The following is a 141373-nucleotide window of genomic DNA, read 5'->3' on the forward strand; positions in this document are numbered from 1 at the left end:
TGTCCTACTAAGTCCAGGAATCAATTTTCGATTCTTGCTTCTTCTCACTCTGAAGAATGGATGTCCGTGTGAAGTATTTAGTATATGGATCATCATATCATAACCAGGATGTCCTAGTCGATCATGTCAAAGCCAGTATGTGTCAGAATCGAAAAGATATTCTCTTATCACATTATTGGATTCAATTGGTCGAATTGTAGTGACATAAAGTCCACTAGATTGACACATAAGCTTCTCTAAGATGCGCTTTCGTCTGCAATCATTAGAGGTAATGCAAATGAACTCTTTTTCGTTCTCAGTATGCGTTTTCATATGGAATCCGTTGGCTCTTATATCTTTAAAGCTCAATAAGGTTCGATTTGCCTTAGGAGCGTAGAGAACTTCTACGACTTTAATCAAGGTGCCATTTGGCAATAGGAATTGGGTCATTCCATGTCATTGAACTAAACCTGATGGCCCAGCCATCGTAGTCACAGATGAATATGTAGGCAACATCTCTAAGAATAATTGCCTATCGCGTAGAATGGTGGGCGTAGTCGCACTATCCGCAAGACATTGTAGTTCTCCAGAATCCATTCCTTGAAAAGAAAAGCTCGTAATTAAAAAGGAGTCATAAAGAAAAGAACTCAACTTTTATTAATAAGCCAACGGGATTGCATCATTATCTCTTTCACTAGAGAAAATCTAATCCAAAAAACTAGCTAATGCAAAACAATGGTAATCGTCTAACTTCTTTCGGTAATTCCAACGCAAATGTGACCAGGTGAGTAGAGAGATGTCGGTGGAGCAAGGCTCACTTAAGTACCACTAATCTCAAAACCTTCCTAGACATCACATTTTTTATTGAGTACGCCTACTTTGAAGAAAGATTAAACCATTGGCATTTACTACAAAAATAATATGGCAATTGCCTACATCTCTTGGAAAATAAAAAGACTTAATCAAAATTGCCAATTTCTGGGTCTTGATCCTTGAAGTCTTCCACCCTTAGATCGAGATCGCCATCTTGATCTTCTTGTTCCATGTAATTTGCCTCCCTTGCTTCATGATACATCTTGTATGCGTTTGCAACATTCTGGGATGCTTTACACGCCCTTGCCCAATGTCCTGGTAATCCACACCTAAGACAAGCATCTTTATGGTCAGGTTCCCTTGATCGAGGCGCTTTAGAAACGCTTTGGGGACGGTTCCTTCCTTTGGTGGAGTCACCACTATAACCGGAGGCTTGGCCTCTCTCTCTCTTCACACGTTTACCTCCACGGTTCCGTGCACGCCTATCTTGGTTCCTTCCTCTTTAGGGCGAGAATATGGACCAGAACGTCCAGAATTATCACTATCCTTAGGGTTTCACTCCTTGCGCCCTCCCTTAGGGGCGCGACTATAATTAGACTTCGGAATTGACTTGGCTCCCACGAGTCTAGAGTTATAGTTCTTCACAAGTATGTTGTCGTGCTTTTCAGCTACGTTCATGGCACAAATAAGCTCATGAAATCTTGTGATGCGTCCAGCATTGACATCAATCTGATAGTTCTTGGCTACCATCAATGCAGAGACAGGGAAGGTAGAGAGAGTCTTCTCGATCAACATCATATCAGTGATTTTCTGCCCACAGAATTCCATCAAAGACTTGATACGACTTGATACGAAGTGCTTCCAAATTGTAGTCAAGTACAGACTTGAAATCACAGAAGCGAAGGCTATGTCATCTCACTTCTAAATCTGGAAGCAGGGAGTCAAGAACGTTGCCAAAACGCTGCTCGAGTTCTACCCATAATTTTTGTGGGTCTTCCTCATTGAGGTACTCATTCTGGAGCGCGTCATTTATGTGCCTTGTCATGAGAATGATGGCTTTAGCTTCATTCGCCTCTCTCGTAGCTCTATTTGCTTCAAAAGCAGTAGCTTGTTGAGGAGTAAGCACATCCTGACTTGGCTTTTGGATCGTACTCAGGATCCCATCAGCCTTAAGATGCTAGCACATCACGGACCCACTTGTGGTATCTTGCGCCTGTTATCTCTAGTGGAGCGAAGCTCAATTTGTTCAAGTTACTCATCTTGAAAAACAACAAGAAAATCGGGTTAGTTTCGGAGCAAAATAGGCTACCACGAAGACAATAAAAATTTCTGAGCGTAGTCGCTTCCAAGAAATTGGGAATTTCCGAGCGTAGTCGCTTCCAAGAAATTCGATTCCAAGAGGGGTTGGATTAGATCGAACCAATGATGTTTGTGGTCGATCATTTTATCTCAACAAACTCTAAGTTTGGAGGACTCTACAAGCTCCAAGTTTGAAACGAGCACGAACCCCCACAGTTCGGCTTTTTGGTCTCCTCTATGAAGAAGAAAGGGGGGTAGAAGAAGGGAGGTTGCAAGTCCCCGAGAAAAGAAGAAAAAAAGAATAAAAACTTCAAAAATGGGAACTTTTAGAAAATTTTACCTTGAAAAATTGACGGGAAAAGGTCGCCGGAAAACTAGTGGTCGGCGGTGGTCGGCGCTGAAGTTGCTGCGGGGATGCTGCAGGGCTGCTGCATGCGGGGCCCTGGGCCGCTGCTACTGGGAAGGCGAGCATTCGCGAGGGCAACGAGCGAGCGTGCATGAGGGCAGCGAGCGAGCGTGAGGGCAGGCGAGTGTTCGCAGGGGCAGCGAGCGTGCGTGAGGGCAGGCGAGCGTGCGCGGGGAAAAGGCGAGTGTTCGCGGGGGCAGAAGGCAAGCATGGCTTGTGGGCGCTGCAGGGGCAGCGAGGCTAACCTGGTAGGGTTAGCGTTGCATTGCGATGCGGGGGCTGCGGGGGCAGTGGTAGCGCCGGGGAGGCTAATCCGGTGAAGAATTTTTTCTGTTTTTAGGGTTTTGGTTTTTAAGGGTAGGGTTAGGGCTCGTGCTGATAACGTGTTTTAGAAAAACGGGAATTGACAGAAAATCGATATGTGTTCTCATTGATAATAGGGGCCTCTTTATATAGAGGATTACAATGTATAGAATCTGAATCATACAAGGAAAGGTAATCATACATTAAATAGGAATCTCTAGATTCTTCTAATTAAACCTATTACCACTAGGTCAAGTAACTTAGTGTTTGGGCCAGACACAAAATAAGGATTTACTTGAACAAAAACTAGATGAATTTTAGAATTATCAAAATTCAGTTTCTACTCCGACTATTCTATAGACAGGAAGATTTGATTGGGTATCTTGTCTCTATAGTTTATATCTAGAAATGAATATATCATCAATGTATACATATTCCTCCCTGCTAATTTGGAATATTGCATAAGCATCTAATTAAGACCTCTTGGAAATTAGGTTTAGTTCTTATACTGGAAGAGAAAACAGATGGGTGGCATGGGGAGAGGGAAGTGGGGACGCAGATGGGTGATGGCCTAGTTCGAAGGGAAGATGATGCACACTCAACTTCTTTTCTTCTTCTTCTTCTTCTTCTTCTTCTTTTTTTTTTTTTTTTTTTTTTTTTTTTTTTGAGAATACTTCTTTTCTTCTTTCTTTTTTCAGTTATTATTAATTGTTTAATAGAAAGGGCAAATCTGAAAATTTGACAAATATTTGATAGGGCTAGGTGGTACTAAGATAATATTTGTCGGGTATATGTAGAAACACTATTTAATTTTCATAGTCCAGGACACGCCATTGTTTCGATACATTAATGTTAGATTTGACGGTTGTGGTAATAGATTAGCCCCTTATAGTGGTAGATTAGTCCTCCATCTTACATGGGAACTTGAAAGTCTCCCACGGTGAAAGGAGATCATTTCAACATAATCAAATTCATATCCATTAAGGTTAATCAAGTTAATATCATCATAATCTGTCATTTTCCCTTCTTGTTTTTTTTTTTTTTTTTTGAGTAAAAGAGGTCATCCTGGCCCATTATGTAATTCAACAAGCAGTACAAAAATGATCCACCCCTATGGGGTCGACAGAAAGAACCGTTCCGTAGAAACTACTACAAAGCCACCCCTAACTAAAAGAGCAAACAAACTAGTAATCTCCTAGCACACCCACCTTTTAGGATTAAACCCAAAACAAAGAAAAGTAGAGCACCGAAGAAGATTTAAAAACCCCAATGGGGACGACGAGGTCTCTCTTTTCTTTGCGATCTCTCCCGCTCAATGCAAGAAAAAAATAGGTCCATCATTCACAAAAGAATGAAGGCCCAAAACTAAATTAAAATTTAAAGACAAAGTAACTGCCCAGGCCCAAAACAAAACCCTAGCAGCCCAACCAAAACACCTAGGGTAAACCCTAAATGAGAATGCAGTCAAGCCGCCGCCGTCATACACCACTCGCCGGAATACGTCGCCTGCGCTACCACCACCATTGATAGCATCCTCCTCGAGGCCGCCACCCATACCAGCAAGCAGCCCTGATAGGAATGGACCCAATTCCAGCAGAGGATAACGAGTCCCACCACTATACTCAAAACCAAATTCCAGCCCGACATCCTCTGCCGGCAAAGAAAAATCAAGAACACCACCAGTCCCTTTGTCCTCCATAAGAATCGACCGATCCCAGCCATGCCAGAGAGCGCCACCATCAAACGGAAAACCCAGTATCTCCAACGGCCTCAGACACCAAGCGCTGCCATTCGTGTCACCCACAACCATACCTCTATAAAGCCGGTCAAACACCAGATCACCTTTACCTCCCCCATCAGAAGCTTGAGAGAGAAAATTAGGTAGGTTTCAACGGGGAGGCCCGTCTTCACCACCACAGTTTGGACCATAGAAGGAGGAAAAGCCATCCATCCAGATCGTAAGCACACGGCCTCCACCAGCAGAGAAAGGAGGCGGAGGGGAGAACTCACTATTTTTAATTCTTTAGCTTTCCCCTTCTTGTTTCTTAGCTCCACACTTCTAGTGATTTCATCAGTTTTAATTATATATGACTATAATGTTCTTATTATGGTACGTGAATACTATTGTTATCTCAAATACTTTTAATTTTTTTATTGTTTTCTTATTATTATGGTATTACACTTTTTTTTTTTAATTTTTAATCTAAGAAGGTCAACCATTTATTGAAATTGAAAGATAACAAAGATACGATGCCAAAAGGTATAAATAAAGAAAATAAACAATGCGAAAGGAAAAGATGCAAAAATTGCATCTGAAATATAAAGACTTAAACATGCAAGAGCAGCAGCTTCAAAACGCAGCGCTAATTTTACACTACGGATTGCAGCCATGTAGTGAATTGAGTAGTCGGTGGTTTGACTACTGTTAACGTTAGTGATCCGTGGGATCTCTAGTTAGCTTTAGAGAGAGAGAGAGAATGACACAAGAAGTATAGTGGTTCGTTTCCCGCCTTAGCGGGAAACTACATCCACTTGAATGTTACACTAGTGTGTTGAGCCTTGCGGCCCAAGGGGATTACAAAAGATGTAATGGGATGGATGTTTAAGTGGGAGGAGGCATTCCTTTTATAGGTGAAGGAAGCCATTTCCTTTACATGGTTTTCGATGTGGGACAAGCAATAACTATTTCTAGTCTAGAAAAGCATATTGTATAGGCAACTTGGCAAGGCCGGAAAGGTGGCTTCCCGGCGACGGATTTGCAACTTTCGGATACCGTAGCGTAGCTTGAACATAGGGCTACAAGATACAAGTAGTGGTTGGGCCTCCCCATGGCTTGTGGGTGTCCCAAAGAGGGTGTTAATTATGCTTGGTGAGATAGCAAACTAGCCTTGCTAGTAGAGGTATCTACAAGTCCCCGAAGTCCCCAAGTATGAGGTGTGTGATACATGTTGATGCATACACGCGAATGGTGCCGAGTACGATCGATTATGACGTACAAACTTGAGAACGCGTATGGTCGTGTGAGCATATGGATTGCATATGATAAGTGTAAGTTGCATGAGCGGTGCGAAGGTAAGCGTTTGTAATTCGTGAATGATGAATACATGAACGCTTGTGTTTGTTTGGTTGTCGCTCGTATTAATGGAATGCGAAAAGAATTCGATTTGTAGCGAACAACAAATGGTAGAAGAATTCAATATTGCATTAATGTGTATGAGCATGTAAAATATTGAGAGTTGTCTATGTGGATCTTATGGCCATATAACACGCACAATAGATAGTGGCAAGTGTAATGGGTGTCCATATAAAATTGTGGGAGTAGTCCTGGTGACATCGTATGAAGCGTTTGTGAACTTGGGGCTTAAGTAAAACATGTTGGGCATGATCGAGCAAGTTGGGTGTAGTTGAGTGTGTAGGCGTTGTGCGAGCATGCGAGGCGTGGCCCAAGCGCAAGTCGTGGCCATACTCGATACCCAAACGAGTCGTAACCCGAGCAAGTCGTTTATCCGAGCATGTTTTAGTAAGTCGTAAGTGTCACAAGCTTCTAGATGAGTGTCACATTTATTTAATTGAGTTGCAATTAAGTAGTAGCATGGCATATGTGTATAGCATGTACTTGTAGTAAAGTTGCTAATAACATTTTGTAGGCATGCTTAAGGGTGATGGAGACATGTATAGACATGACAATAGCTCTAATTGCAAGAGCGTAAAAGATAAGATATAGTGACTTATCTTGTGCCGATTTGGAGCGAGTTGGAGGCTAGTGGCGTTTGGACGAGCGTGATGGTCCGTATGATCGGTGAATGATCGCCAATAGTTCTTGGCCTTGTTTATAGAGAGAAGTTGACCGTTGACTTCCTATTGGACATGAAGAGAAGCCGGCAAAGCAATGTTTGTGTTGATAATGCTATGTGCATGCATGAGTTGGCATGGTCAAAGTCATGAAAAAGAATAAGTGGTTTGCTGGGTGTCCAGAGCACACTGCTAGGTGTCTAGAGCACATAAGTGGTTGCTGGATGTAGTGAAATGCAGCGGCACAGAGGAGTACAGGCGGAGCCGCAGATGAGCTAGAGGTGGCCTCACCATCGGATCATGAAACCCAGCTGAGGACAGGCGGATGAGCTAGCGGTTGGAGGAGCTGCTGACCGGCGGAGCTCCAAAGCGGAACAGAGTCCGAGCTCGAGGCCGGCGGAGATGCAACCTACAGATCGCAGCTGGGCGGAGGAGCTCGTAGTGGTGCCCAGTTCAGCGGAGAAGCTGGGCGGAGGAGCTCAGTTGGGCGGAGGTGCTGTTGGAGGCAGAGCCGGCTAGCGGAGGGGCCCAGCGGAGGCTGCAGTGGGCCGACGCTAAAGTGTCGCTGACATGAGCGGTGTGGCTGTGCGAAAGTTTGGCGGAGCTTGTGCCAGCAGCCAGCGCTGGCGGAGGACTTGGCCGGAGGTGTGTCTGGCGGAGCTGAGTGGAGAAAACCAGTGGAGGATGCCGGCGGGGGTCCCCTGGCGGACGACTCTCCGGCGGAGGGCTCGGAGCTGCAACCTGGCGGAGGAGTAGGCCAGCGGAGCATGAAGCTAGTTGAAGCTGGTGAAGTCGGCGGAGCGGAGCCTGTGGCCGGCGGACGTCCTTCCGGCGGAGGATGATGTGGTCAGCGGAGGCTTGACCGGAGGAACGGAGGTTTGAGCTCGAAGTTCAGCGAAGTGTTGGTGTCCGGCCGAAGTTGAAGTTCAGCGGAACTGAAGTCTGGCGGAGCCGGAGCTTGATGGAGACCACGAGTTTGGTCGAAGAAGTTGGACGGAGCTGCAGTTGGGTGCGCAGCGGCGCTGCAGAAGTTCGGCGGAGCGGAGGTTGCTGGCGGAGCTGAGAAGGAGTGAGATGCAGGCCGTGGGTGTGAAGAAAAAATGTTTGGGTGTCCAGAGAGGAGCGGCGGAGCTCCGGAGTTGCAACCTAGCGGAGGTTAGGCTAGCGGAGCTAGGGCCAGCGGCAGCGTAGGAGCTCCACCCCAGCGGTGAAGTTCGGCGGATCTGCAGTCAGCCAGCGGACGAGCTGTGCAATCTTTCGGAGCTGTCCAGTTGGGCGGAGCTGCTGGCGGAGCAGAGCCGGCATCGAGCCGAGCTCCGGAGTTGCAGTGAGCGGAGGAAGTGCCGCTGATGGTTCTCCGACGGAGCAGTCGAGCTGCTGGTGTGGTTGGTAGTATCTGACGGGAAAAGTCGATAATTTGAAAAAATGGAGAAGGGTGCCCAGAGAAGTTTTCTGGGTGCCCAGAGAAGCTTTTTTTTTTTTTTTTTTTGAGGTTCAGCGTTGACTAAGCCTTGTTCGGCGTTGACTGACCATCTCCGGCGTTGACCAAGCATTGACCGGCCCCTGATGTTGGTGTTTTGATCAGTTTCTGCAAGTTTTGACCACTCCTTGGGCGTTGACCACGTGTTGACCGGCGTTGACCAGTGTTGATCAGCCCTCAATGTGCAAATTTCTGCACATTTCTGCTCTAGTTGTACCGCTGGAGTTATGTTGATCATGCCTTGGCAAAAGTTACCGCCAAGAAACACAAATTCAAACATGAACTCACTGGGAACCAATGAAAACTCAAGAATGAAAAGGGTGACCAATGAGTTTGAAGTAGCTCAAAGAAGGAGGGAAAAATTTCCTTGAGTTTCGCTAAGTAGACTTAGCTCACGGTAGGTGACGAAGCCATTGTGTTGGCTTCCCACAGCCGACGCCAATGTTAACGTTAGTGATTCGTGAGATCTCTAGTTAGCTTTAGAGAGAGAGAGAGAGAGAGAATGACACAAGAAGTATAGTGGTTCGTTTCCCGCCTTAGCGGGAAACTACGTCCACTTGAATGTTACACTAGTGTGTTGAGCCTTGCGGCCCAAGGGGATTACAAAAGATGTAATGGGATGGATGTTTAAGTGGGAGGAGGCATTCCTTTTATAGGTGAAGGAAGCCATTTCCTTTACATGGTTTTCGATGTGGGACAAGCAACAACTATTTCTAGTCTAGAAAAACATATTGTGGAGGCAACTTGGCAAGGCCGGAAAGGTGGCTTCCCGGCGACGGATTTGCGACTTCCGGATACCGTAGCGTAGCTTGAACATAGGGCTACAAGATGCAAGTAGCGGTTGGGCCTCCCCATGGCTTGTGGGTGTCCCAAAGAGGGTGTTAATTATGCTTGGTGAGATAGCAAACTAGCCTTGCTAGTAGAGGTATCTACAACTACCCATGCAACCCCAACGCACAAATTGACCAAAACCAATTTGACACCGGAATGAGGGCACTCTCCCACCTAAAGATCGAGCCAGCCAAGGGAATCAGAACATGGCCATGTTGGCAAACGATCTTTCACAAATAGATACCAAAGACTTGGGTCCCGAATCCAATACTAGTAACGCACAGGAACCCCAAGCCATTCAAGAAACTGACAAGTAGCCCAACAATGATAATGGGGCCCAGTCGAAACCCAAATCCCACCTGGATCCCAGATCAGGATCCAATTACAAGGACCACCCAGATCCCAGAACCTGATCTTGGGGCACAGTTCCCACCGCCGGCTCGACCCCAAACCAGCCCGCCATAGTCTCACCTCCAACGAGCACGAAGATGAAGCTTTGACGCTGACTTCTGGCGTCTGGCGTCCAAACCAGCATGAGGCAATCGACATCTCTACCCAGAGCCCTTCGTCCCCAATAATCGCCACCATTAGTCACCGCCCAAACAAACCCAACAACCGGAACAGTGAACGACGTCCGCTATCCCACCGTCAGAATCCACACGACGTCAGCCAGTGACCAAAGGAAAACACCACAGAAGGAAGCCTGCGATGCCCAATCCCGGGATGAGACTGCCATCGACAAACCTCCTTGAACTTTCAGACGACCTCCGCCGCCAAGCACACCACCACCACCGCCACCTTGGAGAGCGACAAGAAAATTAAAGAACAGGCCGGAACCCGTGAGGAACTCCATGAAGATGGAGTAGGTACAGGGACGACGAACTCAAAAGGACGCCGTATCCCAAACCCTAGCATAGCTAGGTCACTTTTTTACTATTTTACGCTTATTATGGTATTACAATATTACCAAACATTGTAAAGAAAATGTTAATTGATGTCGACATTGCACCCCACAAGCCAAATGAGACCTGACCATATTTCAAATCAAAAGTGGAGCTTTTTTTTTTTTTTTTTTGAAAGGTTCAAAAGAGGAACTATAGGTCTGTAGCAAGTTGCAATCACCAATCTTCCTCCTCCTTGTTACTGGTTTATTATATGACTTAGACTCTTAGAGTATCTAGTATAATTTCATGACCTAGTTCATGACAAGTTCAATGGTGAGTATAAGTTCGTTACCTTTACGTAGAACGGATACTTGATCAATACATTCATGGACTTGAGATGAGCTTCTCCATTCTTTCATGAAGATGAGTTTCTCTGTTACAAGTAAAATGAAGTTAAAAAAGTTCGTAGTTACATTGATACAGAGACCAATGAATGCTGGCATTCAAATCAAAATCATCTATAAATCCTAGTATCCTGGTTATCAATCAATTCTGAAAATTTTCTTCTTAAAAATAATAAGGTAACGCAATTTACTTCTAATCAAATCGAATTGCAGATTACACAGAGAGAAAAATAAACATCGGAGAATATGTATCATATATATAACTGAATAAAGACTTGAAGATCAACCACCATCTTTTTTTTCGATTAACAGATCAACCAACATCTTGCTGTGCAATACTGCAATGTAGCCCAGAAAAATAAATTTACCAGCATTACAAACTCAGCCCTAAAAGCTCAATATATCTTTCTCCAAAAAAACAAAAAAAAGGGAATAGAGATATATATATATATATATATATATATATATATATATATATATATATTACACAGTATCAATTATATTGGCCTAGAAGGGTGAAGGTGCTAGGTGATCGAACCACGAAGGTGAAGGTGCAGGTGCTAGTAATGGTCTTCCAGGTCTACATAGAGATCCAGGAGCATATGGATTACAGTTAATATCTACGAAGAGCTGGGTCCGTTTTGTATGATGACCATGCCACTTTTTGAATGGACCATAACCAAGCAAAAAACCGATTGTGATTATCAGACCTACAATGCAGATAGCACACATGCATATTCTAGCGAGGCACATCTTTGCTTTGAAGATTTTTCCTTCTTTCTTTCTCTTTTATATTTCTTTTGACCTCAGAAAAAGGTTTCTTCTCCGTTTGAGATCTTGGTATTCCCTGCCTGTTACAGGGGGAATGCAATTTGTTTTTAAGCGAAGTCCTCGGTTTTAAAAGAGGGCAATTAGTATAGTTAGTAAATTCGCGTATAATATGCGTAGACCATCAATTGTTTGGTAAGAATATTTAGGATGTAAAGACAATTGTCATGGCATGCCTGACCTGAAAGAGAATTCCAGCTTGGCTTTGAGAGTTCGTGGTCAAGATTAAATCCTTGTAAATACAATGTATGTCCTCTAATCCTTAAGGAAGACTCAAATCCAAGTATATTCAGCACAAACCTAACCGACTCGATATGAATGTTTGACAAACTTAGAAGGCAGTCTATACTAAGTTTTCTAGTACAGAAATTATTAGGTGTAGTTTTTGATTTCATGCATTGCCTCGGTCTAATTTATATGCTTCACCTGGTGTTATAAGTAACACCGAAAAACTTTATTTTATAACAAAATATTGTCCCTGCTGCTTATGTACTTTCTAGTTTCAGTAGTTGATGAATTATGGTGGTTAAACTTGTATCATTGTTGATCTTGATTCCACTCAACTCTTGTGCCTATTCTCTTGACAAGCATAACCGTCGGTCTCTATATTCAGCGTCCAATTAACTAAAATGCAGAGAGGGTTATGATTCTGGTGGTTAAGAACATGTATCCTCAGTTCCTCACATAAAGTAACAGAGTTCGAATCCTCCCACTACTAGAAATCTGTTCATTTACATCAGTCCAGAACCGATGTAAAACTAAACTCTGACCGATCTCTTAGTGGCTAATGTAAAAGATGCAGACATCAGTATAAGCGCGTTTTTAACCGATGTCCCAGACAAGGAGCATATATTCAGATTGGAGTAAATGCAGAGCTCAGGAAAACTCCTCACAATCTAAACCATTCCGTATGGGCTAATAGTTGTAGAGTTTCTACAAGTCACCACTAGCTCAAAACCTTTTAACATAGGCAATACTAGGAATTCATTACTAAAGTTAATTCAGGCAAAGCAAAAACATATCTATATTCAGATATTCAACAAACAAATAAGCTTGCAAGTCAACAAGTTCGCAGCCATTTTTAATTGCTAAGCAACCTATAACACAAAAGCTGAAAGTTTTGCAGCAATAAAATGCAGAGGCAAACAGAACACAATTCAGAAAACACACCAAAGAATCTGCAAACAAAGAGAAACAACACCTCATTTACCCCAAGGTAACATCGGGTTTGCCGAAATATCACAACAAAAACCCAGAAATCTATCTAAACTCTAAACTAGCTAACATCAACTACTTGCTCAAAATTCCAATACAAAACCCACATCGATTCAGTACCATTAAAATTTAATCTGAGCAGTACCTGAAGTGGTCGAGTTGAGAGAGAAATCCTCCAGGGAGCAACGACGTTTCGATACAGGAATCCGTTGGGCTTTTCTTCAAACTCGAGTTGAGGCCCTGTATTACCAGTCGGTCAATTTGGTACCAAATTCATAAAAGTTGGCTGCTTTGTATCTGAAGAACTTGATAAAAGTTGTCCAAATATTTGATACTAAAACAATCATACTTACAAAGATTACTTCGTCTCCTTCAAGAGTCCAGATCTGCACCTTCGAGAGTCGCCTTGTATTACCCAGTGGCCTCCCGGTCGTTCTTTGAAGCCACTAGCGCCGAATCGCTGCCGATTTCTTGCAGTCGCCGACCTTCAATTCGAGAGACTAAGACGGAACGACACCGTTTAGAAAAGCCTGGATGATGTCCTCCTCCTCCTCGGAGCACAATGCTTGGTCGACGTCGACATTCTTGGTTTGGCAGGGGGAGGGCAGCAGCGGACGTCGTCTTGCTGGGAGGCGCGTAAGATGAAGGACTGGATGAAGGAGGCGATCGACGAGGGTAACAATGGCCGCGAGTTCGACTGAGTCGAGTTTTGGGAGGAGATCGAGTATGGGTCCAGAATGGAGGTTAATTCAGAGTCGAGTTTTGGGAGGAGCTCGAGTATGGCCGCTTAGGGTTTTTGTTTTGGTTTTGGGGTCGGGCCGGGTGTTTTTTTTTCTAAGTGTGAAAATTTTAAGTTTTTGTCCCTGCGCCTTTGAATTCATTAAAACACTTAGCGCTTTTTGCAAAAATAGGTTCCCGCAAATTTTCGAACTAAATTTTTAACACCGGTCATTTTAAGAACTGATGTTAATGACATACATTTAAATCGGTATTTTCGTAAAACGATGTTAGATTTATTTTTTACATCGTGGGCAAGTATGACCGATTTAAATGATGTGATGTAAATGAACAGATTTCTAGTAGTGTCCTTCTACCTGGATTCTTTTGTTTAACATGTATGTATAGCCAGTTTCACAGTTCTTGGCAGTTGAGTAGGTAATAAGTCCACAGTCGATGGCACAGTGTAACAAAACCTTGCTAGCTACCAACTAATGGCATTTCAGAGAGCCTAGTGACATTCTCTGAAATTAATTTCTTTACTTCGTCCACATATATAGCATGAATTGTTTAATACATGGGAAATATGATCCGCTTGCTTTGATTTCCTAGTTCCAATAGCTTTGGTTTAGATTGATTGCCTATTTCCAATAGCTTTGGTTTCTTTGGTGCAAATCGTAACAAATTGTCAATGGCGTCATCAGGGGCGGATCCAGGAATTCAACCTTGGTGGGGCTTGAATTTCTTAACAAATGAAAAAAAAATGGCTCTGCACATCAGCAACATCCATGAACTCCATTCAAGTTTACACACAAATTCAGCAAACCCAACCCAGAAATCAAATTCACGTTTACACACACACAAAAATTCAACAAACCCACAAATTCACGTTTACACAATTTCAGATACCAAAAAACAACCCAGTACCCAGAAGGCCAGAAATCAAAAAGGGTTTAGCTAATTAGCTTTAACAATTTCAATTTGGGTTTTATGAATTGGTTATCAGAATACCTATTTAACATCGATGATTAGGTATTTCGGTGGACTCACTGATCAAGCCATCAAGGGCCAAAGACAGAGCCAGAGGAGGAGGAGAATAAGAGAAGAGACCTGGAGCAGTAATCGGTGTGTTGAGAATATATGTCATCTCACATGGGAAAAATGGGACCTTGCCTATGGGTTTATAAGGGTTTGGGTCACTCCATCCATTGCCAATTGGTTTTGGATGTGAACCCCAGATTACTTTATCATGGTATCAGAGCGGGTTACCCACGTGTGCATGCCTAACGGCCACACGGGTTCCACGTCACCCAAAGTTGTCCACGTGTATGACTTGAAAATTCGCCACACGTGCGGGGGCGTGTTGAGAATATATGTCATCCCACATGGGAAAAATGAGACCTTGCCTATGGGTTTATAAGGGTTTGGGCCACTTCATCCATTGCCAATTGGTTTTGGATGTGAACCCCAGATTACTTTATCACGGTGGAGAAACTAATCAAGCCATCCAGCCATCAACACATTGAGGGCCGAAGACAGAGAGGAGGAGATGAAGAAAAAAAGAAACCTGGAGCTTGAGTTTACTGCTGGAGCCTGGAGGCCTGGATCTCGGAGACGGAGAGGAGTAGAACAAGACGAGAAGAATCGGTGGTGGGGCTTGAGAAAGGGAAAGAGACTTCAAAAAAAAAAAAAAAACATATATATACACCTAATTTTTTTATCCGGCCCTAAAATCTCGGTAGGGTTTGAGCCCTACCGAGAACATGGCTGGATCCGCCCCTGGGCGTCATGACCGTGCCCTAGTGCTACTTAGCTTAATATCTCCATGGACGCCCAAGTTTCCCCTCTAAAGCCAGGATCCATGAATTAATGGCTAGTACAGGTCTGGTGTTCTGAGGCATGCATGCTTCACTATGTTGTGTGTTTGGTCAATAAGCGTGACTCATGGTCATAAGGAGCTTCCTTGCTTATGTAAACTCGAGTCTAAGTATTGACATAATGACATGCTTGTGTTGCTTACTAGTTAGCGAATAATTGGTGTATGTAGTTATGTACCACTCCAAGTTCAATGAATGGATGATCTTCTTTGTCACTCGGATGCAACACACCCATTTTTTTCATTCGATATTTAAGGCAGATTCAAATGAATCGATGATCTTCCTTAACCCGATATTTAAGGCAGATTCATTCCGACACAACACTATTCAAGGCAGAGATCCATTTTGGATTGACAAGTGAGGAAAGGGTGAGAAAATGTTGTAAAAGTTAGGAGCAAGTAGATGGGAAAGTGTAGTATTATGCTCAATATTCCACATTTTGCTCTTTACCCTCATCCTAGCTAATTCCAACTAAAAGGGTCTCAATGTAAAAGGGGCACCCATAAAACAGCCACATAAACAGTAGTCTAGTATTCTTCTCTTTGTCAAAGTCATAGTCCCATTAGAGTCAAGGAGCCAAGATCAACAGTAAAACAACAAAAGGGCACACAGTCAAAGTCTTGAGCTGCAAACCCAATTTTCATGCAGAGCTTCAAGGGCTCCTTGTTATTGATCTGTTAGCTCTACTGTAAAACCCAGATTTCCTTCTACTGAAATTTTAACCTTAAACAATAAAAGTTTAAAGAAAAAAATAAATTTAATTCAATTAAAATATCAAGGTCACACAAAGATCAAGGCCCAACATTAACAATATAGAATTAAAGAACCTAAATTCCAAGAACAACATCCAAATCCCCAGCTGCAATGCAACGCAGGAACCCAGATTACCAGATTCAAATAATAACGAGAAAAAGAAAAAAAAAAGTTAAACAAAGACAATTACAAGGAATTAGAGGAACCCAACTAGTGGTAAGGTGGAGGTGCAGCATAACCCAAGAAGGGTCTGCTGCCACAGAGAGAGCCATGAACATTGGGATCACAATAATCCACAGTGTCTTTCAGCTTGTGAAACCCGTTCTTGAAGACTCCGAACCCGAACAACATCCCGATCAGTATCGCCACCAGAATCAGGCACGTGCAGCACATGCACACTCTCCCCGGGAAGCACATCTTCTCCTTCTCTGCTCTGCTCTGCTCTGCTCTGAGATCTTGGAATTCTGGGTTGTGAGGATTTGTGGTTTTCTTTTTGATAAATGAGGGGGGATTGGCAATCTGGGTTTTGAGGATTTGTGAAAAATGTGAGAGGGCAGTCCTTGTCGCAGGGTGAGAAAGAGAGAGAATGGAGAGGGTTCGACGCTAGGGGAATCGTTTGCTTAAAAGGAAAGCGAATTGTTTGCGGATTCGAATTGGGATAATAGGAAAAAGGGAGACGTTATTCTTTCGTCTTTTTGGTGTGGTTTTTTGGGGATGAGAAAGGTAGTTGGCTTTTTTTTCGAACGTTGATGTATGATCTAACGGAAACGGATGAGGGTTGCGTAGATGGATTAGTTGTCGTCTTTAAATGGAAAAACTGACATTCTGATTGTAATTATTTGATGTGGAAAACTTAAGGGGTTATGTGGCATTGAAATGATGGCATTTGTGATGGTTCAACTCAGGGTTTCATTGTTTCAGCCATTAGTCACCATCCTGTTTCGACACTCGACACTAATGACTAAGAACATCTTTAGCAATGTTAATCATTTTTAAGTTAAATTTTATTCAAAATAGCTAAAAAGTTATTTTGGCTGGGTGGTGCTATTCACACACCATTTTTCTCTATTCACACACCCCTTTTAATTTTATATTACTTTAATTCAATCTTTTTTATAAATTACCCTAACTACCCTAGCTCCCTTGTAAATCTGTTTCTTTTTCTTTTTTCTATTTGGCAATTCAATCATGAATCAAACATCATTATGCAATAATTCAATTTTTTTTAAGGACTAATTTCAGTTTACCCCCCTGAGGTTAGGGGTCGTCATCATGTTAGTCCCTCTAGTTTCAATTTAATCATGTTAGTCCCTGTACTCTCAAATTTCATCATCCGTGTCCAATTTCTATTATTCCGTCCAATTCGGACCGTTAAGTCTGACTTTTGAGGGCTAAAATGGTCATTTCAAGACAAAAAAAAAACTACAAAAAAAAAAGATTTTTTTTTCTTTTTTTTGTTTTGCATTTTTTTTTATTTTCTTGTTTTTTTATTATTTTTCTTCGCTTATTATTATTATTATTTTTTTTATTATTTTGTCTTCAACCTATACACCACAAGTTATAATAGGTTTATAAAAACAAAAAAAAAATACTCTAGGTGGTTAAAAAGCCGCTCGCTGGTTTACGATATTTGTAATATATCTCCGATAAAGTGAAAAATTTTAGGATATATTTGTAAAATATATCTATAAAATATAATATGTTTATAAAGTGAAGAATAATAGGATATATCCCCAATAAAGTGAAGAAATATTTGTAAAATATGATTAAAAAAATAAATACAGATATTTCTTCACTTTATTGGGGATATATCCTAATATTTTTCGCTCGCTGGTCTACGATATTTGTGGAACATCTCCGATAAAGCGAAGAATTTTAGGATATATCCCCAATAAAGTGAAGAAATATCTGTATTTATTTTTTTTAATCATATTTTATAGATATTTCTTCACTTTATTGAGGATATCTTAAAATTCTTCACTTTATAAACCTATTATATTTTACAGATATATCCTAAAATTCTTCGCTTTATCGGAGATATATCACAAATATCGTAGACCAGCGAGCGGCTTTTTAACCACCTAGAGTATTTTTTTTTTGTTTTTATAAACCTATTATAACTTGTGGTGTATAGGTTGAAGACAAAATTATAAAAAAAAAATAATAATAATAAGCGAAGAAAAAGAAAAAAAAACAAGAAAATAAAAAAAATGCAAAAAAAAAAAAAAAAAAAACAGAAAAAAAATGCAAAAAAAAAAACGAAAAAAAAAAAAAATCTTTTTTTTTTTTTTTTTTTTGAAATGACCATTTTAGCCCTCAAAAGTCAGACTTAACGGTCCAAATTGGACGGAATAGTAGAAATTGGACACGGATGATGAAATTTGAGAGTACAGGGACTAACATGATTAAATTGAAACTAGAGGGACTAACATGATGACGACCCCTAACCTCAGGGGGGGTAAACTGAAATTAGTCCTTTTTTTAACCTATAAATGAAGGAAAATAATACGTTTATTAAGTAGAAGGACCTGTATTATTAGACAAAGAATATGCTTCCCAGGTAATCACCTTCACCCAACTGAAACCAAATTGTAAAGTTTGTTCTCATAATTTGCAAAGTACCAAACTCAATGCTTGTTTGTTTATGACTCTTAATCCAGGTGCATCCACCTCAAATCGAAAAGAAAAAAAAATATATGGAATTAGCATTTTATCCACTTCAGCCACAAGATTTCACATTGCAGCTGATAATGTACACAAAATTTGGAGATGCTCTACATAATATTGAATGCAATGAGTTGCAATCTTCGTGTTGGGAAAAAATTATGTTCTACTAGCATAATATAGTAGAACAAATTATGTTTATAATCATAAGGCCATAATTATTAGGCTGTTGTAAAGTTCTATAGTTGCTCAATGGATTCGAATATACCAAATAATTTCAGTTAGAATCTTACCAGGAATAATGGATTCAAAGGGGCTTGAATGATCACTAAACTCATATTTTTCAAATCAAATGTAAAATTTTCTCAAAAGATAGGTCTAAAGTTTCTTGTTCTATCATGATTAAACTTCAAAGCATCATAATAGAGAGATAGAATGACTATGCTAGAGAAGTTTTTGATGAAAAAAAAAAAAGAATCGAAAAGAGTTTTAAAGTTCTATGTGTTTGCGGGAAAATAAGGGTTTAGAATTTGATAATGATTGACTTGCCAAATAGAAAAAATAAAAAGAAACATAATTATAAGGAAGGGTAATTAGGGTAATTTTTAAAAGAAAATTGAATTAAAGTAATAGAAAAATAGAGAGGGTGTGTGAATAGTGAAAAAGAGTGTGTGAATAGCACCACCCTTTTGGCTAGCCACTTTAGAAATACGTTTGTATCAGTACTATCTATTTTAGCTAGTTTTGAATTTATATTATTTTTTAAGTGAAGATTAAATAGTTTAAATGTATTTATAAATTATATAAAATAACTTAAAATGAATGTATTAAATTATAGAGAGCCTCATCTCGCTCTCTATATTTAGGAGCGAGATAGCTAAAAGTTATAATAGAGAGCCATTTAAAAGTCTGGTGCAGCTGCTAAAATATATCAAAAGCTAAATATGTTCTCCAAAATAGCTAAGGAGCCAGAATAGAGAGTCTGCTAAAGATGCTCTAAACGAACTGATAATATAGTCTTTTCAGTGTTCAAAAATTAAAATTGAATTTTGATAACTGACTATATCAATTAGTTGTATTTTGATTTATTATCAATCGTATTTCACAACAATGATCGGTTCAAACTTCAAAATAATTTGTTGCTTTTTGATTTCAGAAAGATTATTTAAGCCATCTAGACAAAAGACTAAAACACACTAAGATAACTTTCGATGAATGACTACACAAAAGGGGTAAAGCTATAGTATGTTAACATTTCTCATACATCAACTATTTTTACCACTTTAAGGACTCATGTTACCACTTTGAGGACTAATATTACTATTTTGAGGACTCATATGGTAAACTAAGAAAATTTACCACTTTAAGGACTTATGTTACCACTTTGAGGACTAATATTACTATTTTGAGGACTCATGTGGTAACTAAGAAAATTTATCACTTTAAGGACTCATGTTACCACTTTGAGGACTAATATTACTATTTTGAGGACTCAAATTACCACTTTTAAGGCAATTGTATGCATGTCATACGTTAACATTTTGTAGAATTTTCCACACAAAAGAAGCGATAAGGAAACAAGGAAGTTTAGTCTCCATCTATGCTCCAATAAAAAGTGGTTATATAAAAAGTCATAAACTGAACTTTAGAAAACTGGCCCAATAAATAGTTGAATAAACTGGTCCAATCACAAAATAGTGCCCTTCTTAGGGAAGATTATGTATTAGCAATCCTTCTCCATTTCTATGGTTTAAACTTTAAAATATGCAAGTTACTGGTTAGGAAAGATACGATTCTTCACTCTCCTTTGTGTCAAAAATGCTTGTTTAGGTTACATGGAAGACACATTTCTGTGCATATGGACTCTTCATTTTGGCAACTCGCATCCTAATCTAATAAGCCCAATGGGCCCTTTGGGCCTTAATTTTGGTTCATCTTTAACCCATAAGGGTCTTTGATGAGATTGTCAAACACTAGCATATACCTTGATATCAAAAGTGAAAAGAGAAAAAATGCAACTTTTATGAATAAATCAAGGAATACCATGATCTCTTGGTCAGCAGAAGATCATATCATTCACCGTTGAGTTAAATGGTTAGGCATTAAGATTAAATGAATTTCTTATCAAGCGTTTTATTCTCATCGCTCAATTCAAGATTTAAGAGTGAATGATCATGAATTATTCAATCACTAAGTGACCAGCTGGATGTCACTATCGATTTCTAATAAGCAATTTCCTCAATTATCGAAACTTTATATCAGCGTGCATAAACAAAACTATATTTTTAAGAAGTATCTACTATCGATTAAAATCGAATATATAATTTACTCAGCTCTAAATTGTTTGAAAATGATTTTGTAGTTTTGATAGTGAAATCCACTTCTATTTCCTTACCTATTAAAATTTTACATCTCGAAAATCATTTGTCGTAACTCGTAACCAAGTTCGAAGATACATAAATTCACGTAATGAATAGCATAGCATATCCCCCCCTTCTTCATAAAGGTTAGTCCACCCCTTCCCAATCAGCTTCTCTCACTATAATTTGGTCTCCCCCAAGTCCCCCACCTCTTCACTTCAAAGTCCCCTCCCCTCCCCCTTTGATTTTATTTTCTCTCTGCGCCTTCCCAGGCCCCCCCCTCCCCTTCCCTCTCTCTCTCTCTCTCTCTCTCCTCCTCATCACTCCCTCCAGATCTCACTCCCTGCAAAAATCCCAAATCCCCATCTCTCAAATCCATTGACCTTCCCAAACTCCGACCCACTAATCCCATTTCGCATTCGAAATCCGGGATTAGGGATATAGATCTCTCTTCTCTCATGGCGTCCCCCGGAAACCCCAATCCGCCGCCGCAGCAGCAGCCCTTCGACATGGCCAAGTTCTTTAAACCCACAAGCCCAACCCCTCTCTCCCCCCATTCCCAGCCTCAAACCCAGGCCCCCACCCAAAACCCTAACCCTAATCTGAACTCCTCAGGCTTCCCAATCCCTCCGGCCTCTTATCCTCCCCCCTCTGGGCCCTACTCCTACCCTCCCCAAACGGCCCCGTATCACCAGCAGCAATTCCAGTACCAGCACCACCCTCAGCCTCATCCTCACAACCACCCCCAAATTCCTTACCCTCAAGACCACCAGCTGCTTCAACAGCGGTCGCTCTCGTTTCCCATCCCGCCCCTGGCTCCCGGTAATTACAACATTGCCGCCGCCGCCGCCGCCGCCTCCAACCCCGGAAACGCCACCACCACCAACCCCAATTCCGGCGCCCGAATCATGGCCCTGCTCGGTGCTCCTTCCTCCAGTCTAGAAATGGCGCCGCAGCCGGAGTTGTCAGTGCCCGCCGCGGGCGGGGTTTCGATGGTGCCCACTCTTCCCATGGGGATTCCACCCTCCCCGGCTCGAATGCCGAGCAATAAGCTGCCCAAGGGCAGGCATTTGATTGGGGATAGCGTGGTTTACGATGTGGATGTTAGGTTGCCCGGGGAGTTTCAGCCGCAGCTGGAAGTTACCCCCATTACTAAGTATGGTTCGGATCCCCAGCTAGTGTTGGGCCGCCAAATTGCGGTGAATAAGTCGTATATATGCTATGGATTGAAGCAGGGGAATATTCGGGTTTTGAATATACACACTGCATTGAGATCTTTGTTTCGAGCTCATACACAGGTAAATCGAATATTCTATGTAGTTTATATGCACTCCTGTTTGGATTAGCGAAATGTAATTTGACTGAATCATAGCTATGTAGGTGCTGATGCTTTGATTAGTTTCTTAGTAAAAAGTTATAATACAATTTAGTGTTACTGATGGCTGCAAAACTTAGTAGGGCTTTTGCTTTATCTCGACTATACTTCTACTAGAGTGGTTTTTGTGAAGTTGGATTACTTGCCGATGATTATTATATCTTGTTGGCCTAAGCGATGTCTTGTTCTGTCAGAGGGTCACAGACATGGCTTTCTTTGCCGAGGATGTTCACCTTTTGGCTAGGTTAGCTCTTTTTCCATGCTTAATACCTTTTTTTTTTTTTTTTCACTGGTTTGTTTTTGCATTATCTGACATTGTTTTCTGCAGTGTGAGTGTAGAAGGACGGCTTTTTGTGTGGAAAATTTCTGAAGGTCCAGATGAAGAAGGTACGCCACAAATCACAGGAAAGATTGTTATTGCCATTCAAATAGTTGGTGAGGGGGAAGCTGTTCATCCACGAGTTTGTTGGCACTGTCATAAACAAGTAAATGATTCTGTTAATGCTATTTTCAATAGAAGAGTTATAGCTCGGTACTTTTGTTGTCCATGATCAGTCTGTTGGTCTTGAAGTGGTTGATTGATCTATCTTTTGCTTGTATACTCGCAGGAGGTTTTGGTTGTTGGGATTGGGAAGCGTATTCTACGAATTGATACTACTAAAGTTGCAAAGGGTGAAGTCCCTTCTGCTGAGGATCCTATTAAGTGTCCTGTTGAAAAGCTTATTGATGGGGTCCAATTTGTTGGTAAACATGATGGAGAGGTGACAGATTTATCAATGTGCCAATGGATGACCACCCGGCTGGTTTCTGCTTCTATGGATGGAACTGTAAGTATCTTCACCATTTTGCTGACTTTGTCACATAAACTGCTAGTATCTTCACCATTTTGCTGCCTTTGTTACATATTTCCTTTTAGTGGAATAAGTAGTGAAACTTAAAGTGCATTTTCATCAGGGTTGGTGGGAACACTTTGGCTCCAGCTTTCCCTTCTACATCTTTATAGATTTTTTTTTTCTTCCTTTTCTTTTGGTGAATTAAAATAATGTTTTGGTTGCAAAAAAAATCTGTTGGCTATTCCTGCTTCAACTCTATGCTTCAGGGAATTTTGTATGACTTGGGATAAATTATTGTTCTTGTCCTTCAAAGCCCTTTTATGTGGTACAGCACAAGAACTGGATATGGCAGATGAACTTTATTTTGCTAAAATATAAGGAAAAAGTGAAGAAATAGTGCTGAAAGAGATTGTACGAGTGTAAGCTGTATCACATTGTAAGGAGATTGGCAATTTTTCTAAACTTAGTACATAGTATGATACTATTAGGAATGAAATAGTGGTTCATGCAATTTCACATTCATTCAAGAGGCCCTCTTCTTTATGAAGAATACAAAAATTGTTTCTGAACAAGGTTAAGTAGGTAATCAACTAGTTTATGATTCCTAATTGACTGTTTGGTTTGTGAGTTGTATGGATTCAGTATAGGTTTGAGTAAGATTTTTCTATACATGTGAAACTTTTCTTCCTAATTTCTCGTGGCCATGCTCTGCCAATTGACACATTTTGGGTAACCATGTTGTGTTTCTACAAAATTTGGGTTTGTAAAATCATTTCCTGCCCCATACTGCATTTTAACTTCTTCGAAGGTAATACATCATTTATGGGACAACTAGGGTGGCTGTTTTATTTAATTTTAATTTTTTTTAGAGTTGGCCATGGGTTCTAATACATGAGCATGTTATGGCACATATATTTTATTTATATAAAAAAAAAACACATGCATAAACATTTTTCCCAATATTCTTGATTGATATAAGTTTTGTGACTCATACATTTGGTGATATCCTGATACAGATAAAGATCTGGGAAGATCGCAAGTCACAACCACTTTTAGTACTGAGACCCTATGATGGCCTTCCTGTTTATTCGTCTACATTTGTGACAGCTCCCAACAGACCTGATCACATCATACTTATAACAGTGGTAAGTGGTCATTGATTTGTTTACATTGTATCATAAGGTTTTGTCTGTGATTCTGTTGCCTAATGATGATGGCTACGCATGTCCTAGTGTATTGAAGTGTAAATGCATGAATCCATTCTACAGGGCCCACTTAATCGGGAAGTGAAGATCTGGTCCTCAGCGAGTGAAGAAGGCTGGCTGCTTCCCAGTGATGCTGAGTCATGGAAATGTACCCAGACCTTAGAGTTAAAGAGCTCTGCTCAACCTCGAGTTGAGGATGCATTCTTTAATCAAGTCATAGCATTGTCACAAGCTGGCCTTCTTTTACTTGCAAATGCTAAGAAGAATGCTATTTATGCCGTGCACTTAGACTTTGGTGGTGAGCCAGCATCCACACGCATGGATTACATAGCAGAATTTACTGTTACAATGCCTATTTTGAGCTTTACTGGGACAAGTATATCACCTCATGGTGAACAAATCGTTCAGGTGTATTGTGTCCAAACACAAGCCATTCAACAGTATGCTTTGGACTTATCCAAGTGCTTACCTCCCCCATTGGAGAATTCAGGTTTGGAAAAGCCAGATTCCAGTGTTTCACATGATGCAACTGAGGCGGTGTCAACTAATTCAGCTCCAAAACCAACCATACAAGCTACTAGTTCTGAGGGTGCAGCCTTGAGGTATCCTTTGCGCACTGCTTCAGTTGATCCTTCCAATTCAAAAGATATTACCACTTCGTCTATGGAATCAAAACCTGTTGCATCGGCACCGGAGATTAGTGATGCTGATGCTGTTTTTGTAGCATCACAACCTCTTCCTTTGAGTCCTAGGTTGTCAGGGAAACTTTCTGGTTTAAGAAGCCCGACAGATAGCAGTGATCATGGTGGTGACCAACAAGTTAATGAGTACTCAGTTGACAGGCAGATGAATACTGCTCGTTCAAACTTGTCTGATATGCCTGCACTCGATGATGATGCAAGGAATGATGAGCAGAAAATTGCACAAGACGAAGTATCTAGTGTGCTCAATCCTTCTATTTTGTTCAAACATCCAACCCATTTAATAACTCCCTCTGAGATTTTAATGGCTGCTTCATCCTCTGAGAATACAAATCCAATTGACAGCAACACTGAGGGGGATGCAAAAATCCAAGATGTTCTTGTTAACAGTGATGTGGGTAATCCTGAGGTGGAAGTTAAGGTTGTGGGTGAAACCAGATCTACTCAAATCGATGAATTTGGCTCTCAACGAGAACTCCAAAATGTTGTTTCAGAAAATAAGGAGAAGTTCTTTTGCTCCCAGGCATCAGATCTTGGAATTGAGATGGCCCGGGATTGCTGTGCAATATCATCAGAATCTTATATTACAGATGAAGCTCGGCAAGGTGATGGTGCCAGCATGTCAGAACCACTAGCCCAGCCTCATTCTGGAGAGGAAGACCAGGATCTCTCTACAAAAGATGTATCTGGGTCAGCTACTGCCACAACCACATCACAAACACCAAATGCAAAGTCGAGAAAACAGAAATGGAAAAATATGCAAGCATCAGGTCCATCTTCCCCATCACCAGGTGTGCTCAACGCAGTAGAGACCTCCAATGAAGCAGGTGGGAGTTCAAGTCCCCCCTCCGGAGAAGCTGCATTTCCTCAAATTATGGCCATGCAGGATATGATGAATCAGGTGAATGCTGAAAAGAATTTGGAAATTTAATTATCTTGCATGTGTCTATGATGTACCAACTATTTTCAGCCTAACCTTAGTAAAGCAGGTTTAGTAGCCTTTCCATAGTTATGCTACTGCCATTTGAGTCCGTCTTCAAGTCTTTTATTATTTGGTGAAACGGTATAATTTCACCTGTATATATCTTGGCAAGAGCAAAAGGTTATGTGTTTGTGTATGTTATGGTTCTGTTTTGTGTAATCAAACTTGTTTTTATGTTCATTATCCTTTCTACTAACTATGGCTTGTGGTCTATGTGCAGCTAATGACTATGCAAAAAGAATTGCAAAAGCAGATGACAATGATGGTTACCGTCCCAATTACAAAGGAAGGCAAACGATTAGAGGCGGCTCTCGGTCGGAGTATGGAGAAGGCTGTAAAAGCCAATAATGATGCTTTGTGGGCTCGGTTTCAAGAAGAGAATGCAAAGAATGAGAAATTATTGCGAGACCGTACTCAACAAGTAACTAGTTTGATCAATAACTTTGTGAACAAGGACTTTCCAGTCATGTTAGAGAAAACGGTAAAAAAAGAAATAGCTGCTGTTGGACCAGCTGTTGTTCGTGCAATCACTCCAGCTATGGAGAAAACAATACCTTTGGCTATATCTGATTGCTTTCAGGTAAGAATTTTGATGATCTGGCTTGTTCCTTTATAAAGTTGGCTTTAGTTGTCTAATTGATGCTTGTGCTGCAGAGGGGAGTGGGAGATAAAGCAGTTAATCAATTGGAAAAATCAGTTAACTCAAAACTTGAAGCTACTGTATCCAGGCAAATCCAGGCGCAGTTTCAAACATCGGGTAAACAAGCTCTTCAGGTATGTCTAAATGTCATAGTGACTTAATTTCTTTGCATTTGTGATTTGAATATCTAACACGTGTTTGATTTGCTTCAGTAAACCTTTTAACTAATGATATGTATGACCTTTTCACATAGGATGCTCTCAAGTCTAGCATGGAAGCTTCAGTGGTACCTGCCTTTGAGAAGTCATGTAAAGCCATGTTTGAGCAAGTAGATGCCACATTCCAGAAAGGAATGGTTGAACATGCAACTGTGGCTCAGCAGCATTTTGAGTCTGCACATTCGCCGTTGGCCCATGCTTTAAGGGTGTGTGCATGTACTCTGTCCAGCTTCTTCTCTTTTAATAATCTGTTTATTGACAAATTTTTTTCGCATATGCTTTCAAGAATTATAATGTTTGGGGTCTTTGATTCTATATGAGAAAAAGGGGAATGAAGATTGGTAGCTCGTTAGGAATTATTATCTGCTCACAGTGACTGTAGACCTTCTTGTGGGGTGCACTAGTATTTATGTAACTTGTCATAGGTTGATACAGCAGAACTGGAATGTGTAATGCTGCCTCCGCTAGTGTTTATGTTTTGAATCTCAAAGTATTAATGTTCTCCACCTGCAAAGAGTAGTATTTTTGAGTTGTAGACTGAAAGGATGAGTCTGTGTTGGGTTCTAGAGACAAGGTTTTCTTTTGGTCAGTCAAGATCTCACTGGTTGATATCTTTCTAGGAATGAGAAATTTTTTGGCTTTGCTTTTGCTTTCTTATGTGGGTCTTCTGGGTTCACTATGGTGTACAGTTTCATCTGCACGTATTTATGTGCGACTCTGCATCGTGATGTTATTTGCAGGAAGCTATCAACTCTGCATCATCAGTGACTCAAACCCTAAGCGGAGAACTGGCTGATGGTCAACGTAAGTTAGTAGCTCTTGCAGCTGCACGGGGAAACTCAAGTGCGGTAAATCCCCTAGTCACTCAACTAACCAATGGACCTTTGGGTGGTCTCCATGAGAAGGTTTGCTCTATCTTAGATTTGTCAAATACTTTGAGCTGCACATATTGTACTTCATCTGATGACACACCTTGCTTGGCTATATTAATTCTCAAGAAGCATTTGGTTTATGCACAATAGGTTGAGGTGCCTTTGGATCCAACAAAGGAGCTGTCAAGGTTGGTAACTGAACGCAAGTATGAGGAGGCTTTCACAGGTGCTCTACAAAGAAGTGATGTTGGCATTGTATCATGGTTATGTGCTCAGGTATGATTTAACGATCTTTTGGTGGTGGTTATCTGACTTAGTGATGGATTGTCAGTTTGAGAATTGCTTTCCACATTTTCCAGGTTGATCTTCATGGGATACTGTTGCTGCAACCTGTTCCTCTGAGCCAAGGAGTACTTCTTTCGCTCCTGCAACAGCTGGCCTGTGATATCAACAATGATACACCCCGGAAAGTTGCATGGATGACAGATGTGGCAGCCGCCATAAACCCATCCAACCAGATGATTGCAATGCACGTGAGACCCATCTTTGAGCAAGTTTATCAGATACTGCACCACCAACATAGCTTGCCTACGATCTCCAGTGCCGAGCATGCCAGTCTTCGTCTTCTCATGCATGTCATTAACTCCATGATGATGGCCTGTAAATGATCATACTCTGTTCACAGTTCTACCATTGTGCAAGAAACATGATTTATATGGACATTTTGTACAAATTTGCTGTTATCTCCTAAGAAAGGATTACCAAACTGTGTAGAGTCAGTTTCGTTGGAATTGGATAGATAGAGGCTAGGTATTTTGGGTTTTCTTGCTTCAACTTTTATCCTTTTTTCCTCTTGTTATAGCTCTGTAAAACGTGAAATTTTGTATTTCCTTTACACCTGTGAATGGGTATTTTGGTTTGCCTTCTCTGTTATAATTCCCTCGATTATTTGTATTTTCCGACGGTGCAATTTGGTTATTCGAGAATCAGTACTGCCCGGGTTTAATTGTTTTGATCGGCGAAACGTTAACTTGTATGGGTGACCAACATACAAGTTACCTCTTGTTAGGTCAACTGTTGCTAGTTTCTACTATGGCATTGTTTGTAATTACCTCTTGTTAGGTCAACTGTTGCTAGTTTCTACCATGGCTTTGTTTGTAACTGACTAACTATGAAAGGGGTTTAGTTGAGGCTAGGTGATATTACATCTCAACAACGCCACTAAATATTATGAGTTGGTAATGTTAAAAACCAAAAAGATAAGGAAGGGAGTGTGAGATGTAATTCTAAAATTGAATTTGAGTGAGAAGTAATTCATTCATCATCATGTATAAAATTTGACCGCAATCGTTTTCATCTAGTGACATACATTGATGCATAAGCTAGAAGTCTTGAATTCGACTCTTGTAGTCATTCATTAATCGATTAACAATCAACAAGTGAAAGAAAAAGTAAGATTCAGAAGAAAAATAGGTCATAATCCTAGGATTCTCAGAGTTTGAAAAATGAAACAACTTTGACTACAGGTAGAAACTTTAAGACTTGAATAATAACTAATATTCCACTTTTCATAAATTAGCTACTGAAATTTGGAATTTAATGTACCATATGTCCACTTAGCATCTCCAACAAACTACTTATTTCAAAATAAATATAATATTTAGCTAATTTTAGGCTAAAATTATACTCCAACAGAATACCTAAACAAAAGTTAAATTTAACTTTTGCTAAATTCTCTAGCTATATTTAGCTAGGATGAGAGAAAATTTAACTAAAACCTAAATTTAACTTGGGATTTAGGTATTCTACTGGAGCATAACTCAATAGCTAACTAGTTATATTTCACTTTTAGCTACTTTTAGCTATGAATATAAGTATTACTGTTGGAGATAGAGCATCTCCAACAGTTGAAGTTATATTTTAGTTAAATTTAGCTAAAGTTAAGAAATATAGCTATTGATTAGCAGTAATAGCTTTTGTAAGTGATATACTATATTTCATCGAATTATAAATTGACATGTGAACAAAAGAGGAGAGAGAAATATAACTTTTACTTTAGCTATTCTTGATTGTCTAGCTTAAGTTAAATTTAACTTAGCTATAGCTAGTCTGTTAGAGTTGAATTTTCATTAAAAACTAGTTATATATAGCTAAAAATTGAATTTAACTATTCTGTTGGAGATGCCCTTATTATACTCGAAAGTTCATCAATCAAGATTTGAGAAGAGCTACACGGGCCTTATAAAAAAATAACTGACGAAGAAAAATGAACTAAAAATATTCACTGCATAGTTCATAGTGATAAGAATTTACAAAATTTCTCTTCTACTCTTTACAGGTCGTGATTCTTAAAATTCTACGCGGCCAAAAAACAAAAGAAAAAAAAAAGAGAAAAAAAAAAATGAAAAATAGGTGGATTGGTCCCAGCGGGATTCTACCAGCACTGGTCCGTTTCCCACCTCCGGGTCGAATAAAACCCATTGGGCCGAAACCCGACGGCGCTTCTCCGGCGATCACAATGAACATGAGCACTCAGCGACAGATCATACATCGCTCTGGCCGCCGGATCCGACAGCGTGGCGTACGCGTTGTGAATCTCGATGAAATCCCGGCCGTCCGATTCGGACTCCGACGACGCGTCCGGGTGGTGCAGCTTCGCCAAGCTCCTGTACGCCGACTTGATCTCCGTCTGCGACGCGTTGTTCTTCACCTGCAGAACCTCGTACAGGCTCGCCGGAGCCGCCGTCGCCGGCCGCCGCTCCGTCTCGGCGAACGCCCTCACGGAGACCTTCAGCTGCCGGCGAGGCAGGGGCATGTCGGTAAAAGCGGCGGAGGAGAGCCTGTGGTTCGCCGCGGCGGAGAAGGAGAGGCCGGAGAGCGCTAGGGTTGCAGACATTGGCGGTCCGTGGAAGGTGATATGGGAAATTTGAAGAAGAAATTGGGGATCGATTTGTAGGTGTGAATTGAAATTGGGAATTTTGAAAAAGAAAAGAAGGGGTCGGTATTTATAGGAGTCAAAAACTGTGTGTGGAAGCAGCAAAAACTGTGTGTGGAGGTTTTTCTCTGGGGGCGCTGACGTTGCACTCCCTCTGTTTGGACTCAAAACAATATTCTTCTAGAAACTATCGATATTAATGATATTGATAAATTATTTTTTATGACTTTCATTAATCCTATGCTTATCTTTGTTCACTACATATGGCATTGCCACATCAGTAAGTTGATTTCTTATCCACTTTTGTTTTATTACTATGCTGACTAAATGGTAGTGGTACACCAACTTATGACAAGATCACTTTGTAACTGACATTATTCAACATATTATCGATCAAATTATCTGATCGTAAGGTTCAGAGTTTTGGTGAATTTTTTTCCAGTGTCTTTTGGCATGCATTATCTTAGGTTATGAGAGAAAGCTATGTTTTCATACTCAAGGTTCCACGATAAGTCCTACTTTTGTAATGATGTAACAGATGGCATGACAAACAGTATCATGCATCACGTGTTACGCTATTAAAAAGTTGGTAAACAGGTTGGTGCCGCGATCGTTATTTGTTTATTTAAAATTTAGACTTTTAACATTAAAACATTTTGTTTGGTGATAAAATTTGGTGAATAGAATCAGTCATCACACAAAAAAAGAATTCGGACCTACTAAAACTAAGTAAAAGTTTAAGATTAGTACGCTGAAGAGATGAATAAGTATTACTTGACCTAACACAAGAAGATGGGTAAGTATGAGCTTGGTACGAAGTATAGGCCGTGACCGTGACCATGCCATGCCCGTGACCTTTTTCTTAGCCAATGTACAACACAAAATTCCTCATTGTTGGTAAAAGTTACAACTCTACAAGCTCTCGCACGTGCCAAAGTTTCTAGAAGGCCTAATTAAACTTAAAGAGAATGAAAATGACCACCCACCATAAACAGAGATTAGAGTGTCACGAGTATTTTCACGATTACACGTATAAGAGGTTCTAGAAGCCCTTGTCTTTGCCCTAAGGCTAACCCTCTCTACTGGTCCTATGGCATTAACTCTGACGTGGGACAATGGCACAGCGGCACAATGATGAAGAGGTTGCCTTGCATTTTCCTTTTGAGCATGGAAGCCTAAAAAGGTTGCATCTTTATCACATAGACAAAGAGTTGGTGCTTAACTTGCCAAAGAAAATAAGAGTTGGTACTCATTGTGCAAGTCTTCTAGAAGGCTTTCTCTTTTCTTTTTAATAAACTTTTTTTTTTCTTCTCTAAAAACAGGAACATGTAGAGGAATGAGATATTTTATGGTTGTAGAAGACTCCCACCGTACTTACATTTTATGCACTGGAAATTTCGTCATAATACATGGGTTGGAGCGAGTTGAGCAGAATCACCGTTCGTATGTGCAAATAATGTATAGAGCAATTTTTTCTTTGATGACAGAAAGAAAACAAAAAAACAACAACACAAAACCTTGACCAACTCCCCTTTTCAACTGCTCTAAATGGAAAGCTAGGGACACAGTAAGGGGAAGACAAAAAAACCACACCGGAGGGTTCTGAGATTGATGAGCTAAGAAAGTTAGATGATCTGCAACAAATTGCTTCTTGGTATATATGCCTAAAGAAAATGGAGGTAACTGCCGAGCCAAGTGCCTAATATCTTGAATCAGAATTTTAATTCTCGAAGGAACAGCAACCTTGTCTTGGACGCAGTCAATAAAAAGCTTAGAATCGCCTTCTATAGAGATATTAATTATGATAGTAATGAAGCAAGGCAGTATGAAAACCCTCGTGTATCTTGATACTTCATCGTCTTTCATGAAATAAGAGTAGTTTCTTGCGGAAGGAAAGGAAAGAAAAAACGATAGTCTCCTGATGAAAGAAAGAAATTAAGAAAAATCTGTATAATTTCATGGCCTTTTGACCTTTTTCCTGATTATAATAATCGAGTTCGTTAATGGGTGATGATGAGAATGATAATAGAAGCAAGAGAGGAGACAGGAGAGAATAAGACAATAAGATATGGTCTTCCACAAACTCCCAGTTTATTAGTAATTAAACTGAAAAAGTCCAACAATGTGTGCAGTGCACTAAAATGGACACTGACTCGGACTATGTCAATTTATTCGGCGTGATTTGGATTTAAAAACCTGGTTCTTCGATTTTAGGTTAAAATATACATGTTAATCTATGAATGGTAATGGGATGGAAATACCAATTGCATGCTAGCTAGTCATGTTTGTGTGAGAAGCCTTAACCACCCTGCGAGCATGTGAACATGATCTTTCACCTTCGGGGCTTTGCATTGAAGATTTCTCGCTCCCTCCGGCGAATCATTTGACCTTGTATATAATGACTGTGCCTGCGACGGCGGGCAGCTAAGGATCAAGGGACTGTGGTCGCAGACCTCTATGTTGGCACCTAGCAATTGTTTTAGCCATTGCAGTATATAGTTGATCGAGGACCAAAAACCAGTTCAATAAAAACGTCTGTGGACCTGTTACAAACCCAACTAATAGCATACGAGAGCACTGGATTGACTCTTAAAAATAAAATAAAAATTAGAACAAAAAAAAAACGTATCTAACCATAACAATGGAGAATAAGATGCATTCTTATTACCTATAAATTCAAACAATTTCCATTTCTTGTGCATTAATAAATCTATATATTATTGTAAACTAACTCCATGTAATGGTAAACTAACATAATATAAAGTGGTCAATATGAAACTGATTTACATTCATGTATTAATACATAGGATTAATTCCAGTTTACCTACCTGAACTTTCACCCATTCTTCATGTTAGTCCCTGAACTTCTAATTTCATCAAGACTACCCCTGAACTCCCAATTTCCATCAGTCGTGTCCAATTTTCAAAGCTCCGTCCAATTTGAACGTTAAATCTGATGCCAGGGCCCACTGTAAGGGCTAAAATGGTCATTTCAAGACAAAAAAATATCAGAACAAAAAAATATATCTTCTTCTTCCTTCAATCCCACTTCGACCTCTTCTCTCTCCTCTCTGACCTGATCTAACCTCGATTTCCATTTCACCTCCCTCCACCCCCTCACTGAAAAACTCTAAACCCAAAATGGCGATTCTGAAGGAAAAAGAAAAGAAATTAAAGTTGAATGGGTTCACGATTCTAACAATGAAGGCCTCGGTGAGAGAATGGATGGTGGGGATGGCGACGCCGGCAATCTAGAAGGTTAGGATTCGGGAGGTGAGGAGATTGACGAAGGGGATGCGGGGGTTGGCGGAGGTCGATAGTGATCGGAGGGCAAGGATTGCTGACACCCTGCCTTAGCCCTTGGAGTACACCGCCTGCAGCCACCACGCGAAGACATCACAGTTCCGCCGTGGTACTCGGCGACCTTCGTCTATTTCCGGTCATCTCTTCAACACACCTTCATCAGCAACATGTTCAGATCAATTAGAACCTCAAAACCTAGAAGTTTGATCACGAACTGACGCCGGAAAACCCAATCACGCACCGTCGCCGGAGCTCTTGGCTCTGCACTTCGGTATTCTTCAATCCCCGATGAAAATCGAGCCACACCACCACCATATTTGGAGTAAGGATTGCACGAAGGACCAAAGCCCCAAAACCCCGACCATAGATCGGAACTCAGAGCTTTGCGCCGCTATCCCTGCAAAACGAGGCACACCTCCTTGCTTCACCGCCATCACGCCAAAACCTCCGCTTGTCAACAACGATTTCAGACGTGCACGATTTGGTCGAGGATGCCCAACTCTCCTTGACGTCTCAGTCCAAAAAGGCAGAGTACTAGATCGATTTACTTTGGTCATTGCACCTTGATTCATCACTGTGATCAGAAGAACACTTACGCCGGGCTCGAGCACGAAATGGTTTCCAGAGTGGTGGAGAGCCTCAAGGTATACTAATTAAGCTCCTCCGATTTGGTATATTTCATATTGTGGGTCAATCTAGTTTTACTTTTTACAATGGAGATTTTGGTTGTGGCTCAGATTCAATTCCAGCTTCAAAAGGGATTGAATTTTCATCCGGGTTGTCTTCATTGTGATTGTTCTAGGAGTGGGTCGCTCTATTTTTGTATCGTTTGGTTGCTTTGAATTGATTTTGCTAATGGAATTGTATAAAATCTGGGTTCTTGTTAGAATCTGGGATCATGTTGACATCTGAGTTCATGTTGGAATCTAAATTCATGTTGACGAAGTCAAAAGAAATTTATGTAGTCTTAGCAGCAAATTAAGTTCAAAGAACCCAACCGTGATTAACATGGCATGGGCATGAGAGGCAAAATAATCTAGAAATTGAAATCTTAAGTTTGTCTAGATTTGCCATGGTCTTCACCTTTGAGAAGATGTACAACAGTGTTAACCTTAAGGTTGTGCGGCTTAGGCATACCAAGAAAATTGAAGAGTTTTTTTTTTTCGTTTTTTTCTTTGACAAGGGGTAGTATAGGAATTTAGCAATTCCATCTCCTGCCACGTCATCACTTAACGTTCAAATTGGATGGAGCTTTGAAAATTGGACACGGCTGATGGAAATTGGGAGTTCAGGGGTAGTCTTGATGAAATTGGAAGTTCAGGGACTAACATGAAGAATTGGTGAAAGTTCAGGTAGGTAAACTGGAATTAATCCTAATACATAAATGCACTACAAAACATTTCTTGTTATTGTGTGTTGTTGCGATCTATAGCTTGAAAATTGTAAAGTTAGTGACAATTGTCAAGACATGTGTGGAGTGCTATTAAATAAACAGAAACAAAACAGGTTAAACAAGAGCAATGTGCGTAGTAGTGAGTTAGATTCGTAATGTGATGATCGAAATATACTTAAAGTGTAGCTAGCATGCTAGTTAGAAAGTTTACCTTCGCCACAAGTAATTTCTTTGCACCATTTCCTATGCCGGTTGTCAATTACTTTTAACAAACTCCCATCATCATCATCTATAAGGCCAAACAACCCGATTAAGGTGCCCATCTGATCGGGCTCACTGGAACATATAAAAAGTCTGCTTACCAAGGCTTCTGCTTGGTAAGTTTTCACCGCACCATCATCAACTGCTCCAATGTTAGAATATAAATTATATCATCACTGATGTCCTCCATCACGCTTGCCGGCACCACTCTTATAAACTGTAGCTGGGAGTTCTGATAGAGATCGAAACCATAAGTTAAACAACAGAAATACAAACAAAACAAACCATTAGTTAGAAGTACGCGGATAGCAATGCAGCTTTGTTAGTATAAGTTTAGAATTAGCATTCCTTTTTACAATACTCTACTAATTAAGAAGCCCAAGTTTGAAGAAGCCCAAGTCATGAGTTTATTCATCAAGCCCAATTCAAGTATGATGAAGTCAATCTCCAGACCATAATTGTTTAATTACAATTTGTCTCACTTTGTGGTTGTCTTGCTGTCGAAAGACCAAGTTGAAGATCAGTTTGTTGTCTTGCTTTCCCATCTTAGCTTGCTGTCGTGTCGAAACTCCATGCTTGAAAATCAGAAGAAGTCTTCTCTTCCTCATGGCTCAGGTAAGCTCTTGCATTGCTTCCCTTTCACAAAATCATGGGTTTTTCATGGGTTCTATTCTTGTGTCAACCTTGATTAAGGAATTTAGATGTTGGCTTCTAAATTTGGTTTTCCAAATTGAAATTTGGGGTATGGGTTTACATGTGCAATATGAAATTAAGGGTATGGCTTTACCTACTCCAACTGAGCTTAGGGGGTTGTTAAGTGAACTGATTTTCCTCTTCCTCCTGTATATACTTGGATACTCTGTTCATTCTCGGCAATTGAAAATTGTTTTGGTTTTCAATCCCTTTGTTTTTAAAGAGTTATCTCTTTGGTTTTTTGTTTTTCATAGTGTCTTGTTCCATGTTGAAAACAGTTTGAAGAACAACAAACCATTCAATCATGCATATTCATCTCTTGCATCCCATGAGGTCAATTGGGTACTGCAATCTTCAAAGGTGAAATCTTCAAGAAGAACTTGCTGCGTTCATAGCTTGTGTCTTTGTTGACATTTCTGAGTTGTTCACTTGTGTAAACAATTAGCAAGAATTGAGTACAAATAGTCTAATGAGTGAGTCTAGAAAGGTTGCCGCGATCAGTGTAACCTCTGTGTTGTAATCTTGTAATTTGGTTTCATTAGTGATTTTGGTTTTGATCTTTCAAGAGTAAAGGCCATGCAGATGTTTTCTCTCGATAGGGTTTTATTGCGTCAACAAAACATGTGTTCTTTATTGCTTTAGTTGGTTTGTTGATTTTACAATACATTCTGTTCAATATCAGTACTCAGGATTGATCATCCATTTGCAATCCCTGAGAAAGTGTTTTGAACGAAAAAATTAGTTGTGAGCCCCCCCCCAAGGTTCCTTCTAGGATCTTCAAGCTTTTATTTAAACCTTTTTCTTGTTGAACGCCATGGGTCATCAGGATAGTCATGGTACATTTTGACAACTTCAGCATCGACTGCCTCCAACGTTAGATAATGTAGAAGTGCCCCCAATTACTCCTGGCAACTTGCCTTTACTGCTTGGGCATTCTTTTGTTTCTAGAACTGTTCCACAGCTAAAGTTGTCCACCACCATACCAATCCTTCAACCAACAACTCTCGCGTCGACTTTTAATGCGCTTCTGCATCAGCTTTTGGTATTCATCTTCATCCTAAATATTAACATACTTTAGGGTTCTAGTGTCAAAGGCCCCAACCAATGTTTGCTACCAATCCTCCTGTCTCACTCCGCACACAATTATTCCCCAGCTTTGCAAGCACAAACCGAAAATCCATAAACCTTGATCGATCTCTCACCGAGATCCGCAAGCCTCTTTCCAGCCAAAACCCCAGACCTCTTTCTTTTGTGCCAAGTTACAAACCACATCTTTTTCTAAGATGGGCTGGGCTTGTGTTTAATAGTCCAATAACAAAACGCCGTCGTTATACGGGTTTACTGTTCTCTGCTCCTTATTCCCTCCGTCTCTTTTTCCCGCCATCTCTTCTTCATTCACTCCCTTCTCCAAAACTGTGAACATGGCCATGGCGATTCGTTCTGCACTCGCAAAGATGGCGACTAACTCTATTCACAACAACAGAAGTGGCATTCTGACGCTTAGGGCTTTTGCCATCGACAAAAAACCCAAACCCCAAAACGACGCCGTTTCGGGTTTCCCGCTGGTCATTACTTCCGCCACCGATTCGATTATTCAAGCCATAAAACCAAAAAAAAAAAAAAAAAAAGAGCCTAAGGTACATAACCCACATTGGAATTGCTCTTCTGCTTATTTTGGTTGGTTTGTTTTGAACAGGTGTTTGATTATTATATGGATTTAGGAGGATTAGAGCCATGGCTGCCCGTTTTGGCTGGCCAGCTGCCCGTTTCGCCATCGAAGAGTTCAACAAGCGAAAGGTATCGAATTGATAGCACTATGAGATTAATGAAAGCTTTAGGAAAATGTTAGTTGTTTAAAGCTTAATGCTTTTTGAGTAAAATTTAAGTTTTTGAGATTAAGGATGGCTTTAGGTTAATGTTAGTTGTTTAAAGCTTGATGCTTTTTCGGTAAAATGCAATTGTTTTAGAGTAATGATAGCTTTAGGTCATTGTTTAGTTGTTTTATGATCTGTTTAATGGGGTTTCTTATTGTTTAGTTGTTTGAAGTAAAGTATTTTGGGTTCTAATTTTTAGAATGCGCAACTGCGGTTTGTGAGAGTTGTGAAGTCACATAGGCATCTGCTGTGCACAGGAATTAGCAGCCTATATGTTATAACATTGGAGGCAGTTGATGCCGGTGTGGCTAAACTTTACCAAGCAAAAGTTTCGGTAAATTTCACTGACGGCATGTTTTTTGGAATGGTTCTGTCTTGTCGTCGATGATGGGTGTCCGGCCTATAGCACTATTTGATCACCTAGGTAACTATTCTGGCACTTCAGTTTGTGAAGTTATGTTGGTTACATCTCTAAGTTCAATTGACAAAGCAATAAATTTAAGGATATTGATGCCGGGTAATTTATTTACTTGAACCAGAAAACTTCTTTGCTCAGAAGGATCATGAAGACCAAGCCAAGAATCAAATTCCAATGCGTAAAATGAAGGTATTTGCAAGCCATCGGTTTTGCTTATTACCTTCATGTCATGTCCATGTATAACAGATGATGATGGCATGGGCCTGGACCACCATCTGCCTTTTATTGTTCAATGTTAGCCTCTTGTTCAAGAGGACTGTCTCAAGTCTCAACTCTCACGCATTCACTTTTCTGTCTTTGAACAGGGACTTCACTGTTCTATAAACTCATGTATCAAACTATGTCGTATCGAACCTGCATATGACTTTTCAAATAATGGCAAGATGCAAAGATTTGGACATTGGGCCGTGGAAATGTTCAACGACATCCTGAATTCGTAAAAGCAGCATGCTATTATTCTACCTCGCGCTTTAGCTTTTCTGGTTGATTTTTATGACTGATTTATTTAATGTCTAATATGCATGCCTTCCATTAAACATTTTTGATCTGTTTCTTGAATGATTTATCCCTGCTGCGGAGAATGAGTTTCTTACTATAGGTTCTGCATATATACTAAATATAAAGTTCTGGTTTCTCTTTCAGAATGCTGAACTGCAGTTTGTGAGAGTGGTTTGGAGGATTTTTTTTATCTAACATTGGAGGCAGCTGAGGCTGGTGTGATGAAAATTTACCAAGCAGAACTGTTTTTGCCAGTTCTGCCAGGTGCCGGTTATGCCAGGTAACAAGAAGATTAAGCATCCCAATTCCTGGCTCAATTTGTTTGGCCATGTCGATGATAATGGGACATTGTCAATACTAATTGATAAGAGGCATGAAGAATGCAGAAAAGAGATTTTGGAATCTGAAGATATTAATATTTTTACAGCAGTCCAGCAAGGTAACTTCTTACAGCATGCTTTTTTCTTTTTGGTAATTCTTTTATGGCATGTTACCTTGATTATCATTACTACGTACCTAATTCAGTAATGTGCACATTGCTTATGTGGGTTGATTATTCATCTTGGTCCATTCAATTTGATTTGTACATACTATCTGAATTTCCATGTCTACCACTGCCGTTACAAGGATGTTGATCAATTCATTCCAACCTTTTTGTGAGATATTGAAAACAAGAGCTGATTAGATTATTTTGCCTATATTAAGTGAAGAGATTAGAACTGGTTAGTAAATGGTGGTGATGGATTGTGCAACGCATCAGTTGACTATGTGTGATAGTGCGTGCACTGTGCAGTACTATATATCTGAGATTCTGAGATGTCAATCAGTTTAGGATCGTGGGGTTCCTTTGAATGTCCGGTGATCGGCCTGTAATGACACTACTGTTACAATTGGACCTTATGAGTGTTTTTTTTATATATTTTCTGTTCTTTTTTGGCCGATTACTGTAATGAAGTACTTTTTCATGACCAGTTCGGCACTTCATTGGGAATCTAAAGTAGGAAAAATTGATGAAAAGTACTCGAGCATGAGAACAAGGTGTTTGGCGAAAGCATGGAGGAAAGTCGTGTCACATGGTCTTAATTTGGACTCGTTTTGTGTCAAAGTTTGTCACATAGTTTTCATCAAAGGTGTCATTTCAAACTTTTGTTAGACCATTTGCCAAAAAAACGAAAAAGAAACTCAAAACTAGGGTGCCAACAATGTCATAAACCCAAACTCCCAAAGTAACAAACCCAATCAATTGAATTGTATCCCATCCCAAATCTTTTTTTACACCTATTTTCCTTTATTTAATGAAATGAATTCTTTTCTTCTGGCTGTCTCCCTGAACTTCACATTGTTCTTCCTCAATTAATTATTGCTGTACGTCCATTTCTTGGCAGGGAAGTAATCCCGGCCAGTTTAATTGGGAGAATGAATCTTTTACCTAACCTAATTGGGGAACCTGAGTTTATATGTAATCCTTTTTCCTAACCTAATTGGGGGAACCTGAGTTCATATATAATCCTTTTCCTAACCTAATAGGGGAAATTCACTCTCCCAATTAAACTAGGTGTGTGTGTGTGGTATATAGACACATGTATATCTTCAATTAGTCATTTCGTGTGCCTATCTTTCTTCTTAATTTTCTACTGATATCAGATCCATATGGAAGTCGTGATTGACAACTCTTGCAGGTTATCTATATCAGAGGTTAATGAACCTGACGAAGAGCTTCTATGTACACAGTTCGTGATGGATATCAACGTTGAGGCCAGAAAGCAGACCTGGGAGGCCGGCAATGTCTACGTTAGGAAAAAGAAACATGGACTCAAACTTGACCTATGGATGTATGAAAACAGGTCAAGGAGCGCCATTGATGGTGGTTGGTTTCGAAGCAACCCGATCATGTTTGCATCTTTATCATGGAATTTGCATTGTGAAGTGGCCGGCGCAGAGCAGGTTTTGCCCACTGTGTCGGTTTTCTTTGCCGGCCGATTGAATCACTAATGAATGTAACTTGATTTTCCCTTTTGTCATTAGCATCAAAAGAAGAGAGAGATATAGATGATTAAAGGAAAAGTAGTTCACAACGAAAAGTTGTACTGTGTTATAGTTTAACACATTGAGATTCTATACTGTACAGATTACTCTAACTGCAATTCATTTCACTCTTTTGATGACCTAAAGAGCTTAGCTATCTTTACGATGACTTTTCACGTACTTTGATGCATTAGATGGCTGCGTTGGGGGGTGGGGGGAGGGGGGGGGGCTTTTCTGCTCCCCCGCTTATAAGCAGAAGACCCAAAAGTGTTTGGTAACCGAACTTCTTATCAGCTTTTTCAAGAAGCTGCTGCAGCTTCCGTCGAAAAGCAGAAGCAGCCTCAATCGAGCTTTTAGAAGCAGAAGCCCGAAGATCACTGTGGCGCTGGTTACGGTAGATTAATGAAATTTCTATAATACCGGAAACTAACCTCCTTTGATTGAAGCAATTACTCGTTGCCATGAAACCCTTGTCGATATCAATCTCTCTCCCTCATCACAGATGCCGCATCAATCTCGATATCGATCTCTCTCCCTCTGATGCCGTCTCACGTAGCCTCTCATCACGATTTCGGGTTGGAAATTGAAGTCTCAATCAAGCAAGGCTGCTTGGCAATTTGATTCAGGTTCTTTTTTAATTTATTTCAGTTTCAAATTTCTGTGATTTTGATGAATATTCGAGATCAGTTTTGTTCTGGTTTTTGAATATGAGTGGTAGAAATTGCGATTTGTAGCATGCATATATATATATATATATAGTGTTGTGATCAAAACATCTATTTACTCAATTTCGGGGATTTGCTCAATTCAATTTGCCTATTATTTGAGTACTGCCAGCGTCCTTGTAGCATTGGATATGTGTAGTGGGTTGAGTTTGATTTTGTTTTGGTGAATTTTCTGGACTCTTTTAACTTGTGTTGATTGGTGTTGATCCCCTTTTGACTAGGTGGAAGTTGAACATGTGTCAGCAATGCAACTTTGAGAGTGAATTCTGTTTTTTTTCTGGGCAAGTAAAGGGTAATGTTTGATCTTTATTACTTACTCATTGCTCTGCTATCGCTTTGATACATGTGTGTCTTTGTATGTTTTAACTGCAGCAGCTCACTTCAGCTTGGTAAAATTTGATAGTCACCCGGTTTGGTTTTGAAATACAATGATCATTGTTTTGGGATAATATGTATGTTTATTAGTATATATAGGTGGGAAGTTGCTTAGTAAAATATCGATCTGGAATTTCAAAAGAGTTGTACGTAAGGAGGAAGTTATGTGGGGTTTGGCTGTAGACATAGGCATTTGAGTTTTGAAGGATCACATGGTTATGTCTAAATGATATCAGATTCTAAAGGACCAAGAAGTATTGAGTCACTATATTTATTGGTGGACATTATGCTTAGAGATGTTCACAGAAAAGTCACTTGTTGATTGAGCCACTGATCTATGCTAGATTGATTTCAGCAGCAAAGGTGAACATTTGAGAGTTTGGTTTTGCTGGTTTTGATCAGATTTGTAGAAAGGCAAAAGGGGAGAAAGTATCTGAAGTGGAGGGCTTTGTTTTGGTTTGTTTACTGCATATGCTTTTGTTTATCGTTTTCATGGTTAATTTTACTTTGGGGAAATCTTTGGAGTCTGATAAAACTATTGAGATTGCACTAATTAGTTATGTTGAGTTGGTATGAACGTATTTGGCTTTTTCTGGTGCTTTACCCTTGCAATTCAAGCTGTTCATACTGAAGTGATTAAAACGTTCTATATGCTAATACTCAATTTGTATGCATTCAAATGAAGAATAAGTTCATGTTTCACAATGGATTGAGAATAGATGAAAACAGAAATTTTATTGAGAAGCAAAATGTATTCTTTTGCTATGAATATTTCATTACTAACTGCTAGAGGCTGCATACTTGTTTGTTGAATTTTAATCATGTGGCTTTTGTGTTGATTCTATCGTGCTACTTTGATATGGATTCCTGTATTAGGTTCTAGTCCTGTTTTTGAAAAGATAGGGAGAACAAATTGAAACAATTGAACAACAAATAGAACTAGATAAGGATCAGATGCCTTTTCTCCAAATTTCATTCGTAGTTTGTTCATACCTTGGGTATTTGCTTGTACTTGTATTTAGCTATCTTGATGTTTTTGTAGAATTTACCGTTACTTGCAAGTGAAACTTAAGAGTAGTATGGTGTTTCAAGTCTCATGAGTGGGTAAGCTAATTAAGGCTGCAGACCTTTTCTTTTTTCAGCTATATGTTAGCAAGGTTGCTGTCATGGGCACATTGCTGCATTGAACAACTTAGAAGAAGCTAATATAGGTTGCGAGGTGTACAATTTAAGAACTGGTAAAGGAACTAGGCTAATATAGGAACTAATAGTTCATATGCTTTACAAATTTAGTTTAGTGGTTACCATCAGTGGAACTAGGCTAGGCAAATCCATATTTATGGATCTCCAGACTCTTCTTGTTTGATTAGCTATGACCCTAAAGTACCAGTTTGCAGTCATCCTAACTCGTAACTGACTTGATAGGCTTAATCAGGCAACCCAAGTATGGTCACTTAATGGAACTCCATAAAGCTGTTAAGTTATGCGAGCAAGCTCGGCTAAATGCTGATCCGACTGTTACATCCTTAGGGAGATATCAACAGGTTTGTCAGCCTCTTTAATGGGTTGGGGAGGGAGATATCAACATGTGTTCAGTCATTGGTTTCTTAGATCAGTTGAACATCACTAGAGACTCCAGTGATTATCTATGGTACACCACCAGGTGAGATTAAGTAACTGAACTTCTTTTTCCATTCAATGTATCTGCGAAAAATGTATATCCAGTTATATAAGCTAATTTTCCAGAACTTGATGTTTTAAGGGGGTGTATTGTATTTGGATTTGTGCAAACTTTTTTTAAATGACAGACTTTTTGAAAAGTTCACAGACTCTTTAAAAAGTTGATAGACTGCTATTGATTTCTTAAAACCATTGATTTTAGCAACAGACTTTTTATTGATTCTTGAAAATCTATATAGTTTATTATGAATGACTTCTATAGATTTTCTAGTAAATAAAAATAAAAAAAATAAAAAACACAACCAATGCAGTCCAAATGGAAAGCAAGATAATAACTCATTGCCTCTTCAATGATCAAGTATCTTCTAGTAGAACTTGACTCAAATGAATGATTATTACTCTGTCTAGCTAGTTTGTTCTCATTTCTAATCTCCCAGTCAACTTAAAGATACAATATAGATCACTTGATGTTTATGGTTAATTATTCTCATCAATTTTGTTTTCACCTATTAACATATGTCATAAAAATATTGATCAATGTCTTGATCTATAATCAAGCAATCGAAATTCAATTGTTCAAGCTTTACTTGAACCATGATATAAATTCAAATCGATGAGAATAATTAATAAGAAAAAACCCAGTATTTCATAGCAACACTATTCAAGGTTTTAGGGGTAGACCACAATATTTGGGTTTTAGGGTTTCATAAATTATTTTTTATTGCTATTAGGGTTCCAAGTATCACAATTGAACAAAAAAAAAATCTTATTCAACAACTACAATGAACATGTTGGGTATCAAAAAAATATTGATATCATGAAAGATTAGAGAAAAGATAAGAAGAAACAAGAAAGAGAGATGATAGATAACCAACCTCTTTGCACGCAGAGAGAAAACTTTGATAGATTTAAAAAAAAAAAAAAAAAACTTTGATAGACTTTTTCAAATCTTTGGTTTGGTGGTTAGAAAATTATTGGAATTTGGTATGTATAGTTAACACTACAAAGTCCATAATTATTCTTGATTTTCTAATTCCATAAATATGAATGAAATTTTGAATACCTCTAAACTTTTATTCATTTTTAGAAATCATAATTGGATACTCCTAGATTTCGGTGGAATTCATAAAGTCTTTAAAAATCCTAATCGAATACCCCAAGACTTTCATGGACTGCTGAAATATATTGAATACACCCAGACTTTTAAATTCCATAGATTTCATAAAATGTTTCACTAATTCCATATACAATACACTCCCCTTAGTGTCGACATAAGTCCATCTGCATCATTTCCGCGTGGAGGTAAGCATCCAATTCTCACCGTGCAGTCTGCTGGGAACGCTATGCATGTCTTTATCAATGACCAGCTCTCAGGTATGTAAATTGTTTATATACTTGTGTTTTGAGATATTATACCAGCTACTTTTGATTTGGTAGGTAAATGGTCACCTGGGTCTACTTAAAAAACTATGCCCCTATATCTAAATTAAATGTCGGTGATGTTCTGTAATGATAGGATCAACTTATGATGTTCTGCAAGACCAGAGATTTACTTTTACAGGAGATGTAAACACGCATGCTGGTGTGAATAACATTTCACTTCTAAGTGTAGCTGTTGGATTACCGGTTAGTTCTTTGATTTGCATTTTTCACTAACTTTCAATATTTCATATACCAATACAAAGTTCGTGTTGATAACTTGATATTATACTGCAGGTCCCTATAATTGACTTGGTTAATTTGGTAAAGTTTGTACTCGAGTAAATTACATGGCTTAAAAATAAGTAATCAATGTAATAAAGAACTTCTTGTGGTGTCTTTATATAAATAACTAAATCAGGATCTGGATATGGGATTTGGAAGACCATATGAATATATAGGTTCACTTTTCTGATGTAAAGTAAAGTGGAGGATACACTAGGGAGCATGTAGACCAGATGTGCTTTTGTGATTTGAATAATTAGAATTTTCGATATTCATACAAAGATGTGGCTACTTGACTTGGATTAAAAGTTTTTGATTTGGTGTTTACGTTATTATACCTTCGCAATGAATCCCAAACTCCCAAGTAGTCACATTCTTGGCCATATTTCATGACTTTAGTCCAATGGTAACTGAACTACTTCCTGTTGATTTTGTCACAGAACAATGGTCCTCACTTTGAGACATGGAACTTCGGAGTACTAGGATCTACAAGGATTGGATCAAGGAAGCAAACATCTTTGAGTCCTGAGCAGAAGGTGCAAATAATAGAAGAAGAATCAGAAAGTCAAGAATCTCCAAACTGAAGAGAGTGGGTCTTTCTTGGGCCTTGATGATGTCAACATGTCTAAGGTTTATTCATCCTTGCATTCAGTTCTTGTGAGCACTTTCTCTCTGTACCATACATATACCCTTTGTTGTTTTTCTTTCCTTCCCTTTTGGTAAAAATATTCACGCATGTGTTTTTTGGACCTGCAGTATAGATTCATCCCCTGTTATTCATTCTTTACTGCATATTTGATGATTCTTGTGATTGTTGAATTTGTTGCAGATCATTAATAGTAGGAGACAGGGTCGGGATGTTTAGGTGCTGGTTTTGCAAGGAAGATGCTGCAAGTTGTGACCACAGCAGCCACTGTTGGTGCCCTTCAAGTTTGAAAATAACAATACTCAAAGTTTGATGAGTGCGTAATAACGTGGACATTTGAATATGTTATGATATTTTTGTGGTTACTTGATGCGAACCAGAAATCAATTGTTATTAATGTTACTAATATATTTGTACAAGTTATTTTTAAAATTGTCCAATATTCATATGGTCACCATGATTTATAAAAATTGAAAGTTAACAAAAATTAATAAGAACATAATAAAGATTAAAAATAATAACAAAAACATTTGAATAACATTGTATTACCAAACAAACAAGGTAAAGTAATCTCTCATGTCCAATTTGGTCATTTCCACAAACAAAAAGCACAAGCCAGTTTGAGTTTACCAAACACTTTGTCACTGCTTTTGCCACTAACAGCTCTTATAAAAAGCCAGTTTACCAAACACTCAGCTGCTTTGCTTTTCAGCCACTTATTCTCATAAATAAGCAGAAACCATCTTTTCTGAAAAGCTCAGCCATACCAAACATAGCCAATAGACATTATCAACCCACTAAGAGCAAGTCCACCCGTAGTCAAGAAATGTCAAGGTCGAGAAGTCAAGAATTCGACCGGTCAAGTTACTATTCACTGCCACTGGACATGGGTTTGCACCCGTTGTTTTTCTTGCCCGGTGAACACTTTTCAGTCTTTCACTGTTCACGCAAAAATACTGTTCATCAGTGGTATTTAAATGCAAAGCCTCCAATGGTTCTCTTCCACGTGGTCTGCAGCTGCCGGCCCAAAGGATGTCGCTACGCGACAAGCGCGTTGCTGCAGTCGTTCAGCAGTTGCGGCGCCACGCGTCAAGCTGCTGTCCCTCACTTCCCAAGCAGGCGCGTCTCCTTCTCCCCTGTGTTGCTGACGTCCCCCACGTTGTGTTTGCAGCCTTCCTTCTCCATGAGCTCGTCTCTTTCTTGCCTGGGCATGAAAATAGTCATTCCCATGACTATTTTCTTGGCTGTAGTCAGGAAGGAGTGATTCTTGCCCAGTCAAGCTTCCACCGGTGGAAGAGAAGATTTTGCAAAGAAAGTCACCTAGTCAGCTTTTTCATGACTATAACCAGACAAGGGCAAACCAGTGCACTTGCTCTAATGTTAACAAATTGGTTCATGCATTTAATTGTAGATCACTCTACGTATTGGCAAATTAGTGAAAACTAGTATTAAATTGATCTAAAATTGTATGAAAATGGTTTACAACTACTTGAAAACTAGTAGCATAGTTCTCCTGCTTTGACACTGATTATTAATAATAATCATTGAGATGAATAGTTGCTCGTAAAATAACTTGAATGATAAGCATGCATGTAATAACACAAATATCGAACGATACATCACGTCAACTCTTAATTATACTTGTTAATTATTGACTAACTATAAATATAAACAAATACAATTTGAAATTAACAGCTAATAAGAGACCATGTGCTACAAAATTTGCGTCACAAAAACATGTATTAGAGTTTCTCTATTAGTATTGGATTGATTTGTTGACCAAGTGGCGTCTCAATCTAGCTACCTGGCAATTTTTATTGCTTATGAAAAAAGCCAGACATGAATGACATAAATTTGATTTACGATCTGAGCTGTCTGTATGTGGCTTCCACGTCATAACAACGTATTTCCAGGTAGGAGTCGTAGGGGCTCACCCACTTGTTCCTCAGATTTTTTTGCTGAATTCAATGCCTTTTATTAAAGTTGCCGCCTTTGCATGCGCCGCCGGGATGTCACGTAATTAATCGGGAATAGTAATCACATTTATCTATGAAGATATTTTCACAGATGATTCACTGCTACTCCCATGGATCAAACATAGGAACAAGCTCGATCAAGACCGATGATAAAATCCAAAAGGCCACACTACTTAGATCTTTGTTTTTTTTTTTTTTTTGAGGGAAAAGAAAGATATATTCATGTGATCGAAAAAATCATACGACGGTACCGTACAAGATCAAGTTAGGAGATCCGAAGATCACCCATTACAATTGTTGCTCAAGTAGTGCACCGACTGCACATTAAAAATGACTACTAGCCTTAACTACTACGTCTTGCTTAATGAGAAGCTACAACACCGAAAAAACCAGTACATATGCCTAAGACCTTTTTGGTGTACATCAATTAATACTGACCCTTGGATACATTGTAGCAACCTAAATTAAGAAACAAGGTATACAGGGTCAAGGCCCACTGCACCCACCCGGTAAAAGATGGAGCATTATTAGACAAAATGAAAACACAAAATGCAACAAAAGAAATCTAAAAACTACACCTACACCACCCTACCCTTAAGCATCTAAGTTGACCGGCTTGAAGCGTAAAGACCTCTTGGTGTACCTCTCATAAGACACCGCACACACTACTTAGATCTTGGAATGGAAGGTACTTGAAAAAATGCTGAAAATTTCATCAATTTTAGTAAAATTATAAGTTTATAATACATGATTGCGTTTTTCAATTGACAAATTGATCACATATAATCAATCGTTAAAATGACATGCTGAGTAATAATTGTATGAATACATTAAGATAAGGTGTTGGACACACGAGCACTGATTAACAATTTTTTTTTTTTTCACTCCTATCCCATGGTGACTTGAACCCATGACCTGGATCTTAGGTAGTGGATGCTCTAACCACTGATTAACAAATCTATTACTGAAATCCGAAAAGTATTGACGACAATCCCTCAATTCCCAATTTTGATATAATTATTAGGAATTCAGCAAAAAACATTTTGATCCAAGTGTGCATTTGGATGGCATATATCTATCTTCTTGATTGTTAGATGGATCACATAGTCAATTAGCCTCACTATCGATAAACAATCTCAAAATTAGATGTTGAGGAATCCTGTAACATGAATAAGTTAACACAATAAAACGTAAATCACACTAAAAAATACGAACACGCACTATTTAACAAATCTTCTACCGAAACCCTGTAATGATTGATGGCAAACCCTAGCTTCACTCGCGGTTTCGACAAATTTCACATTCCCAAAAGGCCAAAACGACTAATATAGAGGGAAATAATTGACACCACTTGGTACACGAACACTAAACTCCAATTATACGATTCATAATCACATGTACATGTACATATGCAAAAACAAAACGCTCTGACTCATCAAACCTCTCTAATTGGTAGGTAGTAATTTTCACATGTCTCCCATGAATAAGGGTCCAAAAGCCGACCTTACTTTCCAGGTCTGTCTGACAAAATAGGAAAAGTGACCTTCTGTGAATCAATCATTCAAAAACGTGACATGGGTTACATGCAACGAATATCAAAAGCTTAGAAAATGTCCCCTCCCGCCAAACCAAGATATTTTTTTTACGTTAAAGTTTAAACACAATAACCGAGGAAGGGCTTTTCCCTAATTCCACGGAGTCCCTAGTTTGCAATTTCGAAATTCCACAACTCCTTGACACACAAGAGTTGGTTTCATTTGCAAGTCTATAAATACTGCTCCCGGTTTTCTCCAATTAATTTCATCCTGACTTTGTAAAACCCAGCAGTTTATTGTTGTTGGGTTCCTGATATTGTTGTATTAAAGATGACGGTTGGGGCAGGAATAACCGTTGAAGATGGAAGTTTGATGGTGTTGGGGAACAAGGTGTTGGGTGAAGTGCGTGACAACGTTGTTGTAACCCCGGCCTCCGGCGGTGCATTGGCCAATGGGGCCTTCATCGGAGTTGAGTCTGATCAGAAGGGTAGCCGGAGAGTGTTTCCGATCGGTAAACTCGAGTAAGTTAGTTTTGTTACATATATTTTCATTAGTTTCTTCTCTAGTTTTATTGCCATTTGGTTTGCAATAGATATGAGCGAGTTTAATTTGTGAGTATGTTTTGTGTATAGGGGGTTGCGGTTTATGTGTGTATTTCGGTTTAAGATGTGGTGGATGACACAGAGGATGGGGAGTAGTGGTCAAGATGTGCCGTTTGAGACGCAGTTTTTGATTGTGGAGACCAAGGAAGGTGGTCATTTTGGTGAAGGAAGCAATACTGAAGGGGAGGAATCTGCTGTGTATACAGTTTTCTTGCCGATTCTCGAGGGGGATTTCAGGGCTGTTCTTCAGGGGAATGAACTGAATGAGATTGAAATCTGCCTAGAAAGTGGTAAGTAAAGTTTGAAGTAAATTATAGAGAAGCATTAGTTCATCATTTGGAAAACATTTTGTGGGTTCTGAAATGGTGAAAATTCTGGGTTTTGCAGGAGATCCTGATGTTGATGGATTTGAGGGTAGACATTTGGTTTTTGTTGGGGCTGGATCAGACCCATTTGAAGTCATCACAGATACTGTGAAGTAAGTTTTAAGCTAATTGGAGGCTAGTATGCTTTGATTCTAGTTCATGGTCTAAATTGCAGTTGAATTTTTATGATTTAGTCCTTTTAATCTTCAAGTTGTAAGTTTTTGAAGGATAGGATAGTAGCAGTTTCAACTGTAACCATTTTCAGATTCAATGGTGTATAAGAAATCTGGAATTTGATCACAGAAATAGAACTCAAATTGGCAGTAATTTTTTTTTTTCCTAACAATATTTATGTGCTAAAGGGACTAATCACTGACTTGGTTGTATTTTTTATACATAGGACTGTGGAGAAGCATTTACAGACATTTCATCATCGTGAGCGAAAGAAGGTAATTTTTATTCCCAAAATTTTAAATTATGGAATATGGATTTAACTTGTCTGTTTTGTTAGACAAAGTAAAGTAATTTACCTTTTCATCATTTCTAAATTACTTGTGCTTTGTGCTTCAGATGCCAGACATGTTGAACTGGTTTGGCTGGTGTACATGGGATGCTTTCTACACTGATGTCACTTCAGAGGGTCTAAAGCAAGGGTTAGAGAGGTAAGGATTTTCTCACTATAGACAGTATTTTAAATACTTGATTAATTTCAGCACTGCATAGATGGTAAAAGGCGATTTTTTTTTTTTTTTTGCAGCTTCGAAAATGGTGGAGTGCCTCCGAAGTTTGTTATTATTGATGATGGATGGCAATCAGTTAGTATGGATTCCACTGGTGTTGGCTTCCTAGCTGATAACACAGCAAAGTGAGCACTTGATGTTTCAATGTTTTTTCAAGCCATTACCTTAAAGTTGATTTGCTTACAATTTTATTAACATTCTCTTGTATGTGTTTCAGCTTTGCAAACAGATTGACAAATATTAAAGAGAACCACAAATTTCAAAAAGATGGTAAAGAGGGTCACAGAGTAGAGGATCCATCTTTGGGCCTTCGCCACATTGTATCTGAAATTAAAGAAAAACGTGCTTTGAAGTGAGTTTTTGTCACTTAGTCTGCTGATTTTGGCTGTGAATCACATATATTTTTTATCAGGAATTAATTCAATCTGTTTGGTTCTGAAATTTCTAGGTATGCTTATGTGTGGCATGCTATAACTGGTTACTGGGGTGGTGTTAGACCTGGTGTTTCCGAAATGGAACACTACGACTCCAAGTTGGCCTACCCTGTTTCATCTCCAGGGGTTGAGTCCAATGAGCCCTGTGATGCCTTCAACAGCATTGCCAAAAATGGCCTTGGCCTTGTGAATCCTGAGAAAGTTTTCCACTTCTATGATGAGCTCCACTCTTATCTTGCATCAGCAGGAATTGATGGGGTTAAAGTTGATGTTCAAAACATTCTCGAAACTTTAGGGGCAGGTCATGGTGGAAGGGTGAAACTTGCAAGAAAATACCATCAGGCATTAGAAGCGTCTATTGCTAGAAACTTTCCTGACAATGGTATCATTTCTTGTATGAGCCACAACACAGATGGTTTATACAGGTAAAAATCTATTTCACATTTGTCTGGTCCAATGCTACATTTTCTTTCTTAAGTTTTAATAGTAATGATTTGGTATGACCTTGAATTTGTCAGTGCGAAGAGGACAGCTGTTATAAGGGCATCAGATGATTTTTGGCCTAGAGATCCTGCATCACACACAATTCATATTGCATCAGTTGCTTATAACACTGTTTTTCTTGGAGAATTCATGCAGCCAGATTGGGATATGTTTCATGTAAGAAAGCAAACTCTGTTATTAGCTCTTTAGAATTTAATTTTAGTTCTTATAGTTTCTGGTTTCTTATATTGGAATCGTTTCCAAATTCAGAGCTTACACCCGATGGCTGAATATCATGGAGCAGCTCGTGCGGTGGGAGGATGTGCAATTTATGTTAGGTATGTTTCAGTTATGAATATGTCAGTTTCTGTATGAAATAGATCAAGAAGATAAAGTGTGTTCTTACCTACATGTGATGCAGTGACAAGCCTGGGCAGCATGACTTCAATCTTTTAAGGAAGCTTGTACTTACTGATGGCTCCATCTTGAGGGCTAAACTACCAGGAAGACCAACAAGGGATTGCTTATTTTCTGATCCTGCTCGAGATGGGAAAAGGTACTTGAAAGAATTTCACTATTGATTCTTGTTATCATTGTTTTTCACTTTTTCTATATACTTTTTTCTAATCCAAGTCTTGATATTGCAGTCTTCTGAAGATATGGAATCTGAATGATTTTACTGGAGTTGTGGGAATCTTTAACTGCCAGGGAGCCGGGTGGTGTAAGGTTGGAAAGACGAACCTCATCCATGACGTAGAGCCGGGCACAGTTACAGGGGTTATTAGGGCTAAAGATGTTGATTATCTGCCCAAGGTTGCACATGAGACATGGACTGGGGATGCTGTCATATATTCCCATCTTGGTGGTAAGTTTAGCATTTTGATGTGGTACTTGTTCTTGCTGCATATTTTACTGGTAGACTGTAGTATTTGGAGTAACTTAACAAAATTGATTGTGATGTAAATTGCAGGAGAGGTGATATATCTTCACAAGGATGCATCTCGGCCAATTACTCTGAAATCCCGAGAGTACGAAGTTTTTACAGTGGTTCCTGCTAAGAAATTGTCTGATGGTGTAACATTTGCTCCCATCGGCCTAATCAAGATGTTCAATTCTGGGGGAGCCATAAAAGAATATGAATCTAAGAGCAGTACAACAGTTGACTTGAAAGTTCATGGGTCTGGTCTATTCGGAGCATATTCATCAGCTCGACCAAAGAGGATAACAGTTGATTCGGAGGATATGGAGTTTGGATATGAAGTTGAATCGGGTTTACTCACCATTGATTTGAGAGTTGCAGAGAAAGAATTGTACCTTTGGAACATCACCATTGAACTTTGAGGATTATCATGCATGTGTTGTAGTTACCAGGGTATTGTGTTAGAAACTTCTGTAGGTTTAGAGGGAAATAATATCTGTAGCCTGTAGTTGTATTCATAAGTTGGGACAGAAATGCAGACTGCTATTCTTCTCTGCATGATCCCCTTCTTGTTGTATTCATTAAAATTGGAAGTGAAATGCAATGTGCTTTTATTCTCTGCATGTTTGTTACCAAATTAAGGGAATGATCGGTTTGCACCAAGCACATGTAAAATAACAAATAAGATGTATATTAACACCTTTAGTCACAATTAATGTAAGTTTCTGTAGTTGGGACAAAGAACTTGTGTTCAGGTTGCTTCTCCCACATGTAACTTGCAGATTCAATCCATTCTCGGCGGACCAACAGCTTCTTATTCTTCACTGCCAGAAGAGAATTCTTGGTTCGAGTATTTGTTGCAACCACATGGGTGATTGATGGTGCATCCACTCGAGTTGAACAAGTTGCTCCCAACTCCTCTGCCATTTTCCAAATATTATTGATTCTAGTTAAATCATGACAGTCGAAAACGATCTCACAGCCTTTCAAGTTTCAACACTCGTTTCCGAAGAGTCTTTAACACCTGCCTTACATCATTTCCAAAGTGATTCTTGTTGGGCAGCTTATGAACAAAGAACATAGCGTGGACTTGCTTAAGAAGCTGAAGAATATGTTCAAGATAATCATTTTCATCCGTCTTCAACTCGGCAAGAGACTTGCGGTTATTGAGGCACATTGTTTGAGAACTGTATTTGAAGAAATAATATCGTCTTATTACTATCAAATTGTCCTGATTTTCCTTTGTCCATGCCTCTCGTGTATCGTCAAGGATCAAGACATTAGAATCTTCACAACCACGCACAAGATCTAGACACTTCTTTTGTCCTCGGGAGCTGTGGTCGTTGCACGATATTACTCTAGAGCTAGAAGTGAAGAAGTACTCTTGTTCGGGGTCAAGCAACTCAGCCATTCGCAATGCATAAGCTCGATTGCCTGTTGTGTATATGTGCATCTCAAACACGTGACTGGCTTCCTTGAGAAATGTCCTGACAAAGGGCCTCAACTTGGTTATCATGGTTGAATCCATGAAAACATCACCTTCCAGAGAATGATCATCTGTTTTGGTCTTTAAGTATTCTTCTTGGGGAGTCACATGATCGAGTTCGGTGGAGTGCAGTAGTGTGTGATCTAGATCAAGTACCAAGTGTAGTTTCCTGTTTTGAGACGAACAAGACTTGGAATTCAAGTTCAGTGCTCTATGAAGATTCGAAGCAATGCGATCGTCCGCTTGCTTCATTGTGAATTCGAGATGAAATAGTTAATAAAGAAAGAGAATTGCAGCCTATTTGATATATAAGGAGAACTATTCCTAATCTTCCTGGACTTGTACTCCGTGACATATTAGGATAGGGAATTAATTAGAATTTGTTATGGCCACAGGTGCCTTCTTTACCAAGTAAGACATGCCCTTTTGGTAGAGGATTGAGGCAATGTTCAGGGGCAGAGTATAGTGGAGTGCTAGGTGAGCCACACTCACTTGTCAGCTTGCCACGTGAGGAGAAAAGCTCATAAAAATTTAATTTCTCCATTGTGATCATTATGTACTACAAATTTCTTTTTTCGATTAATATAAAAGATCAATGATGAGTCATCAAGTCAATAATTTAAAGTTTATCTGTAAAAATTATTACAAGATTAATGAGACTAGAACTCATAGGGAATAAAATAGATTTATGGATGGAATCAAATATGCAGTATTTACAGACAAAAGTATTCGGTTATTGGGGAAAAATCAATCAGTCACCGTATTAGCTTCTCGATAAATATGGTGAAAAAATATCTTGAAAACTTGTATATAGTAGTATAATGTCTGATAAATAAGCAAGTTGACCCATGATTTTCATAAAAAAGACCATGATTTCTTTAAGTTCACAACTTGCATCAGTTACAATGTTTCATGCATAAAGCTAAAGGGGTAACTTGGAAAGGAACAAACAATAATACGGTTATGAACTCGTGGAAGCTAGACAAACACGGTTGCAGTTGGACTTGGGCCTCCACTAAAACGTCGTCGTCTCCCGACTCCAACTCCAATAAGGTAAAGCCGCTGCTAAACCCCCAAACAACCATTGGAGCCATCACCACAAAGCTCAGATCTTCAGGTACTCTCTCTCTCTCTCTCTCTCTCTCTCTCTATTTACTGAATCACCACCTTTCTAATTTCGAATGATTCAAATTTATCTGTGTCTTCATTTCTGATATCTACAACTTGGTGATTTTAGTTAAAGTCTTGGTCTTTGTTCTTCTCCCATTGCAATCTGTATAATCTGTGTTTAGCTTTCAAATGGGTAAATTTCTGTTTGAATTTTCAGGGGTTTTAATGGTGTGCTCACTTAATGAAAACCCAGAACAGAATCAATGTATGAACTTAAAGAAAGTGCCTCACATTTTCTTTTGTTTTCAATAGCAATGTAGGATCTATTTAGTGTTTGATTTTTGTGAGTTTACTTCTGCAAGTATGAAAATTTACGTAGAAAATACTGTTTTTTAGTTGGGGAACGTACCAGTTCAGTGATGTTTATGAAATGGAATAAGAGATTCTAATCCCAAGTTTGGATCTGTAGTTTCAGAGGAAGAGAGATGTTTCGGAGCCGAGTTGTAGCGTTGTTTGTGAAGGGCAATCACAAGGCTCTGTGCAGTCTGCGAGGAACAACCCCGTCTAGGGTGTTGAAGGAGGAGCCCTATAGATTATTCTCTACGGGGATCACAAGCAAATGCTTGGAGAAATTCCGCTCTTTGCCTAAGGTTCTCTTTTGCTTTATCTGATCTGCTTTGCATTTGTTCGATTCATTGTAGGAAAATGCCTGAATTAGCAGTTACAGTGCTTGTTGCTTAGCTTCACCCTAAAACATGCTAGAATGCTTTGTATTCTTACCAGAAACAAACTATCAAATTTTCAGTAATTATCCTAATGTGCTCCTTGTTTGACTGGGATGTTTTGTAAATGTGATGAATAATAGGAAGCCTTTTTGCCATTTTCAGGGTCACTATGTGCCATCTATAAGGAATATGTCTACTGTGGCTTCTGTAGGTGTCGAAAGTAAGGAGGGATTGAAGCTTCTTGTAAATGGAGGACCACACGCTCAGAAAATGGTTGGCATTTGGCTTTTTTGCTCTGCTTCTTGGGTATTCAGTATGGTGATACTTGGCGGTATTACACGATTAACGCGATCAGGTCTTTCAATGACTGATTGGAAATTTACTGGGGGCCTCCCTCCTCTATCAGATGGGGACTGGTTGCTTGAGTTTGAGAAGTACAAGCAGTCCCCTGAATATAAACGGTTAGTACAGCATGCGTCCGTAACAGTAATTGAGTTTGCAATTTAAGCCTGTTGTAGCTTGTTAGTTAAATATTGATGTCCCTGCGTTTCTTATTGACTAACTAAATAGTTGATGTGCTGGTGTATTATGTAATGGGAGTTGAAGTTTTACAGATCTTTATGTTACTTGTTTTTCATCTCCTGCAGTGTAAACAAAGGGATGAGTATTGAAAATTTCAAATTTATATACTGGATGGAATATGCACATCGTATGTGGGGAAGGGCATTGGGTATCATGTTCGCATTGCCATTCTCATATTTTCTTCATAAAGGGTATATCACCTTGCCACTTGGATTAAGACTCTCAGCACTCTTTGGCCTTGGTGCTGGGCAGGGTCTAATTGGCTGGTGGATGGTTAAAAGTGGTCTAGAGGTTAGTTATGGTTTTTCTGTGCTGCATTGAATTGATTTTTGTTGAAGATTGGGGATGTTTCTAATGCTTTCTTTCCCACAGGAACCAGCATCTGAGTATGCTCAGCCAAGAGTAAGCCCTTACCGTCTTGCAGCTCATCTTACTTCAGCCTTTGCTATATACTGTGGACTTCTATGGACTGGTCTTTCTGTAATGATGCCTGAACCACCTTCTAAATCGCTAGCGTGGGTTAATGGGGCAGCAAAAGTAAAGAGACTCGCTCTTCCTGTCAGCTTGCTTGTTGGAGTTACTGCTGTCTCAGGAGCATTTGTTGCCGGGAATGATGCTGTATGTAATCATTGTTTTGCTTCTAGTCTTTCATAATGAAGTAATGGATCAAATGTGGTTTTTGGTGAGGTGGATTATAACTATGCTTCAATGTGGAATTGTCAGGGGCATGCTTATAACACATTTCCAAAGATGGGAGACACATGGATCCCTGAGGATGTTTTTGACATGAAACCACTAATCCGGAACTTCTTTGAGAATACGTCTACTGTGCAGGTACTTTCTCTGACCAAATATCGCATCGTTTCTTAGAAACTAAGCATTGCTAGATCTGTGATAGCAAGAAATGTCCAGATGTAATGTTTTTGAAGTTTCTCTTCCCCAAACTCGTTCACCTTTGAGAAGATAGCTTTGCTTCAATCAAGGAAAGTTATCATTTCTAAAGCCATTGAACATGCAATTCCATCAACTGCGATTCCTCCATCTTATAATGTAAATTTCTTATAAAGAGATCCATTTCTTCAAGTGACTATGGTTTTTGAAACTACAAAAATTGCTAAACCTTGTAATGTCTTGGCTCTCCTAGATGAAACTTATAGATACCCACATTTCATCATTCATAACTCTTCCTTTTTAACATTTCCTTGTTCACTACTTCAAAATTTAACACATGAAGCATGGTAATGGTTTTCTACTCTTCCTTGCTTGTAGCTCGACCACCGAATCCTTGCAACCACAACTTTAGTTTCAATTGGCGCCCTGTGGTGGTCAACAAGGAAGTTTGACACACACCCAGTAGTTCGATCTTTGATCAGGACTACTCTTAGCATGGCTGCCCTTCAGGTATACATGGTTCTGGTTCCAAATCTCCATTCCTTCTCTATTTTTCTTCTCAATATCCAAAACAATGGTTCCATTTTTTCTTATGGCATATATGTGAGACCCCTCTGTTATATTATTGGATTGGTTGTTACCATCTCAGGTCACACTTGGGGTATCCACACTTCTGTCCTATGTGCCTGTTGAGCTTGGGACCGCACATCAAGCTGGAGCTTTGACTCTTTTGACCTTAATGATCCTTCTGAATCACACGGTGCGCAAGCCATCACCTTTCCTTCTCAAATCTCTGCCTCAAGCTTCCAAGAAAATCTAGATGTCTCTGACTTTGCAGTACATTTCTGTAAGAAAAGGATATTATCTATTTTACTCTTGGATTGTGATTTGTTGGGATATACATGAACCGCTTTCATAGCCATGCAGCAAGTAACTACGTGTCAAACCTTCCATAACCACATGTCCACATGAGCTCGAGAAGCGGCCACATAAGCCCCCATTTTCCAACTATAAAACCTCAGTTTCCCAATCCAGAAGCCACATTGCCAAAAGAGATTGCTGTGAAGTAACAGAGATAGTAATAGATGGAGGGTCGTCATCAACAACAGGGTCTTGGTCAGGCTCGGGGTCAGGGTAGGCATCAACAGCAGGCATCTGGCACCATGGTGATTGTGGCATCCGTCATAGCCTTAGCCATTGGAGGGTCGCTTCTTGGCTTGATGGGGCTCAGCTTCTTGGCATCATTGACACTACTACTTGTCAGCTCGCCGCTCTTGTTGATCTTCAGTCCTCTCCTGTTTTTCGCCAGTTTGGTGTTTGTGGGATCACTTGTCGGGTTTGCTGCGGCTGCAACCATGGCTCTCACCGGCGTGTCGGCTCTCGGATGGATTTTTCAGGAGGTTGGAGGCCAAAGGCTTCGGGGTTTTGGCGGTGGCGACATGGCGAGTAGAGTTAAGGAACAAAGCAAGGATTGGGGTAGATATTTGCAGCAGGGCGGGATGGGGATATGAAGGAGATGACATATAGTCAGTGCTTGAACTTGTAAAATTTTGGTTATGCTAAAATCATCTGCAAACAAAAGAGAGCACATATCTCTATGATTCTCTGTTCTCTCTCTTGATGTAAAAGGTGGGATTGATGGTATGATCCACGGAAATCAGGTATATCCTTTAATAAAAGACATAACCACCTTAGTCTCAAAATTATCCCCTCAAAATAATGTGCAAGAACTTGGATTATATGGGTATTCATTTATGTTACTTATTCATGAAGTGACTGGATCAAACAATTCCACACAAACTCATGAGTAAAATGGGTATGGAGGTATAAATAAAATAATCAGTTAAATCGGTGTGTTAGTCCCTCCAAGTTTCACTTGCTTCCCACATAAAAGTGTCACATTTAGTCATTTACTTATTTTATCCACATTCTAGTTAATCTAGTTATTTTACCCTCCATCTGTAGAAGTCGTGGAGCTGAGTTAAAGTAGAATTTTGTCAACCACCTAGACTCGATTCACATAATATCCATTGCATTGGCCATGTTACTAATCTCACAGTATAGTACATATTATCCAGGGAGTAGCTTTGAATGCTATCTATGAGTAGCTTTGAATCTCCTTCTACTTGAATTTTGTTTAAAGCCATGAATGTACACAGCTAAAAGACCAGCCCTTAAAGCTTGGGCGTCTACAATCGGAAGTCAAAACATCAGCTGCACCAATATTTTCAGTTGAAGCTAGTATAGGTGATCCATTTTCTGAAAACAAAGCCTGAAGAAGAGTCTCTGCGGTTTGTTTCTTGCATACCACATATTGTAATATAAGCAAAATTTTCTCTAGAAGTCTATGCTAGAGAAATTCAATGTAAAAAGTAAAGTTGCGAATACTACTGCTATAGCTGTATCAGGGAAATTCAATAAAGACATTGCAAAAAAAAAAGCATTTGATAAAAAGAAGTGCTAGTTCGAAACAAACCATCCTCACCAGTTAAGAGTTTACAATAGCACAACAAATCAAGAAAACAAGAAAACTAGCAGCACAACTACATCAGCACTTGAGTTCAGAAGTTGCATCCCAAGAAAATACACCATCACTTCAAGCAAAAGATTGTTGTTGCTGCATTAGAAACCTGCAACAAAAGATAAACAGAAAGAGTGTTGGTCATAAAAACTTTCCATTACAGAAACAGCAGAAAATAAAACCGTATTATATAAATTCATTGTATAAACTATGTCGGAAAAGACACAATCATTGCCTAATCTATTACACATTTCTGTTACAACAGCAAAAAAACCGCATTATATAAATTCACAAACTTCACAACTTACAAACTACATGCACTTAGACGCTCATCCTGAACAATGACAGTTAGCAAATGTAAACATATAGAAAACCAAGTTCTTGTTGCAGTTTTAAATCTAATGGTCATATGTCCCCACAAAATTATTGGCATATCCATATGAATATGAAGAAGAAACTAAAAATCTATAAAAAAATAAATAAATAAATACTTACCTCTTCTTTTCCTCAGCAAGAAACTGCATCATTCCTGTCAAGTAAGACAATGCTCTCTTCGTAAGGATCCATGGTGTAATATTGATATCTAGAAATCCCAAGAGTCTTGAGTTGCCCGCTTGCAAGATCTAGTGAATATAATTCAATTCTAGCTTTTTCTCCTCGATACCGGCCATGATATATTTCCAGCACTACTTCGCCACTCTTCCTAAAACATAATGGTTTGGGTAAACTCTCTACTGGACCTTGTGGACGGAGAGTAACCAATTTGGTCCACGACTCCTGCACAGAATACTCTTTCATCACCCATATATCAAGAAACGAATTGTGTTTTATACCAGTAGGATCTGTCATGAACAAAGCAAGGGATTTTCCATCTCCTGAAACAGACAATTGCAATGTCAAGACTCTTTGTAAATCCGAGTCCAAACTCTTTGGCGTCATTATCTCTCGGAATAACTCACTGCTCACATCAAATGCCAGTATAAAATCGCGATATGAGCTACTTGTCAAATCGCATGCATCCCAATGGAGAGCCCCATTAACAAAAGCCTGGGGTGAGCCTATATTTATTTTACATTGGGGATCAACAAACCTAGGGTCACTCCATGAGCCTGCAGCTAATGAATAAACCTCCACAAATGTTTGATTCACAGCATCCTCACTATCATCCATATCCCCCCTTTGATCCTCGACAAGCCTCACAACCTTATAGTCATTTGTAATAGCATCAAATGCGAACCCATGACAAGCATTATACCCACCAACAGTCTGATATCTAAGGCCAGGCTTGGGAAGGGTTACCAACTTTCTTATAGACGGATTCCATATTATGAAGTTGTAACCAAAATGCGATAAATCATCTGCAAGGAATAGCAGCCCATTACAAACGCCGACCACACGGAAACACTCATTACACATTCCCCCATCAGCAATTGGAGATTGAAATCCTATCTCGCAGTACTCATCAAAAACATGGTTATCATAATGCAAAGAGTAAACCTCTTCTATCAGCCCGTGGATGGACTGGTGGTGGCCAAAGCTTCTGCTATACCTTCTACAAGAAACCCCGTGGAGTAGTAGGAGGTGAGTGCCATAAAGGTTATTGAAGTTGGTTGTGCGGCTGAGATGGGCTCGAATAAAGCTCGAGTTCTTAATCATAGACCCCCATGACTTGCAGACTGAGGTGCATATGACCAAAGATTTAACGGGTAGTCTAAGTAAGATATTGGTTATGACTTCCTGAGGAAAATAATCTGACATTGCTTCAATTTTTCAGTCAATTGCTGCAATTTGCAGAGAAACAAAGTGAAGACAGAATCTCATTTCAAAATGAAGTTAAAGAATTTTGGAAATCAGGTAACTTTATTGGTCTTATGGTCTAGGCTACATACAATGGATCAAAAACTAACCATGTGACCACATATAACATAGAAATGATCTCAGACCAGCACAAACACTAACAATCTGACTTTAAAGTTAAAGGCTTTCATACACCATTATGTTTCTGCAGGGCTAAAGTTTCCATCCTTTTCTTTTGTTTGCAAAACAAATTAGAGAAAGAGGCAATTGTGTTTCTACATGGCTAAAGTTTCCACCTTTACACAACATTGTGTTTCGACATGTCTAAAGTTTCCACCTTTACACAACATTGTGTTTCGACATGTCTAAAGTTTCCATCTTTTTCTTTGTTTGCTAAACAGAATAGAGAAACAGGCATGAAATTGGAGCAAGAGAGACTTTGTATACCTGGAAAAGTTTCAGGGGACGACGTCGTCTTAGAACAAGAGTAAAGCTTGTGTTCCAGCGTAAACCCTAAGGGAGAAGAAGAAGAGAGAGGGCAGTTTATTTATACTGTTTCAAACTCAAAACCTAAAATCTTAGCTCGGGGTTTAAGCAGCATCAACTCCAGAATGATCCTTCTTCAACGGCTCTAATGAAGTTTTCACTTCTTCATGGTAATTAGTAAGTCCGGTTTCGTTTTATATTGGGCCTGGGGGGGGGGGGGGGGGAGGGGGTTAAAGCCCAAGAGAAAAAATTTCAAACACCCGAATTTAGGCCGACTCCTAACTTCAGCACCCGACTATGAAAAACTATCACTTTGGTACCCCAAGTTTGAAGCCCGACCCAACATTCATACACGCCGTCCATGACGATGTTAACTAACAATCCACTTACTAAATTTGGATGGGTATTTGGGTCATTTCGTTACCCAAACCTTATTTTGCAGATCCCTTCTTCTTCTTCCCTTATCTTTTGCAGATCCCCTTTTCTCTTTTCATTCCCTTTCTCTCTCTTCTATTCTTCTTTTCCTACTGTAATTTACTCTCAGACCCAAGGCCAAGGCTAACGACGGCGTCGTTTCCATCGGGATCCTTCAATTTGTTTGATTATTTTTGGTTGATTTTATCCTTTTTAACTGGGCTTATTCTTCACCCCTCGAATTTGGGGATTTGCATTTTGGATTGCTTCATGCTTTTCTGAGTGTTGATGAAGAATTGGAAGTGTGTGGTGTGGTCTTCTTAAGTATTGTTTGGCTCCAGTTTTGTTGCAGCTGGTCAACAGTCTCTTTTCTGCGTGGGCGTGCCAGCACCGTTCAGGTGCGGTCGTCAGGGGTGTCCCTTGACCTGACTTCTTTTGAGCGATTGTGGACGTGGAGAGCACCAACCTCGTCCCGGGATTCTTTGTGCCTCGTGGTGAGGACTTTTGCTAAGCTTCTTCAAAATCACACAATCGATACTCGACGTCGTAGATCGAGCAGAGCGAAAATCACTGGGAAGTGGGGAGAACTTGCTAAAGCGTGACTTTAGCTTGGCTGGTTTGCGAGGGCGTTACCCTTGCTTGGCTGGTTCCGTAACCGTTGTGGTCGCGGTACTATAGTCCTCTCCCGAGGAGACTAGGACCGAAGCACGTTGACAGAGGGTTTGGTGGCACTGACAGTCGGCTCCTGAGGATTATGGGACTGGAGTGTGGTCACCGGTAAGAGAAGGAGAGGGGTTGCTCTGGAGAGGCTTGGATAATCGTAGAGATTAATTGATGAGTTTTGTGTCTTGTTACTTCGTCGTAGCCTCTATATATAGGCTACCAAGCCATAGTGGTTAGTCTTAAACAAATCATGATGGGTTTTCCATTTAAGCACTAATGGAATCATGATAGGTTTTCTAATTAAGCACTCATGGAATCATGATAGGTTTTCCTTGTTGGTCACCATGAAATGTAGTTGAATGCTTTCCCATAGGGGTGGGCGTTTTCAACCGAGAGTCCGAGAAACCGGCTCGATCCGGACCGAAACCGACCATTCGGGTCGGTTTTCAAGGCTGAGATCCTCGGGTCGGGCTAAACCGAACCGATTAAAGTGTCATTCGGTTCGGTCTCGGTTTCAGTGTTTGCAGAACCGATCCGGACCGATATTGGTACATGTTTGCATTTCTGCAATTCTACTTGTTCAGTTTCAATAGTTTTATCACTTTATGTTTAGTTTCTGCATTTGTAGTTTGCAGTTTTGCTTAGCTTCTGCATTTATACTTTACAGTTTTGCTTTCAATTCTGCATTTTCTGCATTTCTGCATTTTTATGTTTACAGTTTTGTTTAGTTTCTGCATTTCTGCATTTGTACTTTACAGCTTTGCTTTCAATTCTGCATTTCTGCTTTACTTGGATTGGATGGCTTTACTGCTTTAGTTTGCAGTTTGCAGTTTTTGAATCTGCAATTCTGTAGTTTGCATAGTTCTGGAAAAACAGTTTTCTTGGCCAGAAAAACCGAAACACCTGACCGATTGTGTTCGGGTCGGTCTCTCATCGGTTTCAACCTGCTCAAAACACCGATCCGGACCGATCTGACAGTGTCGGTTTCAGACTCGGTTTTCAGCTTTTTCAGACCGAACCGATCCGAACCCAGCCCTACTTTCCCACGTGCATGCCATATTCCTTAATTGAATGGAGTATGAATATTCGCATGGGCGTGCCTTTTCTTGCAGCTTGCATAATCTTCCATAATTCTGCAGGTAGGCTTTATTTAGCCTCTAAATAATATATTTCGAACTTGTCGACAATATATAGCTTGAGCCACTGACATTGGCTCAATTTCTCCAAGACACGTCTTGTCAGGCCAAATGCTCATTTTGGGTTCAAACAAGTATATTACCATTTACATAGGATATTCCAATCAAATTGTAAAAACATAAACCGGGGCAAAACCATTGGTCATGATCTAGTTAAAGTCAGGTAAGAGATGAGGATTAAAAGTGATGTAAACGTGTGATTGATCATGTCCAAGACTGTTTTGTTTTATTATTTTCTTTTGGGTTTTTGTCCATTTACACCATTTTTAGAGATTTTTTTCCCACTTACCCCACTAAGTTTTTTTAATTCCCTCTTACCCAAAACACTCTAATGAGGTCTTCCCTAATACCCCATTAAGATTTTTTTTTTGTTTTTATTATTTTTTTAATACCATTTTACCCTCACATTTGTTACTTAGAGAGAGAGAGAGAGAGAGAGAGAGAGAGAATGGAAGAGAGAGAAACCATAGGGGACTTCGCCGGAGTCCGATCACCGGCAGCCGGATTCCGGTCACCGGCCGCCGGATTCCGGCCAACTTCGCCGGAATCCGGCCAATTTTCGCCGGAATCCGGTCACCGGCCGCCGGATTCCGATCACCGGCTACCACCCACCGGAAAGTTTTTTTGCCCCCAATAGACGTCTATTACCCCCTAATAGACGTCTATTGCCTCCCAATAGACGACTATCAGCCATGTATTGCCCCCCAATAGACGTCTATTGCCCCCCAATAAAGGGGCAATACACGTCTATCAACCATGTATTGCCTCCCAATAGACGTCTATTAACCATGTATTGCCCTCCCAATAGACGACTATCAGCCATGTATTGCCCCCCAATAGACGTCTATCAGCCATGTATTGCCCCCCAATAGACGTCTACTATCCCCCAATAAGACTTTTAGTTGCTAGAATGAGAACTAATCTCTTTAAATTTAGACAAATAAAACTTTGATTATAGGAAAAAAACAAGGAGATTACATCAATTCAAAACGTCTATTGCCCCAATAGAACCTTTTTTTTTTTTCATTTTTCTTTCATTTTGGTCTTCTGCCCCATTTTATCTATATAAAAAAAAAATAGTTTGGGCACCCAAAGAAAAGCTCTGGGCACCAAATCCTTGTTATCCTCCACCAATTTCCCGTCTACCAGCAACCCGGCCGCCACCTCGAAGAGGGATGAGAGAGAAAGTGCAGATCGGAGAGGGATGACCGGTCTCCACTTCCTGCTGCCGGGACGAGTCGAAGGCGAGGTCCAAGCAACCGGTGACGGCTTCGTGCCAGAGAGAGAGAGAGAGAGGTGCCGGCGACAGAGTCGTCCTTCGACCCAGACCTAGAACCGGCGCCGACGATCGAGGCTTTGACCGCCGGAGCTCCATAGCACCAGCTCATCTCTTGCGCCGACGATCCATACCTGAAACCCGATGAGATTTCTTCGATCCGGTGTGAGAGCGTGAGGGACAGAGGCTGAGTCAGAGCTTTGCAGGTGGTAGTAGGTGGAGTTGGCGTCGGGGCTTTGCAGGCCGGGGAGGGCTGGGGAAGAGAGAGAGAGAGAGAGAGAGAGAGAGAGAGAGAGAGAGAGAGAGAGAACGCAGATCGGAGACTGAGAGAGAGAAAAAGAGTATCGGCGTCCAGAGAGAGAGATGAGACAGAATGGCAGTGGGTAATTTTTTAATTAGTTTGAGGGTAAAATGGTGATTTGAGCTTAAATTGTGTATCTGAGAACAAAAATCTGTTGCTGGTGTAAGTGGGGTAACTTTTGCTTATTTTGGTGCTTTGGGTCAATGACCTTTTTCTTTTTGTAAGTTGGGAGGTCTTTGGTCCACTTTTTTTTTTTTTTTTTTTTTATATGAAAAATAATTCATTAGATGTTGAAGCCTTTTCGGCAACCCGAATTTACAACATTGAATAAAATGGCTCTAGAAGCCTAAACAAGAATGACATTGGACCAAAATTGGTCATTATCTAGGGAATGACCTATATTTGCTAAAGCATCAGCTGCAAATTAAATTAACTTCTCTAAAAATATGGTTAAATGAGATAACACTCAAAATGTCTTGCAAGCTGTTGAATGTCATGAATGATCTCCATAATTCTTTATGCCGGTGTGAGGATACCTTTGACAACATCAATTATAAGTCACCTTCAGCTTGAATACATCTATAGCCTTTCTAATGGGTAGTGTTAACTGTTAAGGCTATCATGCAGTGCTGGACAGTAGCTTCTGGTACAGAAATAATGGTTATACCAATTCTTTTTGCCCCAGCAACAAGTACTTTGTCGATGGAATCTCGGATAAGAAAGCCACTAGCAGCAGCGTTGTTGGTAACTGAACCATCAAAATTTATTTTGACAAAGTCTGGTGGGGGAGAGCACCAATTCATAGTTTTGTTGATTGGATTTGGACCTTCCCAAACCTTAACCCTTTCCAAGTTGTCCTATGATGCAGTCACAGCAGCTGCAATAGCTATTATTGAATTTGGATCAGGCTTGGTCTGTCTAATAAAAGACATAACCACCTTAGTCTCATAATTATCTCCTCAAAATAATGTGCAAGAACTTGGATTATATGGGTATTCATTTATGTTACTTATCCAGGAAGTGATCGGATCAAACAATTCCACACAAACTCATGAGTAAAATGGGTATGGAGGTATAAATAAAATAATCAGTTTTTTAGTGCTTCAAGTTTCACTCGCTTCCCGCATAAAAGTGTCACATTTAGTCATTTACTTCTTTTATCCACATTCTAGTTAATCTAGTTATTTTACCCTCCATCTGTAGACGCCGTGGAGCTGAGTTGCAGTAGAATTTTGTCAACCACCTAGACTCGATTTACATAATATCTATTGCATTGGCAATGTTACTAATATCTCGCTGTATAGTAGATGTTATCCAGGGAGGATGAAGGTGACCATGGATACTATCTATGAGTAGCTTTGAATCTCCTTCTACTTGAATTTTGTTTAAAGCCATGAATGTACACAGCTAAAAGACCAGCCCTTAAAGCTTGGGTGTCTACACTCAGAAGTCGGAACATCAGTTACGCCAATATTTTCAGTTGAAGCTAGTATAGGTAATCCATTTTCTAAAAACGAAGCCTGAAGAAGAGTCTTTGATTTATCTAAAGGTCAGTTTGTTTCTTGCATACCACATATTGTAATATAAGCAAAATTTTCTCTAGAAGCTGTGAAGACTAGTGCTATAGCTGTATCAGGGAATTTCAATAAAGACATTGCAAAAAAAGAAGAAGTGCTAGTTCGAAACAAACCATCCTCACCATTTAAGAGTTTACAGTAGCACAACAAATCAAGAAAACTAGTAGCACAATGATACGCTAAAATTAAGCGCTCAACTTAACCCTGCAAAATGTAGTCGTTAGCAATATAGAGTAAGCAAGGATCGTTCAAGCCGGGGATTGAGGGTAACAAATTAATCACACAAAATAAAAACAAACTAACTAAAACACAAATCAAACAAAAAAGAGACTAACTAAAAGAAAAACGCAGAATAGGGGAAAGAAGAGAAGAAGCAATCGAAAATACAAGAAGAAAAGAAAAATAAATGTTTTGGGGATTTTTAGATTTTACGAAAATAAAAGGAAAACAAAACAAAGAAAGCAATTTCGATTTTTATGTTTGAGAAAAATAAGATGGAGAAAACGTTAGAGACTCGGAAATCCACCACCAATTATTTTCGAACAATGTTAAGTTAACCTAGTTTCAATTACTAAGGTGTGAACAGAAATCAACCAAGAAACAAGTCGGAGCAGATCATGTCCCTTATTAATGTTTCCCTAATTACTTAGTCTACGTGAACGCACAATAGCTAAGCCTATCAAACATGCAATCAAGGTATAGAACGCTATCCTATCAACAACACATATAGTGTCAACATATTTGAAGCATTAAGATCTCATGGAAACGATTGATTATAGAGTTGCAGTCTAGTGTGGAACGCCTACCTAGCATGCTCTTCTAGTTGTTTAAAACATCAACTTTTGTTCAAAGCCTTGCATACTTGTGGATTAGAAAACAAGACGATTAGGTGAATTATTTTCTAAATCCTAGCTCCAATTACATGCATAAATACTATGTTGGCCACCATAAAACAAACACATGCAAAAGTTTTCAATCAATCAGAGATAAACAACCAATCCACACCAAAGATTCAGAAACTAAATTTAAACAAACATATGTTCTACATAATTGGGGCTTCAAACCTCGCCCCTAACAAAAGTAACTAGCCACACATCGTCTTAAATTCAACAATTAAAAGCATAAGTATTAGATTACAAGACAATAAAAACCAGAAAAGGGAGAATATGAGAGCCACGAATTCACTTTTAGGCAGCCTTAGATGCAAGCACTCCTTCAAGATGGGTCACGGCAGAAGCTTGATGGAGATGGATGATGGATTGCCCGGTTTTCCTTCTTGAAGACTTGGGAATTTTAGACTTTGTGTGCTAGGGTTTGGGAGCAGAATATGGCGCTGTAGGATGCTGTTTTTCAACGTGTTCTGCTGCTCTATATATATGTGGAGCACCCCCAAGTTTCCTTTTCCAATTCTGCTTTGAAAGCCTCCCCTAGTTGCTTGAGGATTACTCTGATTGGTGCACAATTAAATGATTTTCAAGGCTTAATAATCCTCCCAAATTCTTGATGAATCATTCTAGGACTCTCCTTGTAATTTTCAGCATCAATAAACTTCCAAAAATGCACCCAAAATTCGTCCATAGAAGATTTCTGCCAAACAGTCCAGTTTTGACTAGGATTCGGTTTCTGATTCTGAAGCTTCCTTCTTGGACAAGAAACGACTTCGTCTTGACAAGTTTCTGGATGGTTCTTGACTCCCACGTGTTCTATGACATCATATCTTCTAGATAGATCAACAACCTTCTGGAAAAACTCCAATTAAATCGCCGGAAAAGATCTCCCAAAAAGCTTCGTGAAAAGCTGACAGTTTCTGCCTTATCGGGAAGCCTTCTTTGAGATTGATTTCCTACTTCCTCGTTGATGATTCTGGCCAGTTCTTTAGCTCTTGTTAAATTATAACATCATGTCTTGAAGGATCGCTGGCCCTTTCTGCAAAGGTGCAGCTGGAAGAATGCAAGAATCTATCCTCAAAATCGTTCCCAGAAAGCTGATTCTGAAACTGCAGTTTTCTGCTTTGCAGCAACTGTTTTGCACAATGATTTCCGTGGACTTCCCTTGTAATTTCTAGCCAAATGGTTGATCAAAATTAGTCCTCTGCATCAGTACTTCATGTTCCATGGCTTCGTTGCTCCCTTTAAGCTCTTATTTCTCTTGAATCACTCCACGAACTACCTAAAAAGAAAACAAAGTTAAAACTGACTTTTTAAAGGAAATAGCTAAGAAAAGTGTAAAGTATTGCACATTATATTCGTCGCATTTATGCTCCTATCAAATTCCCCCACACTTATCTTTTGCTAGTCCCTTAGCAAAATCAAAACTAAGAAAATAAAACAAGGACTCAAAAGACTCAAAACAAACTATGCCTTCAACATTGTTGTCTCAGAAACCTCTTACTTTCATAGCATCAAGATTAGCACGCAACCAAGAGTCAATCATGAGTAATTCGAGAGTTAATTAAAACATATATTCCACATATAAGCATGTAAGACACGGGGGTGACAATGGTGATGGGTGGAGCTCAGCACGTATCAAACAAGTATGATTCAACCTCACAGGATTCACCACTCTTTCTTCTCTCCGATCAAGGCTAATGCTTAAAAGCTTTTTCACTCAAATATATGTGAGAGATGATAATATTTTCGACAAACAAAAAGCTCACATATATAAAGAAAGAAAAGGCTATGTCGAAATATATGCATTTTTTTTTTTTTTTTTTACGATCTCATGAAGGGTACCAACTACTTGCCGAACGGACCAACCATATGCTCAACTCTTGTAACCAATCTCCACAGATCAAAGGCTGCCCATCTTAAGGATCAAAGAGGTCTTACTTCAAGGTTGTAATGGGGCCAAGGTTTAGGGGTTTAAAGAAACGAAAGGGTAAGGAAAAATCACAAAGTGTTCTAAAAACCTAGTGGAGCTTTCATTGAAGCATTGAGACGTCATCCCTTAGTCACCAAGGCATCTTGCAACGTTGAACTTCTTGTGTGTCTTTATTAAGGGCCGAATGTCATTGTGTTGGGCCCTTGCTTCATTCTAACCTCTTCTTGTAGTCACAACTAGAGATCCAAGTGCATACATCAATCCATCTCATGCCTTAGCCATATTTTCACTTCTTTTTTCTTTCTTTCTTTGCCGCTCAATCTTTTTTTTTTTTTTTTTCTGTTTTTTTTTTTTTGGCAAGGCTTTTACACTTTTTCAACTCAAGATGTATGACTTGATTCCCCCACACTTGCTTCCTTCCATCATCCTCCTTGTAGTGCCTTTAAAATCTTGTATGTCTCGTGAATTAGCTCCACTAAATCCTTAGAACAAGGGTACGGGTATAACTATACTAAGGTTCAAGAGTTAGGATTTTCAGGGTGATGAAAGAAAAAGGTTTAAATGTAGGCTCAAAGGGGTTGAACTAAGGGGTGTACATCTTGTGTGCACAAATGGGGACACAGGCTATTTTTGGCTTTGGTGGAAGTTCCTAGGTGCCTTTATCCCTTCCAGAATCAGGAACATGTATTGATAAAAGTTTCGACCGGTACAAGAGCAAGTTCTAGTAATCTCTAGAGTCCGTTAAACTTAATCTGTGTCAAGCAGTCAATCAAAGAGAAAGATAATGAGATCACTAAGCATCGCCAAGAAAATAAGAATATATATTTTTTTTTCCATAAACACTCACAAAGAATGGCAAATAGGCTCAAATTCTCACAAGGGATATTATGAATCAAAACTCATCATCAACATGCTCATAATTCTGTACCAAGGTCAACAAAAACCACATCTACTACACAATCATATGCTTTCTATATATCGTAATTAACCAAGGAATTCTTTTAACATCATCTCAATATTGTGATCCTCTTTTATCCATAATTTCAGAGATTAAGTTCATCCTAGACAGTTGAAAGCAACCTAAGACTCGAAAAACAAAACAAAAACTGAAAACAAGAACTAAAGACTCAAAAAGAAAGAAAAATAACTAACAAAATTTTTTTTTTTTTTTTTATAAGACTCAAATTCCCTTCCCCCACACTTGAATCATACATTGCCCTCAATGTATGGCAAATTAAATCAAACAATGCATAATATAAGCATAAAGAAAAGAAATCAAAAGATGAAAAGAAGAAAGGTGAGAAGGTTGATAGAAAAGCTCCCCCTTGTAGACCTCCCAATGCTCACGACCTTTGGAGATGACAACAAAAGACCCCAACCTCAAGACCATAAGGTCTTGACTTCCTAACATAAGCTCCATCCGAAGTCTTGTTGCATCTTTGGAAACCATAAGTTTGTGTCGGCAGCCCATGTTCCAGGTCCCATAACTTCTCTATACAGCTTCAGATGACTATGATACCACTTGGAGGTGAAAGTGGACATTGCGAGCTCTCTGTGCATATGTGGAACACCTTCTAACTCCAAGCGGTTTGAAAGTTATAGCCCTGCAAAGTTAGAGAAAAAACAGAATTTTGAACAGAAAACCGGGCAAAGTGACCTTTACCCACCCAAACCGTTATTCCGGGAGCATCACTGGTCCAATGGATGAGATTTTTGGCCTGAAGGTAGTATACATATATAGCTTTGAGTCCATGTAAAGAACTCCTCATTTTATCCACGGAAATATGCCCAGTTTTTCTTTTTCTGTGACACAACTGCACAGTTTTCTGTTTTCCTGAGCTGACCTTGCTGCATTCAAACTGGAACTGGGAACGCATATGAACTCCGAATCCAGTTCTGTATAAGTCCACAGAAACTAGACTCAAAGATCTTTCCATTCATGTATGGTACATCTTCTGGTTCCATCTGAGCGAAAAACGGCAGCCGTCTAAAGTAGACTGACTGTATGGTCAGCACTCTGTTTTGACAGAAGTAACACGTTTCACACTTCTCTATAACCTTACGACCTGCACATGAACTAAACACATAAAAAAAGAAACTAAATAGAAAACGAAGAAAGAAAGAAAGAAACATTTGGGTTGCCTCCCAAAAAGCGCTTGATTTAACGTCTTTCAGCCAGACGTAGTGAATGCTTTTAATCCGTGGGAGGTGGTGTGTCATGAAGGTCCTCTTCCTCCACGTTGCTCTCCTTAAAGGCTTCGTAATATGGCTTCAAGCGATGGCCATTCACCTTGAACTCATTGCCCGTTTGCTCACTTCGAATCTGCACAGCTCCGTGGGGAAAAACATAAGTAACAACAAAAGGACCAACCCAACGCGAGCGAAGCTTACCTGGAAAGAGTTTGAGACGAGAGTGAAACAATAAAACTTTTTGGCCTGCTATGAATGTTTTTCCACGAATCATCTTGTCATGAAAGGCCTTAGTTTTCTCTTTATAAATCCTTGAGCTCTCGTATGCATCATTACGTATTTCTTCCAACTCATTCACTTGAAGCTTTCTATGAATCCCAGCTTCGTCTAAGTCCATGTTGAAGCTCTTCACAGCCCACCAAGCTCGATGTTCCAATTCCACAGGTAGATGGCAGGCTTTCCCGTACACCAACCTAAAGGGACTCATCCCTATTGGCGTCTTATACGCTGTCCGATATGCCCACAAGGCGTCATCTAGCCTTTGACTCCAATCCTTGCGACTTGGGCTAACCGTTTTCTCCAAAATCTTCTTGATCTCACGATTGGACACCTCAGCTTGTCCACTAGTTTGTGGGTGATATGGCGTTGACACCTTGTGAGTCACATTGTACCTTCTAAGCAAGGCTTCAATCGATCTGTTGCAGAAGTGTGATCCTCCATCACTTATGATTGCTCGAGGCATGCCAAACCTAGAAAAAATATTAGATCGAAGAAAATCTGCAACCACTTTGGAATCATTAGTCCGGGTGGCTTTTGCTTCCACCCATTTTGAGACATAATCCACAGCAAGAAGAATATAAAGAAAACCTTGAGATGAAGGAAAAGGTCCCATAAAATCTATACCCCAAACATCAAAAATTTCAACAACCAAAACATTAGTTAAAGGCATTTGATTTTTAGGTCCTATGTTTCCGGTTCTTTGGCATCTATCACATGTCATACAAAAAGTATAAGCATCTTTAAATAAACTAGGCCAATAAAAACCCGATTCCAACACCTTAAGAGCAGTTTTCTTAGAACCAAAATGACCCCCACAATTTTCAGAATGGCAAAACGTCAAGATATGATTAAACTCACAGTCAGGCACACAACGTCGAATTATACCATCCGCACAAAATTTCCAAAGATAAGGATCATCCCAAACATATTGCCTAGCAGTCTTTTTAAGTTTTGCATGCATAGAACTTGACAATGTGTTTGGTATTTTTTTAGTTACTAAGAAATTTACTATGTCAGCATACCAAGGTTCACTTACCTCAATTCCGAAGAGTTGCTCATCCGGAAAAGTTTCCACAAGAGGTATGACGTCCTCACCATGTACAAGGCGGCTCAAATGGTCTGCAACAACATTTTCACTCCCCTTTTTGTCCTTAATTTCGACATCAAATTCTTGTAAAAGAAGAATCCATCGAATTAGCCTCGGTTTTGCTTCCTTCTTCGAGAGTAAATACTTCAAAGCTGCATGATCAGTATAAATAACAACTTTAGTTTGAAGTAAATAAGATCTAAATTTATCCAAAGCAAAAACAACAGCTAATAATTCTTTTTCTGTAGTCGAATAATTCAATTGAGCGTCATTCAAAGTTCGAGAGGCGTAGTAGATGGCATAAGGCTTTTTCTCTTTTCTTTGGCCAAGCACTGCGCCTACTGCATAATCCGAAGCATCACACATGAGCTCAAAGGGTAAGGACCAATCCGGAGGAAGCATAATAGGAGCAGAGGTCAAAAGTTCCTTTAATTTCTCAAACGCAACTTGGCATTCATCATTCCATTCAAACGTCACCTCCTTTTGCAAAAGTCGACATAGGGGTCTTGCAATTTTAGAGAAGTCCTTGATAAAGCGTCTGTAAAATCCTGCATGTCCAAGAAACGAACGAACCTCTCTCACAGAAGTGGGAGAGGGTAAGTAGCGAACAAGATCAACTTTAGCTTTATCTACTTCTATTCCCCTAGAAGAAACAATATGCCCTAGAACAATACCTTGAGTAACCATGAAGTGGCATTTTTCCCAATTTAAAACAAGGTTAGTTTCAATGCAACGTTTCAAGATTAATTCTAGGTTTCCTAAGCAATTTTCGAAGCTATCACCAAAAACACTAAAATCATCCATGAAAACTTCAATTATTTTCTCAATATAATCAGAAAAAATACTGAGCATGCATCTTTGAAACGTACCTGGGGCATTGCAAAGTCCAAATGGCATTCGACGGTAAGCAAAAGTGCCAAAAGGACAAGTGAAAGTTGTTTTCTCTTGATCCTCTTGAGCTATGCATATTTGATTATAACCAGAATAACCATCAAGGAAACAATAAAAAGAATGACCAGCTAACCTTTCAAGCATTTGATCGATGAAGGGTAGAGGAAAGTGGTCTTTCCTGGTGGTGGCGTTAAGCTTCCTATAATCGATGCAGACTCTATGGCCAGTCACGGTTCTTTGGGGCACAAGTTCATTCTCTTCATTCTTCACAACCGTTATTCCGGACTTCTTTGGCACAACTTGAACTGGTGAGACCCATTTACTGTCCGAAATAGGGTATATGACGCCACAGTCTAGCAATTTGATGACTTCCTTTTTCACAACTTCCATCATTGGAGGGTTTAGACGACGTTGAGCCTCTCTAGTTGGTTTTGCCCCCTCCTCAAGAAGAATTCGATGCACACAAGTAGTGGGGCTTATTCCCTTGATGTCAGCTAATGTCCATCCAATGGCAGTCTTGTGTTTCTGTAGCACTTTCACAAGTTCTTCTTCTTGAGATGGCGTCAACTTGGATGATACTATGACAGGCAAGGTTTTGTCATCTCCTAAATAAACATACTTCAAATGATCCGGTAATGGTTTGAGCTCAAGAGTAGGGGCCTGAATCACTGAAGGAAGAGGTTTATTAGTAGATAACTGAATTGACAAAGAAGGAGGATTTTTACCTTCATAACGCAGATGAGTTTCAATGGAGGAAACGTCCTCCAATGTTGGAGGGTCCAACGTTTTCTTAAGGGTCTTCATGGGAACCTTGACGCCATCATGAGTGTAGCCAACGCCTTGCTCAATGGTCGTGACCAACGTCTCCTCTCTTAATGCTTCCAAAACTTTCTGTGCAAGAGTATCAAGTATGTCAATAGAAAAGCATGAATCAAATTCAATTGGATACCTCATAGCCTCAAAGATGTTGAAGCCTATCACATCTCCATCAAATTCCATAGTTAGAGAGCCAGCATAGACGTCAATTTTTGTCCTGGCAGTCCGCATGAAAGGTCTACCCAACAAAAGTGGCGTTGGGTTTATGGTGGATTCCTCCATGTCCAAAACATAAAAATCCGCGGGAAAGATCAAGTGATTAACCTGCACAAGCACATCTTCCAACAATCCTTTCGGAAAGGCCTTAGATCTATCCGCCAATTGAATAATTACATTATCAGTTTTAAGTTCACCTAGACCTAAAGATGCATAAACAGAATAAGGCATGACATTTATAGATGCACCTAGATCTAACATGGCATTCTCAAATCTAGTGTTACCAATAACGCAAGGAATGGTGAAGCTTCCTGGATCTTTGCATTTTGGGGGAAGTTTCCTTTGAATAACAGCTGAGACATTCTCATTCACCTTCACAACCTCCTTTTCTCGAATTCTCCTTCTTGTTGTACAAAGCTCTTTCAAAAACTTTGCATATTTGGGCACTTGTTTTATAGCTTCAAGAAGGGGAATGTTGACCTGCACTTTTTTAAAAGTATCCAAAACAGCCATGTCACTTTCTTCTTGTTTGGATTTAGCAAATCTGCGAGGAAAAGGCATAGGAGAAAGGAAAGCATTAGTAATAACCGGAACTGAAGAGTTAGACAATTTACCTTTGGTTTCTGGTTTCGTTGGGGATTGCAATGAGCTTTCAATCCTGGGCGTAGCAGATTCTGGGATTGCAAGGTCAGTTTCAATCCTGGACGTAGCAGATTCTGGGATTGCAAGGTTAGTTTCAATCCTGGACGTAGCAGACCCACTTTTATCCTTTCCTTTTGAAGTTGGCGTCATGCTCTCCTTTTTCTGCGTTGCAGGATCTTCTTCCTTGTCATTCTTCTGGACAATGACGTCCTCCTCATCCTCTTGGACAACCTGGTTCTTCTTTGACGCCATAGGGGGGTCTATGGTGGTCCTTCCACTCCTTGTTGTTATGGCTTTTGCTTGCTCAAAGTGAGGATTAGGAATGGTGCCACTTGGGAGCTTACCTTGCTCATGAAATTTTCCCATGAACTCCACTACTTGGCTCATTTGCTTCTTCATCTCTGCCATGTCAGTACTAATGGTGTTGATCTGTCTCTCATGAGTATTTTGACCTGCAAGTAAAGCTTGAGTAGACTTTGCTAATGCTTTAATCAATTCATCATTAGAAGAAGAGACATTTGAATTAGAATTTGAAGTATTGAAAGTAGTAGAGTTTAGAGGAGCCTGAGGCTTTGGGAAGAAGCCTGGAGGACGTTGATTGAAGCTTTGAGAAGCCTGTTGGGCGTTTTCATTGTCCCTCCAACGAAAATTGGGGTGATCCCTCCAGCCAGGGTTATAGGTGTTAGAATATGGGTCATTCCTTGGACGTTGGTACCCTTGTTGGAACCCTAGGGCGTTGACACCTTCAAAGTTTCCTCCTTCCATGAGTTGAGGGCATTGGTCAGACATATGCCCTTGCATTGAGCACACTCCACACACCATGACTTGTCCATGTGATCCCTGAGATACAATAGAAGTAAGTTTGTTAATTTTCTCTTCCAATTGAGCTAAAGTACTTACCTCATGGACTTTTTCACGAATGGTGGTGACTTTGGGCCTAGAGCTTCCATATTGTTGTTGATTCAAGGCCCTATTCTCTATAAGGATCATTCCAGCCGCAGGCTCCTTGTCAACAAATGATCCACCAGAAGCTGCATCTAGCATGTCCCTTTCCAAAGGTATGAGACCATCATAAAAACAAGTGAGCAAGGTCTCTTCCTTCATGCCATGTTGAGGGCATTGAGTGGTGAGAGACTTGAACCTCTCATAGTACTCTGCGTAGGACTCCTCTTGCCCTTGCTGGATTCCACTTATCTTCTTCCTCAACATGATGATGCGAGATGTAGGAAAGTACTTCTCCAGAAACGCCTTCATCATGTCTCCCCAAGATGTAATTCGTCCACTAGGCAACTCATAAAGCCATTGCTTTGCCTTGTCAGCTAACGAAAATGGGAAGGCTTTTAACTTTAGAATATGCTCATCAGCTCCTTGAGGCTTCATGCTAGTGCATATGAACTGAAATTCCTGCAAGTGGTTGTTGGGATCTTCCATAGGGAGTCCATGGAATGTAGGAAGACGATGAAGCAACCCAGACTTCAACTCAAAATCAGCTGTTAATCCCTCAGCTGCAGCAGGGTAGGTTATGCAGGTTGGCACTCCACCAGGTGGAATCACAGAGGTTGAAAGTTGCCTAATGGTGAGAGCCATTGGTTGAGGTGTTGGCGTTGAAGGTTGCTCTTGGAAGAGTGATGAGATGTCGTACACCTCTTCCTCTGCTTTTGGTGAAGACGAGCTTGCTTCCTTAAGCTTTTTGTTGATGCGAATTGTTTTCAGAAGTTCAGGATCGAAAGGAACAAGCTCGCCTTTTGGATTTTTCCTTGTATGCATAAACGATTTGAAGAACCTGAGGGGCAAACAAGAATGGCGTTAGAAACCTAAGAAGAAAAACGAAAAACAAAGGGAATTAAATATAGGGGACGAAATTATGAAAGACTAACACAAAACAAATTTTATTTCAACTAGAAATCGTAAATCAAGTTAGAAAAGAAATAGAATTCCAATCGTTAACAAAAACTTTCTCTCTACGTCGTTCGGTAACTCCTTTCCAACACGACCAGGTAGGTAAGGAACGATTTTGGTGGAGACAAAGCTCACTTGAGAACACTTCTCGTATCCAGACCAATCCTAGACATCGTGTTGTAATAAGATGCGCCTAGAGGAAGTAGAGATAGAGTCAACGTTAAAAACAAGAACTCCAAAACTATTCAAGTATGATTTACAACCTCTAACCGAAACTTAAATGAAACTAAAAATTAAAATTGTGAAAAATAGGTATTTTTCAATCCCCGGCAACGGCGCCAAAAATTGATACGCTAAAATTAAGCGCTCAACTTAACCCTGCAAAATGTAGTCGTTAGCAATATAGAGTAAGCAAGGATCGTTCAAGCCGGGGATTGAGGGTAACAAATTAATCACACAAAATAAAAACAAACTAACTAAAACACAAATCAAACAAAAAAGAGACTAACTAAAAGAAAAACGCAGAATAGGGGAAAGAAGAGAAGAAGCAATCGAAAATACAAGAAGAAAAGAAAAATAAATGTTTTGGGGATTTTTAGATTTTACGAAAATAAAAGGAAAACAAAACAAAGAAAGCAATTTCGATTTTTATGTTTGAGAAAAATAAGATGGAGAAAACGTTAGAGACTCGGAAATCCACCACCAATTATTTTCGAACAATGTTAAGTTAACCTAGTTTCAATTACTAAGGTGTGAACAGAAATCAACCAAGAAACAAGTCGGAGCAGATCATGTCCCTTATTAATGTTTCCCTAATTACTTAGTCTACGTGAACGCACAATAGCTAAGCCTATCAAACATGCAATCAAGGTATAGAACGCTATCCTATCAACAACACATATAGTGTCAACATATTTGAAGCATTAAGATCTCATGGAAACGATTGATTATAGAGTTGCAGTCTAGTGTGGAACGCCTACCTAGCATGCTCTTCTAGTTGTTTAAAACATCAACTTTTGTTCAAAGCCTTGCATACTTGTGGATTAGAAAACAAGACGATTAGGTGAATTATTTTCTAAATCCTAGCTCCAATTACATGCATAAATACTATGTTGGCCACCATAAAACAAACACATGCAAAAGTTTTCAATCAATCAGAGATAAACAACCAATCCACACCAAAGATTCAGAAACTAAATTTAAACAAACATATGTTCTACATAATTGGGGCTTCAAACCTCGCCCCTAACAAAAGTAACTAGCCACACATCGTCTTAAATTCAACAATTAAAAGCATAAGTATTAGATTACAAGACAATAAAAACCAGAAAAGGGAGAATATGAGAGCCACGAATTCACTTTTAGGCAGCCTTAGATGCAAGCACTCCTTCAAGATGGGTCACGGCAGAAGCTTGATGGAGATGGATGATGGATTGCCCGGTTTTCCTTCTTGAAGACTTGGGAATTTTAGACTTTGTGTGCTAGGGTTTGGGAGCAGAATATGGCGCTGTAGGATGCTGTTTTTCAACGTGTTCTGCTGCTCTATATATATGTGGAGCACCCCCAAGTTTCCTTTTCCAATTCTGCTTTGAAAGCCTCCCCTAGTTGCTTGAGGATTACTCTGATTGGTGCACAATTAAATGATTTTCAAGGCTTAATAATCCTCCCAAATTCTTGATGAATCATTCTAGGACTCTCCTTGTAATTTTCAGCATCAATAAACTTCCAAAAATGCACCCAAAATTCGTCCATAGAAGATTTCTGCCAAACAGTCCAGTTTTGACTAGGATTCGGTTTCTGATTCTGAAGCTTCCTTCTTGGACAAGAAACGACTTCGTCTTGACAAGTTTCTGGATGGTTCTTGACTCCCACGTGTTCTATGACATCATATCTTCTAGATAGATCAACAACCTTCTGGAAAAACTCCAATTAAATCGCCGGAAAAGATCTCCCAAAAAGCTTCGTGAAAAGCTGACAGTTTCTGCCTTATCGGGAAGCCTTCTTTGAGATTGATTTCCTACTTCCTCGTTGATGATTCTGGCCAGTTCTTTAGCTCTTGTTAAATTATAACATCATGTCTTGAAGGATCGCTGGCCCTTTCTGCAAAGGTGCAGCTGGAAGAATGCAAGAATCTATCCTCAAAATCGTTCCCAGAAAGCTGATTCTGAAACTGCAGTTTTCTGCTTTGCAGCAACTGTTTTGCACAATGATTTCCGTGGACTTCCCTTGTAATTTCTAGCCAAATGGTTGATCAAAATTAGTCCTCTGCATCAGTACTTCATGTTCCATGGCTTCGTTGCTCCCTTTAAGCTCTTATTTCTCTTGAATCACTCCACGAACTACCTAAAAAGAAAACAAAGTTAAAACTGACTTTTTAAAGGAAATAGCTAAGAAAAGTGTAAAGTATTGCACATTATATTCGTCGCATTTATGCTCCTATCACACAACGTACTACATCAGCACTTGAGATCAGAAGTTGCATGCCAAGAAAATACACCGTCACTTCAAGCAAAAGATTGTCGTTGCTGCATTATAAACCTGCAACAAAAGATAAACAGAAAGAGTGTTGGTCATAAAAACTTTCCATTACAGGGACAGCAGAAAATAAAACCGTATTATACCAATTCATTATATAAACTCTTATTGGAAAAGACGCAATCATTGCCTGAACTATTACATATTTCTGTTACAACAGCATAAAGACCGCATTTTATCAATTCACAAACTTCATAGCTTACAAACTACATGCACTTAGACACTCATCCTGAAACAATGACAGTTAGCAAATGTAAACATAAAGAAAACCAAATTCTTGTTGCAGTTTTAAATCTAATGGTCATATGTCCCCAGAAAACTATTGGCATATCCATATAAAGATGAAGAAGAAACTAAAAATCTATAAAAATAAAAAATAAACAAAATAGCCCTGTATGTGCTACAACTTACCTCTTCTTTTCCTCAGCAAGAAACTGCATCATTCCTGTCAAGCAAGACAATGCTCTCTTCGTAAGTATCCATGGTGTAATAATGATATCTAGAAATCCCAAGAGCCTTGAGTTGTCCACTTGTAAGATCTAGTGAATATAATTCAATTCTCGCCTTTTCTCCTCGATACCGGCTATGAGATATTTCCAACACTACTTCACCACTCTTCCTAAAACATAATGCTCTGCGTAAACTCTCTACTGGACCTTGTGGACGAAGAGTAATCAATTTGGTCCACGACTCCTGCACAGAATACTCCGTCATGACCCATATATCAAGAAAAGAACCTTCTTCTTTAGTCATGAACAGAGCAAGGGATTTTCCATCTCCTGAAACAGACAATTGCAATGTCAAGACTCTTCGTAAATCCAAGTCCAAACTCTTTGGCATCATCATCTCCCGGAATAACTCACTACTCACATCAAATGCCAGTATAAAATAGCGACATGAGCTACTTGTCAAACTGCATGCATCCCAATGAAGAGCCCCATTAACAAAAGCCTGGGGTGACCCTATATTTAATTTACATTGGGGATCAACAAACCTAGGGTCACTCCATGAGCCTGCAGCTAATGAATAAACCTCCACAAATGTTTGATTCGCAGTATCCTCACTATCCACCATACTCCCTCTTTGATCCTCGACAAGCCTCACAACCTTATAGTCATTGGTAATAGCATCAAATGCAAACCCATGACAAGCATTATACCCACCAACAGTCTGAAATCTAAGGCCAGGCTTGGGAAGGGTTACCAACTTTCTTATAGACGGATTCCATATTATGAAGTTGTAACCCAAACGCATTAAATCATCTGCAAGAAATACCAGCCCATTACAAATGCCGACCACACGGAAACACTCATTACAGATTTTCCCATCAGCAACTGGAGATTGAAATCCTATCTTGCAGTACTCATCAAAAACATGGTTATCATAATGCAAAGAGTAAACCTCTTCTACCAGCCCGTGGATGGACTGGTAGTGGCCAAAGCCGCAGCTATAACTTCTACAAGAAACCCCGTGGAGTAGTAGGAGGTGAGTGCCATGGAGGTTATTGAAGTTGATTGTGAGATGGGCTCGAATAAAGCTCGAGTTTTTAATCATAGACCCCCATGACTTGCAGACAGAGGTGCATATGACCAAAGATTTAACGGGTAGTCTAAGTAAGATATTGGTTATGACTTCCTGAGGAAGATAATCTGACATTGCTTCAATTTTTCAGTCAATTGCTGCAATTTGCAGAGAAACAAAGTGAAGACAGAATCTCATTTCAAAATGAAGTTAAAGAATTTTGAAAATCAGGTAACTTTCTTGGTCTAGGCTACATACAATGGATCAAAAACTAACCATGTGACCACATATAACACAGAAATGATCTCAGACCAGCACAAACACTAACAATCTGACTTTAAAGTTAAGGGCTTTCATATGTAAAACTAAAATAAGATTGTACTCAATCTAAGAACACAAAATATAATTAAGATTAACATAAGCTTAATATTAAGATGAACAAAATATAAATCATGTATACCTACTTGAATTAGGCATGATAGATCTTCTCTTCTATCCAATCCTGTATGCAACCTTTTATGGGGCAAAGCTTATGAATAGCGTGGTGATTGATAGAGCAGGGATCTAAGACTTTTATAGGCATCACGGACTAGGTACCTCCCATAAAGGATTCTTAGTCCTAATTGATGTAGGCTTTTGTCAAACTATTTCATGTACATTTAGGATTACTCTATAATTAAGTAATCAACAATATATACCGTATTCAGTACTGATTATAGATAAAGAGGTCATGGACTCAAATAATTCAAGCACTGTCTAATTACTTATTCTGCAAATAAGGTAGCTAATTTGTTGTGGTCCTTATTGAACATTGATAAGTCCACATTAATTCTTACAGTCTCCCACTTGGACTATCAATGCTCAAACAACAAGAATACTACTGCCTCAGATATAGTAATTATGAAGTGTGCACATAGACAAGCCAAAATCATCAAGCCATCCTTAAACTCAGTCATTCTATGACTAATCACATTAAACTGCAGGAAATCAAACACTTAACTAAGCATCAGCACCCTGCAATTATAATGCAACAATTCACAGAACACAGGAGCTATTCTCTGTACATGAAAACCCAGTTTACTCGGAATAAAATCTGCCATGCAAGTAAACAAATGTATGATCCAATCTTAAGGATTCTTAAATATATAGAATCTGTAACTTAAGGCTTCTAAAGAAGCTTCGCACAAATTTCATCAGTCATGTTGTAACTTATCTGCAAAGATCGCTATAATACTGAAATAGCTCATTACTCGAGTAAAATAAATGCAGATAAATTCAACAATGCTAATTAAGTCAGAAATTTGCCAAATACTAAATAGGAACTTCAAAAGGTTAATGTTATTACATCATAAAATTTAATTAAAGTAAATCCTTACAGCAACAAGTTCTAAGAATTATCAAAGTAGTTTAAGTATATCAGAGTACTCCCGCTGTCCAAAAGCATGTCAAACTTTTAGGTACTCTAATAGTCTGTGCATGATTTTATAATTATGCAATTGCAGAATTCTTGGTAAATGAAGGTAACCAAAAGAGGTACCAATCTTACAACCTCACCTTCATTATCTTCCAGTCCTTTTTATAGCATTCCCTGAAAAAGATTCTACTCCCACTGATCTCTTAAGGTATATGTATTCAGTAAAAGAACAAAATAAGGCAGATGCAATAAAGTCCAACTCTTAAAACTTCGTTTCTTCAACACATATGAAAGACTACGCTGCATGTCCTTTGATAGATTAATGTGAATGAAAATGCAGCTGGATTAAACAGAAAATATTAAACCATATAACTCAGAGTGTCACTCAGAGGTCAGAACAATTCATGAGAAACAAATGAATTTACATTACCCCTGTCAAATATAGATTAGCTGTAGACAACCTATAAAGGTCCTTACTAATTAGTATATGCAATTTCAATTTCAAGATACTGCAATTATCAACTAGATAGAAACGCAGATGAAATGCAAAAATACACAAGGATAGATTTCGCTACAAGCCTGGTATCTATATCTTGTAATGCAAATGAACTTGTAAATCAAGCACAAAAGTATATTGATTATTTCCACAATTATGACTGATCTTTAAACAATTTTTTTTGTTTTTCATATTTGATCAAATGAAAATAATCACTGTCCATGTTAATTTTATAGCTAACCTTCCACCTGGGAGTAGGGCACAGATTAAATTCTTTAACCAAACCGAATCGAGATTGGAAAACAGAGACAAAAATAGGATTACATATACCTATAGTCCAGTCATGTAGATGATTCTTAGTAATCAATGACTACAACACCTATCATGTAATGTCACTGTTTTTCATATAGCATGATATAAGAATGTTTAAGTTATTACTAGAACAAATTGATATGCTATAACTAGTATAAGCAAATAGGTTAATGTAGTAAGTCTGGTATTTGGACCATGTAACATATTCTCAATAGAAGTCACATATTATGCATGAATTCTACTACAGGGAATGAGCTTTATTTCCCAAGGCATTAATAAAGGAGAATAATATAAAGTGGTATTCAGTTGGCCAAAAAGACACAAGACCACATGTGATATAATGAAAAATAATCATAAGAGAACATCCCTGTAATTAAATCTGGGACCTAGCTGTTCCAATATGCCTCTAAATTTAGTTCCTTTAATATTTTTCTAAACAGAAAGAGAAATACCAAAGACAGACTATATGTACCAAAAATAACAGCACATGTCAGATTTTCAGGGCATTAGAGCAACACACAACTTGTGTCCATCCTTAAACAAGTAAATTTAATAAACTTGCCAATAGCAAAACATTGTTTTTATTTCGTTTAAGTATTTACCAAGGGCTTCTCTTAAATCACATTAATATACAGAGAATGATTCATATGACTCCTAATAATGAGGAAAACTATGACTCATTGTTACAATGTGAATAGATACCAAAATATATTTTCTTTCATAAGTAGTATAATAATGTTTATCGAAAGATTATTATTTGTGGCAGGAAAGGCAATATGATAGAAATTTAAAACAAGTCAATGTTTAAAGATGACTGCACTTATGGCAGTGGCAACTTTGAAGTAGATTTTCATGCAGAGAATGGAAAAGTAAATTTAATCTTGAAAAAACCTTTTCTAAAAAATAACACGAAATAATGAATGCTTTATATGAAGATCCAGGAATTTAAAGTAGTCAAAATAATAAATAAAAGACGCCCAAGATATGTATATATAAGCAACTTAAGTTTAACATCAAGAATCAGATATGCGAGAAATATTTTATCATGAACAAGCTTCAAAGCAAAGCAAAGCAAAGCAACACTCTGACATTCAACATACAAACAGTATACCATATACATAACTCAATGAATATATAATTATGTAAACCACCACATCTTGGTTATGTAAGGTATTGTCTGATGTATTATAGATTTTATAACATTAACAACCAAGCAAGCAAAAATGAATGGTTCTTTTTAATTAATGCTCCATGAATAAACCAAAATAAAATAATGTCAACCACGATCAAGCAAAAACCAAACATTTAAAGTCAGCACCATAACTATCCAAGACATTCAAAACGATTGATAAACATAGCTACTATTTTAACTAAGACATATGTAGTATATGCAGCAACTTCAGGAGATAATTACATTTATTTTTCCCTTCAAAGAACCATGAAACCAGTATATGCAGCAACTTCAGGAGATAATTACATTTATTGTTCCCTTCAAAGAACCATGAAACCAGTAGCTATTGAGGCATGACAAATCTCTTCCCCCAAAGTAAAAAAAAAAAAAAACAGTTATTTTTGAAATCGATGGAAGATTCAAACACTGAACTCTTAGTTTCTGCCCCAATTTTAACTCTTTTTTTTTTTTTTTGAAAGAGGGGGAAGAGCATGTGTTTAAAAAAAAAAAAAAAAAAAAAAAAAAAAAAAAAAACAGTTATTTTTGAAATCGATGGAAGATTCAAACACTGAACTCTTAGTTTCTGCCCCAATTTTACCTCTTGAAAAGAAGATGGAAAAACTTTATGGAATACTCATTGCTGTAACAGATCATTAACAGTTCCTTAAAATTTACCCTAGTTTGAAAATTAAGAACTAGGCATTAAATGGAGAGCCCCAAAGTGCTTCATCGTGTCAGCCTTACCTAGAGTGGCAAAAGGACAATTGACACTACTGAATCACATAACCAAAGACCAAAACTCAACTATAGGTCGGTTAGATGATGTCAACACCTAGGGTGGCAAGAAGAACATCTCTAATGACCTCTGAATGTGAATTTTAATTTTTGTTATGTGCTAATATTGAATTTAAAAGTTGTGAATGTTTAAACCTCCTATGGGGAGCAAAGACACTGGCTTCCAAACTCAATATTACAAGGTATTGGTCAAATACTTATGTTTAATTATAGTCTTCTACATGGGATTGCTATTGACAATACATTATGTAAAAGACTTTAATCAAACCGAACCAAAATTTATGCAGAGTTGTATGTATTTAATTCGAGTTTTATGAAATTGTTCACAAATGATTATTACTGAATTGGGAGAACAAGTAATCAGCTGTTATTAAGCATACAGTGAATCAAACAATGCAAACAGAAGCATCCAGGATCATAAACTCGACAAAATAGAAGGATTCAATCAACACAGTTTGTCAAAATCATACATGCCTCACCAAGGTCCTGAAAATTACTTAAAACCAAGACAATTGATCATGTAAAGCATGTAGGAAATCATGATTGAATTACTGCAACTATATAGTTTTGCTTAATTTTGAGATAGGTACGGAAGCGTACCTGGAAGCAAGATTCTCTTGTAACTTGGAAATAGCAACAAAATTAAAGCATACCCACAACAATAGGCTTCCTCAACCACATTTTCAGCAATAGTTATAGACAAATATAGGCGGAAAAAAAATGTAAATCGAAATAATTTGTCAGAATAACCATTGTGAAATCGGGTTGGTCTTAGTAAACTTTGTTCCTTTCAGAAAATTCTTTCTTTCTGAACATAAAAGGATCAATCTTTCGTGCAAACTCATGCATGAAATCAAATAATTAGTTGTACATAAGAGATTTGAATTGAAAAATATTGAGACGTGAGAACTGAGAAGTAACAAATCAATTCAGCATGCACAAAACATTGTAATCCTTTAATCTTGGTTATTTCGGAAAACAACCATTAACAAAATAGACAAAGACAGACTTAAAATCTATTTGGCTACACTTTGCTTCAATTATAAATACCAATTTAGTGGTCTTTTAATTCATACAATTTAGAAAAGGACTCATACCGACACCTTGATGATAAGAAATTTTATACTAATATGAATGGTTGATGATTATGTATTTATGCATATTAGTGAAAAAGACCATGAGGAACAAAACATAAACAATAGAAGGTTAAAGGATGAGATTTTTAAAATTCAGGTCAATCAATCAATTTTCCAATATACTGCAGTATCCTCCATGATTAACATTCAGCATAAAATTGCTCTAAGAGCTGAGTTTACTAAAATTGAATATAATGTTTGCATGAAAAACATGTAATTTGATCAATTTAAAGGTCTAAAACGATATGCATAAGTGTCAGTAGTAAAACCATTAAGCCAATTTCAAAAGAAAAGAAAAGAAAAGAAAAACTCAGGCATTCAATTATGAAACCACGAAGAAAATAAAACTTTCGAATTTCTCGGAAAAAGGAAAAAGGAGAAACTAGGGATTGGAGGTTAATTAGATGCTGGGAGAACGCATCTTAAGTCAAACCCAATTGACAGAATACATCCATCAAGCTTCAATGAAGAAATATACTGAAGAACTCCAACTTTTCAAGGTTTTGAAAATTTGCCACAAAGATCTCAGACTAAGATTCACAATACATACCTCAATCGAGTTGCAAAAGTATCTGGAACAAAACCCATAAAACGATTTTGACAAAACAAATCGCAAAACCCTCTGTTCTCTTTTGTACTTCGCGCGCCAGAGAAAGAACAACGCCCAGAAAGAAAGAACTTTTTTTTTTTTTTTTTTTTTTAAGACCAAAGGTTTTTGGGTTTTGATTAAAAAACCTGGTTTGACCCATTAAAGACGGGTCGACCCTCTACACTTTTGTTTTCAAATAATCTGCAGCACTTTTTTTTTTTTTTTAAACACATGCTCTTCCCCCTCTTTCAAAAAAAAAAAAAAAAAGATCAATCGGTCCAAAACATTTTGATTCTTAATTGAGCACAAAAGGCTCTGATACCAAATGTAAAACTAAAATAAGATTGTACTCAATCTAAGAACACAAAATATAATTAAGATTAACATAAGCTTTTTTTTTTTTTTTTTTTTTGAGAACAGAAAATATCTATTAATCAATCACGCTTACAATGGGGGGACATGAACCTAAACCCCAAGAAACCATGGTTACAGAGACCATCAGGCCAAAGGGCCCAAACTCTAACCACCAAACGCCCATTTCCAAGGCTACTTTGAACATTTGACCCCGAAAATTCCAGTAAAACCTTATAATCAACCGCCAAGAAGGCAGCGTCCTCTTCAACACCGTGTCCGAAGGAATTAGACCACGTGTAAAGGATCGCATACCAGCAAATTGACAACAAAAGGAAACCAGAGTTGAACAAAATTGTCCTCGTCCTCGGGAATGACACCATTTACATGGCCAAACACCTAGACCAACTCCTATCTCAACAGAGTAGGAGACCCACCCTAGCTCAGAAGAGTAGGGACTTATTAAACCTAACCAAACCAAACAGAAAACCCTAATTAAAACACAACTAAAACCAAAACAAACGGAAACCAAGCCACACCAACAAGGCCCAAAAACAGAGCCCCGGCCCAACACCCACTTCCCCGAGCAGTAATCAACCAATGCAGAAAACCAATCCCGCCGCCGGCAAGCACCATCAACGCCACCCCATGCCCTCGCCGCATCCTGATACCTCCTCTCCACCTTGCCAATATGCAGACAAATTCTACATCCAATTGACACCGCAACTAGATCCAGAATCACGACAGAAACAAATCCCAGCCGAGATCCCTTCTGCCGCGAGTTGCCCGCATCCACCATAACCCAGATCGCTCCTTTGATGACGCCATCACCCACCACCGGCCAGAAGCAATTTGCTGCATCCCCACAACCGCCATCGTCCCTGATCAGAGAGGGACAGATCGAGAGATCTACCCAACCCGAGGTCAAGAACCCACCCTCCTCCCCTGGACCGCGTCTCTGCCCTGAAGACCCACCCCTAACTAGCAACGCCATCCCCTCCCGGGCCGGAACGCAACGGCAGGATCGCCGGTAGCGCTCGGCCGGGAGAGAACCGAACAACACCGAGTTTTTCCTTCTCTTCTGCGCGCGTGGGGCGCGTTCCCTAAAATAGTCTTTTATTCATTCAAGATTAACATAAGCTTAATATTAAGATGAACAAAATATAAATCATGTATACCTACTTGAATTAGGCATGATAGATCTTCTCCTCTATCCAATCCTGTATGCAACCTTTTATGGGGCAAAGCTTATGAATAGCGTGGTGATTGATAGAGCAGGGATCTAAGACTTTTATAGGCATCACGGACTAGGTACCTCCCATAAAGGATTCTTAGTCCTAATTGATGTAGGCTTTTGTCAAACTATTTCATGTACATTTAGGATTACTCTATAATTAAGTAATCAACAATATATACCGTATTCAGTACTGATTATAGATAAAGAGGTCATGGACTCAAATAATTCAAGCACTGTCTAATTACTTATTCTGCAAATAAGGTAGCTAATTTGTTGTGGTCCTTATTGAACATTGATAAGTCCACATTAATTCTTACATCATACACCATTGTGTTTCTACAGGGCTAAAGTTTCCATCCTTTTCTTTTGTTTGCAAAACAAATTAGAGAAAGAGGCAATTGTGTTTCTACATGGCTAAAGTTTCCACCTTTACACAACATTGTGTTTCTACATGGCTAAAGTTTCCATCTTTTTCTTTGTTTGCTAAACAGAATAGAGAAACAGGCATGAAATTGGAGCAAGAGAGACTTTGTATACCTGGAAAAGTTTCCGGGGACGACGTCGTCTTAGAACAAGAGTAAAGCTTGTGTTCCGGCGTAAACCCTAAGGGAGAAGAAGAAGAAGAGAGAGGACAGTTTATTTATACTGTTTCAAACTCAGATTAGCTCGGGGTTTAAGCAGCATCAACTCCAGAATGATCCTTCTTCAACGGCTCTAATGAAGTTTTCACTTCTTCATGGTAATTAGTAAGTCCGGTTTCGTTTTATATTGGGCTGGGGGGGTTAAAGCCCAAAAAAGGTAAGAAGGAAAAAAGTTTGGCCTAGGCCTAACAAAATAAAGCCATACGCCTAACAAAATAACAAGTTACTAATCACCTTGGTGTGGTGAGGTTGGTCGAGCACCCTAATATGAAATTTCTATGTCTAGTATTCGAGTCTTAGCACCCAACAATTTGTGGCCAACATGTTTGAGGGGCACTCGGGTTCGTGCGCCTGCGGTGAAAAATTATTCTGGTTTTGCTAGGGGATACTCTTGTGGACTCAATCTGAATACTGACTAGCTGCCCGTGTTACTAACTCGCTAGCATAACCAAGGTATCTTGCTACCTTACCCTCGAAATAAATATGTCATTCATGTTGTTAATAAAATGGCAAGATTGGTTCCCCTGCTCTTATATGGCGTTCTTTATTAATCATGATTATGTGTCTTGTGTCTAAACCTTACGAAAAGATGCTTCAATTTTGAGGTTTTTTTTTTTTTTTTAGAACTTTTTAGTCATAAGTTACATCATAGTATTTTTTTTTTTTAATAAAAGTCACATCATAGTAATTGTATTTTGATGTATAATGAACAATTACATAAGAGCATGTGATCTTTGTTGGGGTAGTTTGAAACGCAACAAGAAATTGAGCTCATTCATCACATTACGAGCTCAGATATGTTGCCATTTACATAGAATATTCCAAACTATTAGTCACGATTTAGGTTAAATCACGCTAGAAATGGGGATTAAAAGTGATGCAAATGTGTGATTATCATGTCCAAGACTATTTCGTTTCATTGTTCCTTTTTATAAGTTGGGAGGTATTCGGTCCACTTCAAAAATAATGCTTTTCAATTTTTTTCTTTACTGAAATTTAGGTCTTTAGTCCAACTCAAGAATGCAAATTTGCAGTAACCAGAACATGTGTGTGATCATAAATTGAATTCATAATAGACTAATAGAGACGAATGAAACAATAAGTCGTCTCTAAACGAATCTTTTTTCCTAATTATAGCAAGGTATGCCAAGTATGTGTGTGTCTATATATATACAAAACCGTTCGAGAGCGGACGTCCGCAACCCAGAAAAAGTGCGGACGTCGCTCCTCCGGCCTCGATTGAGCAGTGAAGGCGGCGTTTCTGTTGCCGGACATAACCAAGCCACGACGTGGAGCAGTTCAGAAGCGGCTGGAGTCGTCGACGAAGGGTTTGACGTCGAGCTCGATGGGCTTCCATGGTTTCCGGCGAGCTCGCCGCACACCACTGAGTTTCTGATCACCTTTGCCTTCGCCGCTTGCTCGAGGCCGTCCGGGATGTCCAGAGGCACCCGCAGCGCAGCCATCGTGGCCTTCCTGACGCCGGAGGAGCGACATCCGCACTTTTTCTGGGTTGCGGACGTCCGCTCTCGATCCGGCCTATATATATATATATATACACACACACTAAGGGATTATTATGATGCAGCTTGAATACGACTATTATTATTTTTTATTTTTTATTATTATTATTATTTTTTTTACAAACTTTTTAGTCATAACTCATAAGTTGCATCATAATAGTTCTATTTTCATGTATATTGAACAATTAGATAATAGTATGTGATCTTTGATGGGATTAGAAATTAAGCTCATTCATCACTCGCTTAAGTATATTACCATTTACATAGGATATTCCGATCAGATTGTAAAAACATAAACCGGGGCAAAACCATTGGTCACGATCTAGTTAAAGTCAGGTCAGAGATGAGGATTAAAAGCGATGTAAACGTGTGATTGATCATGTCCAAGACTATTTTGTTTTATTATTTTCTTTTTGTAAGTGGGGAGGTCTTTGGTCCACTTTTTTTTTTTTTCTATGAAAAATAATTCATTAGATGTTGAAGCCTTTTGGGCAACCCGAATTTACAACATCGAATAAAATGGCTCTAGAAGCCTAAACAAGAATGACATTGGACCAAAATTGGTCATTTTCTAGGGAATGACCTATATTTGCTAAAGTATCAGCTGCAAATTAAATTACCTTCTCTAAAAATATAGTTAAATGAGATAACACTCAAAATGTCTTGCAAGCTGTTGAATGTCATGAATGATCTTCATAATTCTCTATGGCGGTGTGAGGATACCTTCGACAACATCAATTATAAGTCACCTTCAGCTTGAATACGTCTATAGCCTTTCTAATAGGTAGTGTTAATTGTTAAGGCTATCATGCAGTGCTGGACAGTAGCTTCTGCAACAGAAATAATGGTTATACCAATTCTTTTTGCCCCAGTAACAGGTACTTTGTTGATGGAATCTCGGATAAGAAAGCCACTAGCAGCAGAGTTGTTGGTAACTGAACCATCAAAATTTATTTTGACAAAGTCTGGTGGGGGAGAGCACCAATTCATAGTTTTGTTGATTGGATTTGGACCTTCCCAAACCTTAACCCTTTCCAAGTTGTCCTATGATGCAGTCACAGTAGCTGTAATAGCTATTTTTGAATTTGGATTAGGCTTGGTTTGTCTAAAAATATAGTCACTCCTTGCCTTCCATATCTGTCAACATATGGTTAACATTCTAGCAAAAAGATCACAATTATACACCTGGTTAATGAATATCATATTAAAGACATGAAGATAACCGTCATTCCAATCTACATTAGGAATCATATTGGAAAGTCTCCAAATTTCATAGGCAAAAGAATAGAACCAAACAAATGGTCAGCTATTTCATTATCTGCATTGCAAAGAGGACAATTATTATCATTTATAATGCTAAATCTGGAGAGTCTATTTCTAGTCTTGAGTCTACCCCTTAAAAGGAGCCAACCAAACATTTTAATTTTCGGTGGAATATTAAGTTTCCACATCGAATGTTTCTATTGGGACCTCCAAATTTGCTCATTTGACTTCACTCTATTATGAATTATTAAATGACATATATAACCTCCTATAAAATAATTATTAAGGACAATAATTATACCAAAAAATTATTATATTTATTTTCACTAGACTTTCCAATTCAATAATATTAGATTGCATTCTTTATTAATTTCCTTATCTATTTTCATTTTCCATTTTCACTACATACTCATTAAAGCATTTATATATAGACTTTAGTGTGTATCGAGGTATGAAAACCCTATTCTCTCTAGCAACGCTAGTTCTCGCACTCACTCTAACACCGTCTTCCTATGTCGGCGATGCAAATGGCGGTTCCGACCGACTTCCAAGCCCAAAGCATTTGGGTCCGATCCTCTTCCTCCCATTTGCCTTTGCGAGGAATAGGCCAAATCCTTCTGTTTCGCCAATTGTTGAACCGTCTTCCTGGAAGAATAGTGTTCTGCTCGATAGAGGCCTGAGGTCGGGGTGGCCCGATTCACAGATGTTTCGACATGACATCGGTGTTCTGGGCTATGACGGTGGTGGCAAAACAGTCTGGTTGCAGGAGACCTCCCACACTCTCTCTGCGACTTTAATGGCGTCACCGTCGTTGACTGAGAAGCAGATGGACGAGGCTCGTCACCATGCTATTCTTGTGTTGCTGGCAGCAGTGACGGGTGGAACTTGGCCAGCGCTGCAGAAGATGTCACGAATGACGGTGCGATGCCCATGGATCTGGGTGTCCAAATCAGTACGAAGGGACTGCTTTTCGGCTCCAATCCGAGCCCAGTTCTTGGGGGTTCTGCTAGAGATTGCCTGGTTTCCATGGGTAGTGAAACTGCTCTTTGACGGTGGTCCAAGTGGCCGGGTGAACGGCGGCATGCTTACCTGTGATGGAGATGGCGTGGATGGTGGCAGAGGTGCTGCCTTAGGAATATTGGATTTAGGCCCAAATGGGCTAGGGCAAACTGCTGGGCCGGTCCTTAGGGCTCTTGGTAATGGGCTTATCAATGCTATAAGCCAGAAACTGAAAATGAAGGAAGAGCGTGGGCTTGGGCTCTTCATTAAGAGGTTGGGCAGCTGTGAGGCCCACTTCACCAAGCTATTGGGCCCAATATCTCTATGGACTGGACAAAGATTGTGTTCGACAAAATCTCCTAGCCCTACCTTGAAGGGCAAGGGAAAAATATAGGTTCATGTGGTGCTAGGCCTATGTTCTATGTCTTAATGTCTCCATAGTCATAGGTTCGCTTTAATAAGTGAGCGATTAGTTCGAATATAGGTGGTCTATCCCTATGTATCACAGTAGTTCTCTTACTACAACTTCTTGATCTGTCTAGTTGAAGGCAGCAGAAGGATATGTAATGACCATCTTGGCATGTGTTTAATGAAATCCACATTTACTCAAAAAAAAAAAAAAATTAAAGCATTTATATATATTTAAGGACTAAATAGTTGTTACTCCCTCTACTTTGCTCCATAAAACAGTTTAGTCCAAAATTTTGAAATTAAATAGGTTAGTCTTTATTCTCTCTAATTCTCACACAACAGGTCCTAAAATGACTATTATACCCCTCTTTTTTTTCTCTCTCTCTCTTTTTGTTTTTTATTTTTTTTCTAGCTCTCTCTCCCCCTCCCCCCTTTTATTTTTTCTTGTTGCCAGATCGTTGATGTCGTTAAGTTTGAATCGTTGGAAGACGCGGAGGCATGCCTTGATTTGTCGCCAGCTGATGAGCACGATGGCGAAGTAGGTGTCGCCGGTAGCGGGGCTCCGGCTGATCGAGAATAGGGTAGGTGGATTTTAAATACGCCATCTCTCTCCTCGAGTCTTTTCTCTTTGTTGTGTCTTTTCTTGATATGAATTCGACGAACCCATGGAATTTTTTTGGGTCTGAGACAGATGTGAAATGAGTGAGGGAGTACGAGTGGTGAAGTGTAATCGGGCAAGAGAGGAGTTGCAACGATTATGTTGCTGCAGGTGATGAGTCTCCACGAAGAAGAAGGTTTGGGTGCCCAGAGAAAATTCTGGGTACCTGTGTATCGGGTGTGGGGCATTTTCTAGTGTCGCCGGATGATGCGGAGGCAGGACTAGACTCATCGGAGGCCGGTGAGTACACTAGTGGTGGAGGTGAGCTGCATGGTAGTGTGAGAGACCAGTCATGGAGGAGAGAGAAAATCCCAGATCCACTTTCTCTCTCTCCTCAAAACTTTCTGTCAAATTGAAACCTAGCAACTTAATTGCTTGATTTTCATGTGAAGGAGATGAAAATCAAGAAGGAGACGTGAAGAAGATGAGTTGCAGGAGTCGCCGGAGCATTTGTGGGTCTTGTCATGAAGGCCATGTTGGAGGATCCTGAATCCCAAAAAGAGAGAGAGAGAGAGAAGCAGAAAAATAAATTAAAAAAGAGAGAAAAATTAAAAAATTAAAAAAAAAATAAAAAAAATTGAGGGGTATAATAGTCATTTTAGGACATGTTGTGTGAGAATTAAAGAGAATAAAGACTAACCTGTTTAATTTAAAAATTTTGGACTAAACTGTTTTCTGGAGCAAAGTATAGGGAGTAACAAGTATTTAGTCCTATATTTAATAAGAATTAAAAACTATGATGTATCATCATACATGTTGAACAAATATTGGTGAGGGAGAACAAAAGAAATCCTATTAGCATAAAATCTAAGTCTATTCATTATAATTGCAAAAAAAAAAAAAAAAAATCTAGCAAATATGAAAAACTAAAAAACTTTTGAAATAATTAATCATAAGGTACAGGGTGTGTGTGTTTGGTGGGGTGGTAAGGCTTTGGTTTCATATATAAGAGGTCAGGAGTTCGAGCCCCATTAAGGTGGGGTTTAAAAAAAAAAAAAAATTAATCATAAGGTACAAAAAATAGAGAAAAAAAATAACATTAAGAAAAAATTATAATCTAGAAAAAAATAACATTAAGAAAAAATTATAATCTTCATTTTCTTTTGCAAAGCTAAAAGAGAAAAAAAAAAATATAAGAGTGTCTTTGGATGAGAGAAAAAATGATGGAATTTAATTGAAAGTGAGGATTTCATAATTTCTACAAGCTAATTCCCTTGTTTGACATTATCAGATTGGAAATTTTAAATTTCTCTGTGGAAAAAAACGAAGGAATTCATTATTTAAATTCCCCACTTCAATTTCCACCAAAATAGGTGTCATTTACGAATTCCTTTGCAGTATTCAATTTTCATTTCCAAAACAAGGTTTTTATTTTTTTTTATAAACTTTCTTAATTTATTACACATTTCAAATCCTAAATAGATACAACCAAACAACAGAAACTGCAATTAATGGAATTTTAGATTGATGGAGTTAAAGATTCCATCATTTATAAATTTATATGGATTTCATAATTTTCTCATTCAAACGCACCGTAAAAGAAAAACACAAAATAGTTCATGTTAAAAGTTAAAACATTTTCTTGTTAATTAGAAATTAATTTTTGAAACCCAATATCTTGTGTTTAATTTTTTTTTTATTGGATAAGAGATTTATGTTGTCTGATTAAGGAATGGAGATGTAATTAAGTTCTATAAAATAATTAAATAATTTAAAATGGCCAAATTTTTAAAGATAACCTTTCAATTTTTTTTTTTTAAAGATAATAGTTCGTTTGCAAATTATATGAGTGAGGTTATTTTAAGAACTTGAGTGAGGTTTAAAGAGTAAATTTAATATTTGAAAATTTGATAGAATGTGTAAAAAGTATAGGAGGTCAAGTGAATAAATTTGGAGGTTCTAATAGAAAAAATCTTCCACATCTTCCTGATCAAGTCAATTTGGGCATGTTTATTCAAATTTCCATATTGCAACCAGGTTGCTGACTTAATTGAGAATATTACACTGAATGCAGGTTCCACACAGGAATGTTTGACAATACTTGAATTCAAATGAAGGAGCAGTTTGGTTTTATTCCAAGACTTGTTAAAAATATAATCGTCAACATTCTCATTCCAATCTATTAAATTTTTCTAATTGTCATCTCTCATTTATAAAAGTGGGAGAGGTATTTAGTCCTCTTCAATAATAACACTTTCTGATATATATTCTTTTTTTTTTAATAATATCTCTTTTTATGTCCAACTCTCAAACTCAAGAATGCAAATTTGCAAGAACCAAATTTGTGTTTGATCATAAATTCATAATAGACTAATAGAGACGAATTAAACGACAAGTCGTCTCTAAAGATGAAAAAATTTCATTCAACGTTTTTGTGGGGAACCATATGTTGACGTAGTGCCCAAAGACAGACAAACTTGCGCTTAATCAAAACTGTCTCGGTACATACATACATACTGCAAGATTACCAAGATCCAATCTTCAATAGTCTCTCACAAGAAGAAACAAGCAGAAAACCCATAAATAAAACTGAAACATAAACTGCTTGAACTGATTCCTCTACTAATTATAGCCAGGTATGCCAATTATATATAACCCTCTTTCTGTTTTTCGGTTTATTTGTTTTTTTTTTTTTTTTTTTCTCCGTTAGTTGCAGCTATGGTGATTCTCGGATAAACCCAATTTAAGTTGGGTTTGTTACTGTCTTCCTCAGATCCGAGAATCACCAATACCCACTTTTCCAGAATTGAACATAGTTCTGTAAAAAACCCAGTTAAATTTCGAAACTTTGTTGCAACCCAATTTCAATTCAAGCATTGTGATTGTAAATTCTGAGTTGTAGAATATGCAATTGAGGTACTTCGAGTTCGGAATCATAAAGTTAAAATCTTTCTATACAATTTATAGTAGAAAGAACAAATTTCAAATTTTGAAGAATAGTTTTTAGGAGGATATAGTAGTATAGAAATTTCATTGTGCTTATGAGTTTAGTTTCATGTCTTGATATTTTTTTTTTTTTTTTTTTTTTGCAGTGTAGCAACTTTGGCTGAAACATTGTAGAAGCTTATTGTCTCAGTTCTGAGATTTGTACATAAAGAACTTAGTGCAGTGATGTCCTTTTCTTTCTGTGGATGAATCGTCGCAATAGAATACGATGAGTTATAAGTTACCAGTTGAAGTGAGTATTATCTTATTTCTTTGATATGCTTTTTCGTGTAGCTCTTTGATTAACTTCATTAAGTTTACGCATTAATAATTTTTACACAATGCAACTTATAAGTGGTCGATGTTAAAGTGGTCTGCTGTTTCCTGTGATAGATGGAATCAATAGATAATGAATCGATACATGAATTCAAAGATGAGATTCTTTCTATTCCGGAGATGAAGGCTCAAAAGTCGCAACCCATTCAAGAATTGGGGGAAGGGTCCTTTTCAGGAGGTTTACAAGCTAAGGGTGATAAAATGTGGAGGAATGTTGTTTGTAGGAGTATAAAGACTGTAGTTTTGTCAAACAAACTCAACATGCTTATGCCTTTTGGGCCTCTAGCGATTTTTGTCCATATATTCACTGGCCATAATGTGAGTTGCAACTCTCCTATCTTTGCTAATGCCTGACATTGTTCAGTCCTGTTTATAATTTATGGATGTGAATTTCAGGGGTGGGTCTTTTTCTTGACCTTGTTGGGTATAACTCCTTTGGCTGAGCGTTTAGGTTATGCTACAGAGTACGTAGTTCTTTTACCCTATGTTTCAACTACATCTCAGTAATTTGAATTGTTAAGTAGCTAAAGTGAACTTTATTTTGCTCATATAGGCAGCTGGCATTCTATACTGGACCTACTGGTAAGTTTCTTACTCATATTCCAAATAGGTTACTTTTTACTCTTATTCCTTTGTGGTTTATTCTATTTCTAAGGCGGAGCTGGCAATCTAATGGTTTTCTCCTACATTAATAAGAGATCTTGCTTGCAAATTATATAACTTTATCTAGGTTGCATTCTTCATCAGGAAATCTGCAATGTGTTTTCTGACTGTAAAAGAGGAAGTTCTTGTCCTTGCTTGTGTCCTTTTTTTTTTTTTTTGGATACAATTCAGTTTCATGTAGCAGGAAAGTTATAAGTAAATTTCTTCAGCTATATACAAAACATTTTCTTTTCGTATATGCCGAATGCACATATTTTACTTTGTCTTTACATTGACATGCACCCAAAGCATATGAGTTATTCTTATAGTACTGTCCTATTGTCTTGCTAATTTTGTATATAATGGTGAGTAAGAGTTTTTTCTTCTAGGTTCAACTTTTGATACGTGGAATTGGAACTTGCAGTTGGGGGTCTTTTAAATGCTACTTTTGGAAATGCAACAGAACTGATTATATCAATTTATGCACTGAAACATGGAATGTTACGCGTTGTTCAGCAGTCATTATTAGGCTCTATTCTGTCAAATATGCTGCTGGTGCTTGGATGTGCATTCTTCAGTGGTGGGCTTGTTTTTCAAGATAAGGAACAAGTGTTTAACAAGGTAAATATATCAGCTTCTTTTTTTCCTCTCTCTATATGTATTTATATAAATATATACAATATAAATGTGTGTGTGTGTGTGTGTATACAGATGTATATATATCAATCACGGTGAGTCTCTGCTATCAATTTGGTAATTTTTTTTTAGAATCTTTCTGAAGCTATGTAAGTACTGCAGGCAACTGCTGTTGTGAACTCAGGCTTGCTATTAATGGCAGTCATGGGACTACTTTTCCCAGCTGTTCTGCACTACACTCACACTGAGGTGCATTTTGGGAAGTCGGAGTTGGCACTTTCAAGGTTTAGTAGTTGCATCATGCTTCTAGCATATGCCATATATCTTTTCTTCCAGTTAAAGAGTCAAAAGAATCTATATGTTCCTCTACATGAGGTGAGTTGAGCATTCTCTTTTTGTGTTTATATAGTTGCTCTTTTTTATCACCATCAAAGGGTTTTATGACTTTTATCATTCAATTTTTGGCTTGCGTTTACTCTATTAACTTATGAATTCTGTTGTGGTAAATACGCTGTGAACTCAGGAAGGGAGTCAAAATGAAGAGAACGCAGATGATGATGATGAGACACCCGAGATTTCTAAATGGGAATCAATAATTTGGCTTATAATAATGACGAGTTGGATCTCATTCCTATCAGAATATTTAGTTAACGCCATAAAGGTCGGTATAAATACAAGATTCTGAACTTGGGTTGATATTACTAAATCTAAATCACTCCCCCCTCCCAAGTGATGGATTTACGAGAGTTTAAGCAAAAGATTTTATTTATTTTTCTAAAAATTTTAATGTGAATTGAACAATGTTTTTTTTTTTTTTAATGTGATGAAAATCTAGAAAAAAAGTCTGGCAACTATTAGTGAGATTGGTTGGTATTTATGATTAATGAGCTTTATGGTTGGATGATTAATTTGCAGGGAGCATCTGTAGCATGGAAAATCCCTATTTCATTTATTAGTGTTATCTTGCTCCCAATTGTGGGTAATGCTGCAGAGCATGCTAGTGCTATTATGTTTGCCATGAAGGACAAGCTTGTAAGTTACCGGGTTTTTGATATTTTATTTACTTTTTGTTAGTTTGCATTGGAATGATCTTGAGTTTCTCTACAGGACATTTCATTGGGAGTGGCAATAGGGTCATCGACACAGATATCTATGTTCGGGGTGGGTACTTGTCTGAGGCTTTTTTCTATGTATATGGTGCATATGACAGAGGGTCCTTCCCTTACTGTTTTTATAGATACAATATAAACCTTGTTTCAAGTTGTGAAATTACACTGATATAACTTGTATATTTTATCATCCTGTTGCTGATTGTGCAGTTAGTAATAGTAACTGATAATGATCCTTTTTTATTTGGCTGATACAAATTTCTAAACCTCTATCTGTTTCAATTACTGCAGATTCCTTTTTGTGTAGTTATTGGGTGGATTGTGCAGTTAGTAATAGTAACTGATAATGATCCTTTTTTATTTGGCTGATACAAATTTCTAAACCTCTATCTGTTTCAATTACTGCAGATTCCTTTTTGTGTAGTTATTGGGTGGATTATGGGACGCCCTATGGACTTGAACTTTCAACTCTTTGAGACAGCCACACTTTTTATAACCGTCTTGGTTGTAGCCTTTTTACTGCAGGTATGCATTCCAATTACTGAGATTAAGAAAAAAGGCACATAACATCGACATATTGAAAATGGGTTGCATCACCCTTGTATTCAATTGTTTGTCTGATTCTGCTTGTTAGAGCTAAAACAAGTCCCTCTGCTTATTGCTATCATTGTGCTTTGGTTGCAGGATGGAACCTCTAATTACTTTAAAGGGTTGATGCTTATTCTTTGTTATCTGATAGTTGCAGCAAGTTTCTTTGTTCATGTAGATCCTTCGGCTGCAGGTCTGTATTAAATTAAGCTTCTCTATTAACTGATAGAAACCTCCTCCGTATGTTTAAATGGAATAACTAATACTGTGTTAGCATAGGCCGTGAACTGAGCTTTTGATTTTTGACATGTTGGTGTGATCTTGCAGATGAAGCTGGAACTTAGTCGATTCATGGAAGCTGTTGAAGATGACTATAAAAGGAGAGTCGGGTCTATTGTTTTGAAAGGTTATATACAGAATGGAAGGTGATATTGGAGATGAAATGTAACTGAAACATGGTCAACGTAGCCAATGATTCCAAAGGTGCATCTGCAAATGCTACGAGTCATTGTTCTGTTTGTACATATCAGAGATCTCAACTTTTTTTGTTTTTAGCCAACTGCTACTTGTTCTTGTTGAGTGAATATTATTGAGCAGGTGTTGTTGCAGAGCTTTCTCTTGGGTGGGCAAGTCTTGACCAAGATGAGGGGGGAGTGGTGTATGCAACTTTAAAAAAATTCGTATACATTCTTACATTCTTTTACCATTACATGCCATTGTGTCAATGCTTTCAACGGAATGTTGCATGCCAAAGTTGACAAGCTCGAGCAAATTATATGTACGGAAGAAAACATAGAAATTGAAAGTCAGATTAACATCATACATTTGCTAACATCGTCTGGGAGATAATGAGGAAGATCTGCTCTGGTTCAGCCCAGCCACTTGAGAATGTAATATTCATGGTAAAACGTTGGATTGGTTGGTTTATTTTGTGCTCGGCTCTCCTCAAATAATGACTAAATTGATGGCTTCACTCCACAGTTTCAATACTCGCCAAGAGCACTATAGAACTTGGTGAAACTTTAATAAAATTGCAAACGACAGTTGAATATGACAAGTACAACAGAATGATCGAGCTTAGGGGGTAGGCTTAAACCGCACATTCTTCTATATCTACTATAGAAAAGATATACAAATTGGTGTAATGATCAGATTAATCATTATACATATAACAGAAGACTTCAAACAAATTGGATGCGGTAGTAAAAGGCCTTCACATTCAAATGCCTTACACGTCAACAACATTAACATGGATGGAGACTGCTAGATACAATGTGTTGCTATAGCTATGAGGACCGGTACTATCAGCCAAGAAAACGGCATCGTTCACTATTTTATCCACCATGGATTCATGAAGCTGTTGCCGGTACTTTCAGGCTAGAAATCTTGTCCATTATGGCATTCCTAACTGAAGCCTTGCTGTCCACTGTGGACGGGTCGAGTTCGAGGTTTTCACGAGTCACAGTGATGTTGCTGCAGCACTCTTTTCCTTCAATTGTGTGATTGTGTCAATGGAGCCGTACAGCTGCTCGAACTCGAAATCCCAGCAGGATTTCAAGTGTCTGATCTTCGCATGGATATCAATGCAGTACTTAGTCAATGGGAGCTGGTATTAGGATTCAACTATATATGCAGTTGATACGAGTATTACAACGTGCTTCAACCACCACAGTCTCACACGCATTCATCAGTTCCGTGGCCATCGTCCTTGTGTTTGGAAATCGCAATAGTGGAAATCTGGCAGGAAATGCATCCATATATATATGATTTTCTGATTTCCTTGTTAATTGTGAATAATTGTGAGTCCCAATTAAGCAAGGAATTATGTTGTTATGTTTTGTCTGTTTCATGGCAAACTCCACATTGAGGATAGTCCGGGTTTCCTAAAGTCATTCGAGAATTACGGAGGAATTTCAAAATTTCTGCCGGTCAGTAGTTGTTTAATTTGGATTTCAAAAAATAACAATTTATATAGAATTTCTTTTTTTAGACAATAAATGACAAGAAAATTAGTCTTATATTCCATTCTAATAGTTAGTCTTCACATTGCATTTCAAAATGTTCCGAAATGTTCAATAGTATTTGTCAAATATGGAGTCTTCAACTCATGTCTCTATAACCAAATCTTTAAATACAGGAGAAATTGCCAAAACTTTTGGGAAGGGTTATTATCACAAATGGTACCTGAACTTATCCTCTATTTTATCGATGGTACCTGAACTTCAATTTTGATCACAACCAGTACCCGAACTTTTCGATTTCATTTTAAATGGTACCTAAGGCCACCTTTGGTCACTATTCATCAAATCTTTAAAAAAAAAAAAAAAAAAAAAAAAAAACAAGGTCAAGGCAAGTCTATTACCAAAAAGATCATCACTATATATGATTGCAACCCTTGAAATCATCAAAGATCATCACTATGATCGCCTTACATGCCGTTTTTAGTCGGAATAGTGACCGGAGATGGCTAGCTCTAGGTACCATTTAAAATAAAATCGAAAAGTTCGGGTACTGGTTGTGATCAAAATTGAAGTTCAGGTACCATCGATAAGATTGGGAATGCAAAAGTAGAACTTTTAGACATTCGAGCAGCAAAAACACAATAAGAATGCTCTAACCACCCTTGAAAAGCTACTATGAATTTCTTTTACAACCTTATTTTTAGTCCACCCCAATATCTTACAAAAATGAATATCTAAATAAAAAAAATACTTTGAGAATATCTATTTTACTATTTGCATAACAATTCCATATATACTTCCAACGAAAATTAAAAATTTACCTACCATAACATATAGTGATTGGTTGATGGGTAATGTTTTCATTTTACGGGTACGAAAGCATGACTTAGATTATCGCGCAATTTATTTCATCTTTTGCTCATACTTTGTGTGTTTTTGTGATTTTGTTCAATTGATGTTATTTTGCTCAGTTGACACAGTATTCAGGCATGTGTTTTATTTTTCATATTTTTATTTTTGGAAATAATTTGTAATAAGTATTTATCTGTTATTGAATAAAAAGTATATGTCATTCATAAAAACTAAAAAGTATAGGGGCCGAAAAATTATAAACGTTTGTCCAACCTCAGTGTATCTAGAACAACTCGATTGTAGAACTTTTTATATAATTGGGTACTTTGTATCAGGTAAAAAAGCACCATCGAGGTTTAAGCAGCTTAGAAACACATTAGGATGCAATTCTAAGAAACATCACTGCGCTTTGTGCCTGTATATCTAGAACAACTCATCAATTGTAAACCATATACTTGGGCGTCGCACTAAATTTCTGGTACCCCTTAATAACTTTGTTCACGGCATCAAGGAAGTCCTTTTCAGTCACCGTCTTCCTCCGTGCACGAATGGCAAACATTCCAGCTTCTGTGCACACGCTTCTTATATCGGCTCCAGTGGAATTAGGGCACATCCGAGCCAGAAGCTCAAACCTAACATCTCTTTCACAATTCATGGTCCTTGCATGGATCTTAAAAATCTGAGTTCTACTCTCCATATCAGGCAGACGGAACTCGACCTTCCGATCCAATCTTCCGGGGCGCAACAATGCCGGATCTAGAGTGTCAGGCCTGTTTGTTGCCATCAACACCTTAATGTTTCCCCTTGCATCAAACCCGTCGAGCTGGTTCACAATCTCAAGCATTGTACGCTGAACTTCAACGTCTCCGCCAGCACCATCATCAAACCTGGCACCTCCTATGGCATCTACTTCATCGAAAAACAAAATGCAAGCCTTCTTGGTCCGCGCCATCTGGAACAGCTCTCGAACCATCCTAGCTCCTTCTCCAACATATTTCTGAACAAGCTCACTCCCAATGACACGAATGAAGCAAGCATCTGTTCGATTGGCCACGGCTCTAGCTAGAAGGGTCTTGCCAGTTCCTGGAGGACCATAGCAGAGAACACCCTTGGGAGGGTCAATCCCAAGCTTGACAAACTTCTCAGGGTGAAGCAATGGTAGCTCAACCACCTCGCGCATCTTTTCGATCTGGTCCTTACATCCACCAACGTCGTTATATGTTACATCTGGCTTCTCTTCCACAGTCATCATGGTCACAGTTGGATCAATTCTCGGAGGCAGAGGAATCTGAATTTGAAACTTCTGTTGGTCGACCCCAACACGCATGCCTTCTTCTATATCAGTTGGGGAAACCCTCTCGCCCAAGCCGACCACAAACTTCGCAATATGCGCAACGTTGATGACGTATTTTGCATCTTCGGAATTAGGGTTAATTATCTTGGTGCATCTTGCCACCTTGAGAGGTTTCTCCCCCATCATCTTTCCATCCGAAATAAGATCCCAGTGGGTAGGAGTAGCTAGGCCAGTGTCCGATTCCTTAATGCCACATAAATTGTTCAAGGTTTTAGCCTTGTCTTTGATTTCCTTCTCCACGTTTTTGATGGGAGTTGAATAGGGTCCTGTTCCATATGTTTTGAGGAGTGCGATGTCGCCCTCGTCGAGGGGTCTAGGGTTTTTCTGGTCTTTCATGTTGTCCTCCGGATCAGGCGCCATTACAGTAAAGGTTAGAAAAGTTTCGAATTGATTTGAGTTTAGAATACTGCAGCGAAATGCTGTAAGCAATTGATTTAGTTTAGTTTAGCTTAAAGCTTGAACCTTCGCTTATAAGCTTCGCCAGTTTCCATGTCCGTTTAGGATTAGAATTAAGAATCAGAATTAAGATTAGTAAAGGAAAGCAGTAAAACATAAGGACAATATTTTTGCTAGTTTCCATATCCGTTTAGAAATTAACTTTCAGTCTTTGCATAGGAATACTTTACATATTTGATTACAGATTAAGACAGCCTTTTTTTTTTTTGAAAGCAGATTAAGCCGCTTTGAGCAATGTAAACGTAATCAATAGCCAATAATCACATTAATGTCAGATTAATAAAGGGGAGTGAAATTTGCACTCCCTAAATTGTAAACCACACTCCCACCTTCTAAATTTTATATTTTTATAATTGTGTTTATATATCTTTCCCATTCTGCCCTCTCTCTCTCTCTCTCGAACTTCTCTTTCCATCTACATGTTTTCCATAGACTCGAATCTCAATCTCTAATTCTACCTCTAAATGAAATTAATGGATTCTTTTTGGGTCTGACAACAAAATGGAATATGATCAAAACCCAGAATTATTGTAAACGAAATTGTGGTGTTGAATACTTATGTATTTCACTCAAACAAGATTACAAGGCATATATATACAACTACTGTTATTCTGATATCCTCACATCTAGGAGCTATTCTAGGTAAGCAAACAAAGATAATAACTATAGAAGATTACAAGAGATTATCTACTCAATACAAGATAATTACAGAATCAGTTCGGATCCTTTCCTTCAATACTCCCCCTCAAGTTAGGAGTGTAGATGTTAATCACTCCTAACTTGCGCAGCAACACAGTGAACTGATTCGAACTGAGGGGCTTGGTGAAGATATCCGTTGGTTGCTCCTTCGTCTTGACATGCATTGTTCGAACCAATCCCCTTTGCAGCTTCTCTCGTACAACATGGAAATCGATCTCAATGTGTTTGGTCCTTTCATGAAACACAGGATTAGATGCTATGTGTATGGCTGCCTTGTTGTCACAAAACAACTTGACCGGTTGCACCTGTTTAACATTCAGATCATTCAAGAGGTATAACAACCAAGTAATCTCACAACAAGTGGTGGCCATAGACCGATACTCGGCTTCCGCACTCGAACGCGAAACCGTTGTTTGCTTCTTAGTCTTCCATGAAATGGGAGCATCTCCAAGAAAGATGCAATAGCCTGTTGTCGACCTCCTTGTGTCCTTGCAACGCGCCCAATCCGCATCGCAATATGCCTTTAATTCCAATGGTCCTGTAGAAGGTAGAAAAATCCCTTGACCCGGGGTTTGCTTGAGATATCGCAGCACTTTGTACGCTGCGTCCAAATGAGGCTGTCTTGGTTTGTCCATGAACTGACTGAGAATATGGACTGCGTACACAAGGTCTGGCCGTGTGATGGTTAGATAAATGAGGCGTCCAACAAGCCTCCTGTACTGAGATGCATCTTCTATCAACTTCCCTTCTGCCTTCGTGAGAACGGTATTCTGATCAACTGGAAACTTTGAGGATTTCGAGCCAAGAAAACCTGTGTCTTCAAGTATCTCTAGTGCATATTTTCTTTGACTCAACACAACGCCTCGTTTAGACCTTGCTACTTCCAATTCGAGGAAGTACTTCAGCTGCCCCATATCCTTTAACTTAAAACGACTTGATAAAAAATTCTTGGTTCTGGTGATGTCATCTAGACTATTGCCTGCCAGAATCACATCATCTACATAAACCAACAAAGCTGTAAAGATACCGTCATGGTTTCGGAGGAACAAAGAATAGTCAGACCATGATTGTCGAAAACCAGCGAACTTGAGGGCTGAGGAGAGCTTCAAGAACCATTGTCTGGAGGCTTGCTTCAAGCCGTATAACGACTTGTGTAATTTACAAACTCTGTACTCCCCCTTTCGTTTGAAACCAGGTGGAAGTTGCATGTACACATATTCATGAAGGTCCCCATGAAGAAATGCATTGTTCATGTCTAATTGGTGGAGATGCCAATTCTGTTGAGCTTCAAGACTGAGTAATAACCGAACTGTGGTGAGTTTGGCAACCGGCGCAAATGTTTCCCGATAATCAAGACCTTCGACTTGGCTGTATCCTTTGGCAACTAACCGCGCTTTATACCGTTCAATGGTGCCATCAGGATGATACTTGATCTTGTACACCCATTTACAGCCAATTGGTTGTTTGTGGGTTGGAGGAGGAACTAGACTCCACGTATGATTGGATTGGAGCGCTTTAATCTCAAGTTGCATAGCTGCTCTCCATTTAGGATCTTTAACTGCCTGAGAAAAGGAAGTTGGTTATCTTTGCAGAGAAAGATTAGTAGCAAAGGTTCTGTGAGAAGGAGAAAGGTTGGCATAAGAAAGAACCTGAGAGATACTATGAGCCATACTAGGAGAGTGAACCTCATCCGAAGAAGATGACGGAGCGGGTCGTGAGGGAAGGCCCGCTTCAATGTGGAAGTCCTGCAATGCCGTGGGGATTTTGGGGGCACGAGTAGACTTGCGGAGATGTGGTGGAGCGAAAGTGGGAGGAGAAGGTGAGGAATGGTGTTCCGAGAGAATGGGAGAAGCATAATCTGTGGCGGTTTTAGAAGGAGAAGAGAGGAGATCAGTCGCAGCGGAAGTTGGAGAATGTAGAGGAAGAGAAGTATGTTCGATAAAACTCGGAGAACTTGGAGGAGAAACTGACGTCAGAAACTCTTGTGTTGGATTCGAAGGAGAGATTGTAGGAGTTGGAGTTGGAGTGTGAAAAACGTCATAATGAGGGGAATAAGTCAAAGAAGGAAACAAAGTATTTTGAGGTGAAGAAGAAACAGAATTTGTTTGGAAAGGAAACTCTTGTTCAACGAAGACCACATCCCTTGAAACTAGGGATTGCTTGGTTGTCAAATCATACACCTTGTATCCCTTTTTCCCATTTGGATAGCCAACAAAAACACATTCAGTGGACCTTGGATCAAATTTGGAAGGACGTGTAGGATGGGTGGACACAAAACATTTACAACGAAAAACTTTTAAATGAGAATAATTAGGCTCCTTGTCAAAAAGCTTTTCAAATGTTGTCTTACCTTGAAGATTTGGGGTTGGTGTCCTATTGATCAAGTAAGTCGCAGTGAGGATTGCATCCCTCCAAAAGGATTTTGGCAAATGTGCTTGGAAAAGAAGAGCCCTAGCAACGTTTAACAAATGTCGATGTTTGCGCTCAGCCACACCATTTTGTTGAGGTGTGTTGACGCAACTAGTTTGGTGAATGATGCCTTTAGAAGAATAAAAATCAGGGATGTTGAATTTGGGACCATTATCACTTCTAACGACCTTAACAATTTTACCAAACTGAGTTTCAGCTAAATGGATGAAATGGATGAGCAAAGTGCGTGCTTCCGATTTTTGTGCCATCAAATACACCCAAGTGCTACGTGAATGATCATCAACAATTGTCAAAAAATACTTTGCACCCGAATAAGTTGGAACACGATAACCACCCCAAATATCAACATGAACTAAATCAAAACAAGATGCACTACGATTGACACTCAAAGGAAAGGGTTGCCTAGTAAGTTTGGCTAAAGGACAAATAGAACAAGAGTTTGAATCACAAGCTTTATTTGTAAGAAAAGAAAATAATGATGAAACTTTATTCGAAGGATGGCCAAGGCGTTGGTGCCACAAGGCATCCGAGCTCGCATGAACGACATTGCATGTTCCTTCCCGTTGCAGATTGAGGCGGTAGAGTCCCTCCTTCTCAGTTCCCATCCCAATCATCCTCCCCGATCGTAGGTCCTGTATGAAACAGAGGTGTCTGAGAAAAATGGTAATATAGAAAAAGTCGAATGCTAGCTTGCTTACTGAAATCAGATTAAGATAAAATAGCGGAACACAAAGAACGTTATGAAGAACAAAATGGGGAGAGAAAAAAACGGTGCCAATATGAGTGACATGCGTTGTGGTTCCATCAGGGAGTTTAACTTTTCGATTAGGTACTGATTTAAATGAGGTAAGCAAACTAGGACTGCAAACAATATGATCGCTAGCCCCACTATCTAGGATCCAAATTGGCTCTTTACTGGTTTGTGCAAGATGGTAGATTTTACCTGAAAGTTCCTCATAGTTTGAGATGTTACCGACCAAATTGGCAGATGCAGGCTTTGTTTGAGTTATGAGTTGGTTGAGGAGATGTTGACACTCCTCTTTTGTGAATGGAAAATTGACAGAAGCAGCTTCCTTGTCACCATTCTGTGCCTCAACATGATTTGCCTTGGATCGAATTTGTCCACCTTCAGCAGCAGCATTATCATTCTTCCTTCTGCGACAGTATGCGTAGGTGTGCCCTTTGCCCTCGCAGTGCGTGCACTTCAAGTGTGCCCTGCAATACTGTGCAGTGTGATTATCCATCCCACACTTCTCACAAAATTTTGATGTTCTCGTACTAGGATTGAAGTTGCGGTTCTCTCCTGCTTTAGGATTGTAGGCTCTGTTCACTCGCTTGACCGCAAAGGCAGAAGATTCTGATGGAAGTTTGGATTTATTAGCGGCAGTTTCCGCCAGCTTCTCTTGGCGTAACACCATTGCATAAGCTTTGTTGAGATTGGGAAGAGGATCCATTCCTATTATGGTGCTGCGGGTTTGTGCGAAACTCTCATTTAGCCCCATAAGAAATTTCATGGTCTTTTGAGTTTCAATGAAAGACCATGTTAAACAGCGACAAGCGTGGCCCGTGGCCCACCATTGTACCAATACTGTCCCAACTTAACCACCCGTTAGGTGTTGGGTTTTAATCACAAAAGGCCTCTGTACAATTGGGTAAGAGCCACCCACTCTAGGTCTGCACGTGAAATTAATTAATCCAATTCCCACATATAAGTTATATTTTATTTGTCACTTTTCTAATGTGAGATCTTTCCTCTCCAACACGCCCCCTCACGTGCAACCTAACTCTAGGTCTGCACGTGAAATTAATTAATCCAATTCTCACATATAAGTTATATTTTATTTGTCACTTTTCCAATGTGGGATCTTTCCTCTCCAACACGCCCCCTCACGGGCAACCTAACTCTAGGTCTGCACGTGAAATTAATTAATCCAATTCCCACATTGGAAATTGGGACACAAGTCTCATCTCGGAGACTTGGTCAATACAATCCAAGGCTCACATTGGACACTCGGAATATTTCGATGGCAATACAAGGAACCCCAATTTGGGCTCATGATACGTGCCTACGTGGAGACGCAATTGGAGAAGGACCCGCTCTGATACCATAAATGAAATTGTGGTGTTGAATACTTATGTATTTCACTCAAACAAGATTACAAGGCATATATATACAACTACTGTTATTCTGATATCCTCACATCTAGGAGCTATTCTAGGTAAGCAAACAAAGATAATAACTATAGAAGATTACAAGAGATTATCTACTCAATACAAGATAATTACAGAATCAGTTCGGATCCTTTCCTTCAATATATTGAGCAAAACATTCGAAGATTGATAGGCATGAATTTGGGTATTCTGGGCATGAAGCTGGACGATTGTATTAGCTAACAAATTTTGCTTTTGGAGATGGTTGTTTGGCAAGAGAAAGTGGTAGAATTGGAGGTGTCAGATCCATCTTTGCCAAGAAGGCGATTTGGCAGATACGTAATCCAATATGTGTCTTTCTTTTTATATTTTCAAATTTCAATTTCAAGCAAAGTACAATTCTCCAAGAGGGCATTTGCTAGCTATACATATGGAGACCTCCAATTGTACGTATATGTCATCGACCCATCTTTGCAGAGCCACCTCCCTCTTGGCAAGGGAAGCCACCAAGTGCGCGGCGGCATTCGCTCTACGGGGAATCTATTCCCAACGAGCTTCAGCAAAAAGAAGAGCCCAGGTCAGGCACTTTTCTTGTGAAAGAATTCTTACCCAAATCCAATTCCTACAAATTAGTAGACTTGATCAAATCCTCAGTGAGACTTCCGTGTGGGAAATTTGACCCAAAAGAAAGCTTTTCTAGCTGTGGAAGTGAGCATATTGCATCGAAAGGAAGAAACTCACAAAGGTTTTGCTGAGAAAGATTGATTTCTAACCATTTGAGTTGCAGACAATCCCAGTAAAATTGCATGTGGGAGTTTCTTGATTCCAACAACTAAACAGAGATGAAACTGAAAGGGGAATCTATCCCAACGGCATTACCTTTCATCTGATCTATTTTAGCAGAGAGAAATCTAGGAGAAAGTTAACCAAGTAGAAATGATCTTGGGTAATATTGGAAAATCATATGCCACAAACATATGAATAATATTTAAAAATAAAAAGGGAGTGTGGTTTATAATTTGGGGAGTGCAAATTTCACTCCCCTTAATAAAACATGTTTCATTTACTTGACTCTATTAAACCCTAAATGACATCAGGATTGAAACTTCCAGCGGGGACAAAATTGGAGTTGCATTGCAGAGCTTGCTTCAGATGCAAATTCAAGCCATAGTTGTTAACCTCAAGCGCTCTCAACTGCTCTTGCTGTTGAGCCACCAACTCCTTCATATGCTTCAATTCTCGGCTTCGACCCTCTAACTCTTTCTGCCGTTCAAGTAGCACACGCACAGCTCGCTTGAGCACCATATTCTCCTTTTCAAAGCTTGCACAGATCGATTTCTCGAAACCCTTTAACACTTTTGCAGCGCGTGCCCTAGCATCCTCCACACTAGTACAAGTTATCAATTCTCCGATAACCAATTCAACCCAATCCGCAGTACCATCTTCAGGAATGGGTTTATGATCTTGTGGTACTTTTTCAGCAGAACCAGAAGTAACCCTATTCTCCGTCAGGTGAAGCTCGCTCAGGCTCTTGATGGTGGCATCAATATCGTAGCAGGACTCTTGCAATGCTCTATCAAGAATCTGGAGATCCATAAATTAATTAGGTGAGAGAAAAAAGAGCGAATTAAGTTCGAGTGAGGAGCGGAGAAGTGATGAAGAAGTCTGATTCAGAGAAGAGAACTCTGAAGTGTGAGCAGTATTCTTCCTTAAATACAAATGCATGGGTTGCAAATGGAAGATTAGCCGCGAAGTCTTAACTAAGCTATAGTTTCCAAATCCGTGTAGGATTTTATTTTGTCGGTTTGCCCCAGCGTACTAAGAATTCCAAAGTCTTTTGGGAATGGTGCGGACCAAGCATTTTATTTCCACGTGTACAAACAAAAGTGCAAAAATAATTTTCTTTCACAATTAATGTGATTGGTTACTAGAATTGAAATTCGACCTTTATCAACATTTTTGTTGAAAGATAGTTGAAACCAAATGCTACTACCAATGAAATTTTATTAATATTTTACTCAATTCAAAGTTTCAAACAAAAGAATTCTTCATGAAAATATGTGTTCAAAGATGTAGCGGCTCAAATAGAAAGCGAGGCCAAAATGTAATCTTATTCACAAGCTCCCAATTTTTCTTTTTAGAAAATTATAGTATATATTGTTGGAGATGAAGATCTCACGTTAGAAAAATAACAAAAGTTAATATAACTTATAAGTGGGTGACTCACATCTAATTGAACCGTAGTCTTTTGTGATTGTACATGTCTCAAGTTCCAATGTGGGAATTAGATGGTCAATTGATTTCACTTGCAGGGGGAGCTAGGTTGCACGTGAGGGGGCTTGTTGGAGATGAAAGATCCACATTAAAAAAGTACAAAAGATAATAGAACTTATAAGTGGATGACTCACACTCACTTGTACCGAGACTTTTTGTGATTAAAATCCAATACCTAACAGGTGGTTAAGTTAGGACAATATCGATACAATGGTGGGTCACGGTCCACTGGCCACGCTTGTCACTGTTTAACATATCTCACTAAGTATTTCTATCGAAGTATTAATAATGTACAATTAATGTCCAATGACGGTCATTCTTGAAAATTAGGGAGTTTAAGGCGAAGAAAATTTACAATTAACCGTCATTGGACATCATTCTTGAAAATTTGGGAGTTCGGTGAAGAAAATTTACTGCACTCGAAACCTTTTAGTACATTTATATAAGAGCAATCTAGACCACAAAAATGGAATTGTGGGTGAGGAATATATGTAAGCGTACGTCTTGCCGGTACGTAATTGAAGCAGGAGAGTACTGTAATTAACATCGATGGCAAAAGATATGAGAGCAATCTAGACCACAAAAATTGAATTGTGGGGGAGCAATATAAGTGTCATGTTGGTACGTAGGTGAAGCAGGAGAGTACTGTACCATTGATGGCAAGAGTCCATCCTGTTTTTTAATTTTCTTATGAGACGCTTTTAACGAAGAATATTTTAGGGGTGGGACTTTAGACCCGAAAAACTGACGAACCGGTCCGAACCGGCCGGTTCAGGTCGGTTTTCTATCATAGTTTAGCTGTTTTGCTCCGATTCGGTTCCAATATGGAGGTAGACGGTTCGGTTCCGGTTTCCAAAGTTAGTTTTCGTCTTTACCCGAACCGATGTGGTTTTAATACATTATTGTATAATTTTACCTTGTTTGGTGTCAGTTTTTGACTGAGCTCCCTATATTGTTATCAAAAATGTGTCCACGTGCTATGATTTCTTTAGCCTATGCCTACCCAGTACCCACCCATCCACGTACAATCTCTTTTTGTTTCTCTGCCACCACAAACCCCCATTCTTATTTGATTAAAGTATTATTTCTCTGCCACCAGAGACCCCATTCTTCTTTGGTTAAAATATTAAACTCATTCTTTCTCTCTCTGTCTTTGACTTCCATTTCTCTCTCTGTCGGCCACCCACCAACCTCCCTTTCTCTTTCTCCATTCTCTCTTTCTTTTTAATCATACTCCCCCATCTCTTCCCTCTTAGCCGCAACCCCGCAATCATTCTTCTCCTCCTCCTCCTCCTCCTCCTCCTCCTTCACTTCTTCTGCATAGCAACTATTCCAGTCTTATAGAGGTTGTACCAGACTACCAGAGGCAGGTTTTATCAATTTGAACTGATCTTCTCTTCTGGTATCGAGATTTCTCCAGATATATTACATGAATTTGTGTTCTAGGCATGTGTTTTAAAGCCAAAATATCAGATTCCTCTATTGAACGACTGCCATCAACTAAAAAAACCAAATTTTAAGATAGATTTGGATCGAGATTCAAGCATAAATGGAACCGAAAAATCGCAAAACCGCACCGATTCTTGTCGGTTCGGGTTTTGCTCGGTTTCAGAGTATAGAAGTCATCAAACCGACCCGAATTTTGTCACATCGGTTCGGTGTCGGTTCTTGCTTTTTTTCTGGCATACCCGAACCGTCCCAGCCCTAGAATATTTAAGAAGTCTACACACCTTGCAAAAACCAACTTTTTATATATATGTAAACCCAAGAGTCGCTGAGACGCTCGACGAGATAAACTTCAAATTCATTTTTTTAAGGGTGGATATATACACCGGCTTCGTCGACGCAGAGATATCATGATGGAGCCGGACCAAAACCTGAGTCCCCTTGCAGATTCTCGTCAAGTCGATCGACTTTCACCACGAACCTTAGCGTCGAACCCCATGTCACAAGCACCAGCGGGAGTTCAATAATCTCCATCTGCACCAGAATAGGGTGGGGATCAAAACCAGGCCCACATCTGTGAGGCCATTTGAAATAAAGATGACATGGCCAACAATGATTTGTCTGATCCTTTTCTTTCAACACCTAGAACTTAAAAACAAAGCGATCCCCATGTTCACAAATATATATATACAGTCCGGCTACACTAAGGATGTCCTTAGTTTTTCTTAGGTACGAATTTCCGGTTTTCACCCACTTTCCGATCAAATTTTCACATCTGAACCGTTCAGTTTTTAGGTCCTAATGTATAGATCATCTCTGCAAAATTTCAGCCAAATTGGTGATCATTAAGACATCCAAAACTGCAAATTACAACAATGTAAACGAACGGTTCCGGTTCGACAGATTCGGTTCGTTCGTGTAAATTGCAGTTTTGGACGCCTTAACGATCACCAAATTGGCTGAAATTTTGCAGAGGTGATCCATACATTAGGACCTAAAAACTGAACGGTTAAGATGTGAAAATGTGATCGGAAAGTGGGTGAAAACAGTAATATATATATATATATATCGGGGTAGGTTCTGAAGAGAACGTTCGCAACCCAGAAAAAGTGCGGATGTCCCTCCTCCGGCGTCGAGAAGGCGGCAATGGCTGTGCTGCGGTTGCCAGACGAACCCTCTGGACATCCCGGACCAGTTTGCATTCGGGTGGACTTGCCGGCTAACACTTTCTAGTCGACCTTGATCAGACTACCATTTTGCAGTCGACCACGCTGCCCAGACCTCCGACCTCAATCTCTTGGCCTTCGTCTTCACTACAAACTGATTTTCGTCTTCACTACATTCGGGTGGACTCGCCGGCTAACACTTTCCAGTTTACGTACTTTGCCCTGTACTGGTACCTTCCAGTGATATATGAAAGACCTAGCTGTATCCATCGATATATAAAGTTGCAAGTCAAAGCGGGGCATCAATAATATATCAATAGATAACGTTTGCAAATTGAAGAATTGGGACTTATCATACACCAAGTACTACAGTATCCAGTATGACAAAATACATTAAATAATTGCACCTAATTCAGTTACTTAATTGGCTACATAAAAGAAAGGTCCAATATTAATATCTAATGGAAGATCCATTCTTCTAAGACATTGCACATTTAGCACGTAGGCACGGAAATCAGGCTATTTAATTGATTCGCTACCAAAACCCTTAAGGGTGCGTTTGGATGAGAAAATTATAAAATCCGTAGGAATTTATAAATGATGGAATCTTTAATTCCATCAATCTATAATTCCATTAGGACTTCTAGTTTTCTCTGACCTAGAGCGCCGCCCATCTAGGTCTCTTCACTCAAGGTCATGCCCTGTCCGACGGCACGCCCTTGCGGCGGCGTCGTCGGACGGGCCAACGGGGACCTCGTGTCCGGTGATTCGTCCAGTCGATGGAATGGCAGCGTGGGAGATGCTTCGCTGATTAGAACGCTTGGGGTTTTTGCTAGGGAGAGGAAGGGGTGGCTGGTGGTGTGGAGATCGGAGTCTGGTACGTGGACTGATTGGGTGGCGCGCGATGCGACGTCGCCGGATAGCGGTAGGCGTGTGGCGGCATCGTCGGAATCTGTGATGCGCAGATCAGATCGGCAGACGGCGATCTGGTTTGGGTTGCTAGAGTTCGATCCGAGGATGGTGGATGGTGGTAAGGATGACACTCCTAGCTGGCGGTCAGAGATTGATGGCGGGATGGAGGGATCTCGGCGCAAAGCAGGGGCTACCGGTGGTGGGACAACAAGGGACTTGCAAGCGGGCTGACGGTGGTGGACTTGCAGTAGGCCGGGTCTGTGGTTTGGGCCCAATCTGGGAAACAGTGTTTTGGTGTTTTGGCGTTTTTTTTTTCTTTCATTGTTTTAGGTCGGGTGCACTGCAGGTGGTGGCAGAGACAATCATCACTTTGGCCTGCCTGAGGGTCGTTCCTGCCTAGTTTCGAGTCAGCACAAAGTCTGCCTGTGGCATAGACGAGCATTAATGGCTTTCTAGGAGGTCTTTCCTGTCAGGATTTGGGTTGGAAGTGATGGCGCTTTGGAGTAGTGGTGGGATGACGGTGTTGGGTTTTCTTTAGTCCTAGGTCTGACTGTCCAGAACTCCCTTTGATCGGGTTCGAAGCAACGACGAGTGTTGGCTTGGTCGATCAATTGCTGGCCAGGTGGATTCTGGGTGGGAGTTGGTGTTCTTGGCTGAGTCTGCTCCAACACGTTTTGTTGTTTCTGCCACTTTGTCTGGTGCCAGTTTAGTTTTTAGTTAAGTTTTTTAGTATGTTTGGAGTCGGGGCCTAGTTTGGCTTTAACAGTGCGTCAGTATAGATGTCCATTTTGACGTCTAAAGTGGGAAAAGTTTCAGTTGAAGCTTTTATCTCCCATTCTCATTGTAATCTTCGTTGTTATTAATGAAGTTCTTATTTGATAAAAAAAAAAAATCTAAAATTCCATTAATTGCATCTATTTAGGATTTGAAATGTGTAATAAATTAAGAAAGTTTAAAACAAATAAAAAGATAAAATAGAAAAAAGTCTTGTTTTGGAAATAAAAATTGAATACTGCAAAGGAATTCGTAAATGACACATATTTTGGTGGAAATTGAAGTGAGAAATTTAAATAACGAATTCCTTCGTTTTTTTTCACAGAAATTTAAAATTTCCAATCTGATAATGCCAAACGAGGGAATTGGATTTTAGGAATTATAAAATCCTCACTTTCAATTAAATTCCATCATTTTTTCTCTCACCCAAACACACTAAAAGACATCAGGGTTGAAACGTCCAGCTGGGACACAGGAGTAGTTGTTCTTCAAAGCCTCATTCAACTGCAACTGCAAGCCATACTTGTAAATTTCAAGCTTCCGCAATTGCTCCTTTTGTTGATCCACCAAGTCCTTCAGGTTCTTCAATTCCTGGTCTCTCCCCTCATGCTCTTTATACCGCTCATTCTGCACATGCACAAAACTTTTGAGAAAGACGTTCTCTTCTAGCAGTGCGTCCTTTTACTTTTTCAGCATCATATTCTCCTCCTCATTTTGACATTTAGTTTGAGCAATCTGGGCAGAAACACGTGCACAGGTCGATTTCTCGAAACCCTCTAGCACTTTCGCCGCTCATGCCCTAGCATCATTGACACTAGTATCACTCGCCATATCTCCAATAGCCAAGTCGATCCATCTCGGGCCATCAAGAGGAAGCTGTTCTACTTTTTTAGCAGAACTTGAAAAATCTTTCTGTTTTTTGGCAAGGTCGTTGAGGCTCTTGACTGTGGCATCCAAATCGTAGCCAGATTCTTGCAATGATCTCTCGAGAACCTGGGGGTGCATGTTGGGGAAGAGAGAACGAAGTTGAGAGAGTACATAAGGAACCCAGAAGTGTTGAATGGTTGACTCGTCGGCAGAAGAAGTTGTAGAAGAAGAAGAGCAGCGAAGTCTCTTGGAGAGATAAGGCGGCGATGGTGATGGCGGAAGATCTTCAAAGAAGGACCTTTTGCTTCCACACAGTACTACTGTTGCAGACATCTTTCCTCTCGATGATTTGGGATTTTAGGGTTCTTAATATGGATCTCTCTCGGTTTTTCAGAAATGCTAAAATGCAAGAGTGACTGTGGACTAAAGAGCAAGAGTGATTGTGGAGATAAAACGAACGTATATATAGGGGATAAGCTAGGTTTCCAATCCATATAGGATTTGATGAGTAGAAATTCCAAATTAATGGTTTCCTAATTGAGAAATTTTTAGATAGGGCAAACATATCAGCCACATAATACGCCCAACCAATTATATTTCTCTATTTTTTAATTGTATTTCGAAACTATCAATGTTTAATTAAAATGAAATACCAGCACTGATTGGCTGGTCGTACAGCCACGTGGCACGCCTGCTCTACCTAAGAATTTCTCCAACCAATTAGCCGTGGATCCGGACAAGGCCTTTAACCGCCACGTAAACATTTCCCATCTTGCCCGTCTCTTTTTTGTTTTTTTTTTTGAAATTAGGGTTATGCAGATGTCTTCAAGGCTTGATTAATGAAAATGATGAATACACATAGGGGACACAGTGCTTAAATCTCATATTACAATACACCTCAAGAGGACATTCTGAATCATAATAGGAGTCTCTACAACTACAATATGTTCAAAGGGACGGGTCCAAGTGCTCAAATTTGACTTAACAGCAACCCACTTATCCCATTAAAAAGATTAGTATGCCAACTCATCCAATTCAATGGCAAAAAATCAGTTATGGGATCCAAAAATTTGGTAATTGCAAATTATGCCACTGCAGGTCAAAACCCAATTCCAACTTTGTTTTTTCAATCGTCTCTCTCTCTCTCTCAGCCGTTGAGGAACCACCGGGAATCCACAGCCACCATCTCGGAGTGGCGGGATGTTGGTGACAAAAAATTCCGTAGAGGATTTTGACTCACCAATGAATGCGGACTATAGAGCGGGAGCTGACCAGGAACAATCGAGAAGCTTTTTTTGAGCGTTGACTTGGAGAGTGACCGTCGGCTGGAAGAGGAGGGGGTACTTGCAGAAAACTCTCTGATGCCTAAGTCAGTATATGTAACGCCCCAATTTGCACCTCTCCAAATTGGTTACGTTACAGTGCCGCGAACCTTTAGAAGCACAAGCTAAGCAAGCTTAACTCATGTCCTAAAGAGACGCAAGGAAATTTCACTAAAAAAAAAAATGAAATGGCAAGAGTTGGCGGAAAACGTAGAGTTTAAAGCGAGGTGAAATTGAAAACTTTATTCTTGTTTGTTAAAAAAAAAACATTATAACTAAACGATGTCAAGAGAGACATTACTACTCAATTGACACAAAACTGAAAGGACAACATTGAAAATAAATTATAGTTTGGTTCAAACCAACGAAGTTAAGAAGCTCAGCAAAGATTCACAAATACAAGTTAACATTCACCTCAATCAAACAATGACAATTTAGTAGAGGTGAATAAAATGTGAAGGTAAATATACCGAAGAGTCAAGTAAAAAAAATGTAACACCCAGCTCAATCCCGAAATCCTCCTCAATCCTCGTGCACAGTACCTGCAAGACGAACTATAGTAGGGGCGAGCTTTCGTCCTCGCTGCTCAAACATCAACCCTAGTTAGGTTTTAAAACCAAATAGTAATTGGCTCCAGTTGAGTAAAATATAATAAAATTAAATAAAGAACTCCCAATGTGAAACCATATGAAAACGAATGAGTACCCGGGTAAAATCAAACCTGATGACCGGTCTAATACTAGCCAACTACATCCTCACCGAAAATTTAAATCTTCAACAACAGGTGAAGAGTAGCGAGAGTGTCCATTTACGCCGTACCACCTAGATCTAGTGTCACACCTCAAAAGATGTCAGACACTATCCCGTCCGTACAGTCCCTCCGGAGGTTTAGGGGATCGAACCCAAGGAAGTCGCTATGCCCCGCTCACTCTCAAGTCATCTCATGAATTCAAGTGTTTTTTTTTTTTTTGGTCAATGGAAAATATGTATTAGATGGTCCAACTGGTACATCCAAATACAAGAGGTACAAAAGACCCCAAGATCAAGAGGCACACAGGCCCCAGCAACAAGAGGCACATAGGCCCAGCAATAGAGGCACTTAGGCCTAGCATAAACAAAATACAACCCATAATGGGTGTGGCCAAATTACAAGTAAGAAGCCCAAATGTAAAAGAAAGAAACCCTAAACATTCTAACAGCCACCACATCTTCATCAGCCGCATAGTCTTCCTGCCGCAGTAATCAAGTTGTTGTCTGACATCAATTCGCCGCCGCCGCCGCATCAGATCGCACCGCCTTCTCCACCGGTTGTGACACACGCCGGGCTCAAGAACGCCCAATAGAAACCGAGTAACCGAAGAGGGAGTGATTCCCGAGGTAATCTGGACACCCTCTGTTGATATAACAAAAATCCACCAACGGGTGAAAGTTTGTTTAGAGATGGTGGAGCATGGAGCCGATCTGAAAGCAAAATTGGTCAAACCTGTCAAACAAAAACAATAACAAAGGAGGAGGAAGATCTGTGCTAAAAAATTGATGAAGAGTTGATGTGAGATAGGATTTGGGTTGTGGTGAAGGAGTGAAGAGGTGGAGAGGTGATGTGGTTGGTGAGAGTGAGAGCTCGCCCAGTCATGACAGAGCTCATGATGACAGAGCTCATGATGGCAGCAGCAAGTGATGGGTAGATGGAGAACTTGAAGGAAATAGCGGGAAGAAAAAGAGATGGAAAATGAAGGAAAAGGGCAGATCTGGTCAAGAAAAAGGCTGGGTGGATGGAGTGGAGATGGAGATAAAAGTAGTGGTGGTGGTGGTGGTGGTGGTGGAAACGGAGGTGATGGTGAGACTCTCAAAATGATGGCTGATTTGAGAAAATTTCTAGAGAGAAGGAGGACCCTCTCTCTCTAGAAACTTTCCCTGACTTTTAGTTAAATCTTAAAAACCACTTCAAACCATAAAAATAATGTATAAAACAAAGAGCACTAACTAGGGTGAAGCCTCCCTACCCGGAATTGAATATGAAATAGCTTGATAGCTTAGCAATGGAAAACATATCGACGAACTAGCCACCACCTCTATCATTGTTCCTTTTGGTGATCGAGGTCCACTGCATGTCCCCATGCCTAATAATAAAGGTCGCAAACTATCATTCCCATGATCCATTTTCTATAAATCCATAACTCGGTGTCTAAATTCTTTATCTGCTTCTAATATGTAACACTACCTACATCTAGAATTTAAAGGTTCTCATATGGAAAGCCAAATAGTCTTGAACCATTGGGAATCGATTCAACAGAATCAAGGACTATCAAGGTAGGACACAGGATAAAGAGATATAAGGGTTGGAACAGCTCAAGTTGAGAAAATTAGTAAAAATTCATTTTAAGAGAAATGAACTTGAAACTTTCCAGATCCTAAGTTGACATGTTAAGGTACAACATACTAAAATTTCAAGAAAATTGGAGTTCAGGAAGTAGGGGAAAAGATGGATGAAAACGGACTGAACTGTTCAGTTTTTCTTAAAAATTCCAGCTGCATTCTATCAACTTAGAAAATTTGTCAAAAATTCATTTTGACTCTGATTGACATCAAACCAGTTGGTGATGGATTCTTGACTTGTCTAGGTTTATGAATTAAAATCTCAGCATAAACACAATCAAGAGCCATAAGGATTTGATAAGTAAAAGTCCAGAAGGTCAGGTTCTGATATGAATGAAGTTTGGGTATGAATAAACCTTAACAAGGTTTTGATATCAGATCCCATGAAGGACCGAGTCATAACAGGTGCAAATGGTAAGTTTAAGCATCACAAAACTCAATGATTATGAGATTATATATGAAAATTGAACTAGAAAAGATGAAATTCAACAGATTGAGGAAAAACTTACCAATTGTAAAATCAATTGTGTGTGAACTCAAGATGGAGATGTAAACTTCATGAAATTAACTCAATGTCGATGGAGAAACATGACCCAATCTGAGTAGAAACTGAATTTGAAAGAGGGTTGGACATGCAAACACGAATTAAAATCAAATATCAGTGATCATCTCAGAACAGGATTTTCACTGAACTGTAAGCGGTCTCACCTTGATTGAGGACGAATTAACCGTTGGATTATCATGATTTTCGAGCACAGTATAGAAGATGCAATTTCGAACAACTTTAATGAAAAAGTCGTGGTGATATGAACTGCAGAAATGGCAGTTTGAAGCTGTCGAAGTTGGCTGACAGGCGTGTCCAGAAGAGACTTTCACCTTGTAACTTTCTCTCAATTCAGAATTATGAACCAGAAGATTTGGCTCTGTTCTGAGTCACTTTTGCTACAGAAATGAGTTTCACCAGGGTTGAAAAGGTTTTGATCAGAGCAGAAAACAAAGGAGAAGGTTCTAAAGAAAGATGGGGTTTTCACGGGTGAAGGACGCGTGTCTGATGATTATGTTTCCCCCCTTTTGATTCAGTTTGACCAACCTATTGGTCCAGAGAAATGTCAAGTGTTACTTAATGATTTCAATCTCTAAAAAAAAGAAAAATCGTTATCACTGAAAACCTCTACAAACTGATGGAGACTTCAAACTTTATTTTCTCCGGAAGTCGCTTTAGTACAATGCCATTCCCAAATTGATTTCTGCAAATTTCCCAAGTACCAAATAGAATTCTTTAGTTTTTCAGGGTCTCACAGTATGTTTCTTAGTTGAGTGTAGTAAGAGGAATCAGAATGGGATAGTTTACCTTGATCGACGTCGAGCCACCTTTATTTAGGCGATGACTTACTTGGAGGGCAAGCCGCTATTACTCCTGCTTTTATGGTCGCATTTACTTTCACACTTATGATGATAATCATTGCTGCATTGGCGACGGTTAATCATGACTCATTTACGACGGTCATTCGTCGTGCATTCATAACCGTAATCATTGCGCGCAGTTATTATTGTAAATAATTTCCGCATTCATGACTGAAATTTAACGTCATATTAACTATGGAGTTAATCGTCTTAATTGCGGGCCCAGCAAAAGTTGACCACTCCCACAATGCCTCATAATTTTCTCTTTGGACACTCATCCTAAGAGGAAATTTTCATTCTCTGGCTGTTTCAAATCTTGCATCGAATATTTCTTCTGGCCTTGGCCGTCCTAATTCTTATTTCCTCGAGCCCTGGCCGCCCCGATTTTTTCCTTAGGCCCTGGTTGCCCTGAATCTTTCCTCTGGCCCTGGGCGCCTCGCTTCTTTCCTCGGACCCTAGCCACCTCGATTCTTTCCTCCAGGTGAAGATTCATTTTCAGCATGAGACATGAAATTGCCCCAATTTCCCTTTGAATCTGATAAAACACGTTTTATTCTTTTTGGCCACCGGCCGCCCCGATTTTTTCCTTAGGCCCTGGTTGCCCTGAATCTTTCCTCTGGCCCTGGCCGCCTCGATTCTTTCCTCGGACCCTAGCCGCCTCGATTCTTTCCTCGAGGTGAAGATTCATTTTCAGCATGAGACATGAAATTGCCCCAATTTCCCTTTGAATCTGATAAACAACGTTTTATTCTTTTTGGCCACCGGCCTTGGGTATTTACTTTGGCCACCGGCCTTACACATACATTTTGATAACACCGACCACAAATATATTTCGAATATAAAAGGAAGCAAAAATCAGAAAGATGGTTACTAAAGGAAAGAACGCTAGTCTACGTTACCCGAACTTTTGTCTCTTTGGGGCTTGTATTCCATCACTCCCAGTGCTTAGTGACAGAAATGATATTTCCTAAGGTGCAGCTCCCGCCATCACTTTTTAGGGAAAAGTGGTTCCCACAAACGGCCCCACTTGTTGGCGATGAAAAATTTCGTAGAGGATTTTGACTCACCAATGAATGCGGACTGGAGCGGGAGCTGACCAGGAACAATCGAGAATCTTCCTTTGAGCATTGACTTGGAGTTTGACCGTCGGCTCGAAGAGGAGAGGATACTTGCTGAAAACTCTCTGATGCCTAAGTCAGTATGTTTCTTAGTTGAGTGTAGTAAGAGGAATCAGAATGAGATGGATTACCTGGACGACAAGCCTCCTTCATATAGGCGATGACTTACTTAGGGGACAAGCTGCCATTATTTCTGCTTTTATGGCTGCATTTATTTGCGCACTTATGATGACAATTATTGCTGCACTAATAACGGTTAATCATTGGGTACTTATGACCATCATTCATTACACATTTACGATGGTAATTCATTGAGCACTTATAATCATAATCATTGCGCGTTTATTACAGTACTTAAGGCCATAATCATTGTTGCCTTCATGACCGATATTTACCACCAAAATAATGACCGAGTTAACTGCCATATTGAGGGGTCCAAAAATAGTTGACTACTTCTACAAGGGACAAGTTCCTCTGCTACAAGCTTCTCAAGAAGCTCCTCAAACGCTTGCCCGCCATCGCCGTCGATGCTCTGCCTCACCCCTTCAATTTTAATCAACAGTTGCCAGATGCTGCCGCCAAAGGTGGAACCGGTGTGAGCAGGCCCTTGGCAGATCTCCAGAATTGGTTCATCGGGATTCTCAATGACGAGCTCGAGAAGCTCAATGTTTTCTACGTTGATAAAGAGGAAGACTTCATTATTCGTTTCCAGTTTTTCAAGTTTTATTTTTTTGCTTTGATTTGGATGCATATGAACACTAATAAGATTGAATTGAAATGAATGATTAACAGATTTGGTTTGCATGTTATGGAATTGGAGAAAGTATCAATCTTATTTTTTTTGTTAAAATTTGAAGGGAATTGGAGTAATATGTACTAAATGAACATGGACGAGGGAGATGACAGTGGCGACACCAAGGAAGGGGATTGACTGAAGATGAAATCTTCCAGGCCACTGCTCTTGGTTGGTGCATCAAATGGGTACGGAAATAACACGCTACTATTCTTGTTTGAGCCTAGAATGATTCTGTCTTAGATATTACTAGTTTTAGTTCTTTTGCATCAATCTAGAAAATTGAGTTAGAAGCTTACATTTCATGGTAATACTACTTGCAGCTGCAAGCATCTTTTCTGGTTCTCGATGACGTGATGGATGGCTCTCACACATGGCATGGCTAACCTTTCTCGTTTAATTGCCCAATGTACATTTGTGCCAAGAATGAACATATGTACTGGGTCTAAGATCCATCGATTCATAGGCCCCAAGGCATGGCTGCATTCTTCAATGAAAAAGGTGTAAAAGAAAGCGTAGTGGTCCATGATCTAAATACTTCGTCTTACAATTTTTTTGTAGATTCTGATTGGTTATAAAGGTTTTGGAAAATGGTGGAAGTTTTTGTTAGTTTTTTTATTCTATTGGGGGTAATAATTCTTTTATTGCCTTCAATAAAAGTTTTGAATTGATGTAACCTCCTTATCTTCTTCCTTATCAAAGTTTTATCTATTTAATTTTAGAGAGATAAGTCTCACTTCCTCCAAATAAACTTTTATTACCCCCCAATAAATATTTTATTGCGGGACAATAACAGTTTATTAGGTTTTATTGAGGGGCAGTAATAGTTTCTGACGATCTCTCCAGTGACCATGAGATTTCCGACGACTTTTTTAGGAACATCTTGTGAGATTTTCGGCGAAATTTAGTGACCGGTGACCGGATCTGACGACCGGTGATCGGATTCTGGTGGCCGGTGCCGGAGTCCGGCAAAGTCTCCGATGACTTTTCTCTCTCTAAGTGACAAAAGAAGGGAGGGAAAAATAGTCTTAAAAATAAATAAAAAACCAACAAAATAAACTTAAGGATTAAATACTCGTTACTCCTCATACTTTTCCTTGAAAAACTGTTTGGTCCCTCGCCTTTTAAATTAAACTGAATAGTCCTTATTCTCTCTAATTCTTATATAACAAGTCCAAAATAATCTGAAATGACTATTATGCCCCTCATTTTCTATTTTTATTATTATTTTTTTCTCTATTTTTTTAATTTTTCTCCTCTTTTTTTATACCCTCTCTCTCCCTCCCTCCCTCTCTCCTGGCCTCACGGTCTCTCTCTCTCCCTCGACCTCTCTTCTTCTTCTCTTCCTCTGTCATCACCGGAGACCACTGTATTCCGACCACCATCTCACCAAAAACCTAAACTCTCCCTTTCTCTCTTCTCAGCCGTGCGTCCTTCTCTCTCTCCCCTGACCTCTTGCTCCCTCTCTCTTCTTCTTCCCTCTGCAACCACCGGAGAACACCATCTCCGGCCACCATTTCCCTAAATTGAATCTGCATTCCACATCTAGCTTAAACTAAACAAACCTTTTCCAACACAACGTTCATCTCAAACCCAGAAATCTAATACAGTGAAAGAACCAAACCAAGTCCCAGAAAACCAAATCCCACTTCTTCATCTCCACGAATCCCAACAATCAAATTCGTCTATCCTCATATCGGAAGCCTTTAAGTCCTTACTCGTCAACATCCTCCTGGTCCTCGTTGTTGAACGAACGCGCTCTCATTCTGCCCTCCTCCTCTAGCTCGGCAACATCGTTTTACAACTCCGAAGGTGGACTCGGTCCCCGATCCGCCACGCCGAGTCGCTCCCGTTCTAAATCAATATACCAGGGCTTGCGGTCGTACGGCGACGTCTTGCCAGTAGAGTTCGCGGCGGAGGAGCTTATGCCCGAGACGGTGGATGCTTCGAGGTCTGGGGATATTGTGTCGGTCACGATTCGGTTTCGGCCTCAGGTAATTTTGGTAGATCCGTGGGAATTGGATCAGAGGTGATGCGATTTGAGATAAGGGGAATTTGAATCGTTTGATCCTAGGATTTTTAACTGAGGTGATGTGATTGAATTGTTTGGTTTTTGGGCCTTTTGGTTGCAGCGAGAGAGAGTATCACAGAGGAAATGCAAAAAGGGAAGAGGCTAAAGATGCGAGCTTTGAGGTTAAATATATATTTTGAGGAGAAATATGGAGACTTTGGAATTCTGGAACGGACTCGATTTTGCTTGTAATCTCAGAGCCGAAGAGAATTTGAGAGGAGGAGAAGAAGAAGATGGGGAAGCAATCGGTGAGGATGAAGTAGGCCTCATCATTTAGCCCTTAGGCCCTAAACCCGCCCGGCCCGTAGGGCCGAAGCCCTACCCGGCCCTTACATTAGGGCGGGCCGGCCCTACCCTTTCTCAAATAGGGTAGGGTAAGGGTCATGCAAATGAAGCCCGGCCCTACCCTATGGCCCGGCCCGTTTGAGCCCGTTAGGGCCAAGCCCGGCCCGGCCCTACCCTAAAATTTATATATTATTTTTATTATTTTTCTATATTACATATTTACATAAAAAGAAATAAGAAATATGTTATTTTAGAGAATGGGTATTAGATTGAACATTTGAACCCAATTAATTTATGTAAATCTAATTTTTATATCATACACTCCAAAGAGAATGGACACTAATTTTTTTATAAATCTATATTTATATATCATACACTCCAAAGAGCAACCTCTATCAATTCAAAGAAAATGAGAAAATCAACCGTTGGATGTGATTATTACAATAAATTATGCGTGTGGTTAAAAATTTAGTCAATTTCACCATAGTTTCGAACCCGATCTGTTTGGTCAACCATATTCACTTGTATGTTTTTTTGGTTGACCGATGGCGTGACAACCGCAAAACGTGCTAATTTTTTTACATCACATTTTTAAATATTTCATCAATGGATGTGCGTAGATATAAGATAAAAATTTCAAATTTAATTACAAATATGTTGGTCTATACCAATTTGCCTCCTAAAGTTGTATAACTTATACATTGCATTTAAATGATTGAGGTTACCCTCCATGAGCAAAATGGAGGACGAAATGGAATTTTTTAAAATGAACCGCTGGATGTTGTTTTCATATGAATATATGTTAGTGGTAGAAATTTCTGCCTTCGGTTGGACCTCGATCTACCCGGTCAACTCAATACCCTAAATAGAACATAAAACAAATATGCTCTTAACCGGTCCTTGGAAATTCACTTTTTTCGATCTTTCAGCTCCCACACTCTCATGGGTAGGGGTTCTACTTACGGATGTCAAAATTCCGCAACGTTTGTCCGTGCATGGTGCCGCTCCCCTTAGGGAAGTTTGCTTGTGCAAAGCGTTGACCGCTACGTTGGACGCCTTATTCACGGCAGATCGGCCTAATTTATTTACACAATTAATACCTATCAATGTTGTATAAACATATGAGAATTTTCAGATTGGTCGATTTTCATTTCAAAAATTTTGGATCGCACATAATCCTTATATGCCTTGTAATGTAGTATAACTAATTTATTAGGCTTGTTACCCTCCATGAGGAAAATGGGGGACGAAATGGAATTTTTTAAAATGAACCGCTGGATGTTGTTTTCATATGAATATATGTTAGTGGTAGAAATTTCAGCAATTTCCGCCTTCGGTTGGACCTCGATCTACCCGGTCAACTCAATACCCTAAATAGAACATAAAACAAATATGCTCTTAACCGGTCCTTGGCAATTCACTTTTTTCGATCTTTCAGCTCCCACACTCTCATGGGTGGGGGTCTACTTACGGATGTCAAAATTCCGCAACGTTTGTCCGTGCATGGTGCCGCTCCCCTTAGGGAAGTTTGCTTGTGCAAAGCGTTGACCGCTACGTTGGACGCCTTATTCACGGCAGATCGGCCTAATTTCTTTACACAATACCTATCAATGTTGTATAAACATATGAGAATTTTCAGATTGGTCGATTTTCATTTCAAAATTTTTGGATCGCACATAATCCTTATATGCCTTGTAATGTAGTATAACTAGTTTATTAGGCTTGTTACCCTCCATGAGCATTGTCAGATTGATCAATTTCCATTTCAAAATTTTTGGCCCGCCCGAATAAGCCATAATTTTTTTTTTTTTTTCTATTTTTTAATTACGTTTCTCTTTTTTCTATAATATGCAATTTATCTCTTTCTTTGTAATTGATTTCATAAGTTTTGTTTTCTTTATTTTCTATTTTCTTTGTTACACAACAATTAATATTGGGAGATTTATATAGATAGTTAATTGAATATAACCACCTTAAGTAATATTAATAAATGTTATAAGTTACAAGTATTATATGAATATAAAATATGTTCAATAAAAAACAATGAGTCTTTTATCACCAATACATACCATTAAGCCATATTTTGAGAAGAAAAAAATAATGTTTTTTTTTTTGTTAAACAAAATAAGGCCCTTTTTGGCCCATTTCGGCCCTATTTGACCCTATTTGAGGGCCGGCCCGATCCGGCCCTTTCGGCCCTAACAGATCGGGCTTTTCGGGCGGGTAAGGGTTAGCATATTTAAGCTCCGGCCCGACCCTACCCGGCCCTAAATTTTGTTGACTTTGACTAGGCCCGGCCCGGCCCGACCCTAAGCCCTAAAATTTAGGGTAGGGCCGGCCCTAGCCCGGCCCATGATGACCCCTAGGATGAAGAGAGAGAGAGAGAGTATAAAAAAAAGGGAGAAAAATAAAAAAAAATAGAGAAAAAAATAAAAATAATAATAAAAATAGAAAATGAGGGGCATAATAGTCATTTCAAATCATTTTGGACTTATTATATTAGAATTAGAGAGAATAAGGACTATTCAGTTTAATTTAAAAGGCGAGGGACCAAACTGTTTTTCAGGAAAAAGTATGAGGAGTAACAAGTATTTAATCTTAAACTTAATTGGTATTAGAGGAAAAAATGAGTAATCTTATGGGTAATAGGGTAAGCTTATAATTTGTTTGGGTAAGTGGGATTAGTGTAGCTCAAATTTAGGTAAATGGATATTTTCCCTATATTCAAACATGCACCAAATAGCAAAGAGTGTCATATCGGCTACTCCATTTGCTTTACAATAACGGTGGCAGATCGGAAAGTTAAAGCAATGCCATAAAACCAATAAAGTAGCTTCCCAATATGCTGACAGCCAGAAGAAAAAAATCCGACGACACGATGTTTCATCCTGCCACCGGGAGTGATGTAGGACGAGAATGGACCCAGTTTAACCGAAAAACCATAAAAGTAAAGAAGCGGTGTAGAATCAAGAAGAGTGATTGGAAAATAGGTAACTCACGCGTAATCAGGTTACTAGCCGCTGGAATATTCAAGAAGATTTGGTTTTGGACTTTTCGGGTTTCTTGTGCGAAAAGTATGGTTTTGATTTTGAATCAGATTTGACTAACTTTTGGCCAGAATGTCCGTTTGAAACGCATGATACCTTTCCAGAATGGGAACGACGAGATCTTTAGTGAGCCCTATCAGATTTAGGCCAAAATGTATCGTCTTAATTATTCGATTCGTGATTTAATATTTTTAGGTTAGTTTTACATTCTTTTTATTTTAGGTTTTCTAGTTTATTTTGGATTTGTTTTGTTTTAATCCATGGGCTTTAGGGTTTCATTGTTAGTCACCCTAGGGTTTCTTTTCCCATATATAAGCAACCTTAAACGGCTGCAGAACGATCTTTTATCATATTATCAATCAAAATTGAGAGTTTTCTCTTTTATCTCTGGTGGACTCCAGAATCTTTGTTTTAGGTTTATTGCTTGTAAACCTAGGGTTACTTCCGCCCACGTCAGTTGGTATCAGAGCGGGTTTCGCCCGCTTCTTAGCAGACGACGATCCAAGGGAGAAGTTCACTACCACCAACCTCAACGACGCTGGTCGTAGAGTATCTATCAAAGAAAGTTTCGTTGAAGAGGAACATACCAAGGGATTTGCCCTAGGACAACCTCATCAATAAAAAAAAAAAAAAATTGGAAAAAAAAAAAGAAGAAAGAAGAAACATGGAACATTGGATACTCACAACGCCGAATTATGACGACTTCCGAACTACATGTGTCATCAAAGACAAGGTATGCTCTGTAATAATTGACAGTGGTCTACGAGAGAATTTTGTAGCAAACAAAATTGTGGATTATTTTCAATTGCCGACAGTGAAGCTGAGTGATCCATACTGGATTCCATTTGGAGAGGATGAATATGCACAAGTAACAGAGGTTTGTAAAGTTCCTGTCTCTATGGGAAAATTTTATAAAGAAGAGATTACTTGTCATGTGATTGACATGGATGACACTAATGTGCTTTTTGGAAGGCCATGGCATGAAAGCGTCAAAGGTGGTTATTGCAAAGATGACACATATTTATTTAGGTGGGAGTCACACAAAATTAAAATCAAGCCTGGAAGGAAAAACATCAAGAATTATCCTCCTAAGGTTTTCGAGAAGAAGTTAGAGTCCAAGTTTTCTTTGCCGGTTGAGATTAATAGTTTAATTGAAGAAAAGCCAGAAGAATTTCTAATGGAAGAACCTCCACAAGAATTCATGGATGAAGACCAAGAAGAGGTTAAAGATGAAATTGCTCATGAAGACATGGTTATTTGTACTGATGAAGTCTTGGAGCCTAAAATAAATCATTCAGAGCCAGATGTTATTCAAGAGTACAACCTTGAGAGCTGTGAAGAATCTAGTAAGGTTGCCTATAACAGACTCATCTATGGTGTTGGGTTCATGATTGTGTCATCAGAATATGCAGAAGATCCAGCCAATAATCCACATGTCCCATTGTCTAATTTTTTCTTAGGTCTTTTGTCTACCTATTCCTGTCCTTCATTCAAGAGGAACTCGAGGGCGAGTTCTTTCATAGGCTAGTTTGCATTCTTTTTATTTTAGGTTTTCTAGTTTATTTTGGATTTGTTTTGTTTTAACCCGTGGGCTTTAGGGATTCATTGTTAGTCGCCCTAGGGTTTCTTTTCTCATATATAAGCAACCTTAAACGGTTGCAGAACCTATCTTTTTATCAAATTATCAATCAAAATTGAGAGTTTTCTCTTTTATCTCTGGTGGACTCCAGAATCCTTTATTTTAGGTTTATTGCTGGTAAACCTAGGGTTACTTCCGCCCGCGTCAAGAGGACGAGAATGGACGAGAATGGAGGAGAATGATGTAGGACGAGAATGATTCTGGAGGACCAGAATCCTATTTTCCAATCACTCTTCTTGATTGGAAAATAGGGTTTATTGATACCAACTGACGCGGGCGGAAGTAACCCTAGGTTTACCAGCAATAAACCTAAAATAAAGGATTCTGGAGTCTCCAGAGATAAAAGAGAAAACTCTCAATTTTGATTAATAATATGATAAAAAGATCGTTCTGCAGCCGTTTAAGGTTGCTTATATATGGGAAAAGAAACCCTAGGGCGACTAACAATGAAACCCTAAAGCCCACGGATTAAAACAAAACAAATCCAAAATAAACTAGAAAACCTAAAATAAAAAGAATGTAAAACTAACCTAAAAATATTAAATCACGAATCGGATAATTAAGACGATACATTTTGGCCTAAATTTGATAGGGCTCACTAAAGTGAGTCTTGAAGATCTCGTCGTTCCCATTCTGGAAAGGTATCATGCGTTTCAAACGGACATTCTGGCCAAAAGTTAGTCAAATCTGATTCAAAATCAAAACCATACTTTTCGCACAAGAAACCCGAAAAGTCCAAAACCAAATCTTCTTGAATATTCCAGCGGCTAGTAACCTGATTACGCGTGAGTTACCTATTTTCCAATCACTCTTCTTGATTCTACACCGCTTCTTTACTTTTATGGTTTTTCGGCTAAACTGGGTCCATTCTCGTCCTACATCAGGGAGGTTTCAACCAATTCATGACTCGTAGCCTCGCTAGGGTAGATAAGGCAAACTGAGGATGCAGACCTGGACAGAGCCCATTTTTCCTAACCAAGATGTGGTAGGGATTTATTGTACATAAAATACCCCTAAACTTTAAATAAACTACTGATAAAATAACTAGATCACAAGCCTACCAGCAAAGACCCATCAACACAGCACATGCCATGACCTAGCTATCCCTTCATCCTCCATTGCGTACTGTTGGGCATGTACCACCACCACTGCTGAACAACTATGCCAGCGAATCACGGCCGGTACCAATGGTCGAACAATGCCAGCGTCTAACCCTTCCGCCGCCAAACTGCATCGACGTCGAGCCAGGCCCATCGAAGCATCCCACTGTGGAAACATACCCGAAAACAGTGGCCGGATAGCCGTTGCCCCTAGATTCCTTTCGGGTCTAGAGTACATCCTAGATTGCCCTTGTCCTCCACCGAGCCTCCACGATTGCAACCAAAGGCGGATCCAATCGTCGTTGGCCCGAATCGGCAGTTCTAGACTTTCCCACATAATACCATAAGTCCAACATCGTTCTTCTCCATCTCAGCCTTACTGTGCCACGTACCTTCACCGGTGGACTAAGAATCTAGACCTACCTGTCCAACGACAACGTCCCGGAGACGTGCCACCGGACGAAACATGGGAACAGAAATAGTTCTTCTCTTCTTTAGAAATGCAACTGTTCTTCTCTTCTCCAAAAAACGAAAAGCCAAAATAACTCATACTCCCCATCTTATCCTGTTAGAATTAAACTAGTCTGCAACCACATGCAAATAAGAAAATTTTTCTATTGTAATTTTAAAAATATATATATTTAAGAAAAAAATAAAAAATAGAAAGTAATTTGCAGATAGTGGGTAGTTATCTATAGAGAAAATGGATTTAGTGGGTATTTTTCCCATGTACTTGCCTGTTTCATGAATTTTTTCTACGTACGAAATTTTTTGCTAATTGCGGTCCAGTGACTAGCCACATCAGCTTACTCATCCATATTAGCATGATGAGTCAACTTTTACTTTTCCACATACCAAATTTACCCATAACAATATTAATCAAAACAATCAATAATTTATGAGTCAATTAACTGAGAGTTAATGTTATTTTACATTAATTTGGTATTCATAAAAATCATACCAATTGTAGATACCTCTACTAGTGAGACTAGTTTGCTATCTCACCAAGCATAAGTAACACCCTCTTTGGGACACCCACAAGCCATGGTGAGGCCCAACCGTTACTTGTATCTTGTAGCCCGATGTTCAAGTTACGCTACGGTATCCAGAAGTCGCAAATACGTCGCCGGGAAGCCACCTTCCCGGCCTTGCAAAGTTGCCTTCACAAACATGCTTTCTAGACTAGAATAGTGGGTTCTTGTCCCACATCTAAGAAAATATGGAGGAGATGGCTTCCTTCACCTATAAAAGGAACTCTCCTCCCACTTAGAAAGACATTCCATATCCAACATCCCATCATATACTTTGTAATCTCCCTTTGGGCCGCAAGGCTCAACACACTAGTGTAACATTCAAGTGGACGTAGTTTCCCGCTAAGGCGGGAGACGAACCACTATACATCTCGTGTCACTCTCTCTCTCTTTCTCATTCTTTATGCTAACTAGAGACCCCCTCAGTCACTAACATTAACACCAATTATAATATCTCATCAGCATAAGAAAACCCTTAATTGATGCATATTTATTAAAAAGATTATAACTTAAATAAAATGATCATACATTACCATCATTTTTCTATACCCTATATCATGTCTCTTTTCTTCGATCTCCTTTATTCTCATCACTTTCTTCTTGTTTTTACACTTCAATATAGAATTGTCATGTTGTTCAACTTCATTATACAATCAAATAGATATATCATATGGGTATTTCATAAGATGGTCTTGATCCATCTAAAGAGGTAATACTCTAAATTGATCCATCATAACAAGTTGCTATGATTCATTTTGTTTTTTCCTATACCTTTTTATTAGGAACCATGTTTAAACTACCTTGCTTTTATTATGAGAGGAAGTTTTGTATACTGAGGTATGCTACTTCTCTCTCTGCCTCTCTCACGAGAGGTATCTCGCTCGCTGCTAACCAACCCTAGCGGCGGCGTTATCCCTATGATTAGACAGGCTGGGCTTGCCCTCTTCTTTGGTCGTCCTTTGAGCGGTGGTGCTCGTTTGCCCCGTGGCTCTTTTTCCTTTGCTTTTGGTTTTCTGGTGGTGAAGACCGATTCTAATGGTGGATCTTCTGGCGGTGTTGATGGAGGCACTGCTCTCACTTTGCCGTTCTGTGGTGGAGGCGGTGGTAGGCTCGGTACTGATGGTGGCGGGTTGATATCAAGATCGGCTATCAAGGTGGGTGCTGGTGGTTTCGTCATTGAAGACTGGGACTTGGATAGGCGAGCTCTGCAGCAGGTTTTAAGGGGTGGCAGTGCTGCTATGGTCAGGACTTACTACTGTTGGTTGTCTTGACAGAAATTTGGCTGGCATCGGCGACGGATGCAAGGTTGGTGGCGGCGGCTCTGCAAGGGCTGAGGACGTGATGCTTGCTAGGGTTCTCGTTGGTTGGGGTGATTGGGCCCCAAATTGGGTGGCCTGGAACCTGAACTTTGGGTTATAGGCTTCTTTAGCTAGGGGTGTGGAGGATGGTTTGTCATCCTCTACCACAAATATTGTTTAATGTTGTTTTTGGGTCGCAAACACTAGTGCTCGGTTGAAAATATTTATTTAATTAGCTTCTGAGTATCTAGTTTTTGTTAGAATAATGGTGCATGAACTTTGTAAAAGGTGGGTATACTCTGGATTGTGGAGTTCTATTTGTCTAGAATAGGATATTTGTAAGTCCTAAATGACTGCTCTTTACTGTCGACCCCATAGAGGTGTGTCGTTTGGTACTGCTTACTGAATTATAAAAGGGATAAAATCTGTTTAGTCCCTATACTTTGCCTCTCTCATCGTTTCAGTCTCTAACATTCTAATTTAATCTAAAAACTCTCTTACCTCACAATTTCCCTCCAATGAGTCCCTTCCGGGTCAAATTAGGAGTTGGCCTTGGGTGAAATGTCCAATATACCTCTTTGTTATTTTTTTTCCTTTTTAATTTCTTTTATTCCTTTTTTTTTTCCTTTTTAATTTCTTTTTTCTTTTTCCTTTTTAATTTCTTTTTTGCTTTTTCTTCTTTTTTTCTTGTTCCTTTTTAATTTCTTTTTTCCTGTTTTTTTTCTTTTCGTTCTGCCTACTTTCTCCTTTCTCAACCCACCAATCCCGGCCATTCCGATCAAACTCCACAACCCATCTGTTTCTCTCCCCAAATTGAAACCAAACCCAGCAAAGACCTAGCTTGGCGGTGTATAGATGGACATCAAGCAAAAGCAAGAGGCTAGGAGTTGATCGATCACTTCTTCACCTTCTCTGAAGCCATCTCCCTCTGTTGTCCTTTAGCGGATCCGCCCTCATCTCCATCGTCGCCGATGTCATTTCTCAAACACAAGCAGATCCCAATCAGCTCGGAAATTCGCCGCTAACCCACTCCCCTCTTGTTTTCACAGCCTACTTCTCTCTCTCTCCACATCAGGCCTCAATTTGGAAACTTTTCACTGAAAACTACTATTTTTTCAGACTCTGAGGTTTTTAGGTCTTGCTCAAAATGGTGATTTGGATTTTGGGTCTGGTTGGAATGGTGGTTTTTGATGGCCAAGTTGACCAAAACCAGAAGTGAAGAAGAAGAATAGTGATGGAAAAGAAAAATGGCCGCCGGCGTGGCGCTACTGATGCAGCAGGATATGATAGTCATTAAAAAGGAAAAAGAAAAAAAGGAAAAAAAGAAATTAAAAAGGAAAAAAGAAAAATAAAAAAAGGAAAAAAGTGTTCAAGTAAATTCCTAATTGTGTGTCTGGCCCAAACTCTAGGTTAATTACTTAACCTAGTGGTAATAGGGTTTAATTAGAAGAATCTAGATATTCTTATTCAATGTATGATTACCTTTCCTTGTATGATTCGGATTCTATGCACTGTAATCCTCTATATAAAGAGGCCCCTATTATCAATGAGAACACACATCAATTCTCTCTCAAATATCGTTTCCCTAAAACACATTATCAGCACGAAGCCCTAACGCTGAAACACTAAATTCGTAGCCTTCAAACCCTAGCCACCACAGCAGCATATATTGAAGCCTTCAATCCCAGGATCCCAGAACCGGCCCTCCAAGCAGAGAAAAATATCCTTGCCCGGTTTACAAGCTTCCAGACATCTTTTCAAGGTCATACTTTGCCACCAAAGCCAACTCGACCCCAAGCTCCAGGAACCGGTACCAAATCTCCAAAAACCTGCCAAAACATTACCGGACCGGCAGTATCTCTGCTAGCGAAAGAGAAAAAACAAAAAAACCAGAGAAGAAAAGAAAAAAAAGAAAAAAAGAAAGAAAGAAGCAGCCCAGAGGAGACACGGCCCATAAGCAGAAAAGAAAGGGAGAAAAGGGCCCAAGTCAGAAAAGAAGGAAAAAAAAAGGAGGGCAGCCCACTGACGTCACCAGGCCCACGCCACATCAGCACAGCCTCGTCAGCACGGACTACGCCACGTCAGCAGTGGACAAGTGCCACATTAGCACCGGTCAACTTTCCGGTCGCCGCCAGCGACTTTTCCGGCGACTTTTCTGACCATTTCCGTTGACTTTTTCAGACCACTTTTTCAGGTCAAATTTTCCGGCGACCTATTTCGAGGTATTTTTTACTAAAAGTCCGTTTTTTAAGTTCTTATTTCTTTTCTCTTCTTTTTCTCAGGGACTTGCAACCTCCTTTCTTCTACCCCCCTTTCTTCATCATAGGGGAGACCTAATTAAGCCGAACTGTGGGGGTTCGTGCTCACTCCAAGCTTGGAGCTTGTTGAGATCTCCAAACTTAGGGTTTGTAGAGAATTATGATCGACCACTTACGTCATTGTTTCGATCTAATCCAACACCTCTTGGAATTGAATTTCTTGGAAGCAATTACGCTCAGAAATTCCTAATTTCTTGGAAGCAATTATGCTCAGAAATTTTATATGTTTTCGTGGTAGCCTATTACGCTCCGAAACTAACCCTAATTTCTTGTTCTCTTTCAGGATGAGTGACCTGAACAAATTGGACTTTGCTCCATTGGGAACAACTGGCTCTGGATATCACAGGTGGGTTCGTGATGTCCGCCAGCATCTCAAGGCCGATGGAATCCTGGATACGATTCTCGAGCCTAGCCAAGATGTGCTAACTGTTGAGCAAGCTTAAGCTTTGGAAGCAAAAAGAGCAGCCTTAGAGGCAAATAAGGCGAAAACCATCATCCTAATGACTCGTCATATGGATGATTCGCTCCAGTACGAGTGTATGAATGAAGAAGACCCCAAAAGGCTGTGGGTCTCACTCGAAGAAAGATTTGGCAACGTCCGTGACTCCCTGCTTCCTGTCCTAGAAGTGAGATGGCATAGCCTCCGCTTCTCTGATTTCAAGTCAGTTCTTGACTACAACTCGGAAGCACTTCGCATTAAATCCTTAATGAAATTCTGTGGTAAAGATCACAGATGCGATGTTGATTGAGAAGACTTTCTATACCTTCCCCGTCTCTACATTGATGGTTGCTAAGAACTATCGAATTGATGTTACTGCAGGACGGATCACAAGGTTTCATGAGCTCATTGGAGCAATGAATGTCGCTGAAAAGCATGACAACATCCTTGTGAAGAACTATAATTCGAGATCCATGGAAACAGAGCATATTCCGGAATCCAATTATAGTCACGCCCCTAAGGGAGGGCGCCAAGAGCGAAACCCTAATCTTAGGGATACTTTTGGACGCTCTAGTCCATATAATTTCTCTACTTGGGAAGGTAACCGCCAAAATAGGCGAACACGGAACCGAAGAGGTCAACGTGGAAAGAGAGAGGGAGGCAACGCCTCTAGCCATGTTGGTAGCGCCACCAACACTAAGAGCCATCTAAATGACGCTTTCAAAGCTCCTCAATCAATGGAGTCTGAGCAAAGAGATGTATGTTCTCGATGTGGAGAATCCGGTCATTGGGCACACATTTGTAGAGCTCGTGAAGAAATTGTCACCGCCTACAAAGCATATTGTGAAGCAAGAGAAGCTCACTATGTGGAACAAGAAGATCATGAAGATGATCTAGAGTGAAGGGTTGAAGACTACAAATCTACCTGGGATCAATAGATCGCCAATTCTGTTTAAGTCTTTATTTTTCCAAGAGATGTAATAGGCAATTGCCATATATTTTTGTAGTAAATGCCAATGGTTTAGTCTTTCTTCAAAGTAGGCTCACCCAAAGTAAGTGTGATGTCTAGGAAGGTTCTGAGATTAGTAGTAAATGCCAAGCGAGCCTTGCTCCACCGACATCTCTTTACTCACCTGGTCACATTTATTTTGGAATTACCGAAAGAAGTTAGACGACTACCATTGTTTTGCATTAGCTAGCATTTTGGATTAGATTTTCTTTGGTCAAAGAGACAATGATGTAACTCTGTTGGCTTATGAATAAAATTTCGAGTTCTTTTCATTAGGACTCCATTTTGATTATGAGCATATGACTTTATGACTACGATGGCTGGGCCATCAGTATTGATTCAAGGACATGGAATAGCCCAAGTTCTCCCTTGCCAAAAAGCACCTTGATTACTGTCGCAAAAACTCTCTACGCTCCTAGGGCAAATCGCACCTATGAATAGCCAACGGATTCCATACGAAATCGCGTGTAGAGAACGGAAATGAGTTCCTTTGCAATACCTCTAATGATTGCGAACAAAGGCGCATCTTAGAGAAGTTTATGTGTCTCTCTAGTGG

The 141373-nt window shown here is 39.3% G+C and overlaps 14 protein-coding genes and 2 long non-coding RNA genes across 32 annotated transcripts; 7 read left to right on the top strand and 9 right to left on the bottom strand.

Annotated features, from left to right (window-relative positions):
- Positions 1-15566: 15566 nt before the first annotated feature.
- LOC133732518 (uncharacterized) lies at positions 15567-16247 on the bottom strand. Its single transcript, XM_062160084.1, has one exon. The coding sequence runs from the start codon at positions 15996-15998 to the stop codon at positions 15792-15794; it is 207 nt and encodes a 68-aa protein (XP_062016068.1). The 5' UTR covers positions 15999-16247; the 3' UTR covers positions 15567-15791.
- A 4614-nt stretch (positions 16248-20861) lies between these two features.
- Positions 20862-28367, top strand: LOC133733387 (enhancer of mRNA-decapping protein 4). 2 transcript variants are annotated; one of them, XM_062161020.1, is made up of 12 exons: positions 20864-21903; positions 22175-22224; positions 22309-22465; positions 22589-22807; positions 23830-23958; positions 24082-25620; positions 25922-26281; positions 26356-26475; positions 26595-26765; positions 27300-27464; positions 27582-27707; positions 27791-28367. In XM_062161020.1, exons 1-12 carry the CDS (start codon positions 21064-21066, stop codon positions 28097-28099), a joined length of 4185 nt encoding a protein of 1394 aa, XP_062017004.1. In that variant the 5' UTR covers positions 20864-21063; the 3' UTR covers positions 28100-28367. The 2 variants fall into 2 exon arrangements, with proteins under 2 accessions (XP_062017005.1, XP_062017004.1); XM_062161021.1 differs by lacking the exons at positions 27300-27464; positions 27582-27707; positions 27791-28367 and having other exon boundaries at positions 20862-21903; positions 26356-26458; positions 26595-26744.
- A 1331-nt stretch (positions 28368-29698) lies between these two features.
- Positions 29699-30426, bottom strand: LOC133732216 (chaperone protein dnaJ 11, chloroplastic). The gene has a single exon (XM_062159715.1). The coding sequence runs from the start codon at positions 30325-30327 to the stop codon at positions 29866-29868; it is 462 nt and encodes a 153-aa protein (XP_062015699.1). The 5' UTR covers positions 30328-30426; the 3' UTR covers positions 29699-29865.
- Positions 30427-35805: 5379 nt separating this feature from the next.
- Positions 35806-41050, top strand: LOC133732017 (uncharacterized). 9 transcript variants are annotated; one of them, XR_009856904.1, is made up of 7 exons: positions 35815-35938; positions 37713-37813; positions 38148-38314; positions 38430-38497; positions 38674-38850; positions 39011-39146; positions 39246-41050. It is a non-coding gene; the product is annotated as an uncharacterized LOC133732017 (long non-coding RNA). The 9 variants fall into 9 exon arrangements; XR_009856905.1 differs by having other exon boundaries at positions 39253-41050; XR_009856899.1 differs by adding an exon at positions 36295-36376 and having other exon boundaries at positions 35806-35938; positions 38674-41050.
- Positions 41051-41118: 68 nt separating this feature from the next.
- Positions 41119-46432, top strand: LOC133732015 (beta-galactosidase 5-like). Of its 7 annotated transcripts, XM_062159473.1 has the most exons (7): positions 41119-41517; positions 41838-41908; positions 43417-43654; positions 44936-45045; positions 45188-45297; positions 45816-46032; positions 46205-46432. In XM_062159473.1, the coding sequence occupies exons 3-6, from the start codon at positions 43578-43580 to the stop codon at positions 45957-45959; spliced, it is 441 nt and encodes a 146-aa protein (XP_062015457.1). In that variant the 5' UTR covers positions 41119-41517; positions 41838-41908; positions 43417-43577; the 3' UTR covers positions 45960-46032; positions 46205-46432. The 7 variants fall into 7 exon arrangements, with proteins under 7 accessions (XP_062015457.1, XP_062015452.1, XP_062015454.1 ...); XM_062159468.1 differs by lacking the exon at positions 41838-41908 and having other exon boundaries at positions 41989-43654; XM_062159470.1 differs by lacking the exon at positions 41838-41908 and having other exon boundaries at positions 41992-43654.
- Positions 46433-49717: 3285 nt separating this feature from the next.
- On the top strand, positions 49718-53698 carry LOC133728348 (probable galactinol--sucrose galactosyltransferase 1). Its single transcript, XM_062155764.1, has 13 exons — positions 49718-50053; positions 50165-50424; positions 50522-50612; positions 50900-50948; positions 51070-51161; positions 51257-51364; positions 51457-51591; positions 51688-52098; positions 52192-52333; positions 52427-52494; positions 52578-52712; positions 52804-53021; positions 53127-53698. The coding sequence occupies exons 1-13, from the start codon at positions 49863-49865 to the stop codon at positions 53495-53497; spliced, it is 2271 nt and encodes a 756-aa protein (XP_062011748.1). The 5' UTR covers positions 49718-49862; the 3' UTR covers positions 53498-53698.
- A 353-nt stretch (positions 53699-54051) lies between these two features.
- LOC133730247 (RNA polymerase II C-terminal domain phosphatase-like 4) lies at positions 54052-54813 on the bottom strand. Its single transcript, XM_062157874.1, has one exon. The coding sequence runs from the start codon at positions 54811-54813 to the stop codon at positions 54052-54054; it is 762 nt and encodes a 253-aa protein (XP_062013858.1).
- Positions 54814-55527: 714 nt separating this feature from the next.
- Positions 55528-58929, top strand: LOC133728349 (cytochrome c oxidase assembly protein COX15-like). Its single transcript, XM_062155765.1, has 9 exons — positions 55528-55678; positions 56141-56321; positions 56559-56857; positions 57044-57269; positions 57351-57596; positions 57702-57812; positions 58248-58379; positions 58519-58716; positions 58789-58929. Exons 2-8 carry the CDS (start codon positions 56157-56159, stop codon positions 58687-58689), a joined length of 1350 nt encoding a protein of 449 aa, XP_062011749.1. The 5' UTR covers positions 55528-55678; positions 56141-56156; the 3' UTR covers positions 58690-58716; positions 58789-58929.
- Positions 58930-58952: 23 nt separating this feature from the next.
- Positions 58953-60254, top strand: LOC133728350 (oleosin). Its single transcript, XM_062155766.1, has one exon. It carries the CDS (start codon positions 58955-58957, stop codon positions 59378-59380), a length of 426 nt encoding a protein of 141 aa, XP_062011750.1. The 5' UTR covers positions 58953-58954; the 3' UTR covers positions 59381-60254.
- Positions 60255-60334: 80 nt separating this feature from the next.
- Positions 60335-62798, bottom strand: LOC133734327 (F-box protein CPR1-like). Its single transcript, XM_062161957.1, has 3 exons — positions 62635-62798; positions 60886-62171; positions 60335-60499 (listed from the first exon to the last, which is right to left on the bottom strand). The coding sequence occupies exon 2, from the start codon at positions 62146-62148 to the stop codon at positions 60898-60900; it is 1251 nt and encodes a 416-aa protein (XP_062017941.1). The 5' UTR covers positions 62149-62171; positions 62635-62798; the 3' UTR covers positions 60335-60499; positions 60886-60897.
- Positions 62799-68128: 5330 nt separating this feature from the next.
- LOC133733789 (F-box/kelch-repeat protein At3g23880-like) lies at positions 68129-91184 on the bottom strand. Its single transcript, XM_062161427.1, has 4 exons — positions 91035-91184; positions 81887-83154; positions 81391-81478; positions 68129-68271 (listed from the first exon to the last, which is right to left on the bottom strand). The coding sequence occupies exon 2, from the start codon at positions 83129-83131 to the stop codon at positions 81899-81901; it is 1233 nt and encodes a 410-aa protein (XP_062017411.1). The 5' UTR covers positions 83132-83154; positions 91035-91184; the 3' UTR covers positions 68129-68271; positions 81391-81478; positions 81887-81898.
- A 7210-nt stretch (positions 91185-98394) lies between these two features.
- On the top strand, positions 98395-102934 carry LOC133732471 (vacuolar cation/proton exchanger 5-like). Of its 2 annotated transcripts, none has more exons than XM_062160028.1 (13): positions 98395-98565; positions 99022-99167; positions 99308-99568; positions 99647-99714; positions 99804-99832; positions 100317-100513; positions 100691-100903; positions 101052-101189; positions 101444-101560; positions 101636-101689; positions 102046-102162; positions 102322-102418; positions 102553-102934. In XM_062160028.1, exons 2-13 carry the CDS (start codon positions 99144-99146, stop codon positions 102567-102569), a joined length of 1332 nt encoding a protein of 443 aa, XP_062016012.1. In that variant the 5' UTR covers positions 98395-98565; positions 99022-99143; the 3' UTR covers positions 102570-102934. The 2 variants fall into 2 exon arrangements, with proteins under 2 accessions (XP_062016012.1, XP_062016013.1); XM_062160029.1 differs by having other exon boundaries at positions 99027-99167.
- A 2540-nt stretch (positions 102935-105474) lies between these two features.
- LOC133727892 (26S proteasome regulatory subunit 7-like) lies at positions 105475-106752 on the bottom strand. Its single transcript, XM_062155307.1, has one exon. The coding sequence runs from the start codon at positions 106750-106752 to the stop codon at positions 105475-105477; it is 1278 nt and encodes a 425-aa protein (XP_062011291.1).
- Positions 106753-113211: 6459 nt separating this feature from the next.
- On the bottom strand, positions 113212-113724 carry LOC133730248 (uncharacterized). The gene has a single exon (XM_062157875.1). It carries the CDS (start codon positions 113722-113724, stop codon positions 113212-113214), a length of 513 nt encoding a protein of 170 aa, XP_062013859.1.
- A 5411-nt stretch (positions 113725-119135) lies between these two features.
- LOC133730249 (uncharacterized) lies at positions 119136-119900 on the bottom strand. The gene is made up of 2 exons (XM_062157876.1): positions 119499-119900; positions 119136-119327 (listed from the first exon to the last, which is right to left on the bottom strand). Exons 1-2 carry the CDS (start codon positions 119898-119900, stop codon positions 119136-119138), a joined length of 594 nt encoding a protein of 197 aa, XP_062013860.1.
- Positions 119901-122263: 2363 nt separating this feature from the next.
- On the bottom strand, positions 122264-124367 carry LOC133732512 (uncharacterized). The gene is made up of 4 exons (XR_009857170.1): positions 123974-124367; positions 123775-123874; positions 122893-123009; positions 122264-122350 (listed from the first exon to the last, which is right to left on the bottom strand). It is a non-coding gene; the product is annotated as an uncharacterized LOC133732512 (long non-coding RNA).
- Between the last annotated feature and the right edge of the window lie 17006 nt (positions 124368-141373).

This window comes from Rosa rugosa, chromosome 2 (genome assembly GCF_958449725.1).
Source record: "Rosa rugosa chromosome 2, drRosRugo1.1, whole genome shotgun sequence".
NCBI lineage: Eukaryota > Viridiplantae > Streptophyta > Magnoliopsida > Rosales > Rosaceae > Rosa > Rosa rugosa.

Bases quoted from the DNA above. Each gene is read 5' to 3' on its own strand.
- LOC133732518 (XM_062160084.1), bottom strand. From the start codon at position 15,998: ATGTGCTTCCCGGGGAGAGTGTGCATGTGCTGCACGTGCCTGATTCTG.
- LOC133733387 (XM_062161020.1), top strand. From the start codon at position 21,064: ATGGCGTCCCCCGGAAACCCCAATCCGCCGCCGCAGCAGCAGCCCTTC. The intron at 22,466-22,588 runs GTAAATGATTCT...GTATACTCGCAG, and splicing joins GTTGGCACTGTCATAAACAA to GAGGTTTTGGTTGTTGGGAT. The intron at 27,465-27,581 runs GTTTGCTCTATC...TATGCACAATAG, and splicing joins TGGGTGGTCTCCATGAGAAG to GTTGAGGTGCCTTTGGATCC.
- LOC133732216 (XM_062159715.1), bottom strand. From the start codon at position 30,327: ATGTCTGCAACCCTAGCGCTCTCCGGCCTCTCCTTCTCCGCCGCGGCG.
- LOC133732015 (XM_062159473.1), top strand. From the start codon at position 43,578: ATGTGTTCAGTCATTGGTTTCTTAGATCAGTTGAACATCACTAGAGAC. The intron at 45,046-45,187 runs GTATGTAAATTG...CTGTAATGATAG, and splicing joins TATCAATGACCAGCTCTCAG to GATCAACTTATGATGTTCTG. The intron at 45,298-45,815 runs GTTAGTTCTTTG...ATTTTGTCACAG, and splicing joins GTGTAGCTGTTGGATTACCG to AACAATGGTCCTCACTTTGA.
- LOC133728348 (XM_062155764.1), top strand. From the start codon at position 49,863: ATGACGGTTGGGGCAGGAATAACCGTTGAAGATGGAAGTTTGATGGTG. The intron at 50,054-50,164 runs GTAAGTTAGTTT...TTTTGTGTATAG, and splicing joins TTTCCGATCGGTAAACTCGA to GGGGTTGCGGTTTATGTGTG. The intron at 52,334-52,426 runs GTAAGAAAGCAA...TTCCAAATTCAG, and splicing joins CAGATTGGGATATGTTTCAT to AGCTTACACCCGATGGCTGA.
- LOC133730247 (XM_062157874.1), bottom strand. From the start codon at position 54,813: ATGAAGCAAGCGGACGATCGCATTGCTTCGAATCTTCATAGAGCACTG.
- LOC133728349 (XM_062155765.1), top strand. From the start codon at position 56,157: ATGTTTCGGAGCCGAGTTGTAGCGTTGTTTGTGAAGGGCAATCACAAG. The intron at 57,270-57,350 runs GTTAGTTATGGT...TCTTTCCCACAG, and splicing joins TGGTTAAAAGTGGTCTAGAG to GAACCAGCATCTGAGTATGC. The intron at 57,813-58,247 runs GTACTTTCTCTG...CCTTGCTTGTAG, and splicing joins AGAATACGTCTACTGTGCAG to CTCGACCACCGAATCCTTGC.
- LOC133728350 (XM_062155766.1), top strand. From the start codon at position 58,955: ATGGAGGGTCGTCATCAACAACAGGGTCTTGGTCAGGCTCGGGGTCAG.
- LOC133734327 (XM_062161957.1), bottom strand. From the start codon at position 62,148: ATGTCAGATTATTTTCCTCAGGAAGTCATAACCAATATCTTACTTAGA.
- LOC133733789 (XM_062161427.1), bottom strand. From the start codon at position 83,131: ATGTCAGATTATCTTCCTCAGGAAGTCATAACCAATATCTTACTTAGA.
- LOC133732471 (XM_062160028.1), top strand. From the start codon at position 99,144: ATGAGTTATAAGTTACCAGTTGAA. The intron at 99,833-100,316 runs GTAAGTTTCTTA...TGGAACTTGCAG, and splicing joins ATTCTATACTGGACCTACTG to TTGGGGGTCTTTTAAATGCT. The intron at 100,904-101,051 runs GTGAGTTGAGCA...CTGTGAACTCAG, and splicing joins TATATGTTCCTCTACATGAG to GAAGGGAGTCAAAATGAAGA.
- LOC133727892 (XM_062155307.1), bottom strand. From the start codon at position 106,752: ATGGCGCCTGATCCGGAGGACAACATGAAAGACCAGAAAAACCCTAGA.
- LOC133730248 (XM_062157875.1), bottom strand. From the start codon at position 113,724: ATGGATCTCCAGATTCTTGATAGAGCATTGCAAGAGTCCTGCTACGAT.
- LOC133730249 (XM_062157876.1), bottom strand. From the start codon at position 119,900: ATGTCTGCAACAGTAGTACTGTGTGGAAGCAAAAGGTCCTTCTTTGAA. The intron at 119,328-119,498 runs GCATGAGCGGCG...GTGCATGTGCAG, and splicing joins CTAGTGTCAATGATGCTAGG to AATGAGCGGTATAAAGAGCA.